Source organism: Marmota flaviventris, chromosome 2, assembly GCF_047511675.1.
Source record: "Marmota flaviventris isolate mMarFla1 chromosome 2, mMarFla1.hap1, whole genome shotgun sequence".
In the NCBI taxonomy this organism is placed as follows: Eukaryota; Metazoa; Chordata; class Mammalia; order Rodentia; family Sciuridae; genus Marmota; species Marmota flaviventris.
Window position 1 is genome coordinate 18,841,124 of NC_092499.1, and position 144,179 is coordinate 18,985,302.

At 38.4% G+C, this 144,179-nt stretch overlaps 1 protein-coding gene across 3 annotated transcripts; it reads right to left on the reverse strand.

Annotated features, from left to right (window-relative positions):
- Positions 1-22,303: 22,303 nt before the first annotated feature.
- Flrt2 (fibronectin leucine rich transmembrane protein 2) lies at positions 22,304-111,692 on the reverse strand. Of its 3 annotated transcripts, none has more exons than XM_027931687.2 (2): positions 111,504-111,692; positions 22,304-30,526 (listed from the first exon to the last, which is right to left on the reverse strand). In XM_027931687.2, the coding sequence occupies exon 2, from the start codon at positions 30,146-30,148 to the stop codon at positions 28,166-28,168; it is 1,983 nt and encodes a 660-aa protein (XP_027787488.1). In that variant the 5' UTR covers positions 30,149-30,526; positions 111,504-111,692; the 3' UTR covers positions 22,304-28,165. The 3 variants fall into 3 exon arrangements, with proteins under 3 accessions (XP_027787488.1, XP_027787489.1, XP_071463728.1); XM_027931688.2 differs by having other exon boundaries at positions 111,483-111,515; XM_071607627.1 differs by lacking the exon at positions 111,504-111,692 and adding an exon at positions 108,104-108,298.
- Between the last annotated feature and the right edge of the window lie 32,487 nt (positions 111,693-144,179).

The window sequence follows — 144,179 nt, forward strand, 5'->3', positions numbered from 1 at the left end:
TTTTGACTTTAAGACGCCACAAGGTGGGAGGCTTTACACTCATTTTCTGAGCTTGAGAACTTAAAATTCTTTCTCCATCAGAACTTCATCTAATAAAACTACAGCATCACACCCAAAGGAGTTCATTCCCTCTCCTTCTCTGACATGCCAGGAAGGAGATTGCCTCCCCAGTGCCAGCTGTTTCAGAGGCCTGGGGAACTGCTTCACCTCTGGGGACATTAGCTTTAACCTTTCAATCTCTTTGATTTAATCATATAACCATGTAATTAAAATCTAATAGTCAAGTTTCAGGGGCAGGGAAGAGGCAAGGGCTGGGCCAGTTCCAGTTAGCCCAAGCAGATGGCAGACACTGCTCCTGAAATAACATGCTCAGATTGCCTGTTGCTAACATTTGTGTAGAGTCCCTGTTAAACACACACAACAAAAAGTTACAGTCTGCATAAAGAAGGAGAGCTTCTTCACCTGCTTCCGTGAGATAAGGTGCAATGTATTTTTAATGCAGGCTTTTATCTCTCCTTGGCAGTCAAGATGGTTTCCACATGATAGCCAAACCATAAGGCAAGCAAAGTTAATGGGTTTGATTTGTAGACAGCAGATGGACCCCCAGGTTCAAATTAATGCATTCTTTCTCTTCTGTTTCCTAAAGCTTTTCAAATGTTGAGGAAGAGCTTTCAGGATTAAGTTTAAAGACACTTCTTCAATTTGTTTAGCTGTTGTTAATAGCCAGGTGTTCTTTCAACATCTGGTTGAAGTCTGTTTTATGATTGTGCCAGGAAGGCATCAGTACCATCTCCTACCTTGTTAAATTAACAATGTGTTTTCAAGGATATACTAACTTAGAAGCTTCCATGCACTCTAAAACAGTATAAATTTTGTTGACAGAATGTGATAATATGAACTAAAATCTTGAAAATACCCAATTGGCCAATTTTACCACTTATTTGAAATATATAATCCAAAATAGGTACATATTATCTCATATGCAATAATAAAAACAATCCTCTACATAATCTTACTTGACCCTGATTAAATACATGTTGGTAAATCCACAAGAGATTATCATATTTAAAAAGTATATTTCATAAAGAAAATGCTCAAGATTTAAGTGTATTATGTCAATTTTAATTTTTTTTAAAAAATATGCATATATATATATATATATATATATATATATATATATATATATATATATAAAACTGATATAATTACTTGGCTCTGGTTAGTGAGAATATGGCTAATTTTTTGTATCTATTTTTTGTGATTTTTTCAATAATAAGGATACATTAAAATTATCTATATAGAGAAACTTATTTACAAATCAACCCCATGGCATTTTCATAACTGTCATAAATCTGTTATTATTCATAAATCACAAACAAAAAAGCCAGTCTCTTCACTGCAGTCATTTTACCAGGAACTCAACAGGACACTTTTGACACAAATATAGATGGCAAGGAGTTATTTTTTGCCAGTTTTTATTTTAATGCCCCATATATTCATGAAACAATTCTGATTTTTATCAGATGACCTCAAATCACAAGACAACAGATATCACTAACTTAATTACTACCAAGTAACATTGACTTGAGATGACTTTTGAGATTGCATTTTTGAATCATATACTCTTAGCAACAAGAATGACAATGAAGATAGTCTCTTTTTAATTGAATTTGAAGGAAAACAGGCAGTTTTCTACATTTCCCTCATTTATTTTTTGGAAAGTTGGCTACTTACCTCGGTCTCCATGTCTCTAATAGCAACATACACAGAAGGATTCCTACACATAGATTTAGCCTCAAAAACATTCTGCAACACAGGCCAGGAACAGAGCTTCAGAGAGCACAAAGGTTAAATGACTCAATCAAAGCACTCTGTGGCTGAGCTCTTAATGAAGTCCATGTCTTTGCATCTCAGAGCAGGCTCTCTCCAAGGTGGCTTTGGTGAAGGGCACACAGTATCTGAATTTCTTTCAGGTTCTTCTAGGAAAATGAAGTCAGTTTGAGAAGCACTGTGCAGAAAGCTAATAGGTACTCTAGCAGAAGTATTTTTAGTTTTGCTAGAAGTTTTCATTAAACCAAAATTGGGATTCTAGAGATCACTTGCCAGAGTGATTGGTTTAAATACCTTTACAGAGCATCCTCAGTGACCTGCATAGAACCACTGGTATTCTTCACCCATGCATTACTAGCCAAATGACACTCTTTTGATGCTCCTGGAAGATTAGTCATCTAGGATGACCAAACTTTTGGTCATCTGATACTTTTTCAAGTCATGTTATTCTCTTTGTGTGTAGGGCTTGCAACTTTGCTCAAAACATTCCATTTGCATATGTGGAATTATCTTCAGCCACACTATCTAGGCCATACTCCCAAGCGGAAAAAACTTAGATTGTTTAAAAAAATGTATTCTGAGTTTAGATGCAAAACCATAAAATATCTGGAACCTATGTGATGCCTTGTAGGTAATGGCCACTACCCCAGCCATTGCATATCAGCTGACTTTGGTAACAAACCTGACTTTTCCTTAATTATTTTTCTGTGCTTAAAGGCAACTTATATTAAAAGCACAAATTATGATATTCCCAGCATAGAACAAATAAAAAGACTAGAAATTCCACAGCTTCACAGTTAAATGATTTTTCAGTATTATTACATTGAGAAATGGCCAAACATATAATTTTAACTTCTCTTTCTATTGTTAAAAAGGGATTTTCAAAGGAGAAATTTTTTAAAATAATAAAGGGAAGTCATTAGTTATTTTCCAGATTTTTATAAATCACTGAAAATATTCTTATGCTTTTTAACTATTATATAGTTATTCTGAACAGCTTAACTAATATAGCTAAATAAGAATAAATGCAATGTGTTTGAATACCCCAGTTGACCTTCTAATCAGGGAGATTATGTTTAAGCTGCAGAATAAAAACAGTCATAACTTCAATATTATAAAAGTTTTATAATATTTTGTTAGGTTTTATTTTTTTAAAAAAGATGGATTTTTTGTTTAATCATATTAAGAACATTATAAGAAAAATTTCAAGAAAAAAATCTGTATCTCCAAAATATGTAAATACCACTTCAAGATGAAAAAGGCAAATTGCTTCTCAAGAGAAACTCACCTTGGAAATTCCTTAATTTAAAGAATGCATGTCAGGAAGTAAAAGTCTTTCTTCAACTTATTCAAAAAATTGCTCTACCATGTTGATGTTCCTGAGCAGCAGTAACATATTGCAATATATCTAAAGCATCTCACAGTATTATTTAAAGAGTCTCCAAATAATTTATCAATTCAAATCATTAAAGCAGCCTCTGAGACGATAAGGTTATCAAAAGTAGAATTTTAATTGACTTTAAATAATATGCTTAGGAAAGAATCTTCAACAACATCAAATATACTTTTAAAAACACTTTGTTTTGCATGTCAAAGGAATATTTGTTGCTCTCTGATCATTAATTTCTTTTCAAGTTGACTTAATAAGAACTATCTGATCTATAGCATTCTCTTAGTGCTGTCTTGAATTCCATATTTAATACAGAAACTTTTGTAGATACGGTAGCTCCCAGAGCCAGTAGGAAAGCATATGTAAGGGGGCAGGTGATGATCATCAATAATGTGTTTGAAGTTCCTTTTATTGTTCAGGAAAATGAGAAAGTGTTGATTAATTTTAGACCTTAAGTCAAATATGCATGCTGAGATTTTCAGGTTTAGAAATATAACATATATCTTCCAAATCAGTTGAAGGAAGAAACAAAACCAATACATAAGAGACATAATTTTAGCATAGAGACATAGAATGGCTAAATAATAGCAGGAAGAGAATAATATGAAAATATTGACCAAAATTAAGTAAATCAATAACAATCAAAATAGTGTTTAGAATAACTTAACAAAATTCATCTTTCTGAAAAATGAAGCAAGTCACACTTAATTATAGAGGGGATATCTCACCAAAACATATGCTTATAATAAAAATCTACCCATTTTATAACATAGAGTCAAAATATAAGACACAAATGGCAGAAATATATATGTGTGTGTGTATATATATATATATATATATATATATATATATATATATATATATACACATACATACTCATAACACATCATACCAATAAGCAGGCCAAAAATTAAAAAATGTAAGAGATAAAGTCAGGTAATATTAACTTAATATAATGGAATTATATAGAATTCTGTAAACAACCACTTGTAAGAAGCACTAATTTCAAGCAAACGACCAATCAAATCAGAGCAATCAACAAGAACAAAAAATGTTATTTTCCACCAAAAAATAATGCTAATTAAGTCCTTTGACTTAAGTGAAAATAAATTGGAAATAATTAATAAAATATACCTATAATACAAAAAAAAGAAAAAAAGAGAGAGAAACTTGTAGACCTTCTCCTAAATAAGTCTTGACTAATTAATCACATATCATCAATTGAATTAGAAAGTTTTAAAGGTGAATGTTCATTTAAAGTTAGATAAATAGGGGCTGGGGATGTGTCTCAAGCTGTAATGCGCTTGCCTGGCATGCGCGGGGCGCTGGGTTCGATCTTCAGCACTACATAAAATAAAATAAAATAAAATAAAGATGTTGTGTCCACCAAAAACTAAAAAATAAATATTAAAAAATTCTCTCTCTCTTTAAAAAAAATAAAAAATAAATAAAATTAGATAAATATTTTGAGAGGCAGCTACATTAGTACACAAAGAGAAATTCATAGTTTTATATTAAAAAAACAAAATTAGTGCTTGGGTTTTGGCTCAGTGTTAGAGTGCTTGCTTCACATGCATGGAACACTGGGTTCGATCCTCATCACCACATAAATAAATAAAATAAAGGTATTGTGTTTATCTACAATTATAAAAAAAAGAAAAACAAAATTTTAAAAATTTACAGACTATAACAAGCTGAAATTTACTATTTAGTATATGCATAAAACCTGAGTGAATAGGTTAAGAATGAACAGATAATAAGTAAGTAAAAAGAAGCTTAAATACAACAGGTAAAAAGAAGCTAAAATGAACTCAAATCAAAATAAAATTAGATGCCATTTTCACCCCCAAAATAGATATACATTTAAATATTTACGATAGAAAACAGCAAGGATATGAACATGAGAATTTTCATATATTTCTGATAGCAAAGAAAATTGGTACATTCTGGAAAATTATTTGACAATATGTAGTTAAGCTAAAATGAAAAATTAATTTTGAATCTAGAAATCCAAATCCTAGATATATGGTAAGGGAATTTTCATATATAACATAAGCAAACACTGAAATATTGTTCATGCAAAGAGAGTTTAGAATCCTGAAAAAACTAAAACAGCTGAATGTTCATCCATATGATAAAGTAAAATTTAAAACCCTATTTATTTATACAATAAAATACCAAACTGTACTGAAAATGAATAAATTAAGGAAATGTGAGTACATTTAAAAAATTAAGCATACATAAAAGAGCAAAATAAAGATTTATAGATGTTTAAAACCATTTATGTATAAATTTAAATGATATAAAACAATGACATACTGAACATAATAAATACATAATAAGCGAAAGAGAATATTATGATGTAATTTTTGATATGAATAAAATTCTGAAACACATTGATAACAGCTGATTGATGGGTACATGAATATTTCTTTTATTACTGTTTTTAGTTTTTGGTGTGATTAAAATACTTCTTAATAAAAATGAAAATAAATACAACAGGAATTGGGTAAACTCAAATAAATAAATGATAAGGCAGTAAACTCTATAATCACCTAGGACAGAATTACTACTACTTATTCAGAATATAACAAAGAATTCTACACATGTGTGAGACATACAATAAGAAAATAACAGTGAAATTGTATTTGTTCAAACATTATCTTCTTTGAAGCTATTGACACAACTCAAGTAAAGATAAAATGAAAAAAGACCCAACATTAACACAAAAATATTAATGATATAAAGGTCATGAAATTTTGTAATGAGAAAAGTGATAAACAATGTAACAAATTTCAGTATAAAAGAATTTGCCTTAAAATCCTTTGCCTAAAATTAGTATGATAAAAACAGCATTCTGGTTTTGACTCTGAGCTTTTTGTTTGTTAGAATCAGTTTGTCATTATCCTTGAACATTATTCAAAATTTAATCCAATATATTCTGTGTCACTGGTAACAAATGTGGTTAAGGAGTTCATCTGACAAAACATTTTGTACAATTCTGAATTACGTTCTGCCTCAAGACACACATATCCATCTTGGATCCTGATTATCCTCTTGATTTTCAAATTATTAAGGCTCAAAAACCAAAAGACCAATGGCTTCAGGCAAGTTCTTCCAAAGTGCTATTAAATCATGAAAATTTGGGTCAAATGATTTCTATTCAAGTACATTATTATCTAGAATAAATATATTGGGGCTTTCTAGAGGAAACTGGAGAATAAAAATTTAGTATTTAGTCTATTCCCAGATTCTTAGATCATTTCTAAAAGTATACATGTGTATTTATGATTCTGCAGTCAGATTGTAGGGCATTATGTTGCATATGTAGGGTATTATGTTGCATTGAGGTAACAGACATGTTATCAGGAACAATATCAAAATTTTCCCAGAGCTTGGGAATTTTTATTGATATCTGTTATGGAGCATTTCCTGCAAAAGACAGTGGTATGAGTTCCAAGGAAGTGGTAAATTATGAAAAAGAAAGTCAAATTCTTTGCCTGCTTGCACATGGTTAGAATCCATTCATTCAAAAACATTTTACTTAGGTCGTCTTATATGTTGAACACTATGTCAGGGTCCAGTAAACAAACACTTACATTCATGGACCTGACAGGGAGATAGACATGGAACACACAGAGAAAAAATGACCACTTAGAGTTGGTATCCTTGGTGCTTTTGTACAGGTAGTTAAGGAGGCAGAACATCTTGTTGTATTTACTTCAGAAAATAAAATCTACCTTAGGCATTTAGGGAAATTATATACTTGGAAAATTAGAGGAAGAGTTAAAGGAGCAAAGAAAGGTGACTGCCAATGGAAGTTTTGGGTTCAAAAGCCTATTTCAAAGATTGCTGTCCTTACTGCTCAGCCAGGATACCCACATCAGCCACTCTTGATACTCATGTATCAGACAACCTACTAACTGAAGCAATGCTGGAAGGATGTATCTGTCCCTTTTTGTCTTCGAAAATATCTAAATGTATTTAAAGGTGACACCTCATTCCCACCCAGACCTTCAGCACCGAAGAAGAAGTCAAGGCGGTGTGGGAAATAATGTGGAGGCTCACAGCTTGATTAGTTTGGGATGGCATCCAGAAGAAAAGGGAGTGGGCGCAGGGTACCAAGTGACTATATCCAGGACAGCGCACTCTTAGACAACTCAAGACTTATAACCTCAACAAAAAACAAACACCACCCTAGTTGACTAATATATAACAACTCTCCCTTATGCAAAGAGATGTGTTGAGGACACTGTCATGGTTTCTATCTGGGATGTTCCTCAAAGTCCCAAGTGTTGAAGATTTGGTTCCCAATGCAGCAATGTTCAGAGGTGGGGCTTTGGGGACTTGATTGGATCATGACGGCTCTGACATCTTCAGTGCATTACTCTATTGATAGCTGAAGGAACTACTGGGAAGGGGTGAAAACTATAGATGACAGGGTATGGTTAGAAGAAGTAAGGCACTAGGAGTGTGCCCTAGAAGGTCACTTCTTGTCCCGCCCACTTCCTCTGTCCCTTTCTCTCTTTCTCTGCCCAGGTGCTATGAGCTGAGTAGCTTTCTGCCACCCCACCCTTCTACACAGCAAATGGATGCTGAACCTCGGGCAGAAAGCTCTAAAACCATGAGACAAAATAAATCTTTCTTCCTTTAAGTTGTTCTCATCAGGTAGTTAGATCACAGCAAGGAAAAGTCGATTAACATAGACTCCTTTTATCCTCTTTCCATTCCATTTGGCTTTTGACAGCAGCCTACACTGTGACTGGTTATGGGTTTTGTCCAGTAGAAGGACACAAATTTTCATACCAAGGAGACTTTACTGCTAATGATCCTGCCTCTGTTAGGTTATTACAGTCTTCTGTGTAACTGGACATTTCCAAAAAGTGGAAGAAATTAGAGGTGCTCCTGTAGAACCCCCTTTGTTCCACATATACAAATCCTCATCTGTGTAGAAATAACTCTATTCTCCTTAATAATAGGATGGATTCTGGCAGCTAATGTAGGTAACTTCTTTGTCTGTGGGTTCAGGGTCATGGAAAGACTAAATTATTCAGTGGTAATTTTAGTGTTCAAAGGAGGGCCATTGTTCCTTTGAGTACTAAGACTATCACTTCTCCAGTTCAGATTGATGGAGAACTAAATATTATAAGTGGTGCCCAGAAGAAATGAGTGTTGCCTCTTCCAGTCCCACATCTTGAATTTAAAAAGTATATAAATAGTCACATGTTATATTGTCTTATGTTACAACATTGAGTTCTGTAGCAGAGAACAAGAAAACAAAGTTTATAAGATGTGCTCAGTAAATTATATCTATGAAATACAGTAAGAATAGATAAACCTAGTATGTGCTTTGCATACTGAATATAGAAAAAAAGCCAAGAGATGCCTAACATTCATAATATACTAAATACACATGAGGTACCTGAGGCACCCAACATTCTTCATACATTAAATCCAAATGAACAATACGAGGTACTCAAAATATATGAAGGTATATAGCTCAACCACACATTAGTGAAACCCATCCCAAACACATATTCCCTCTGTAAAAAGCAGATGTCTGTAAAAAGCAAATAAATTCCATACTTGTTCGTCTAGTGATTAAAATGCTATATCTTGCCCAGGTGTGCATGTATGTCTCCCAGTGATCCCCAATCAAATGTATCAGTTCTAGGCCACTTTCATCTCTTAGGGCATGGTCTTAAACCTCATCTAATGTCCTCATAGCTGTGCTATCAGAAGGGAGGGCTGATACAGTTAAGAGTCGAAACCTATAAATAGTCTCAACTGAAGATTCAAGTACTATAGTCCATCCAGCCCACATTCATCCTTTTCTAAAAAGAGTGTAAACCTATCTCTTCTTTCCCTTAAGTCTCATGATTTGTTTTTTTTCTAAGAGAGAGAGAGAAGAAAGAGAGAGAGAGAGAATTTTTTTAATATTTATTTTTCAGTTTTCAGTGGACACAACATCTTTTTATGTGGTGCTGAGGATTGAACCCAGCACCCCGCGCATGCCAGGCGAGCGCGTTACTGCTTGAGCCACATCCCCAGCCCATCATGATTTGCTTTAAATTGATCCAATAAGTCACATGATTTGAACATCTTAATCTGGTCTACGAACATCTCTGTTCAATAGCTTCTGGAATTGATTAAGGTAATTTCCATATGCCATTTAATGATGGGGGGCAGATTACCATGTATTGGTCAATAATTGAGATCATTTTATTCTGAATAAGAGTCCACTTCAGTAATCCATTTTACTGTTTTAAAAGTCAAGTTGCTTCAGGCAGTTTGCTGCACATGATAAGACCAATAAATCCTACTGGCTGGAGTCCATCTTCTCAATAATTTTGATGCAAATAAATCCATGTTCTATATTGTAAAGCAATGTTGTATGGATCACTCTGTCAGCCAGTTTTCCATTACTGTAACAAAATATCTGAGACAATCAACTTTTAAAGAAAACAGGGTTATTTGGGAGTCATAGTTTTGGATATTCAATCCATTATACATTTGGCCTCATTGTTTTCAGACCTGAGGCAAGGAAGCACATCATGACTGTAAATACATGATTGAACAAAACCCTTCACTTCATGACCAGGAGGCCAAAGAAATAAAAAGGAAAATACTGGAGCCCTTGGAATCCCCTTCAAGATCCACCACCAAATCTTTCCACTAAGCCTCACTTAAAGTTTCTACCATCTTCCAATAGTGCCAAGTTAGGGACCAAGCCTTTAATACACAGACCTAACCCTAACCCTAACCCTAATTCGTATTTGATGAGGTCATGAGAATTGGGCCTCATGATAACATTATTGGCTTTATAAGAAGAGGAAGAGATACCTGAGCTAGCAAGCGTGCTCTGTATTACCATGTGATGCCCTTGCCATGTAATGATGCAGTAAAATGGTTCCTCACCAGATGCCAAACAGATGCCACCATGATGTTCTCTAGACTCCAGAATTGTGAAATAAACGTCTATTGTTTATAAATGACCTTATCTTAGGTATTTTGTTATAGCAAGAGAAAACAAACTAACCCCAAAATCTGTTGAAGGTGAAACCATTCTGTTAGTGTTCTTTGCTTATTGAGATTAAAATATTTTTCTAGATGGATTACTCCATATGAGATGTCACAATTCAGTTGATTTTGTTCCAGTAAAAATCATAACTTCAACAAAATAGCAACTGGATCAACACCTGAGCAGTCTTATGTTGATCGGCTATTCTCCAGAATAGCCAACTTCTTCATGAATCAAAGATGCAAGACAAATAGGGATATCATAGAAGCATCCCCTCCCAAACCTAAAGTCTTGAAATTTGGTGAGTGATGGGGATACTCTCTTATGATAACTAGTCACTCTTCAATGTGCCAAACCTGGGTCTTTTCTCAGTTATACATTTCAGGCACAATTTAAATGAACTGTACATCTACTTTATTCATACAGTTGTGATAAGCAATTATGCAGTCTTTGAAAATATGTTCAACTATTTTCCTATTACTGTACTCTTGCCACTTGTGATGAAAGCCATCTCCACCCTGTAAGTGGTGTTAGTATGGCCATTTGTCCTTTGTCACTCCAGAAGTCCATCACTTCCACTTAAATAGAACACCCATTTTGAGGGCCATAGCCATACCTTCATTTCTGTCAAAGAAAATAGGATCCTTATGAATTTATTGATGAACACATTGGTGAAAGAATTACCCTTCAGAATCTTTTAGGAACTTTATTAAATAATAAAATAAGTCACATGATAAGTTATTCCAATGTTCCTAGTGCACTATTATGGACTGCATATTTGTATCCCCTCAAAGTTCATACGTTGAAATTCTAACCTGTAATAGCATAGCATTTGGAGATGGGGCTTTTTGGAGGTAATTAGGCCACGAGGATTGATTTCTTATTATCACATTAGTGCCTTATAGGAAGGGACAAGAACAAGCTCCCTTTTATGACCTCTCTCTCTCTTCCCCTTTCTCCTCTGTCTCTGGGATATAGCATGAAGGCAGTTGTCTACAATCTAGGAAGTGGCCCTCATTAGACACCAAATCTCTGGGCACCTGATCTTCTTCTTCCCAACTTCCAGAATTGTGAGAAATAAATGTTTTTGTTTAAGCCACCCCGTACCCAGTGTATTGTATTATTGGTATAGTAATCTGAACTAATTTGTCCCATAAGTCTCAGATTCTATGATATGCCAAGAAATTTCTTGCATCTCAACTTCATTTAGTGTGGGCCGCCATTGAGTCCAGATTTCACTCACTCAATTTCCAAAGCAGAACAATGATAAACATTCTGAATTTGGGGGTGAGCACACTGACGGAAGAATATCATACACACAGATGAATTGGTTAACTTGGTACCATCTATGATTTTTTTCCTACATGGTGCAACTCCCTTCAAAGGCATTGCCATTGATATCTTCTGGGTTTCTATTAATAAAATAACAAACTTGCCATTTTCTGTTGTTTTAGCCTTTTCTTCCTGGTTTACACTCTGCATTGGATCCTCTACTAACACACAGAGAACCAATTCTAAACCTAGAGCTGGATGGGCGATGAGGAGAGCTGGTACTTCTCATCCACTTGCTACCTTAGGTGAATTAGTCTCTAAGAATGCAACCTACGCATCGAGGATGAAGGGCATCAGCTGGTGTAAAAGTTCAGTGAATTTGTCAGTTCAGTCTAAATCCATGTAGCATTCCTACTCTAATTTTCTGGACTTCTCTTCTTTGTTAATCGATACCCTAACTTTCACGGAGTCCTAGTAAGGCTCTGAATCAGCCACATTACAATTCAGCAACAAACAATATCAGACACTCTGTGCAAGTTTTTGTTTGTTAGTTCTTTTCTGACAGAAGCTCTGCCACTATAAGATAGAAAAGATTTTAAGAGTTAGTCATAGATGTTCCTTGGCTATCAAAATCTTGGCTTGAATATCTCATTCATTGCAGGTAACCTCAGATAATAATTTCAGCAATACTTTTTTGTTCACTGCAAGCCATAAATTACCAATGATCCATGATGCACTGGCAGAATTATTCAACCAGGTTAGACAACGAATACCAAATGTATATCCTTTAGTAAATAAACCTGCAACCAGTTTTAGTGCCAAATACTTCATACAATAAGATTTAAAAAAAGAAAGCAGAAATAATCTAATAATCTTGATTATTTCAAGCAAGAAAGGTTTTTAATACAAGTATTATGTGTGCATGTGACTGGTGAAAGGACTGGGGGAAGAAATATCAAGGGCTATTTCTTAAGCTGTCACACCCAAGGACATACTGCTATGGCCCTTGCCCGGAGATCATGTGTCTCCTGACCTCAGACCCTGAACACTGATCATTGCTAGGCCTGACTGCTTCTTGAGCCCAAGTCCAAATATTGACAGGAAGATAGTCCCAGTTCATCTCTGCCCTGAAAATTTGTACATGTGCATATAATTGGCAAAGCATAATTAATACGTAGAACACAAATGTAAAGCAGTCTGGAGAATGCAGTTCTTTCCAGAAAGGAAGGTATACAGAATTAATTAGAAATAATTCATACAAATAAGCTATATCTGGGGCTTTGCCTAAAATCTTGACTCTTGTAGCATGCCACCCCATCATTAAATAGCATGATTTCTCCTTAATCCCTGGAGGCTGTTATGTTTTTAAAAGCCCTTCTCTTTTGTTAGATTTCATCTTAGTGGGTTTTAGCAGAAATAAGTCACAAACTAAATACTTTGTGGGAGTTATTAGAACAATTGCCACCCACATTATGGAGAACTGCACTAGATACACACTTTATATGCATTTAAACTCATTTTGTACTTATACCAAATCTGCAAGGAAAAATGTGTGTCTACAGTTTCTGCAACTTGGCCAAGGTCGTCTAGCTAGTGGAAAGACAGGACAGGATTTCCATACAGACAACTCAGCCACACTGCAGAAAAGCCCATGGGAGGATCTGCAAGTTAGATATGTTTGTTTGCACTAAGCACTCCAGCTATTCAGGAGGGAGGAGAGGAAGTAGCTTCCAATAACATGTTTGCTAGAATGGTTTGAGCAGTTTCCTAAGATCTAGTCAAGGCACTTAAATCTCTTTGCAGCAATGCTAAATTCTAGTACAGAGCATAGAGCCTAACCAGTACAAATCTGGTACACATATACAAAGCCATGGTAATATCACATGGGGACATTTATTGTAGCTCAGTGGTTGAGCTGTTGCCTTGCATGAATGAGGCACTGGGTTCTATCCTCACCACCATGTAAAAATAAATAAATAAAATAAAGATATTGTGTTCATCCACATCTAAAAAAATATTTTTTAAAAAACAGGCAAGTTGTGGCAGCAAATAGGCTCTATAATGGCAGAGACTTTAGAGAACTTGGTCATTCTTGGTACTATTACTATTATCATTAAATTACTCTGTCCTGCCTTTTTTGTTTCTGAAGAATTTCAGACATTTTCCCAAGAATTAATCAATTAAAAAAACAAAGACCTTCAAGGATATCTAATACTATACAGATTTTGGTAACTAAATTTTACTTCACAAGGGAATCTTGGCCACAGTCACTAATAAAGTAGTAATTGCGTGATTTGAAATGTAGTGAGCAAGTTAGAAAGTTCATTACTCCATTGAAGGTCTTATTGTCCTGAACAAAGTGTTCAGGTTGTTCATTTCAAGACTTCCTTTGTTTTATCTGCAAGTTCATGGAAAAGTCCACATGAGTTAAGTCGTCGGGTAACTACAAGAAATCTAATAGTGAAGTAGTGTGGTACAGTTAGGGAAGCAAATGGATTTGAAATCCTCAGCCCTGTGCTTCAAATCTCACTCCATTTCTTACTGTAAGATCTTAGTGTTTCCAGGGGCTTCAAATTTCCTATCTTTAAAATGGGTGATGCTCTTGACAGCAGTTAAAGAGTCTATACATCAAAATTCTATTAACCCATACTCCAGTTTTGGCCCAAACCACATTCATGTGCATCATTTAAATTCATAGAACTAAAAGAACAATGAGGGATTATAACATGAAGTTATTTTTACTTAACTTGGCTCAGTATGTAAAGAAATCCTTTGGGCTCCATCTCACACTTTCACATAATTATTGTTCTATCTCTGGTGAAATTTAAGACAGCTTGAGCAGAAGTGTGAAGGAGGCTGTGGCAGGTTGGGTTCCAGGGAAGCAGACTCAGAAACAGAGATTAGCACCCAGGAGGGAAGGCTTGACAAACACCCCTGTGAAAGGCAGGGAAAGGAAGCAGGACCAGATGGAGGGAGAAGTCAGTCAAGATAAGATCTCAAGGAAGCCTCAACTGAGCCATCAGGAAGATGACATGGCCCCTTGGGGCTAATCTGAGCTGGAGTAAACTTCCCAGGCCTACCTATCCCCACATCCATCAGTCATCCAGAAAGGGTGTTCTGGGAAGAGTACAAAACCTGATGAAATGCTCTGTTCAGCCTGAGCAATGTCCAAGGGAGCAACAGAAGGAGGTTTTCGAGCAGTGGCACTTTAGCGTATCTGGGCAGGCCAAACATACAGGCGAAGTCTGCTGTGCTTGATGCTACCCTAAATTTGGGATTTCCCTTGGGATCTCTTCATCCAAATGTCTCATGCTCAAAATTCTTCCATTTCTCCTTTGTTCATATTTTGTTGTCTTTTGCCCTTTATTGGTGACTGTTGTAACTGAATAAACCACACAGTGCCAACTCCCATCACTCCCATCAAGAAGGGAAACTGTTCCCTTCTTGAAAATCTCGGTAACAAGTATGTATATTTTGGTGATGGCATCAAAGAAATATGGGTCAGAGTGGGCATTGTAAGCAGAAGGGAGGACAACAGAGCTAAGATTCAGAATGACAGAGAATTCATGGTCCCTTTAAATGATACTACTTTATGAGTACAGAGTTAACTATTGGGATCACTGGTCCTTTTTAGAGGTAGTGTAACTTTACAACATGAAAAATTTGAAGAAGCATGTGCCTTACCAGCTCTTGCAGACACATTCATAGACACTTCAAAGGAATCTATTATGTTTTAAATCTGACTTGAAGTCACATGATAGATGAGCATACAAGATATGTCAGTAATGTTCAAAGCCACATCACTCCTGGTCATGTGAGAAGATAACTCTCTCTTTGGAAGGTCTCGGGGAAGAGCAGACTTGAGATGCTTACTCTACAGAAGCACAGAAAAGAGCTTAGTTCTATCATAAGTGATGGCAGTGGAAAAGAAAGTTGCATGGAGTGAACTAAGGTGACGACTCTATATTACACACTGTGCTGGTAGCCAAAAATGAATGCTCACACCAACACTATAGGAGGTGTTTTTATTATATATTTTTAAAGATATAAAACCAAACACTAAAGAGGCAAAGTTATACATCTGGGTAACACAGTTGGTAAGTGAACAAGTAAGTTCACATGAGAACTCCAAGGCCATTGCTATTTCCACTATGTTGTATGCCATGGTGAATCTTGAATAACTTTTTCATGACAATGGTGAAAGTTTCTAGAACTTGGAGGGCTAATGTTATAAACTACTTGTTAATTCTCTTGATAATTCGTTGTTCTACAGATAATCTTTTCATAGCTTTTGCACTATACCTGATTATTTAAATTTGTGTTCATGCCACAAATAATTTTTATGTATAAAGTGTTTATTCATGCGTCCACAAAACATATTGTTTATTTTTGGTTAAAAAGTTATGTCATTTCACAATTTACTTGCCCACACTTCCGTCACCATCCTGTATAACATATTTGTGTGTTTTTGTTTTTTATTGTTTTTGTCTTACTTGTTAAAAGGTTAACATTTGTATAAACTTTTTATTTAGGTCTTTTTCTCTTCCTTGTGTGCTTGTTGCTTACATTTCAGGTTATATTGGCTTTTCAAAATACACTTGATTCATACTAATTCTTTCATTAGTGATAAGTTGTTTCAAAAACATGTCCTTTGAAATTTTGATTTTCTCACTCTATTAAAAAAATAGTTGAGATTAATAAATTTGTGTTTTTTCTCCCAGGTGACTTGATTTCCCTGAAGTTAAGCAGTACTGGTGATGTATTGAATTTCTTGGTAGAGCTTGATTGTTTGTTATGTAATAAAAATATAATTAAATACTTTTATCTGACTTATTTTGATAAACTCCTTTTAAAATACTATTTTGGTCCTTTTTTAGAGGTAGCATAATATTTATATAAATTTTTAAGAAAATAATCATTTTGCTAATTTTGTTATACTTTATTAAATTTCTTTTACCGAATTAATGAAATTTTTAAATTTTTATAACAAGGAGCTAATTAATAAGAAAAATAATAGCTTGTAAAAGAATAGATAACAATACTTCAATTTGAGTCCCAAGGATTACTTTCCAATTATATAATTAAAAGCCATCAGTTGAAAATATCAATAATTAGGCTATTATAAATTATTGGAAAGGCTTTATTATATAAACATCCTTAATAAAACAATGTTTCATTATTATATTCAGGTGTATGATATGATCAAAGAAAGTGTATATTGGAATCTATTCTTAGGCAACTATTTAAAAGTCTAAACATTTTGAAATTAACAACCCATTGTTATCTGTTAAGCAGTGTTTTATAAATGTATTAAAGATGTTGGAAATAAAAAAATTATCTAATTGTCCTAAAAACTCATTCTCTAATTTTTTAAGATCATATCTGTATATATATTTTTTAATTCAGAGAAAGAAGTGTCTGAGTCAGTGTGAAATTGTGTTCTACTTCATCCAAAATATACCACACTTAACACTTAATATTTTCCTGGGTGTTCTCATAATTCCTATGCTTTTGAATACTTAATGTTTAATAGCTAGTACATAAAAGGCTTGCAAAGGTTGAAGATATATTCAATATTCTAAGAAACAATTCTGCTTTATATAATTTTATTGTAAGGGATTCTGTGATCATTTTTATTGACATAAAGTATTTTATGAATATGCCTACTTGCTAATATAGTTTTCATTTCCCTGTTATGGGGAAAGGTATTTGAATTAAAAAGGAGTTTTGTTTCCACTTGCTACCAGTCCTGTTCATCTGTCATTTTTCAACCATAATGGGTTTCAATAAATGCATCATTGAAGACTTGACATAAATAACTTCACTAATCCTTAGATATATTAATATCTCATTTCACCTAGGAGAAAACTGAGGCTTAGCAACATAAAATAAGACCACATAGGTACAAAACCACAGTTCTTCTTGACTCTATAGCTCCTCCTTTCCATGATCATGCATGTGACTTCCCAAACATGTCTAGTTTCAGGTTGTAATAACTAGTGTGAAGCATTTTGACTTTATAATAAAGTCAATGAAGCTGAGTGCGTGAATATTCCTACTATCTATTCAATACAAATCTTCTTGAATTTTACAAGAAAACAGGACACAAATCAGCCCAATAAACAAAAACTCAACTTCCTAGAAAACTAAGAAGTATGAAACAGAATTTAAAGTCCCAACAGACTAATAAACTAACTAAACTTATAAACTTAGACTAATAAACTAACTCAACTAAACTCCCACATTTTTGACAAAAGGAACAAGTCAGAGAGCTAAATTATATTACCCAACATCAAAGGGAGAGCTGAGCTATGCAACCGAACTTTTTATACACCAATTCTGAATATTTTCACATAGTCGCTGACATGTATTGAACGCTTGGGGGTGTGCCAGGTATTGTGCTGTGCTGTTATTATGGAGGTATTATTGTTATTCCCTATTTAAAGACAAGAAAACTAAATCATAAACATTCTCAACACCCAAGGTTAGTGTGAGCTGGAGCAGTGATTTAAATCAAGTTCTAGGCATGTTTGATCCCAGAATTAAAGAGACCTGTCACGTTTGAATGATATACCTTCCCATCTAATAGGCAATGGTCCTATAGACATTGCCACCCTCTGTCCAATATGGTTGACTTCAATTGCAAAGCAATTCACTTCCTTGTTCCCCTTATCTCAGAAATAATAGTGAAGCATGCCATTTTCCAACTAATGAGGGCTGATATTGAAAATATTTTTCAATAGAAACAGCTGGGGGCCAACCAATCAAAACAGACACTCCTCTAAATAGAACAGAGATTGGCTATAGACCACAGAATGCTGCTCTCCATTTATACTTGACAAATAAATACTCTGAAACCAATTAAACTATGCAGTTAAGGACTAGAAGAGAAAATACTATTCCCCTCAGAATCCAGATATCTGAATTTCCACATTTATTGAGCAAGAGAAAGACAGAAAAATAAGGGGAATGGATGCTAATACAGACCACAATGACTGAGCTGCTTTGAGATTATTTTAACTCCCACAAACAGAAAGGGTGCAGCTAATAAAAAACAACATGATCTAGCTGAAGAGGATGTATGCTTCTTAATTATTACCAGATTACAAAATTAAGAATGGAACCTATTGAAAAAAGCTACTGCAAAACAGGTGGTAGACTATAACATCTGCTTTGCATAGCCACAAAAATATTCTTCCTTTTGGTTGCTACCATGCCCACTGTGCAAGGTGCACTTACATGCCATGGTTGGTGGTATCATAGAATGAACCAACATCTTGTCATTTAAAATTATAGATTTGGGGGGGGTGGAGGTCCTGAGTTTGATCACCAGCACTGAAAAAAAAAATAAGTGAATGAATAAGATAATAGATTTTTGGGGGGAGGAGGTAACTGGGAATTGAACTCGGGCACTCAACTACTAAGCCACATCCCCAGTCCTATTTTGGATTTTATTTAGAGACAGGCTCTCACTGAGTTGCTTAGCATCTCGCTGTTGTTAAGGCTGGCTTTGAACTCGTGATCATCTGCCTCAGCCTCCTGAGCCGCTGGGATTACAAGATTACAGATTTTTGGAACAGAAATTTATTTCCCTGATTTTAAAAAAATGTTTTGGTTTTCTACCCTCTGCTCAACAGTCATTCTCAGGGTCCTTTGGTACTCCCAATTCTTGAGCTGATTTTCCACAATAACCAAACCTATGTGTGCTCTGCAGATTAGAGAGGAATTATACTGTATTACAAAGGAGTTTGTTTTCTTTCTGTTCAACGAAGCTGTTCAATGGTCCCATTCATGAGACAAGAACGTGCTGCTGCTCTGTTATCATGTGGCACCTCACTTTCCTTAGCTCTTCCTTAGCAAAAATAAAAAAATAAAAATAATAGGGAAAATGAAACACTGTCAGACTTGTATTGGTAATTATTGTGCACAGTTATGTGGAGTTTTGGAAGCTAACTACCTTTAAATAAAAAACCCCTATACGTAACTCTGATCTTAATACTCAAGAAGTTGACTTCCATGTTAAAAAGGTGACACTTTGACACCCTGTGTTTCTGGATTCGTCCTGTATGGAAAATACATCATGTTCATGTTATTTATGTGATGCTTCTCAGCATCAGATACTATGCCAACCTCGCTCCATGCCTTTTATTATTCCAGTCACCGTGTGTTCAACATCATAGATCCCATTTATGGAAAAGGGAACTGATAATATTGAAGTGTAAGTCAATGCCAAAGTGAATTGTCTGGTCAGTTTTAGGGGCAAGTTTCCAAAGTAAATGTGCGTGAACTCAAGCGTGAGCTCTTCCTAACCACCCCTCTCCACTGCCTCTGGTAGGGGCTATTATTTCTAGGACATACTATTCATTCCCAAATAGGATTACACAATGGGGACCTCTAAATGACACATGCTGCATTTTTATGTAGGCTATGACAGTGAATAATAACTGTCTCTTTTGATTTTGCTGATGGAAACGAAAGAAACATCTCTCTCTGCTTTTTACATGTGAAGAATTCGTTTTGACTAACTGTCAACATTTCTGACTTTATGTCTACCCATGCTTTGTAGACTTTTCATGATGGTGACACTTTTTTTTTACAAGGTGAATTTGTAAAGACACCTCTTTACGTGCCTTTCTGCAAACTGGCTCAGAGTTTTCAGGTTGTTCGTAACACATAAAAAGTAAGTTCTTCGCATTACTTCAGTAGCTCACTCTGCTCATCTTGTAGGTGTAGACACATCCTGATTCCTTCTAAAGCTTTCAAATCACACAAATGTGTGACCATCACATAAGCACAAAACCAAAAATTCTTTAAGATACATAATATGCAAAACTTCTTTAAGATACATAATATGAGTCATTTTTATAAAATATGTTTTGTCCCTTCTTGTAAAGTACACATTGGGGTGTTTAAATGATTCCACATAATTCAGAATTTCACAGCTCTCAGAGGTTTTTTTAAAGTCACTTCACCCAAAGTGACTAGTGGAGGTGGCTGGTCTTCTAGAAGGGATTGGGCACTTTGCTCAGCATGGTATGAGGTGAAACAATTGATAGATACATTCCTCACCTCCAGGCCACCCAGAGTGTGGATATGAAATAAGCCCATAGAAAATTAGAATATGTAGGTGCTAAAAAAAATTCTGAAGTGATATTAACTGCATGGGGGGAGGGCTTGAGAAAATTGGCAGGTGAGGTTGAAATGATTTTTCAAGGGGTATGTTTGACCTATATCTAAAATGAGCATGTCCCCAGGCAAAGGAGAATTTCAGATGGTATTTCTTGAGTGAATGTACAGCACTCGAGATGGCTGCGAGACAAACTAAAAGCTTTCTGTGTATGTTCATTGTAAATATAAGTCTTGTCTAGAGAATGTGACGAAGGTAGAGGCAGGACAGATAAGGCATGCCAGGGAGTAGTTTGCATTCAGATGTGTCACACAAGGTGTTAAAATTCTATCTTGCAAGTGATGGTAATGGGATATTCTGAAAGCAAGACATCACAGGCATCCAGTTTTAATAGATTTTCCTCTGTCCCAGGATGCAGGAAGGGCTAAAGTGGGAAAAGACTAAGGTAAAGTCAGGAAACAGAGAAATCATACTTGAGAGGCCTAGGCAAGTGCTGAATCCTTGGTGGATTATTTAAACCGACGTGTGTTTGGTGGAAGCATAGCTCAGGGGCTGCCTGGGCCACATGTGGAATATGTGGCTTCTAGGATGGATTTTGTTGATGCAGTTTAACTCCACTGAAAAACTGTCTTATTCAGCCCCCAGACTTACCTAGACCCAGTAAATATTTGCTGAATGAAAATAATAGCAAACGAATAAAGGCCCATGTATTCAATGTAGGCATTTTAACCACCTCTGAGCCAGCAGTGTTATATTTGATTTGAAGAAGACGGATCCAATATGGAGGTTTTTCATATCCCTGAAATCATAAGAGTCCTCCAAAGATACACTGAAATTTTCACTTTGTTTAGACTTTGTACCAAAAGAGTAAACAAGTGGTATTATCATTGGGTGTGCATGTTAAAAAGACATCTGGTTTGAGATATATCATTAAAAATTCTGTGTCCTTAACTTTCAACACAACTCAAGAAAATAAAGCCCCAATAATATCTCCCAAAGCACTCATTCTTTATTTGTACCACAGTGAGTATAAATCCAGAAGCCAGGGTTCTACGGCTCTAATAGATTCTGACGTAAGTGCATCTTCTGCAGGATGTACAGTATACTTGGGGCAACCTCTCAAGTATGAAACAAATGATTACTAAAAATAGCCCAAGTCAAGTTGTCTCATAGTTTCATCTCTCTATGGGTGAAGACATATTTTGCTTCCACCTGAAACCTTCAAATCGAGCATGAGGGCATTAAACATTCAGAAAAAAAAAATGGAATTTCTATAAAAAACTAGAATGAATGAAAAAGGGCTTTAAAAGCCAAGTATTTTTTGAGGTTTTCCCAGTGTTTCCTTGACTAGTCATAAAGAATAACTAATATTGCACCCATGGAGAGAAATTATAGTTCCATCTTCATATATCTTTAAACACTGACTAAGAATTTGTCCCAAAGGCCAGTCTTAATCAATTTATTAAGAGGCAGGAAAACTGCTAAAAGTCCATGGAGACCTGCCTGGGGTTAGTTCCTGACTGTGCCATTTGCAGTATTTGTGGCTATGGACCAATCACTTAATGTCCCTGGGGCTGAGTTTTAAAATCTGAAAAATTAAGAGACCATACTTTACATGGTTATTTTAATGACTAAATGCAAATGTGTATCAAAGCATTTTGGATACATACTTTTGGATACATAGGTGCTTGATAATTGTCAGGTGCCATTATTATTCAAGATTAATTTTCCATTCTGGTGCATAATAGAGATCCAAGAGTTTGCATGTGAAATTACAAAATACAGTTCCTAATGTTTCAATTACTTTTACTTGGCATACATTTGAAAACTTTATTTGAAATTAGTTCTGATTTTGTCAATTTGATATCACTTTGCATCACATATTAAAAGCAAAGATCAACCTATAAGGTAGATGCATCATCCACCTTCCCAACAGGTAGGAATCTATCTCTCTCTCATTATCCTGGACATGCTGCTAGTTAAATAAAAAGAATGGCAGGTGATTGTATGTGTTCTGTGACATGAGGGCATCAGGCAAAAAATAAATTACAAAATCCATGTGTTCTTTACTTGGCAGAGTCTCATTTTTCTCTGAATTCTCAATAGAACCTAACAATACTATACACAGTAGATGAGGGGTAGGTAAATGCACTGGATGAACAGAAATATCTATGGACATGGTGGAGTAGAACTCGGGCTTGATTTGGCTAGCATTGCATTTGTTCTATGAAGCCTCTGGACTCAGCCTGGGGCCTGGAACAGAGGAGCAGGACCTTCATAAATTCTTTTAAATGAAAGGTACTCCTTGGCTAAGGGATCTAGTCTCCATACAGTAATGTCTTAACTCTTGGCAAAACCAACCAAGAATAAAAAGGACATTAATTTACATAAAATATTCCCAATGTAATAGGAGTCACCGATTACCATTCTCTTTCATAGTTCATTTTCCAGCAGAGGTTCTACAAATAAGTGATACTAGTTAACTGAAATGTCAAAATTTTATTTCCTGATTCAATCTCTGTCAAATACATCAGTGGTGAAAATGGCCAAGAAGGTTAGGGAAAGGGGTTCTGGAACATTCCATGAGACTAATCCAGAATATCCAGAATTGAACTTGAACAGACACATTTTCATGAGTGTCCCATAGAAAAGTATAGGTGATGAGCTCTGAGCAATTCTGAAGGAGAAAAGTACCATGAGGATTCTTAAAGAAAACTGACATTCAAACACAATAGTGCATGTTAAGAGCAGATTATGAGGGAGAAGACTATTCTGACTGGATAACTACATTGTCATTATCTACATCCTAAACAACATCATTTTCACAAACATAAAACAATACGCGCTCTGTATATGTGAGTATATGTTAAGGATACTTGTGAGAACACAAAATTTAGTTGGGAAATAGGAAAGAACATGAGGCTTTCACTAAACCCCTCACACAAAAAAAGAATCAAATGGCCCTTACACAACACAAGTTGTTTGCATGGTCGGTCGGAGACTATGAAAATCCTATTACCTCTTCCATTCCTCCTTCCTCTTTTACATTAACAATACAAGTACTGGCTGTATCCCAATGAACTGAGTAGATAAACACAATGTGGTTCTCTTTTAAAATAAGCCTTTACTGAACATATCAACAAGGTACTGTATAGCGTGGAGTGAAGTTTGTAGTTAACAGAGTGTGTGACACGGCAGGTCTCAAGAGGATGTGGGATGCAGAATCTTCCAGCTCCTTGAAGTCCCTGGTCAGAGAGAACACGCTTCACACAAACCAGAAGCAAATCGACAAATGATTCAAACAATAACAAGTCATCAGATTGATTTCAGTGGATAGATCAGTCCTATAGGGGACAAGCAGTGCTGGTGACTCACCGTACCTCAACTGATTACAAGTCTTACATCCTATGGACACCTTCACAAATGCCCTCAGGTCTATGTGTATGCACCCACATGCGTACTTCAAACTGATTAAAAAATGCCTGTCATAATGGCCTTGCTTTGTGCTCTTTGGGTGGGTATGCAGTGAGAAAAAAGAAATATAGCAAAAGATGTGTTATAACAGCATCATCATCTGTATAAAACACATTTTCCCCACAGCCAGTGAAAAGCATCCCCCATTGCCAGCAATTGTCTTTCAACCTTGCAGAAGGAACCAAAGAAGGATGTGAGCTACAGCTTCCTAACTTTAGTGTTTTGACATAAATAAAAGAGCATCAGGCAATATTTGACAAGATCAAGAACTGGAAGCTGTTTTGTGTATGTATCTTTCCCCTGTTGGGTACTCTTTTCTGCTTTGCTGTCCTGTGTATCTGAAAAGGTAAGTTATGAGCATGGGTACTATTGTCATGTTCTAAAGTAAAGTGTAGTCTCCTTATTAGAGTTAGAGAAAAGTGCCATAAACAAAGACACCGAGTGAAATGAGCCACTTCACAGTCAAATGTTGCAATGGACACTGCAGCTGGGTTTGCTGATCAAGTGAGGCTCCTGCTCCCTGTGGACCACAAAGCTGCCCTGTGTTCTAAGTGGGAGCCTTGCTCACAACATGAAGAGAAGGAACTTCTGACATGGTGAAATGACTAAGACCATTATGATCAGCACTAGTAGGAAATGGAGCTGTGCTATGAGCTACTTCAATAAGACTTTTTACCAGATTGGGTCACATCATAATTTTTGTTTGTAACTTTGGGGGAAAATATCTAATATAGTTTCAATGAACATCTGGATAATTAGAAATTGCGTCTTTTTTCCCTAGCACAAGAGATGGTTTTCCACCTTGTGCAAGGAAAATAGGGAACATCCTTGTGGTCTCTGCCTGTGAATGTCCCATGTGATGTGTGGGCAGTGCATCTGAGAGTGTTTGAGTGAAGCCCAAGGTCTCTCCATGATCAAAACATCTCCTCAAACAAGCAGGTATGAGCAACTACCCAGAGTATGAATACCTGTTGATAATATTGTGTGACCATGGCTATGCCTTCTCCTTCTGAAATGTCCTCTGTACTGTGACTTATTTCTGCACTCTGACAAGGCTGGATACTACCTGAGATCATCGCAGCTGGTCAGCATCAAGCTATAAGCCAGTGGACCTGGTCTTGGCCTGCACCCTTAACCTTGACTAATCACCTCAAAATACAAAATGATGAAACCAAAAGAGGAGAAAATACGGAGCAGATGTATCTACAGATCATACTCTGATGATGAAACATGCCAGTGAAAGCATAATCCATCAGTGACGGTCATTCAACAATTTTTGTAAGATGCCTGAGATTTTACAGATTTTATGATGTACTTTCCATCCTGGTATAGGTGAGAGCCCCAGGTACGTTATTATAAATGGCAGGCTGATTTCAGTCGTAGCACTCTTGGTCATGATGTGCACAAGATCAAAATAAATCCTGTAACTAGATTTTCTCTCTTCAGTAGAGAAATTCTGTCAGATCACCCTAACCATTTCAAATGACTAGATCTCCACTGTGCCACTTAAACCTGAAATAATTCTGTAAAATCCCCAAAGATATTACAAGAACCTCTCCATTCTTGTTCTTCCCGATCCAAAGCAAAGAGGTCTCAACAGCCAAAATTCCCACTGGGAGTTAAACATACAATACCAATAAATGAGAATGGTTTTGTGGATAACAGAAATAAAAGCCCTCAAAAGCCAGAGTACCATCATTTGAACAAACAGTTTTATCTACATAGCCAAGGGGAAGAGGCCAGTGGTAGGACATTATCCAGTTAAGTACAAAAAAAAACCACCCCACGACAACGTCCTGATTTTAGTTGGCTTACTATTACACTGGTCACCTTCGCAGGTTGTCTTATCCCTTCATGGTATGGACCTATCTTTAAAAACACAACAGCGAAGACCCTCTAGCTAACAGACTAAAATGGAAACCAGAGTCACTTCAGAATTAATTTAAATTAATTCATAGCTAAATTCAGCTCTATTGACTGCACAGTTTCAAGTCTTGTGTCTACAACATTCTAGCTTCAGTTATATGTTCTGCTTATTCTGAGGGATGAGGGAGATTAAAACATATAAGTCAGGGTATATCGTTAAGGAAAATAAAGCTCTTACTATAAAGAAAAACTTGCATAGCGTTTTATACCTAAACTTTTACAAAGACGCATCACAGTTTTATTTTGCTTAAAAAGACAGAGAAAGCAAGATGAGTGTGACATTTACTTCATGAGTCCCTAAAATAATGGCCAGTGGTAACAGAAATATACCACGCAGTGAAATGCCTAGACACGATCTTTCAAAATAATTTTCCAAGGATGCACTTTCTTTCAGATAATGCATGTGATCTATAGCCCTTCTACATCTAAGGAGTGGTGAAGATTAGAGTAAATGGTACGTGCTTGCTGAAGATGGACGTTGCTTCAAAAACATTTAGGATTAAGTGCAGATATCCCTCTCTATTCTATGCCCTCTGCTTGCTGCCCTGCTCTGCCAACATTCGGGGAAGCTCTTCTTCTCTGACTTGTTCATTTTTCATCCGTGGTCTTACAGAAGATTTACCATCCCTCCACAATTCCCAATTGGAGGAACTTCCACAATCGAAAAAGAACACATGAAATTTCAAGTGTTGAATGGGATCAAAGTCAGTCTGAGATGGAAACCTGGTATTGCTTTTAAAAATACGCATTCTTTTGGCCAGCTTTGATATGTCCTTATAGAATTATTAGCAGTGAGAATTAGTATGCATTTTAAAACATGTAAGTACATAAAGATATTTTGTGCAACCAGGACTGGCATTCATAATTCTCTTTGAAATACTGAGCAGAGGGGGACAAACAAAGGTGTCATAAACAACTTAATTACAAAAATAGATGCGAAATGATTGGAAGACAAGAATTTGAGAGGGGATAAAGGTATTAATTCAAGCTATTTCAACATGATATTAATAAAGTCAGTTGATAGAGTGTCATAGAACCACTGATCAGTTGCTTTTGTCTAAATAGTATCAGTAATTTTTAAATAAGAAGTTGTTTTAATATATTTTAAACACTGATTTCTCATTGGTCTAAATATCATGTTGATATAGCCTCAGTGAAACTACCCAAATAATTCTCATTATCAAAAATAATTCCATTCAATATAATTCTTCCCATTATTTTATTAGGCTCTTCTAAAAAAGTATTCTAGAATATATCTCTGTTGAATGTGATTCAACCTGACATATGATTTGAATAGTGACACTTTTTAAGGGATTTTTTTTTCTTGCTAGGACTGATCATACCGGTCCCTGAAGATGACTGAAATCATACTCAAGTCTCTAACTCTGTTATCACATAGGGCCAGGGAAGCATGAAGAGTGATTTTTAAGCTCCCACTCAGAAAGCCACCCCCGGGTTCTAAGGTCTTTTCAAATTGGCTCTTGATTTTCTAGATTGTGTCAGGCTGGGTTCACTTATCTCACAGGAACCGGCTTCCTTTTGATGCTTTCTAAATTTCCTGCACTGGGTCAACTCAGGGTAACTACCTCCTTTCTTATTTCATGGAATTTTTTTTCTTTTAACTTTTCTTCCAGACCAGGAGGCATAGAAATAGCATGAGAACATCTCAGCCATTTCTTGCTTTACCCATTATTCTTCTTACCCCGAGGAGTCCATATGAATATGCCCTTTCATCTGACCATCAGCTGTCGGAAAGGAATTTATCCTGACAGCTACCACAGCAAAGTGGTTAATGTGCATCATAAGGAAGAATCACTCTTTCTTCTGCCTCGGCGCTAGGTTCTCATTGTACAACCCCGTACAGTACTTCAGCAACTATTTTTTTTTTTTAAGATTTAAAAAGCAAAGAGTTACAAAACTGTTTGTAATTAACTTGAAATAGAAAAGATAGCACTTTTTTTTAAATCCCATTATATAGTACACCGTATAAATTACAGAGTATTCAAATGCACAAATGCATCTGTGTAACATTTATCAAATGTGATCTGCGTGTCTATGTGCACACACGTGTGTGTTCTCAAGAGTTCGGCTGTTCACCTTCCTAACAACGCTGTTCCTCTGGTTGTTACGTGTGGCAGTGCTCCAGGTCTGGTACGCTGCTGTTGCAGTATCTCATGTTATTGGGGATATGGCAGTCTGTGTAATTAATGCCCCCATTTGGGGTGTAAATGGGCTGCAGTCTGAAATCTCCTTTAAGGAGCTGATCGTTATTTAAGGAGACGATCTGAAAGCTGGTTTCCGTCATCTCCAGAATGGAGTTGTCCTTCTTGGTGCCTGCCTCACAATAGTCATCTTTCCGACGGCCCCGGTTGTATTTCCACTTCTGCGAGGTGTAGCGCCCCTTTTTGTGCATGTGCCAGCAGAAGACGCTGAGCAAGACCACGAGCACGAATATCACTGCACCCCCTATCAAACCCGCCAGCAGAAAAGGGGAGCCCATGCTGTGGGATGTCGTCTGCTCATGGCTCGAAGCGGTGTTGCTGCCATTGTTCAAATAGGAGGCAAGGGTGGTGGCCTCCGAGCAGACGGTGTCTTCTACAGCACGGTAGTTAAAAGCATCCAGTGGCACTAAGCAAATCCGATAGGTGGATCTGGGCTCCAAATTAACCAGGCTCAGGTGTTGCTTCTCCCCACTGACGATGCGCTCCTGAACGATGCCCCCCACCAGGCTGTGGCCCATCTTCACCCACGTGAGTTTGTATGCCATCACAGTAAAGAGAGACAGCCAGCTGACTTGGATGGAAGTATCATTCACAAAGTGGATGGACAGCTGGATCCGCTCAGATATAGGTGGAGTCGCTCTTTCTCTACCATCCCAGTCAGGAACGGTGGGAAGTTTCGATGTAGTAGGAGCTGGAGGTGTGTAGCTTCTGCTAGGGGTTGGAACAGAGACAGTGGGAGGCTGCGTCGTTGGAGAAATAGTACTTGGGGCTGGGGTAAAGAGAGGCTGGCCAGGGGTCATGGTGGGACACGACAGAAGATTCATATTCAGCTCCCTGACAGCCATCCCCCGGACTTGTTCAGGACCTTGGCACATGAAACCCCGCACGTTGAGAGATGAAGGGATATATTTGAGCCATTCTGTGACCCATTTAATACTGCAGTCACAAAACCAAGGGTTATTCCGAGCAGTGAGCTGCTTCAAGTTGGCGAGATTATCAAAGACCCCTTGAGTCAACTTCCTCAGTTGGTTGTTGGATATGTCCAGCCGTTCCAGCTTCCGGAGGTTGGAGAAGGCCGTCAGAGGGATGTGGTTAATCTGGTTGTCCTGCAGATACAGCCTGATGAGATGCGTACCTGGCAGATCAGGAGGGGGATAGGAGAGCGAATTACGGACTATGGAAAATTCCTTGAGCTTGGTGAGATGGCTGAAGGTGCCCTCGGCAATGCCCTTGTTCGTCAAGAGATTCCCATCCACGATCAGACGCTCCAAGCTTGTGAGGTTCTGAAAGGCCATGTCTGAGATCACGGCGATTCGGTTTTCATCTACTCTCAGCTCTTGCAGGTCCACAGGAAGCCCGACAGGCACGCTGCTCAGGTGGTTCTTGGACAGAAACAACAACTTGAGGCTAACAGCCTCCCGGAAGGCCCCATCCTCCACCCCCACCGTGGAGATAGAGTTGTCATCCAGGTGCAGCTCTTCAAGCTTCAGGAGCTGGGCAAGGGCAGCACGTGAAATGGTCTGAATGTTGTTTTCCTGCAAATGAAGAACTCGGACGTTCTTGGGAAGGTTCATGGGGAATTCATCCAGTTGGTTGCCATAAAGGTAGACCGTGTGCACTGACTGTACATTGTGCAGCTCTGCAGGAAATCCAGCATTATTAATTTGGTTGTTGTGGAGGTAGAGTACGGTTACGCCCTCCGGGATCCCAAGAGGCACTGAGGTCAAGCTTCGCTCGTTACAGTAGACAAAGTTCCTGTCGCAGCGGCACACGCTAGGGCAGGCCAGGAGTTTTGACACTTGTGAGTAGAGCCCTAGGGAAACGATAAGCCAAGATTTCAGGAAAAAAGCCCCATGGCTGGGCCACTTTGTGGTCTGCAGGCCCATTTCTGAAGAACAGAAAGAAAATACAATGTGGTGGGGAAAAGAAAAATTAAAAAAATATATATATATCAGCAAAATCAAAATGATGGGACAGGTTCTGTCAAAGTCCAGAATTCCAGCTACAAGAAATGTCCCGAGGGCATCGGTGAAAGAACCTTTCTGATGTCTCTGGTCTTATCAGCCTGTATGGCCCTCTTTGCTGTTGTCCTCCATGTGCAAAAGACTTCAATAGGGAGAATTTTCTACGCAGGCAGCAGGTGAGGCCACGTTATCTGCGGGGTCTACACAGCCAGAGTGGGTGGACAGAACTCCTGTCCTCTGGTGGAGGTCAGGCCAGGGCTGATGGACCTATGAACTTCTTGGTTAAGCACAATCTGTGATCTGTTGTAGGGAAGAAAAGAGAAGAGAGTCCAGTTAATGGTAGTTATATAAGAAGTACTGATATGCCCACAAACCTTTCAAAAATAGCAACTTTGGGACTAGCATATATTTTAGCTAACCAGTATTTAGTTGGAAAGATATTTAAGAAATCAATGAAATATCTTCAAAAGGAAACTCTTATTATCAATCATACTGTGAACTCTGCATCCCAATCAGTACCTTCTCTTAAATATCTATTTACATATATCAGCAAAATCAAAATCATGGGACAGGTTCTGTCAAAGTGCAACAGACACACAGTCAACACACAGGATTGGTGAATGATTATCATTTCCAAATCCTATTTATCAATCTTACTACAAGATGGAGTTGGGCACTAAGGGAAAAAATGTGAAGCCCTCTAGAGTTATAAATCTTCAAAATGCAAAATGGGGAGTAAGTCATTTTAAAAAAATGCACCCTTATTAAAAAATTCTTCCAAATGCACTGTGTTTCCAAATACATTTATCACATAATGATAACTCATAAATGATGTAGCTATAGCTTTGTATGTTTCCATCTCCTGTTAAAATGCATCTTGAAATTCTAATATGAAAGCTTACTTCTGCTTAGTGGAGAATTCTAGAGAATGCAATGAAAAGGTTAGAATAAAATGTTAATAGAGATTACTCATTATATTACCACTCAGAGATAACTGATAAGTTTATTTCTTTTGCCTAAGAATGCACATAACAACATTGGAATCATTATTTACCTTCCTGCTTCTTACCTAACAATTTGCCATGATCACATTCCATGTCGTTAAAAACCCATGCATCCTTTCTATCTGACACAGATGAACTAGTGCAGGGATAATGCACAGAAGCACACATGAAGGCAGAGAAAAGACTTCTCTTTTCTTCCCCGCTTCTTGCCTCTCTTCTTTTGTCTTCCTCCCAAATAGCTTCCACTTGAGTTACCAAGGAGACTGTCCAAACTCCAATCTGTGACACATTTCCACCACCACACTCCTTTGGGACCTCCAGGTATGCATGAGCTCTGCCACTGTGATTCCTTTAAGAGTTGCCAGGCTCATGATTGAGAATAAATGATTTTCCAATATCACCTCCCTCCTGCCTGTGAGTGCTTTCCTTTTTTTGAAGGACTTTCAGCAAATTATGAAATGAGAGAAGACATAGTGGAGGAAGGAAAGGCAATCCAGGGCTAGCAAGCATGCCTTCTTGCTCCAGAATGTGTTCCATTTGTTTTTAGATTACAGAGGTAAAGAAGTTAATTGAAAGGTGCCAGATTTGATTTCCCTACAAAATAAGCTAACATGACAGGACATGGGAACTGCAAGTCCTCTAATTTTCACCAAGATACAAAGATCGAAATAACTTATATCTAAAAGCACAGAGGGTCTATTTGTAACTGTTCCCTCAGCTATCTTTAGAAATATAATTAAAAAAGAAAAAAAAAGTATTGTTAATGTTATTTCAGAGTCAAGGATACTGTGAATTTGTTCTATCATTTAAAAGATTGTAAACCGTATAAAAACGCCTTTGATGATCAGAAATGATAAATTCATTTTTGATTGCTTATAAAAAAAAGGGAGAGGCTGTTTCTTTCTGGGCAAAAGCAGAAAGATATGATGCTTTATTTAAAATGAAGTGGTACTTAGAAATGTATTTTGCCACTGAAAGAGAGCCATTCTCTCCAGAAGAAATCTCTATATGCTTAAAGAATAGTTTATACAACAGAGTTTGACGCCATCACCTCTATGCCATCTCTATCTCAGGTGTCACAGTATCCCAATGATTCCTAATGTCTTGCTCCTCAAGTATGGTGTGTGGTCCAGCAGCAGGAATCTGACCTAGGAAGCTGGTAGGAATGCAGAACCTCAGGTCAGACTGCAGTTTAGCAAGAACAGTGGGTAGGCACGTTAATATTGGAGAAATACCGCCCTAAACACAGAGATGTCTTAATTATTCATGGTTTAATTTATTACATGTTAAATAAAATGCAGGAGTATATCACACGACTTCTGTGAGCCAAGTAGAGGTAGAAGAGACACCAATCAGTTCCATCTCAAGGAGACGGCCTCAGATTATATCTTATATATAAATTAGATCTTCTAGGTAGAGAATCACAATGACTAGCTATGCCATTTGACCTCAGTGGAAAATATTTATCTCAATGACAAGCTTGGCTGTCTGGTAGGACCTTAAACACTTATTTGTAATCAGAACAGCCTACCTTTATGAAGTAATTAGGTGAAAAGAAAGCCCAAAAACCAAGAATCTAATGTGTCTGAGTATTGTGTGTTCATCTGGAATCTTCAAAATGTGACAGGAGCACTCTGTTCTTACTTTCAGTTCAGAGGATGGCTACTGTTATATTCCCTAGGTAAGAAAAACAGCTGCAATGTTTAGAAGTTCCTAGGTAAAAAGAACAGACACTTTAAAATCATGGTCTCCCCATCTGAAAAATGAGAAAAATAGTTGCTAATTCATAGCACTGTTGAGAGAGTTAAGCAAGAGTTTTGAAAAGCTTGTCTAGTGCCTTCAGGTGGCAAAAATACAATAAATACAAACCAGTATTCCTATGCAATTGTCATTATTAATGATATCTAAAGAGGTGAACTCCAATACGTAGCACAAAATGATACCACTTTTGACCTGCCAAATTCTATGTACCTTCTCCTACTGCAGGGTTTCCCAGTCTTTACAAGGATGACATTTTGGAACACATAATTCTTTGTTGTGGGGCTGTGGTGTGCATCCAAAAATGTCTTCATCTTACCAGTGCCTCAGAAGGTTAGCATCATTATTGCTAATTTTCTAGAGGAAATTAAAGGTAAGTTTTTAATAAGCATAACCTAAAAATGTTCACTGTGGTGGATACTAATAAGGAATGATTTTCATTCATTTATTCAATACATATTTACTGGGCACTAGAAAGGGCAGCTGAATACAGGGCAGAGCCAATGTGATTTTAGGCCTCATGAGGGTTAAATTGTAGAGAAGGGAGAGACCTTGGGTATAAAGGGAATGAGAGCACTGTGGAAAGAGTTTTAATCCAGTTGATGGGGGACCAAGAAAAAACAAAATTAATTGTTCCTGGTGGACGACTGTCTCAGTGTAGCTGTGAAGGATAGAAGTCTCAAGCCAAGGAGCCATTCAAAGGGTTTTGCACACAGATCAAGCTGCTTGATATCTGAATCAAGAGTTGAAACTCAGCTCAGTCCAGAGAAGGAACAAAACTTGACCAACCAGAAAGCACTCTCCCCAGCTCTTGGTTAGCTTCTCCCAGAGTACTGCACTTCTAAAAGATAATAACAAACCCATACTTCAAAATCATTAGAAATGTCTAAGTCTTTAACTATTGGGATAAAAATGTCTTTGTAAGATGGATTTGAAATATTGAGACAGAATGATTTTATTTTCCCCTGTTTGTATGAATGTGTACTGAATATGTTCCCCCTACTAGAAACCAGAGATAATGAAGAATAGCGAAATGGAAGGTGTTAGATAAAAACAGAAATTTTCATTTAAAGTCCACAATACAGTTTCAAAAGCCTGCATATAAACCAACACATTACAAATGCTCTTTGGGGACAAAGAGAGCCTGGCCCTGCCAGTCTCTTAAAGATGACAGTAACAGCAGCAGCTTTTCCAAGCTATTTTACCTTAATTTAACTCTTTTCATAGGAACTGAGACTTAAGCACACAAATCATGTAAAAGCTTTGTGCAAAGTGTTTCTCTCCTGTGTTACCTAAGAAGTTCTTTCTTTCTTTTTTTCTTAATTAGTTCCAGAAGTCTGTATTCCAGGAGCGCTTAATAAATCCAGACTATAAAAATCACGGTACAGAAAATAAGAGTTGTCAATAAGCACTGCCAATCACATAACATAACCACACTAGGACAAACCTAATAAAATCTTAATGGGCTCAGCATTGGCGGGATGGTGACAAGATAGCACCGGGCACGAAGTGATAGGAATGAGAAAGCTCAGATGAAGAGGGTTTCTCCCAGAAAAGTGTCCTGGGGTCAGGTCCCACTTCTAGAGATTCTGGTGTTAAGCAATTTGTGTTTAAAATCGCACCCATTCAGCTACAGATTTCATAAGCCTAACTACACGACAAACGTCTCTGATAGGATCTGGAAACATGAAAGCAATTTATAGATCTCGTGCACATTTCCACATTCCTGAGGGTAGGTTATAAATACTGTTTGTACGACAATGGGAGAGCTCTATAGTCAGCTGGCCAAGATGTGGGGATTAGCAAAGGAATCTGGGGAGTATAACAATAGCCACCTCTGAATTGAAACCATTTTTTCCATCTCATTCACTGGACCAAGACCCCTGAAGTTTCTCATTAGACAAATATTTTTGTTTGCTGAGAAAAAGGAGGGAAGTGGGAAAGAAGGAGAGAAGGAGGAAAGAAAAGAAAGGAAATACTTTATATAGTTGACAATTACCTGGCTCCACTCAGTCTAGAATTAAAATCAAACCTCACCCCAGCCCTCCAAAAAAAAAGAGAAAAAAAAAATCTGTCTGACAACACATTTGAAGGATTATCCTCATGTGGTTTCCAATTGGCTCAAATAGTGGAGATACAATTAGAGCAAACAACCACTGTTATAAAACGTCAAATGCACACATTCGAGGGCACATTCACTACTGCCATGACATGCCTCAACCCAGGAGGGAGCTACCATGGACTAAAATCTGTAACTGCTAGACAATGGCCTCTTTCCTTATCAACTACCACCCACATGTAGGTTTGCTCCAGAAGGTAGAATGACCAGTTAACTTGATGCCAGACAGCAATTCCTGATAGTAATCCCTGGCTGGGTATCTGGTTCCCAAATATAGTTTTAAAGAGACAGAGAGAGAAGAATTGAAAGAATGTTAACAGAATACAAAAGGACATGCCCCATAAACGATGAACTTCCTATAGCTCCTATATACATACTTTTAATCCACTTCAAAGAGAGGCTGTTCAACTCATTTATAACATTAATTCATCTGCTTAAACAGTAACACCTCATGTTTCATAGAAAAGTTCTAATTTGTTAAGGTTCTCACCTTGATAAAAGATTTATTTCCCCATCATTTGGTACTGTGGCTACCCAACCCTGTGGGCCATCAAACTACAATGGGAAGGTGGGGCAAAATGGAGGCTTCTGGGAACCCCCTGCAGATCCTGGTTGAAGAGATCTGCTCAGGAGGCTGGGCAGGGGTGTCTCTGTCAATCTTCCCCAGGTAAGGCTGAAGATCAGCACTTGAAGCTTCATCCACCTGGGCCTCTCCCATTCAGAAGTGCTTTGTGGGGACCCAGACAACTGGTCCTTCTCCCTCGCCCATCACACAACCATGTGGGTGGTGGCTGGGGTCAAGGAAAGAGAAGAGGTTTGGAGTCCATGAGAATTTAGCAGCAATCTCAGCTCATCCACTAACAGGAGGATGATGACACCTGGTTTCACCTCTGGCACCTCACTTTCTTCATCTCAAGGAGGTAATAATCAGCTGAACTTACAGAACTGTTGGGAAGAGAAGATACCAAGTATGTACACTGATGAGGATTAAGTGCAAAACAAACTAACAAACTGGCTTAAGAGAGGCAGAGAGGAGCTGGACATGATGGTGCAGGACTTGTCATCTCCAAAACACAGGAGGCTGAGGCACAAGGATTCTAAGTTCAAGGACAGTCTGAGCATCCTGTCTCCTAAAAAAAATAAAATAAAATAAATTTAAAAAAAACAGAGGGGGCTGCTGGTTGCTGGTGACGTGGCTCAGTGACGAAGCACCTCCAGGTTCAAACTCCAGTAACAAGAAAGCAGGGGGTGTGTGTAGAGATGATTCGGTGAGTGACAGATGGGCTCTGGGGAAGATGAGGGACAGATAACCTGAGAGGCATTTCATTTACCAATCCTATTAACTTGGACACATGACTTCACCTCTCTGACAACCCATTTAAAATGGAGAAATTAATAGTATCAATCTGTTATGGTTGTTGTCAGGCTACAAATCACTCAGAATACTGCAGAACACAGTCAGTATGTTGGTCATTCCTACTACGTGTTTTAAACAATAACAGCAATACTTCCTGCACAAGTAGTATTTGTCCCTGGTTTGGTAGAGTTGCTTCTGCTGAATTCATCCCATTTTCCTTTCCCTTTCATCCGCTGAAAGCTCTTTCCTTGAGTGATACACACAACTCTTACCATCTGTCAATGCTGCAAATGTGTGGACACAATTCTCAGGTCAATCAGTGAAAAAGTGACAGGCTGGGACCAGAAGGTAGGCATGGGCTGCAGAGCCTGTCTCCATACTCTGACTGCCTCTCGTCATGCTCCATGCAGGCAGAGGCGGGTCAGCATTTGCTCTTGGTTATTTCCCCAGAGCCCACAGCAGCCCTCGGAAGGCATTTAAGAACTGTTTGTGGAATAAACGAACGAACCAAAGAATGCTCTTCAGATGATTACTCTGTTTGAAGAGGCACTCTGTAAAAACTCTTCAACATCTTCAATCCAAGGTCCCACAAGAAATCACTGAGATGATATTTCATAACAGCTTTCACAGGTGGTAAGCTATTCTAACCTATGTGGACAGATTGAAGGACAGAGAGGCAGATGGATGAAGGGTCCCTAAACATAAAGAAATTAATGATTTTGGTAAAAGGCACAGAATATGCTACTAGGAAATCACTGTAGTTACTACAGTAATAGATTTACTTTCAAAGTAATATCAGGTTCAATGCTCTCGTTAACCTACAGTATTGCTGAAGTGGGTCACTCTGAACCATGACTACAAACTAGGTTTGATGAGAGGCCGGTCGGTCAATAACTATCACTTCAGTTCTATGATGGCTGAGCTAAAATCAGAAAGTCTTTGTGGTCTACCACAAAATATATGTGTTTCTGCTCACATAATATCAATTGTTTTTAAATATTTACATAAATTCAGGGTAGCAGTTCAACTGAGCTTTAATTGCATAGCATTTTACCATTCCACATGGTTAGAATCAATATAAAATAGGGCAGTGTCTTTGAGAGCTATAAAAACACTTACCAAAAAAATAAATAAACGGAATCCAAAAATATAAACATGGCCTACTTCCCCCCACCAAAATATCACACCACATATGTATTGTACAAATGAAACAGAAAAGCTTTCATCTCCTTTCACAAGGAGAACGCAGATTCCAGTCGGTAATATTGATCAGGCACACGAAATGAAATTAAATAGTGTGTATTTCCAGGTGAGTTATCTGGTTTTGAGTCTGAAAAATGAAAAATTCATTGCTTAAGCCTATTTTGGTATCAGAGAGGTGGCTTGGAATGTAAATGGTATAAAATTTCCTCCCTGCATAAATAGACTTTTACAATGCACCTTCTCATCTTCAGGACACCTGTCATGCTGAGGTGTCAGGCTATGTTCAGGGGACTATTTCTGGATTTTGGAAATGAGAAGCGAAAGAAACAGAAGAGAGATTATTATTTCTTATCCTTGACCCTCTCATTGTCTCAAGGACACTTTCTTCCCCAGAATGTGACAAGACGTGGGTTAAGAGCAAATCATTTCTAAAGCTTAAAATAAAACCCCAGATGAGTTGCAACACTTTTATAACCAGGATAGCTACACAGCACACAGAAGAAATGATTCAACAGAAAATATAAAAAATACATGGCAGATTTTTAAAAGCCACTTTTTAAAAAACTATACTGGGTGGCTTTTCTCACGTGAATAAATTTTGAGGTATGTCTCCAAACACAGAAGAGTCTAAACATACGAGAAAATTCTTCTTTAGATTTATAGAGAGTCAAGAGTTCTGCTCTCATTTATGGACACTGCAGATTCCAAACCTTACTCCAACACCAAAAGCTTGTGTCCATACTGCCATTTTCAACAATTTAAATTTTTGTTTAAAAAAAAGATGGGGGGCGTAAAGGCATTTATTTATTTATTTGGTTATTTATTTATAAAAAGACAACCACAATGTGACTCAGTGCATGCCACCAGGGTCCATGTGCATATAACTGCCACCAGAGGGAGGCAACACTGTGGAAAGGTGACTATAATCTCTCTCTCTCTGTCTCTCTCTCTCAAACACACACACACACGAAATAGTTTTGATTCATTTTCCATATTTTTTAATGACTGAATGTTTGGGCTGCAATATTTATGGGTAAATAAAATAAAAACCCAAGTCTAAAAGAGCAAAGAAGAATGTGAATAACCTAGATCTAAACTCAAGACAGGGTGAGATTTTTACATGTGTGAAATGAGACTAGTGTATTCATCCTTCCTCAGCTATGCTCCTAAGCCTGGCTGAAAGGCAGGCCCTGGCCCTGGGAAGTAGGATAGGTGGTCTGTGAAGGTTTATCTCGTAAATCATGGCATCCATTGGCAGCCCTGTTCTCTGAGACAAAACCCAGGTGACGACAAAAGACAGGTCAAGAGCAAGACCTGTGAGTGGACAAGGGCTTCGTGTGCTGTCATTTCCCAATGGACCTCCACATCCTCAAACACCTTTCCTTGCCAGTTCTCGGATGCTTAAAATACTGTAATTATAAAACGAATAATTTAAATGAGTATGCTACCCTCCCCCCAGAGGACAAATGTTTCTGGCAGCCATTCCAAATCAAGTGAAGCACGTCAGACTTTTCCTTAAAGCGAGTGTTTCTCAATCATTCCTTAGTTGTGGAGTGGCCACTGTATGAGGAAAAGTTGAACGACAGATGAAATCGCTACAAATCAACAAGGAAGGGGATATGTCCAGAAAGCAAAAAAGTAAAATCAAATAAAAACTACAAACTAGTACCAGCATGGAGGAGACAAAGTGTGGTGAAGAATAGCTGGAGAGAGATGTGGGAGCACTCAGACATGGTGGTCATGGGTGGCAGCTTAGAGAATGGGATCCCAAATGTATGAGGAGTTGTTGAGAATGGGGATCCAGGGTTGGGTTAAGTATCTACTTTCTATCACAGTCAGGCCCAGGTAGGAGCAGGCAGGAAGAGCTTGGCTGCCTTCAGGCCTGAATGAAAAAGTAACTGGAAATGAGGAGAGGGCCCTCCCAGGCAGATGGAGGGCCGAGAGTTCTAAAAGGTCTGAACTTGCAAGGCCTCATGATATTGGGAGGCCAAGTGGACTTTATTCTCAGGGCAACGGGAAGCCTGCAGGGAAATACACTGGGGCAAGGAGAGGATGTAGAGAGAAAGTGCATTTCAAGAATCTGCCCGAAAGTGCGCAGGAGAGACCTAGAGACGCTCTCAAGGAAAGGAAGTAATGATGAGGCAGAAAGGGAAAGATTACTGAGAAGAGTCTGGAGAGGAAAAGCAGCTCCAAAAATCTGCCAGAATTCTCTCTTCAGTGTCCTGTTTCACCCCCACACATTTCTTTTTTCCAGCCTTCTCAAATTCTCTTTGGAAATAAGATGATGTATAAATAATAAATAATAAAAAAAGAAACACAGCTTTGAGTAATCAAGGACTTTGATGACAAAGTGAGGTGCCCATGCTGTGTAACGACAGCCATGTCATTAATTAGAAGGGTCTTCCCCTTTCTATGCTGAGCACTGAAGCCTGCCACCCTGCTTAGCCGGACGTACCTTCTGCTGGGGAACGCACGGGCCACCCTGCTGTTCCCTAGCAAGTAAATTGGTCCCTACTTATAAATTATTCTATGTGGTAAAGCTCTGGCCTCTTCTTCAGAAATTCTGTGCACAGCCTGGAAAACAACCATAATTCATTAATAACCCTCGGGACCCTAGTGATAAGGAAAGTCCTAGTGCAACCCAGGTTGGATGTGTTTCTTGATGACTGCCTGGGTTGTGCTATCTGACCTGAACAGGGGATACGAGCTGTTCCGGGTCTCTGCAGGTGAGGCTGAGCCCCTCTCAAGGTGCAGGGCCCCACTCATGCTCTGCTTCTACCCCTGACCTGCTTATGGGCTTCTGGAACCAAGTCCGTCCTCTTGAGTGCAGAAACAGTAAGTATTCAGGACCAGAACTTAATGAAGCAAATTCCCAGTGAAATGGCCCCTTCAATTAACTACCTTGTGAATCCCAGTGGGAAAGGAAGAGACTTGGAACCAGTTTCCCTGGCTCAGCAACTTTTTCATGCAGAACTTGCTGGAGTTAGGAATATTTATTTATTTATTTTGGTACCAGGGACTGAACCCAAGGGCGTTTAACCACTGAGCAACATCCCTAGCCCTTTTTTATGTTTTGAGACAAGGTCTCCATAAGTTCTTAAGGCCCTGCTAAATTGTTGAGGTTGGTTTCAATAGAAATCCCCCTGCCTCAGCCTCCTGAGTGGGTAGGATTACTGTGCTGGCAATATATACATTTGGAAATATTAAAGTCACACCTGTCTGACTTTCCAGGACTTCCTGAGAGGCAGATTAGTCACAGTATAAGAACTACACAGACTTTTAAAATAATTTTTAAGTAAGATTTATAGTTAATGAAGAATTAGATCTATAGTGGATCTTATCATATATTCTCATCATACATTCCTGCAAATGTTTGGGGCAGGTCTGCTGATGGTGGTAGCTCTTCGCATTATTATGAGACCTGCCTACATAGAGAAAATAATTAAATGTAGTTATTAAATAAATAGAAACATCATTGAGAAATGTTATCTCCTAAGCATATCTTTATGGTGAAAGAAATAGGAAAAAAACTTTAAGAAATATTATTTAACTCACATGTATTTCTAAAATTGCTAACTACACAGACTTAACCTGAATTAAATAAAAATCCATCCATCCAGCCAATAATCCTTTATTCAATAATCACTATATGACAAGTAGCGGCTTACTGTAGAATGTGTCCCTCATATGAAATGTGTCCCCCAAAATTGATTTGCTCAAATCCTAACCTCAAGTACTTCAGAATGGGAATTATATTTGGAGATAGAGTCTTTAAAGAGGCAATTAAGTTAAAAAGAGGTCCTCAAGGTAGGTCCTGATCCACTATGACCAGTGTCTTCTTAAGAAGAGATCAGGACACAGATGCCCATGGAAGAAAGAGGAGACAGCCTTGTTCAATCCAAGGCAAGAGGCCTCAGAAAAAATCAACCCTGTCGGCACCTTGATCCTGGACCTCCAGCCTCTAGCACTGCAGGGACTCCTTTTATCCAAATCGTCCAGGCTGTGGTCATTTGCTATGGCACTGTAAGCTAACAACCTGAGATACAGCTGCCTTCATACTACAGTAGGAAAAATGTAAAATATGGAATGCAAGAGCAAGGTGTGCCGCAACTAGTAACAGAAGCTGACTAAGAAAGAGTCCCCTGACATCCAAGTCTGATAGCAAGATTGCAGAACAAACTCACCTGTAAACGGAGGGACAGCATCCTTCTGGACGGAGGCCATCCATCTGGGGCCTAACTTCAGCTTCTAGGCTTCCCCAAAAGTCTCTTATTCTTGGACCTGAAAATTTTCTTTTCCAAAGTGCTGTGGTCCCACCCTAAACAGTTTTAAGAATCCACCCACCTCGTGTTTTTCAAGCCGATCAATAATGACTTCATACCTCCAAAGACAATCTGAGTTAGTCAGCTTTGTGTTGCTATGACCAAAATTACCCAATAATAATAATATTTATAGGGTTACCCAAAGAACTCAATGGGTTGGCCAATCCCAGACCCATGGTGTGGTACATTTCACAGTGTCCCATGACACTCAGCTATTATTATTCTTACTCCCATAGGGTAGTTCTATGGCATTGAGTTTCAGATATTTTCCATTTTTCCTCTCTAAGAATTGACTTATGTACATTTTTTTCTGGTTATGTTTATGTAGTAGGGAAGGACATGAACAACATCATAAGTCTAAGTGTTTTTTCTCCTTTCTCCAAGAATCAGTGGAAGGGTTCACCATGAGGTGAGCAGATCTTCCTTGGTGGCATCCTTTGGACATGATGTTCTGCCTCACCTTGGAACCAGAGTAATGAAGTCAAATGACCATGGACTGAGACTTCTGGATATTGCCATTTTAGTATGAGACTAAGGTATCACATGTTTAAGTAGCTTTCCCAAGATCAATGAGTTTAGAATTGGTAGCTGGGACGTAGGCAGCAGAAAGCTTCTTGCCATTCCACTTATTCAATACACCAGAAAGTATTATGCTGCCATCCCTTGGGTGAAACAAGCAAACTGTGACCTCATGGGCATCAGTGGCTGCCAAGGCATCTCAACATATTTCTTGACTATGCTTCCCCAGAGACCCAAACCTACAATGTCACTTGTGCTTTTCTACTGTAATCACAGAATCTGAACAAAAATTTTGTTAAGATCAAAAAATGAATAAAATAAAGGTGCAAAAAGGAAATGCAAACCCAGTTGCATGGTTTAGAAAAACACATTAATGTTAAGTCAAAGTCACTGGCAAATTGGGGGTTTGGAAGGAAAAGGACAGGGCTAAACCTTAAAAATCCTATATTTCAATATGAAAGAAAACTGGAAATCAGTTGACACATCTAAAGGGGAAAACAACGTTAATCCATTAGTGGCTCCATGTGCCGACCAAAATCTGAGTCCTACATCAAAAAACTGGCCATCCAGTGTTCAATTAGATGTGATTTTTGCGTTATTATTTGTTATTTTTATAATCTTTTAATTGAACTCGAGTAACTTCCAATTATGTCTGATGTCAGATAAGTAGTATATTACAGAAACTTTCAAACACAGTTGGTCATAATTCTATCAGACCTAAAACCTGGAAAATCTGTGACTTAACGGAAGCAAAAAGTAATGCCAAAGCGGTGTCTACCGTGCAATGGAGAGAGACACGGTGACAGATGGAAATCAGGTCTCAATCTTTAACTGTATTTCTGAGTTATCAAAAGTAAAATGCAGCGGAGAGTAAACAAAACTAGAGGCTCCCTGAGAGATCTTCAGAGAAAGTGTGTGGGGGCAGAGAGTGAGACAGAAAGGCCTGGAAGATTGAAAAGCTCACCTGAAGTCTTCCATATTCAGGCACCTCTGACTACTTGAATTATTTATCAGGTTCACTGAAGTTGAGCCACCAAGGGCAATGAATTCTTAGTGAATTCTCTGGGTCTTCTCATGTGACCTGTGGTGATTATGAACTCTCTGTGTGTCAAAGAGTCACCTCAGGGCTAAAGGCACTGATAGCCAGATTAGGCTAGGAGGACTCTATTGTCTTTCCAGTTTCCTCCCTAATCCCCCCATTCCAGGCCTCTGCACACACACACAGCAGGAAAGACTATTTCCCCCTCATTTTCTAAACTCTCTTTGAAGGTATTTCTTTGTGCCGCTTTGAACTGCAGCTATTTAGAGCAATTTAGTTTATCTGCATCATTTTATTGCCTCTACCATTAGTCCAATTTCAAAACCAATATGAACTACAAAAAAAAATTTTTTCCTCTGAGATTTAAAAATATTTATATGGCTCATTTTTTTTCCCTCTTTCTTGATAGAAGTTTCCACTATTTCACAATTTCTTTGCTCACATCAATTTGCGGAAACAAATGTGGCCCATGGCAATCATTTGTCTTTAAATTGTAATCCACCATGAATACTAATGTTGAAGACATGTGTAGGTGGTGAGAGATCAAGAGAAGTCAAAGTTATGCTTTTGAAAAATTCAAGAGCCTTTGAAAAATTTACTGTATTTTCGTAAATAAAATTCCCACATTGGAGAGCATTATCGGGCAACATAAAAACATGCAGAAAACACAAGAAATAAGATATAAGTAAAAGAAAATCTGAGTAGGCGTTAGGAAATCATGATTTTCATGGAACTCCTGAATGCTCCATGAATGCAGAGATGTCACTTAACTGTCCTGGGTACCATGTCACCAAGTCACCATATCTGAAAGGAGATGAATGGACACTACCTCAGCTCCTTTCCAATTTTAAAATTTGGCAACTGTCCAATCCATCCCATCCCCCACAACACCACAACACTCGACAGAAATTGGTTTTGAAACTTAATGAGACAGGGAGGACTAATTTATGTAGGATGAAATTTTTCATTTCATCAAAACAAAGAACAAAAGTGATAGACCTGGATTTCCAAGGAGCAGTACATTTAACACAGTCCAAATGGCCCTATCAAGACACAAGGAAAAGTTGCTCTGTGTTACTCAGAAATATATATAATTTTAATCTCTGGCCTTTTTTCCCTTCTTAAGTCAGGTCTTAATTACCTGCCAGGATAGGACAAAAGCAAAAGCACTGAAGAGGGAATCACATCACTCTCAGAAGCTGCTTAGTCTGTCCTTATCTTGTCCTCATGCAGAAAGCTTCACTCAGCCTTCAGTAATGAGACAGGGCCATTCTTTTTAGAATGGTTTTTGTGGGTATCAGTTGTTCAGTCAATCCCATTATTATAGAAAGTATTATGACCCAGAGTTTGTTTTTTTTTTTTCCCTTAATACTTGGTGCCTAGAACTTCAACGTTCTTCTTCCCTGCAGACATAAAGGGGCCTTTGTCTCCTGTTTCTGGCACTTGCATCAGTGCAATATGGACCTGTTTCCAAGTGAGGCTGTACAGAGCCTGTGCAGGTACAAAGCACCTCCAGGGAATTCAGAAATTAATCAATCCATGTCCTTGCCTGGCTATGATTCAGGAGAGAAGAAGACAAGGATGACAGGCAGAAGGTCATCAATGCCATAAAGATGCACTGACAAAATTCTACACAGGTACAAAACCCAGAGCAGCACTATTTAGGGATATCTCAAAGACCTGGAGAGACAGCTGCTTCTGAGATAAGCTTCATCCACAGTTTTCACACACCCCATAGAGTTGCAAAGAAGACAGCTATCTACAGAGAGACAGACAGACAGACAGGTGTGTGCGCGCACACACACACACACACACACACCACCAATAAACAACCCTAGAGAGAGATGGTCATTCACTCAGGGTTATGGCAGATTTCTCCATGATGTTATCTTCCAAACGGTGATTAGTTTCACTGGAAACAGAAACAAAAGGTCCCCACTCAGAATCCACATGCATGAAAGGACACACCATCCATCTGCAACATCTTAAGCAACTTGTTTCCTACTAAGTTGCCAGACCCATTCAGTTAACAGGGCAAAAGTCACTCATGTGGAGGTACAGATGCTAAAGCAAAATGACATCCTTTTCATTTCATTCTTCGTAATAATTGAAACTTTTGCCAAATCACAATTCTCTGTACTGAGTGCAGAGTTCCATTAAGCTCCTCTCTCTTTGAAAGCTGGAACTTGGCTTTGAACAAACCCGGACCAAGACAAAGAAAGCACAGAATGTAATCAATCCTGATTCTCTGATTTGTTCTCTAAGCTACAGGGTGCTTTAATGAAATCGGAAGTACCATCTCGCTTTCCAATCCAGAAGCTGGGCAGAGAGAAGAGCCAGTTACACACCAGGAACTCTCCTGCAAAGCTAACTCCACCTGCAATAAAAGGACTTTTGATCAAGATGCTCACTTTGAGAAACTAGAATAAATATATCATCCTTTGAAAAAGCAGTTTTGTCAGGAGAGAGCAAAGAAAATAATTATATATGTATTTTTATGTAAAATACATATATACTTATTGTGCATTTATAGGGTGTGTGTCTATAAATTTATATGCAAATGTGTTTACAGCCACAATACATCTGAACAGATTAGTATGAATACTAAGTGATACATTTTATCCATATGTTTAGATATGGTTGAAAATATTTATTATGAAAAAGACCTTTCCTCTATATACATTCAAAAGCATTATTTGTAGTAGACAATGAACTCTTCCTCCTGGCTTCCAGGGACAACCAGTGGTAGTACCTGGTATTCAAAACATTGTCCTAAAAAAAAAAAAAAAAACAACTCCCATTTCTGAATACTACATGGCAGCTACAGAGCAAATCTTCAGCCAGTACTCTTAGCCACCCACATTTCTGAGGCTTTACCAATGATAATGATAATCATAATCATTAAAGAACTAAATGTTTGCACAAAATTTAATATTCTTCAATGTATCTCATTTGATACCTCATAACAGCTCTCTGAGGCAAGTGTGGTCATTGGTTCCACTTTATAAATAACAAAACGGAGTCTAGGGAGTGCCTGGGATTGGCTCAAGCTTGTTTAGACAGCAGGCAGCAGAGCTGGGCTTTGGATCGAGAAGGTCCTTTAGACTTTTTCTCCCCAGGATCCTGCAGCCTGCCATTCACTAGCAGCTGGAGCAATCTGCTGTCTTCCATTATCCACCAGCCTGCAGTCCCCCAAAGGAATTGGTGGTGTTGGGCATGATTTTAGTCATGGAAGTCTGGCTTTGCCCCAGAACCTCTTTATTAAGATCATACTGTCATTGGAAGTTCAAAGGGTCTTGTAAGCAATGCTGATGAACAGGCTCAACAGTGGTCTGAGTCCATAGCCCTGATGGATGTGGACTCCTCGCCTACTGCCCACCCAGGGCCACATCCTGCCAGTGGGACTCTTCCACATGGAGCATTCCCTCCCTCAGTCCCATCCCATGCTTTAGTACTGCGGCTCCTGACCTGCATCACCACTGGCTTCCTGTACCTCAGTCCTTGCCTCTCATTAGCTGGAGCTTCCCTTTCTGAGGTTAACCCTATGCCCCTTGGTAAACACTTTCCCACCCAACTGCCTACTCTGGGACATGGATTTCATTTGGTTTTGGATTCCATGACTCAAGAGTATTTTTTAAATACAAAACAAGAGTAATATCTCTCTTTCTGACTGATAAAAGGTTAGTCATTCAATGAACATCCACTAAGCCCTTAAGAGTGGATAAGACCCATTGCATGATGCATAGTCACAGAGAACTGACCTCAGACCAGCTCTTCTCCTGACAAAGAGGGTCAGGTCTTGGCCATTCTAGAAACTCCTTCCCAGAACCAGCCCTTTACCAAGCTCACACTCCACCTTCCTCTTTGTTTTCATGTAAATTACAGTGTCTCTAGTTCTTATTCTCTGGCTCCATCTAATCCAGTTTACACCATCTTGACATACACATTGATTTCATAACACAAAATCTCATGTTCTCACTCAGCCTTGTCTTCCTCCTCTTTGGCTTCTCTGCAAGAACTGACACTCTTGACCACTTTTTTCTTTTCCCTAAACTCTCCCTAGTGTCAACATTCCTATTAACCTTCTGATCACATCTATGTGCTTCCCAACTCCTATGTGTACACAGTTTTATTCCTATGCACTTTTTCTTCAAGATATGATTAAATGCTACCACTTTAATCTTACAAAACTGAATCCAAAAATGTTAACCCAATTACAGTTTTTGATCAGAAATGCAGTCTTACATTTCCAAACCCATGGATTCTGACAGCTAGCCATCCATCTGGAACTTCAAACCAAATCTCTCAGGCTCTCCGGCTTCTGATTCTCACCAATGACACTGACATTCTCTCAGTTACTCATACTAAATTCTTCTTATCAGCCAAGTGAATCCTTCCTGAGGTCAGTTCTCCCTGTACAGCATCTCTCCTATGCCTCCCTCTTTTGACTTTTACTGCAAACCCATAAAGGAACTAACCTGCACCTACCCCATAACTCTTTGTCTCCACTCTCACCCAGCAACTATTGGCAACATCTACTGGCAGATTTGAAACTATTACTATGCCCATGATTGTACTGTCCTACTATAAACTGTTACGTCTGTTGCCTGTGATAATAATATGATTTCTACTTTTTTTTCCCCCTGCAGTCTATCTTTTCAACTGGATCTTGCATTTAAATTCCAGATGTAATACCGACTATCTGTGCGACTGACAGTAAATTACTTAATGTTCTCATGACCTGGCTACCTCATCTTAAAATACACATATGGATTTGTTAATCAGCAAAAGAGGAAGGAAGGAAGGAAGGAAGGAGGGAGGGAGGGAGGGAAGGAAGGAAGGAAGAAAAGAGAGTAGAAGAGAGAAGAAGAGATACAGACGGACACAGGGGCAGGCAAAGAAAGGAAGGAAGGGAGAAAGGAGGAGGAGAGAAGGAAGATGGAGGAAAGAAAGAGAGGGAAAGAGAAAAGGTGAAAAGGAAAAGGGAAGAGACAGGTAGAAGAAAGGATTAAGCTGAATGACTAAAGTGCAGCTTAACTTGTAGTATGTGTTACACAAAATTATTATTTATTTGGTCCAGTATAGTATGGAGGGAAATGAGCAAGCTTTATAGTTAGTAAAATCCATGATCAATTCCTGGATATTCTAATAAGCATCTGTGGTGACAAGCCATTTAACTTCACTGAGTCACTGTTTTCTCTAAGTGGGAAAGGCAATACCTGTCTTCCAAGGTTACCTTAACAATTAGGAACAGCAACATGTATCTCTGGGGGCCATGTACATCAGGGCCCTCCTTAAGACTGTTCTTGAGATTGGCATAGGGAGGTAGCAGCCAAAGCATGGCCATCTCTGACCCTGGAAAACACCTGTATCCTATTCAGTCAAGAGTGTTTGCACTTATTGCACTAATATTTAAAAAAAAAAAAGTCAGTAGAAAACAAAGCACCAAATTTCTCATTACAACTTAATGCAGAGCTATGCAGAATATGCTTTATAAACCTACATTTTGCATGAATACCAGGAAGAGGGAAACCTTGGATTCCAGAACCCTGGATCTCTGTCTGCATGCTCACTAACTAGATGTGTGGATACTTCATCTCTCTGGCTTGAGTATTAAAACGGTACCAGGAAGAAGAGAGCTGTTATGATGTTTAAAGTCTTCTTCAGCTTGAGAATGCCATAGTCCCAGGGACCATGCACTGTCAGGGCCAACAGAGAAGCAGTCCTAAGACATGGAGAAGCTATGAGGATTGGACATCATATAAAGTGTTCATGAAGATGTCAGAGAGGACCAAATTTCCCAAATCTCCTTCTAGTATCTGGTATCACTCATGCAACCAAAAATTACTTGAACATTTAACTTAGAATTCCTATATAATGCCTTAATCAGTGAAAGAACCTGTTAAATTCCAAGATGAACAAAATGCAGCCAAGACTCCTAGGTGCAAATACTCCTTCTGCCATTAATGAGCTGTGGGCGAACATTTAGCAAATCGTTTAACATCTCTAATGCAAAATTTCCTTACCACGTAGTTGTAAAGATTAAATGAGCCCACTTATGCACAGCTTTTCCTTAGTGAATGGCCTGAATGGAGTAAATGCTCAATAAAAGTTAATCATTATTTTTATTATTAGATTTGGACTGTGTCTAAATGCAGTGGCTTAATGGTTTTGAGTGGAACAACTGAAGTAAAATAGTGACAGGTGTAGACAAGGCATTAAAAGAAATTCTGAAACTGAGATGATCAATTCCATTGAGTTTCCAACTGCAGACAATTGTATTTATAACTATAAATAAATCAGTTTTGCTGGTGCAAAAAAAATGCCACTAGAATATATCATCTCTGAAGTTCCATTCAGTTGTAACATGTTTCTATATATAATTTCAAGCCACACGGCTGCACAATTCACCAATGTCTTCAGATTTCTGCAGAAATAGAAATGATTGAATGAAGAGAAGCATGATGATGTCTCTGCGAACAGACTGAATTTCTCCCAAGTTGTTTCAAATCCACTAAGTATCTTAAAATCATTGCATTTTGTTACTTCCAGTATCAAGCTCCTACCTAAGATAGTATGGATTTAAGAAAATAAGTTTGAAGACTGATTTTTGCTATTTAGGAAATGCAGCCAGCAAAATTTAGTAGAACAAATTAAACAAATGAATAATGGTACCTATTTGATTTCTTAAAATCAAATATCTCTAAATGGTTTTGTGAAAGAAAGAGAGAGAGAGAGAAAGGGAGAGAAGGGACCTACTCCCAGTGTGTGAGAACTGGCCACTAAATTTGGAAGGTGCTATAAGACAAAGAGATAAAGAGAGAGTCAATGCAACTTATAAGGGACTTATTGGGTAAGAGTGTGTCTTGAGTGACAGCGGGATAGTTGGACTCAGTACCCCAAGGCAGGACAAAGTGATTTATATGGCAAGCTACACCACAGTGGACTGTGGCCAACTGGATCATACCTTGCCTTTTCTGCAAACTATTGATATGTTCAAATGTCAGTTAGGAAACAGTTTGGCCATCAGTGGCTACTATGAAATGCTCAATTGGCTATCTTAATGACTTTGCTTGTCGTACAGGGTTAAGGGTATTATCAGAGTCATCTGCAAGGCAAAATGGCAACCAAAATGGTAGCTACAGCCAAGATGTCAAACTGGGTCCTTACATGCTCATTCATCTCACTTAGTTACATACTTCTCTAAATTCATAAGGGAATATGTACTGAGAAATATCTATGAGTGTGCACATGCACACATATATAAATGTACTTCTGCCTAGTTAATATTTCTCTTCATTTTTCTTTCATGCTCTGACACATTCTCTCTCATTTTCCAGCTCCTTGATCTGCATTTTTTCCTTATTATATTTTAATTGACTTTTTATATTAAATTTTGCTTATAAGAAGGATTTTTTGAGTTCTAAAGAACCGAAGTAGTCATAGCCTTGCTGCATGTTGTATTTAATTTGACCCTAATGTGGCTAACAAATTTTGGCCTTGCTTGTTATATTTTGTTTTCTAATCAAAACAACAAAATATAATAAGAGCACAGCTAAAAATAATAAAAAAGAAGAAATTGTTTCTGCCATTCAAGCATTCTGATTTCACCTTGACTTACTCTATCATGAAACTCCATCATTTTTCAATGTTTGCTTGCTTTCTGAGAATCAGATCTTTGAAGCCATATGCCATCTCCCAGCCTGGCATTCTCATTATCATTTAAAGTGCACTTAAAATCAATTGAAAGTCAACACACCACATAACAAGGCACAGTTAACCTGTCCTGATCTGTGCATGTGCAGAGGAACCGCTCACAGGGGGAACATCCCAATTTTCCCAAGCACCATGGTGGTAGACAGACAGATTTTAAATAGTGCAAATGATTTAAAAAAAAAAAAAACAACAACAACAAAAAAACCCTCTGGAAAAAAGATGAGTTTAATTACATTGGTGTATCCAAATCTGAAATTCTTTTACCTATGCACTGAACAAACCCAGAAAATAAATTCTCACATTAAAATCCTTTTTATACATTATAAAAGCAGAAACAGTCACTTCAAAACCAGCCCATCTTGTATTACTGCCCAACTTCTGTGTGGTCCAGGAGTCTGAAAGGCGTAACATGACAATTAGTGAACCAAGGCACTGCTGATTTTCAAAAAGAAAACAAGATGATGTGAAAAGCGTGTCCGACTGTGTTCATATGTACAAAGAAAGGCCTGATTCATCTGAAGCTTCTTGTGAAGATGAGGCCTGGTAGATATTTCATGGACCCCATCTAAATCCGTGAGGACAGTTTCTCTGTCCTCTCCAGATCTGGAAGAGATGACAAAGGTTTAGAGGAGCCTGCTTCCTAGCCACCCCCCTCCCCAGGGTGATGCAGCCTCCTTGCCTTGTATGTTTGTATTTTGGACACCAGTATTTTAAAAGGCTCTTCCTAGGCAGTCAAAAAATGAACTGTAATTTCCTGAGAGATGCAGCCACAAACCTGTCCAAATAGGAATGAAAATGAGCCCGATTCCAACTGCAAAAATTTAGGAAATACAGCCAGCAAAATCTAGTAGAACAAATTAAACAAATGTATAATGGTACCTATATGATATTTTTCTTCAAAAAGAAATCAAATATCTCTAAATGGCTTTGTGAAAAGACCTGCAAAACTACTCCACGGAACTTGCAGGGCTTGACTCCAAGGAACAGCCCAAAGAACAGGATCCCCTCTTGCCAGTCAACTGGGCCATCGCAATGGAACTCACGGAACCCAGAAAACATCCAAATGCATTGGTGAAGACAAGAAAGCACAGCAAACCTAAAATGGCCTCATTTTCCCACCAGGCCTGTTTCTTGTTACTAAGAGCTTATTCCCGTATAGAAAGAGCTATGGACTTTACTTCCAGGCCCTTCCGTATTAGGACTTCAAAGAAAATTTTTAATATTAATCCTATTGGTGCCCTTTGAACATGATAGGCACTTATACCTTGGATAAAAGCAGGACATTAATTCCTAAGCTCTTTTCATATAGACTTCAAAAGGTTCTTTCTTCCCTATCTATGAAAGGAATCCATGATTTCTTATGGCTACGTGTATATACACAAGCACAAATAAACAAGCAGACAGACATATATTTGAAAAATATTCATACCAACCACTGAGTACCTTCTCAATGCCAGGCAACCTTGTCAGGATTTTTTTATACCTTATTACTAATCCTTACAGAATTCATGTAGGCCATTGTTACTAATCTGTTTTTGAGATGTTTTTAATACTAAAATTGAGAAAAGTAAAATCATTTGCTTAACTTAAAACAAACTGTAAATATCATCACTCAATCCTAGGATTATGTGACTCCCCAAACCCAGGAACTTGGTAATCTGTAACATGCATCTCCAATTAGCTAATGACTATGGGTACATATGGAACTATTAAGAAAACTTTAGTTCTTATGAGGATTATAGGGGAAAAGTTCCCAAAAGTTTTCTAAGAACCTACTGATTTAGAAGGATTTAATGGGTGTAATGAAGGGCTGTGTGGGGACAGTTTTAAATAGCCATGGTCAAGCTAAGCCTTATTTGAGACATTTGAGCTGAGACTTGCAGAAGGAAGCAGAGCATACATATCTCAGAGGAGAGTTGTTAAATGAAGCTATGCTCACATGCATAAAACCACAGTCACACAACACACACCCCACAAATTACCAGACTTCCCAAACTTTAGGGATCAAGGTCTGTTTTTCTCCTCCTCTTCCTCTTCACTGAAGGCAAATCTGAAACATAAGTAGGACCTAGGCAAGACCCCTGCTCCCTGACAATCACTCCATCACCATCACAATCTGTGGTTCCAGTCACCTGCTCAAGGGCTGCTTCCTGTTACAGACCTAAAGCATTCCTTAAGTTCAAAGCCCTGCCTCTTGACAGGCCTAGGTATGTCTGTGGAGTCTCTTCTCCCATTATTCCTTCCTGCACTCCACCCTGAATCAGCTGGTTTGTACACTTCTACTCTCCACAGGCACCTTTCCTGGGCTTATTCTGGTTCCAAGTCAGTAGTCAACATAGCTTTTTTGAGGGCTCTTTAGTATTAGAAGACCTCCTCCAATCGACATAAGTTATTTTTCACATTTCTCTGCAGAGAAGCCCTTAGGAATCCAAAGGAAGGAAGCCATGTTGGTGGGAAGAGGCAGTGGAACTGGAGTTGGGGGCAGGACACCGAAACCCATGTGCTTCCAAGCACAGGATGGAGACCAAACTCTTCCCACCTGGCCTGCTGTCATGTTCTGAGCTGTTAGAACTGCATATCTTGGTCATGTCAAGACAGAGATTAGCTGTTTTATCACGTGACTGGTGAATGACCTGGGCTTACCAACTTCCATTTGAGTTTTCTGTAGAAACTGCATTAAAGAGCTTAAGGTAGAGTCAGCTCATAAAAATAAATGTCCAGAAGGCCACAATCTGATTGAACTTAAAAAACTCATTACTCTAGAAAATGCTCATTTTTCCCTTAGGCAAAAACTAATTATGCTCATTCATGTCAGGTACAATTCCATTACTTGATGTATTATTATTTAAGTAACAACATTTAAATATCAGGTACTTAGTGTATATTAAATATTATAAAGTAATATTGTTTTTAATAAATTTGTAAAAAAAAAAAAAAGTAACAAATACTTCAAACCAAATATTCTAAATAAGTTGACAAATGATGGGATCCTATCAGAAGTGACAAGGAATTATAAAAATATAATTTTAAAAATTAGATGTTAATTACTTAAGACCCAGTGCAAAGTTATTTTATGAAAAGCGGGTGGGGGAAGCTCAAATAACTAACAGCCATTCCAACAATGTTAAACAACCAAAACGAGTAGTTCAGAGTTGACAATGACATACAGTCCAGAAGCTATAAAATGTTATTTACTGTTGCCCAGGTATACTATAAATACCCACCAATTCCCCTTGGTTCCTGTCCTTAGAAACTACATGACACATTTAAAGTTCTACTGGCACTTACTGATTTTGGCTCAACACATTTTCAATCTTATCAAACCAACAGGGTTTCAATTATACTTAAAAGACACACTATAGGAAAAAAAGCCTTAAATCAACCCTCCAGATATGCAGCCGGGAGAGGAGGTACCAGAAAGAATTTACGCATCACGTGCAAGAGTTTAGCTTTGTGGAATTTCAGAAGCAATGTAGACCTGGGCACACAGGCAAAGGAGAAAAATATGAAAATATCAGGAAAGTCTAAAAACTCAAGTGATGTAATCTAGTGACAATTATTTAATCCAAGAAGAAAATGTTACCTGTATCCAGGTGTGAACTATGTTTCACCATCCAACCACCAATTTGAAAATATTACATAAAACATTTATGTGATTGGGAAATGACATGGAATGTGTACACAGATGGCCCTGTACTCATGGGACTGACCTCCTGGTACACTGTTCATCTCCAGAATGCTCCAGAATGCTCTGTATGACATTCTGCATGAACTGCTACAGAATTCACATGGTTCCAGGTTTCAACAGAGCAGGCAATACCAGTACCCCTTTGCAGGCACCATTTATTCTTACAGCTGATGTATTTCATCACTAAACAGAAGGTTCTATTACCTACCTGCCTGATGAGAAAGGAAGGGACAGTGGAGATCTCACTTATAGTGTGTTCCACAATTGGCAGCCCAACTGCCACCTGCTGGGAGATGCCATCAATGAAATGCAATGACCCAGAAGGAGGAGCTCTGTCCTTCCTTCTTTGGAGTTATTTTTTCTTTTCTATCATCACAAGATCTATATTGATAAAAATTTAAAAATAAGAAAAACAGTTTTATCTTGTTTCTTGAAACAGTTTTACAAAAATATTTTTTCATCATATCACATCTATTTTAAGACCCATTTCAGGCAGGGTGAAATCAACTAACACGTAAAGCAATTCCTAATTTGACACTTTTTAAATCAAGTGGTAATTTACTTTGCTGCCTTCAATCAATTTAGTGGAGTGAGTTATTCATTTTTCGACTGTTATGTGTGTTTAAAACAATAAGGTAAATCTATATTAAAGTTATATGGCAGTCTCTGTGATCATAATGTCCCTTTATTCCTCATATTCATAAGAGTAAGGGCTGAGCTCATGAAATATTTATTAAGCAATAAAAAATGCTATATATTTACCAGACAAAATTCCACATCACTTACAATTAGGTAGCCATATATGCCTGTCACTCAATAAACTAAGAGCAATTAAGAAGAAACATTTAGTTGCTATAATCCTAGATATATGAAGATTTGCTTTATTCTCCACTAATCCTATGTACTAATTGGCAAAAACAATTTAGTAGCTATTTTTCAGACTTAAGGTATTGGAATTCCTGGCATTTATTTACCTACTTCACATTTACAAGTGCACAGCATGAACCTGCTCTGGCACTCCTGGGGTAAGAAGCAGGGCTGTGGAATGTGTTCTTCTCTGCCATCTTCAAAAGCTGAACCTTTTCCTATTGTCGACTTTCTAATTTTCACAGAAGAATGCACCTCTAGAAAAGGGTAAGATGTGTCCTCGGTTTCTTAAATGAATGAATGTCACCAATATCAAGTCACCTCTGATGTATGCTTTCATTAAGTTTTGCTACAGTGATTTTTGTATTTACCTCCTCAGTGATTCTAAGGCCTAAGAAAGTGGCCACCATGGAGAAAACAGAAGCCACCCTCAGAAAGGTTGGCTCAGAACGACCTTCCATTGCTACCTTCTGGCTTCCTTCTTGCAATGTTTTAAGGCTAGATGGACTACTTCATTTCCAAATTAACTCCAATGAACAATGTTTTCTTTTTCAAAAACAGTATTTACACTTTGATGCAGTGGACACCTCAGAATTCCTTTCAAAGTATTTTTCAGTAAACATCATCATTACTCTCCAAAGTCAAGAATAGGGGGTGTTACAGTAGAAGGATGGTCCTCAATTACTCAAAATGGAAAAAAGCAGAAGTTTTACAAATGATTCATTGACTTGCTCAAGGCCACTCTGCACTTTGGAGGAAACAGTGATCAGAAGTCTGACTCAGAGCACTTGTGACTACTGCATACCCCAGGCATAAAAGCAGGGAGGGTACAGAAGTGAGTAATTCAAGAAGTGCTTACTACAGGATTGCATGTGACCCTGTGGAACGCTACTGCCTTAACTACACAGACCTCTACACACTCTTTCATTGAATACACCCACAAGAGGGAAAGGGAGATCTTTATCAATGCACTTATCATCAACATTAGTGATTGGCTTCTTAAGTGCTAAAACTCAGAAGAAAGACATAAAGGGACAAGAAATTACACACAGTTAACTACACACAGGTTAGACCTAAAGAGTTCAGTGAACGAAATTAGTCTAGAACATTCCCAAGTTCTGTCATCTAGTTTGTGCAGTGGTTTTCTGTGAGGGTAATTTTACCTCCCAATCCCCATCCCAAAGAATTGGATCCTGTAGACTGCTTTGGTAGCCATTACCTGTGCTGTGACTATCATTTAGCGGGCAAAGACATTGGAGGCTTCAAAATCTTCCATTCATAGCACAGAAGCCTACAAGGAAAACCAAAAGGTCTGCAGGGTTGCTATTAAAGAACCCTGAACTAGTGGTAGGATTTTGACAAGATAATGAATTTCTGGAAGACCAAGTCTCTTTTATCAGTATAATGCTACCAATAAAACAGTACCTACCTTAAAGGTAGGTGAGGATACTTTAAAAGATAAGTCAAAGCCAAGTACTTCATCCAGTTACTGGAAGGCTTCTTGGATTGAAGTATTTCTATTATTTTTAACAGTAATAATGGCATGTCTTACACTTAACGACCTATCTGGAGAGGCTACAAAAATAAGCACTCGTTTTAAGTTTATAACGTTAAGAAATATAAAATTCAGTGCTCAAGAATCATACTTGATTCATTTTAGAATATTTTATTTGAATCTCTTTACAACCAATTAGAAAGAAAGCACCAATAAAAGCAATCCCCCAGAAGAGTTCCTCATCATTTACCATGCAAGAGTTCCAGGTATCTTACTAAAGGGTGATTAAAACAATACAGCATTGCGGGTAATGCATAAACAGGAAAAAATTTATGTTGAAAAAGGATGTTAAGCTCATTATCATATTAATATCATCTTTAAAATATGAGCTCTTGGTCTAGGGCTGAGTTTTTATTTAGTCCTAAGGGTCTTGACTGGATTCATTTAAACTGTCGACTGTGACCACATCTAAAAAGGTTGTTTGCATTTCTCTGCTGAACTTGTGGTAGGGTTTGAGTAAGAGTAAAGTGTTCTCTTGGAAAAAAAAAAAAGTCATGGTCAAGTCCTTTAATTTGTTGAAATAGTTGGCTTGAGGAGCATCCTGTAAGAGCAACCTAGGGATCCAATGTGTTTTTCTGCCTTATGTGGTGAGGAGAGCCAGAAACCACAAGATTATACATTCAATGTGCAAACAAAACAAATTGGGAAGATATCGGACAGCTGGAGTAGCCTTCCACAGGAATTCTTTGGAAAGACTGGCACACTGGTATCTGCTGTCGGTGCCAATTAGAGTGGCCATGATGGGCTTGGCCTTTCTGTTGATATTACTTTACTGTATTTCATTCCTTAGCCAGCTACAAACTAGATGACAAAGCAGTTTTCAAGGCTAAAGTGTACTTGTGCCCACTTCCTGAAATGCTGAAAGAATGTGAGTGTGCGTATGTATGTCTAGCATTTTGAAACCAAAGTAAAAGTCAGCTTCCTCCTTTGATGGCAAAGAGTAAAAAGCAATCACAACACCCTCGTCTAATATACAGGTGAGGGACCAAATATCAAATTACATCCTGGTTCCATAAAATAGAGTAGACTTCCCTATAGCCAAGGTGGAGAATACTGGTCTATAAAGCCAACCAGAGAACATTAATATATGAACAAATCCATTATTTTTACACTGGCATGCTCCCTGCTCATTTTTTTTTCCCACAGAAGCCCCAGGACAACCAGATCACCTACTGTGTCAACCTTTTGGATGTGAACTTCCTCCCTGTTACTTTGAGAAACATTATAGCCACATGGTTCCAATAATGATTTCATATAGACCACACCATGACAATCTGACAGATGTTAAAGCTTCAACTGCTAAAATATCAGGTAAACCAAGACAGGCTTTTTATTTTTTCCTCCTCACAACTGTATATTTTTTATATAAAATTTTTCATATTTCTTTGTACATATCAAAATACCATATTTTCAACTTCTAAACTATGAAAAAAATGCATACATAAATTGCATAGATGAGTTTTATCAGGACTATGAAACATCAGTTTTGAATAGCATTTCTGTTTTTAGAAAATTTATTGTATTATAGTAAAAACACTTAACATGATACCTACAAGCAATAATTTTTTAAGTGTTCAATAAAGTATTTTAACTGTAGGCACAATATTGTCTAACAAATCTATAAGACCTGTTCATCTTTCATAAATGAAACTTTATTGTGCCTGATTGAGCATTATTTCTGACACCAACATTTTTAACACAGTAAGCAGAGAATATAAAACTTGGTCTCATTTTCTTCATCTGTAAATAGGGTAAACTGCATATCATAGAGTTTTTGTATTAATTAGTCATATATTTTTGTCAAATATATATTATACATATATGTGTGTGTGTGTGCGAATATATAATGCTACCGTTTGGATGTAAGATGTCCTCAAAAAGCTTATGTGTGAGATAATACAAGAATGTTCAGAGGAGAAATGATTGGGTTGTAAGGATCTTAACCCAATTAGTGATTTAATCCCCTGATAGGGATTAACTGAGTGGTAACTAGAGTGGTAGGGTGTGGTTGGAGGAAGTAGGATTGGGGCATGGCTTTGGGGTATATATTTGTATGTGGCAAGTGGAATCTCTCTGCTTCTGATCATCATATGTGAAAGAACGATCAAGGCTTGCCGTCGGAGAAAATGCCCGTTTATTGAGGAACAGCTCTGCATATTTATAGAGCCGAGGGTGGTTTGACAGTTATGACAGTTTAATGGTTGAAGGGTTTGACGGTTGGCATGGGGTGCTTTTTGATTGGTGGGTAAGGATCATGTGAGCCAGCAGGGCTAGTCTGATTGGTGGGTAAGGATCATGTGAGCCAGCAGGGCTTACCACTGGATGGCAGGATCATGTGAGCCAACAGGGCTCACCATTGGATGGCTCTTCTTGAGGGATGGGAAAGTTAGTGTTTGGAGCCGGGGCGACTCCCAACAATATGAGCCACTTCCTCCACTACTGTCTTCTGCCATGATGTTCTGCCTCCCATAGAGCCCGCCTTCTTTGGATGGAGGGAGACTTCTGAAACTATAAGCCAGGAAATAAACTTTTCTTCCTTAAAATTGTCTAGTCAGATCTTTTCGCCACAGCAGCAAAACATCTGACTAAAGCATATAACATGTGTATGTGCACATATGAGTTTATCTATTATATATACATTGATTATGTATACTTTTATTATGTATATATAATAGATATGCAGGTATATCAGTTACATACTTTAATTAAATATACTTATGCATTTTGATCATTAGAATCAATGCCATGGAGGTAAATTTAACAAGATATCTGCTATGATCATTACTGACAACAGCAGAGATGAAGCACAGCTACTCCTGCAGGGCATTTGGAAGGGGACAGCAAGCACTTATCTCTGCTTTCCTGGCCCTTCAGCTAGACCTTCCACATGTTTCAGGAAGAAATCCAAAGATGCATGCACAGCTTTCTCTCTTTTACCAAACCTCTTGCTAAATATTAAGTTAAAAAAAAAATCAACCATCTTCATTTTCTAAAAACTACACTGTAGCATCAAGAACCCTAACTAATACATTAAGAGAAATATACTACATAATGAAGTACACTTTTGTCCATATTACATGCCTGTGTAATAAACACTCAGTGACCTTCTGAGTGCTAAAGTCACAAAAGGTGGTTCTGTAACCCTTTCCCTTTGGATTTTCCAAATTATCCACAGTAAATCTGGCTTACAGATTTAGAAATAAAAAGGTTAATTAGAAACAAAAAGGTTCACATTCTTAAAATGGGGACAATTTTAGTATTCCATTTTAACTGAATGCTAGAGTCCCTTCTGAGTGGGGCAGTAAGCATAAGCACAGTATAATATAAATACTGCCCTGATAAATGAGAGTCTGGAATAAACCGAACCTGAAGGAGATTAGTAAGAGAAATAACACCTCTGAGCAAATAACTTTTCTCTTTCAGGCCAGAGGGCAGATATTCAACTCAGTTGGACCTGGGGAGAGAGGGCTGCCCAAGAGAGAGGCCCATGCAGTGTTGATGACAGAGGACTGAAAGGCAGCATCTCCCTTAATCTCACCTCATCTCCTTTGTAGCTACTGGGGCCACCCTTTCACTCAGTAGAAAACCAGGGCTCCAAGTCACACAGCCGGTCAGGAGCAGCCTTGGAATGCCAATCACATCGCTTGGCACTAAGCTAAATGTCTTTTCACCATGCCACGCAGTCCCTCCCTGCCTCTTGCCTTTGCTTAGCCTTCTTACATCTTTATTCATTGCCTGGATCGTGCCCCCCCCAGCCACCCCCACCCCAGGCCTTTTGGATGTTCAGTGAAAACTGAGCAGGAGGACAAAAGCCTCCTATGGCTCGCGCACAGAAGGCCTGACTAAGGTAGGGCCAAGGAGGCCTGATCCCACCAGCGCTCTGGCAGAAGCGCAGCTGCAGACGTGCACAGCAGTGCCGCAAGGCTCATAAAGCAGCTTTCAGCCCACTTAGAAGCCTGTGCGTGGGCATCTGCAGCAGCCACCAGCTCCTGCACAGTGAGGAATTCTCTGCTGACCCAGGCAGGGCCCTGGAGCCCAGAGAAGAATGCCTGTCCTCTGTGGCTCTGGAGGGCATATTGTCATGTCCTGAAAGACAGGAAGCAGAGAGAGAACTGCAGAACAGAATGTCAAAGGAAGAACTTGCCCCACTGTTTCGCATCACCCGATGCAGCTTTAGAGAAATACAAATATAAGGCCAGTAGAAGAAAGGCCTTTTACAGCTTTAATTGGTCCCTGCATTTTTCTCATTTTTATCTTTCGGCATTTTTTTTTTAGTGTAATTTCTTTTGCTAATTATTTAAACAAGGAAATAAGTACCGTGTCCTGAGTCAACATTATGCAGCCTGGTACGTGTACATTCCACTCGGAACAGGCATTTTCTAGTCCTGTGCAAACATTAATCAACTCACTCGTTCATGTTGGGAGACAAGTACTAAGGAGCCCTAGTTCACCAGTGCTTAGAGAGGTTAAGACAATAGAGAATTTAATTGCAGGGCCTCTCCATGCCTTGCAACTCACTGACAAGGGAGTATGGGAGTCCATATTCCCTAAAGGATAAACAAATAAATCCTATTGCAAGAATAAAGACAGTCCACTGCAACACAGGAGTCTATAGATAACAGAAACTGGTGCCAATCACCAGCTCTTCTTAAAATATCCACATAACCATTGTCAGATTGTGATTAGCCCGATTCTCAGGAGGTTCCTGCTTTCCTCTCCAGAGTAGGACAATCAACATGCAGCACTTGATGTTATATAGAGTGAGTTATAGTTCCTTCCTTAAACAATGTCTTGAAGGAGGCTAGAAGCTGTACTTCTGACTTCACCCCAGGGCTGTCCTGGGCTGTGTTCCGACTATCCATCTCTCCAAGGCATCTGTGGCCCAATTCTAGGAGCACATGAGACTTCAAGCAACTGTTGCCAAAGTAGGAGTGTTTGCTCCTAAACTTCACTGCGTTAAACCACATTTGAATTCCGTTCATGGGACACAGTGTCCATCCAATGCTCAATAGATTAACTCCTTGGTAGCTATGAGAAGGGGCACTCTGGCTGCTCTCTGCTCTCCTTTACCAGGAGCAAGGACTCTGGTGGGGTGAGGAAAGTTTCATTAATGTCTGATTCAACAAAAGGGATACGTTCTTGTGCCTTACCTGTGCTTTTGTAAGTATCTTGATATAGCATAAAAAATGAAGGTGGACACCACAGACTATGCATACCCCTTAAATATATACTTCTAGAAGTCCTGGGAGAGACCATCTAACCCACCAGAGTTGATCCTTGCCAGTCATTTTCAGGGTCCTATGGATGTTATCCTTCAGTGCTTTTCTGAAACAGTTCCTTCACAAGGACAATTTCATTCCTCACATGGTATTTTCCCTAGGTTGATTTTTTTTCTTTCCGTTTCAGATAAGGGCAGGAAGGAAGAGCAGACGGGTTGCTTAGCTTTAACCTCCAGACTCGCGAAATGAAAAGTCAAGGTAGAAAATCATACACATGAATGGCCAAAACCTTAAAATATATCTAACATGCACAAAATCCTATGAAACGATGTCTTTTTTTTTCAAGTCACTACTTAACAGCCCTTAAAATTAGGTGCTAACCTCCTGCATTAATAATAAAAAATAGCTAGAATTTATTGAGCATGTTCTCCGCAGAGTAAATCTACACATGAATATCTCACGGCACCCCTAGGAGGACCACTTAGGATGGGACTAATTATTATTCTCTTTATACATATCACAGTATGATTATAGCAGTGACAGTCTCAGTTCATGGAGCTCCAAGCTATGTGACAGGCATCTGGTTTAAAGTGTCTTCATTTAACCCAGGCAGCAGCAGTATGGAATTTGTTCTTCAGTTACTCCCGATATAACCTGTGCTTTTGTAAGTATCTTGATATAGCATAAAAAATGAAGGTGGACCCTGAGAGGATGAATGTCTTACTCAAACATCTATCCATATAAATGCCAGAATTTAAACTCAGACTGGCCTCATTCAAGACTACTTAACCACTCTGTTTTACTGCCTCAAACACACACAAATGAAAATCAGTGAGCGAGGTTGAAAAAGATCTCTAAGAGTTTTTGAGGAAATAACTTTGGCCTTTTCCTTAGGTCCCCACTTCAAGCTTTCTGCCCCTTCAATAGAGATTCCTAAATGAATCAAACCACAACTATGCCTTACAAGCTCATGCACGTCATCATATAATTCTAAGGTCAAATTTCATATCTATCAAAATAATGCTCATACAGCTATTTTTAAATTTTTATTTGTTCTTTTTCGTTATACATGACAGTAGATTGTATTTTGACATATCATACATACATAAAAGTATAACTTGCCATTTTTGTGGTTGTACTTGATGTGGACTCATATGGCTATTGAACAGAATTATGTCAAAAATCTGTTTCTTTTGCCTTACCTCCAACCTGCAGGATCTAAGAACTGGGCCTATATATACATTTAACCCATACATCATACAGACTGGAGAGTGGTAGCTGTTATTAGAGGAACCTGCTATCAGAGGTAATGTTTGTAAATTAAGACCAAACCATATCCATGTTTGCAGGTACAGCTGCCAGCCATAACCAACACTGCATCCTTCAAAAGCTGTGACCCAAACTGAAATGAAATGACACAGAATCACATGTGTCATGCGTCCTTCACTGTGGGCAGAATATATGAAGCAATAAGACTGAAAAGTGACCTCAGATATTAGACCATTTTTTACTCAAGTGAAATGTGGGAAAAGAACCTTGGAGCAACCAGTCTCTTAAGCCCCATAAATAAATACACTCTTTTCTTTACTCAAAGTAAAAAAATATTTCATTGTTTAATATCCATTTCTATAAATTTAAAAATTGTAAATATTATTTAAAAAAAAAAAGAACTTGGTAAGAATGTGTGTCATGTCACCATGTTGCAAGGAAAATTTAATTTTCCATTCCAAAAGGAAACAGAAGTCTGTATTGTGGAATCAATCTCCGTGGTAATCTCTTATGGTACCAGTGACTTAGGATGTCCATGAAGAAAGGCTGTGACCTGAGGGAAGGATCAACGTCAGAGTTACTCCAAGAAGTGGAGACGTGGTCGCGTTTCCTAAATTGACCTTGGACTCCGTGGTGCTGTCAAGCTATTACTTTCCTCTCTTTGACCACTAAATAAGAGGCCAGTCTTCTCCGGGGCTAAGTGGCATCCTGTAATGAGCCATGGGAAGCCACAGGCTTGTCATTCAGAGCACTGCTAGCTCTGTTCCAGAATCTGGAATACTGAGCAACTGCTGCTGCCTCCAGACCATCTCCAAATAAATGAGAGGTTGATTTGCATAGGACACATTTCCATTTTATTCATCTTCTGCCCAAATCTAGATCAGGATGTTTTAATACCATCCCACGGTGGGAGGTCGCACAAATTTAAAGGGCATTCCTGGTCAACAGTGGGTTTCAGAATTGAGTTTATACTTGAAATTAAAAGCTGAAACTAGAGAAGCACAGAGACAGATAATCAGACAGACAAAAAGGCCAGCAATGGGATAAACACGGAAGCCACAGAATCATCACCATGCCTTCTGTCTCTGAGGATTAGCTAGAAAGCCTCTGTATTTAGGGAGTGTCTGTGATGTACACCAAGCACTTCATTTGCATTTCCCCATTTAATCTTCAAAAGGACCTAGAAGTGAGGGTTTTCAAGATACTCTAAAACGTATACACAGGATTCAAACGAAGTAGTTGCCTGACTCTGAACCCATTTCCTCTACTCCCAGGAGACCTGCATCGGCCATTCTCTGACATTAGCCCTTCACATAACAAGAATGTGTCCTGATACTTGTAAACAAAAACTTCAGCAACTCATCAGCCTTTGAGCGTTTTCCTCTCTGGACATTAAAAAGACTGAGACAAATCATTACCTTAAACTACAGTGAGAAGTTCATGGAAGTATGACTATCTCTTTCTACTAATAAACTGGCTCAATGCCGTGATAACGGTATCATTTAAAAATGCACACGTATGAACACACATACACAACCATATATTTCTTGTGCAAACATAATCCCATTAGAAGGAAAAAATAAAATTACTTCTGAAAATGCTGCAAGAATCTTGCAACACCAACAGCACCTTCCCTGGCTCATTAATTCTGGCCTCAATTTGTTGCTGTCAGGCAGATGGGGCATACCGTCCAGCAGACACCCACCTGCTATTAGGCCCAGTGTGCCTGGCATCTTGACATTCTATTGATTCCTGTCCAAAGCTTATGTAAAAAAGACAGTTCTGAGTCCAAAAGAAATTTCAGCCACAAATACTCTGGGAGAAATCCAAACAAGTAAAAACAGAAAGATAGACAAGATGCAAATTTCAGTGTCAAAATTGAGACAACCCAAACCAGACGGGTGCATGTTCAAGGACAAATCTACAAATGACGCAGGCATCCTCTTTTGACACCCACTTATTTCAGGAAATCCCAATGTCCTTCATATGGGATGCCCACCCCCTCCCAATCTGGAGTAGCATTTACATATTCACAGAGAAGTACTCGAAGTTATTCCAGTGGTGCTGTTTTTAAAGCCTATAAATTTCTGCCCTTTAAACACTGATACCTTTTTAGTAGAAATCTGCCTTGCCATAAAAACAGCAATGATAATGACAAAGGCTTTAAGTTATGGTGCACTTGGGATGAACCAGAAATGGGGTAAAGTCCTTCAGAATACCATATCCTTTAATCTTCAAAACAACCCTATGAGATAAAAGAGTTTTATTTCCATTTTACAGATAAGAAAAATTGGGGCTCCAAGAGGCAAAGTAATTTAAGTAGCTAGAAAATGAGATCCTAGGAAAGAGCGTATCAGAATTCATTTGTACGTTTTGTAACACTTCTGAGTCCTTCCTTCCCCCAAACAACCTCAGCCTAAATGAAACAGTATCTGTCCAACTTCTAAATCAAGGCACCCATACCTCTGGTGGTTGCTGCTCCTCACAGTCAACTCTGTATGAATAAGCTGGCTCTGGAGGGTTCTTAAAAGCCAGACCTATTCTTTTCTTTATTTGAGGCAAGAGAAGACATTCATTTAAAAATAAAAAATAAATATATATATAAAAAGGAGAAGAAACCTGCAATCCCATGGAGTCCACAAGTCTATTTAACCCTGACTCCTCCCCTCCATCATTCCACTCCCACCAGCCCACTGCACAGCTCCCACCGAATTCAAAGATAGCTTCTGGGGGTAGAAAGAGCAATAAAGTTAAGTCAAGTCAGCTGGAAGGAGGACTTATCTACAGGGGAGGGTGGAAGAAGAGCAGAGGTTCCTTGCAGTTATCTCAAAACAGGAGTTCAAAGTATCTTCCCAAAGCTGATTTCTATCAGGGCTGCTGGAGCAGATCAGAAGATATGAGGTTCCAAGTGGGAGGAATGCATGATCTTCTACTGCTCAGATGCTTCTCCGGCTTATGAGGCGACTGCAGGTTTTGAAGAGCTAGTTTGAGTTTGATGCACATGGAAACCCATCCATGAGTCCATTAGATTCAATTTACCCATACCATGGCAGGGCATCAGTACTGGACCCTCCCACGAAGCTCTTTGACCCTGTGCATTTCTATAATTTCAAGCAATACTCTATTTGTTCAAGAATGCCCCTAGATGAGCTACGTAAAGTAAACATGAAATAATCAGAAAGTTCCTTTCTGTAGGTTTGCTATACTCCCGATGCCCATTCTCTCCACATTGCCAGTGTGTCTATTTTCTTTGTCCGTATCAAGGGTTGGAGGTTTCTGCCTGGGAGTCAGATCAATGCCTCCTTGCCTCCGCTCTGCAGCTGATTTACAAGCTGACTTTTTCGAGACAGCCACTTAGGCATCCATTCTCGGTTTATCATCCATAGGTTATCATTGTTACTGCTGCCATTATTATTCCAATGATTATAGACTTATAAAGATGTTCTCCTCTGATAATAATGTTTGCAATATGCTTTTACACTGCCTAGTTAATATAGCTAGTGTGCCTGTGATTTGGGTCCTGGCACAAGTCACGAGAGCTGCTGCAGTAGAATGTTTAGTAGCATTAGGAATGGCTATGTGTAGAACTGGGGACGGGGAACCAAAACAGGTGTCAATGTACTTTTTGAAACAACAGATTGGGTAACCTTTTGTGCACAGATGACAACAAAAAGGGAGTACAGAATACAACATTAAAAACCTCTGGCCCTCTCCCCACTTGACTCATTTTAACAAACTCTCCAAGGATAGCCACAGCCATTTGCTGCATGAAGGTCAAAGTCTGCCCTTGACCTTCTCATGTAACCCAACTGCCAGTACAGGAAGTAACATACTATCTGAAGGTCAGGAATGATCCTTAGAAGCTAATGAACAGCCTAAAAGAGAATACACATCTAGAAAGGAGAACACGAAAGGGGAGCCTGGTTTCAGGGAATTAATTCATGCATCTCCTCTTTAACAACAGCAGCAAAGAGCTTGTGACTGGATTCTTCCTCTTCACAAACACACTCAAATTCAGTGCCAACAGGAGTTTTGTAACAGCACTGCAGGGGGATATGGATTCATACGTCACTTAAAATGAATCATTTCACTTCCTCTCCTCCATTTTTGTACATATTGACAAAATATAAAAATATATTCTCAAAAAAAAAAATCAATTTGGTTTTGTAGTGTTTTCCTGAAGCAGCAAAAGTAGCCATCAGAATTATAAGAAGTGATAGCCTTCGAATAATTATTTAAATAGGGTCATCCACAATGGAATTCCACAGACCCCATTTTCTCCAACCCAAGAGGAAAAAATGTAAGTGGTAACACATTCTGGCTATCTCTTCATTTATTTTAAGATTTGAATTTCCATTTTATTTTTAACAAGAGCTTCACAGTTCACTGACAAATGTCCTGAACTATATTTAGAGGAATAATCATACTTAAGATCAGCGGCACACATGAGTAGAGCTGGCTTTCCACTTTTTCCAAACAGAAACACAAAACATGTGGGGGTTGTCTGAATTTCATGTAAAAGATCTGTGTTTTTCAGCAGAATTACTGTTTCCCCCCACAGTGCTCTTGCAGGTACGATGGAATACTTTCAAAGTATATATCTACAAAGTCTTTTCTCCAATGCAATAAAGAATTTCCACAATCAAGCCAAGCAATTAGTTTCGCTATGGAGAGCTGTGAACGTGAAATGAGTCTGAAAACAAAAAAAAAAAATACAAAGGACAAATATCTTGTTAAACTACCCCAAAAGGTACAGCCTGCTTGTCCTACCATTGAATTGGGAATTAAAAATTTTTTCAAAACTGAAAACCACTGTCTCTGGCTTTCCTTAAAGGGATGCTAGAGGCAAGCAATCTGCTGATTATTTTTCAAAGAGAAGGTTTTGGAAGCTCTTAATAATATGCAAAGTTTCAAGTTTGCAAGCACCAAACACAAAACAATGGAAATATTTTAGTACTTTATCAATGTAAGCCACTCTGTCTACTGTTGGGAGACAGCAAATACTGTGGGGCAAATTAGAATGTTTCTGCTTCAATGACCAAATTGAGGGAAATAGGCAAATACTTGGAGGCACCGGAAGATAACTATAGAAAAAAAAAACAAAAACAAAAACACATAGCTCTTGAAAGGAAAGTAAGAAAACACACATTAATTAAAGTAGCATCAAATCAAAAAGAAAAAAAACAAATAACTGAGGGTTTGATCAAGAATCTCATGTTCTTAGGCTGCATCTGTCAGTCATATTTTCAACTATAGCAGGTTATGAATAAAGGAAGATTGTTTTACCTAGTGGTTGGTCCTGGTGAGTTCGATGGTAGATCATTAATCAGAGGAAACATGACATATAAACAAACAGGTCTGTGAATTATGTCTTAACAAGTCAGTGCAATAAGCATCCTTATTGGTTCTGGAATATGCCTCACAAACAGTTGTAAAGACAAGGAGGAATTAAAGTTTTACTGAGGTCCTGAAAGGTCATGGCCCTCCCAGATCCTGCTGGTCACTAAACATGCATTACTTGCTTTAACTTTCCATGTGATGGGGCCTAGGCCAAGTGCCATGTCTTTAGAGGGGAACATGTGACACTGAGAAGGGAAGGCCTGTAGCTGCGTATACTGGCTAGAAGGTGGCCACAATGCTAGGCCCTTTCTGTTCTCCTTCCTGAACACTCACTCTGCAGCTCCTATGCAGGGATGGAAAACATTACCTTACCGTCCAAGGCAGGATCTTCAATGCTCACTGTAAAAACTGTTAGTTTGGGGTCTCTAGGATCCAAATTGTTCATCTCCCATTACTCCACTTAGCTTCCTTTGCATGGGATTACCCAGGCAAGTTATAAAGCACTGGATGATTTTATTTCCCCAGTTCCAGACCAACTTGTACCTACTAAAAAGGGAAAGTAAATTTGGGGACATTCTTTTTGAGAAACAGGACCCATTACTGTGCTCTAAAACAATACCTTAAGGGGGGAGACGAAAAAGGTAGATAATAACTATTGAGTTTGAAGAAATCTTTAAATAAGAGAGAATGAAATTGTCATCGGCCCCAGAAAGTGAGGCATGGGGTTCTAAGTCACAGAGTCCCCTATTCCATGTATTCATATTCCCCGGCAAAGAACCCAGTGGTAGCAGATATAAGCATTCAGCATTTCATGCAAAATAACCTAGGTCCTGCTTTAGACATTAAGATTGTGTGTGGGATGATCTGGATCCAAGTTTCTTAACTGCAGTGAAACTGTAAAAAATGGGGGGGATAGGAGTTGAGTGACAATAACCTCAGACTAAGGTGAAGTTGGGTAAGGACAGATGGACTATCTCCTTGCCTATCACACCCACTTATTTCAGGCTGCATCCCAGAATCTACCATTTTCACAAGATAATTATGCCTATTAAGTGCACATAAAATCATAGCTGATAACTTATTAACTAAAAGCCAAAGAGAAACTATTGGCTTATCTAATGGCCACAGGCTTTTTCTGCAGGGTGAGTTCATAATAAGTGTGCGTGGTACCCAGAGATCAATTTAAGTAGAAATGAATCCCAGTGTTGTTGGTGCTGACCTGGTTTGCTCTTGAACAATGGCCAATGTCTTTGTTTTCTACATTGCCCAGTATTGTTCTGGGTGTTTTTTTTTTTTTCCTTCAAAGGAGACTGAGGAGGTACAATTCAACAACCATGGAAAATATGCCATTTAGAATAATAACTATGTAAGAAGACAAAAAATTGGCCAATAGGGAGATCTTAGATTCCTTATAAACTTCACATGAAACTAAAGTTTTTCAATTTAGGAGAAGGTGATTGTAGCCACATGAGAAAAGTTGGAACAGATTTCCATATGAAGGGATAGCTTAATAAGTCAAGTGGTCCTTTGCATTCTTAAAAAAAATTAAAAAAAACCCTTCTATTTATTTAAGGAATAAAAGTGAATGCTTCCTTGGCACCATGCAGCAGAAAGGGACAAAAAAGAATGAAAGATAAAAAAAGAACCTCCAAATTTCTTATATAATCGTTCTCAAAAGGACTCAGGATACATGCTCACAGGCAGGTCTTCAAACCTCTTTGTCTCAGGATCCTTGCTGACCTCTTGGCATTACCACTAGTAAAAGAACCAAGATTTTCCTGACTCTGTAGTATAAAGGTTGCAGATAAAATGAGATATAATTATTGCATGGGACATATGTACGCAAAAAATAACTCATTATCAAAAATTCAATTGTAATTGGGCATGCTTTATTTTATTTATTAAATCTACTCACCCTCATAACAGAACAATCAAACTGTCGTGAACAAATATTGGATGAACTATTTTTGAGCTGACTAGTGGTGCAACCCAGAGGTCCTCATCTACTTGGAGCACTTTGAAAATGCAAATTAGCAGACCCTCCCCCTAGAGATCAGGTCTCCGATGGGCCAAACATCACTATGTTTATAGTCTTGAGAACAACTGTTGTAACCCAGAATAATTTTTTTTAAAAAATGAGGAAGACACAGTAAGCCAGATTTCTCTGATGAGTCAAATCATTCCATTAGGGCTTTAGAAGACTTAAATCTAAAGACAGTATAACTTGGGAACGTCAAAACGAGATAATATGAACCCAAATACTGGGTGAGAAAATACCATGGTGTTCTTTACCATCTAGATGAGAACATTGGTAGAGGTGGTGGTGGTGGTGGTGGTGGTGTTGGGTGGGTGGGTGGGGGTCATTCTATCTAAACCAGCAATCCAGAAGAGTAAGAATAGAACCTCCCTCGGACACCTGGTGCCAGAAATCTCCCTGTGCTATCACTGTTAAAAAATCCCCCTGACATCCTGCTTCTGGAACAGCTGAAAGAGTTGGCACACCCAGCAGAAGGAGCAAGGCATTCTTCTGTGCTGAGCTAAAGTGCTAACTCCTTGAGGACAAAGGGACTGTCCAATCAGCCTGGCATAAAGAAATCCATTTCTGAGTCAAGAATTACCTCCACAGATGTAAGTGGCTTCTTTATTTTATCAGCAAATGCTAAGACAACATTAAAAGCCAATCCAGAAAAATATAACTGTGCCCTAATGAAAATAAAACTCCATTGCTTCTTGATCTCAAGGGTGTGTGGTTGTGTATTTGAACATGCAACATGGAGAGTGGGGGAGGGCATGCCTCCTTTTCTTTCCATCAGCAGAGTATCTTCTCTGTGACTGGCCATTTAAAATAACTCACCACCTACATCTCCATTAAAAATGGATAAAAATGACCCTCCTAGAGGTTATGGTTGACAATTCTGGGTTGCCACCTATTAGTTTCAAAGAGCCATATGATAGCTAGCCAAATAGAGGTGTATATACACACACACACACTCAGACACACAAACACACACAAAGATTATCCGTGACAAGGCTGGCCGAGGACTGGACAGCTGAAACAGCAGCAACGGCAAGTATTCTGGAGGAATTCAGCACAGGCAAAAGAAAGAGTGATAAAAACTCTCGAGAGCTGCTCACACCTGTGTTCAAATTGAAGCTCTACCTTGAGTGGCCATAAGATCCTAGGCAGGCTGCTAAAACCCCCTGAGCACCTTAGTTATCTGTGAGAGTAAATAAACAAATATGCACGAAGCTCCTACTACCTGGCATGGCATGTAGCTCACTAAATGGGAAGGAAGACAAGCAAGAGGGTGCATTTCTGTGACCCCAAAGGGTTATTAGTTGGTAGCTCTACATTTACCAGTCCTTACGAATAAATTGACTCCATGAGTAGCTGTGTGGAGGACGAAAGAACAGCAAGACCTACTGTCTGTACATACTTGTCCTACAATCAATTAATCAGTGCATACTTATGAACAACCCCTGCCGTGAACATGGGCTGATTATGTAGATGATGCCCCCAAATTCTAACGCATCCTGCCCTGCTCTCCATATCTTGGTTGAAGAGATAAAGCATGCCCATTTGAGAAGTCAACGAAAACGATAGTTCAGTATCAACTATGAAAAGACAGCATAACGAACAAATGGCAGTTCCTGAGAAGTAGCCAGAAGAGGTAGAGCTGATAAAGACTAGGGTAAGGGCCCTTCCATCAGTTATGGCAGTTGGAGAATTCTTCATGGAAGATAAGCCACTTGAGACTGGCCCTGAAAGAGAAGGATTTAGATAAACAGAGAAGAGGAAATCATGGGCTTAGGGCACAAGTAAAGCTACCAAAATGAGGACACAAAGGACTGAGTGATGACACAGGGATATACAGTACATTATCCATGGTTTTTCCCAGCCTTGAATGCCAGGCACAGGAGTCGGATCACTGCTGTCTGCTGTCTGACCATTAAACAATAACAGTGACTATTCTTAAGGCTCTACCCCCAAAATATTTGGGGTTGCATAGATATATGAGAACTAAGACTATGGGAGAAAGTCGATAAACTGAAAATCATTCCCGCCCCCAAACAACATAAACACTCTCACACTTCTAGTTCACTGAACCACAAAAAATAAAAGGTTTCTTGACACATGGTACCACTAAGAGTTTTGGCAAGCTGAATCATGACACCCGTGATAAGGAAGGAAGGTGCTAACTGTGTTTTCAGATATCAAAAGCACTTCTTTCTCATGCCCCCAACCAGCCCTTATCGTCCGTTATGTACAGAGAAGTGAAATGTCATAATAGATATTATTTAGCCACCTAATTCCTCCCACTCCACAGCCCTCTCATGGTGAAGTATGCTGGTTTCTGAAATTAATATGTAGAAGGCAATACTTTCTAGAATATAAGATGGCAGACCCTAGGTTAAGATCATGGGGCCCTTAATGAAAACTTCTCTTCTACAGAAACACAGTAGCAGATGGCCTTCTGTGCTGAAGTAAAGAATATCCATTTTAAACCACTGAGGAAAAGAGATGAAGAAAAAAGCCCAGGTTCAAACCCTTTGATGTCACCACAGCCCAAGATCTCCTGCTGTCACTTGACATCACCCAAGCACTAGACACCAAAAAAATAAAAAAAAAAAGAAAAAGAAAAGTTTAGTGGAGTGTTATATTACGCTACTAGAGATGTTTTCAAAGAAGTAATGAGAATTTAAGGGAAAACACAAAGAACTCATTAAATAACCATGGACTTCACTTTGCTCCTTCAGTATCTGTACAAATTGCAGCACACCAATGCCATGTTTTAAATAATTGATCTCTAAATGTGAAATAGTTTGCTTACTTGCAATAATACTGTGTTCGGATTGAGGTAAGAAAGCACAACTAGGAATTCTAATGCCTAAACTGAAAAAGAAGTTGAATTATTACATGTTCAATTTTCACATGTATTTCCTGAATTATTTACAGTACCCTCACACAGATTCCAACCTGGAGTAGGAATCTGAAATTTATACAAACCAAGTTCTTCCACGTTTATACTTAATGCAAACTTGGAGAAAGAACAAGAGAACATCTTTGAAGGAGCCAGGATATAATTTATGCGTCAAAATGACAACTCTACCCTCCTGGGTGATAGCTGTCAATACCGGAAGCTGGAGAGGGAGGATGGCAGAAATACATAGTCTCATCTGGCATGAAAGCTTGTCACTTTCCGTTCTTGATTTTCTCTAAGGTTGAAAGATGATATGCCCATTTGGAGAACTACTGTTTAAAAAAGTCCTGGAGTAGACGAAGTGGGCATAGTAATTTCTTATAAATACCACTAAGACTGTCACTTTTAGTTAACACAATCCTAAAATTTGATCCGGCCAAAACGTTTAAAAGAAAACAGCTTGGTCATGACAACTCTAGTGATCCTATTGATTGCTAATGCAAAATCCCTCCAAAAGCACAGGAAAAAAAAAAAATGCTTTAATAACATTATTTCAAGATTGGTATCCTGCCATTGTCTCATCATGGGTTAGGAAGATACATATATTTTTTTAGTAGCTCTGATAAAACCAAAACAAACTGTGGTTACCAAAGGGGCTGAAGATAAAATAAACCTCATCTGAAAATCTCAAAATGCACTCCTCACTGTGACCAGCTGCAGACGTTTTTCCTAGAACTCGTGAAGCACTAAAGGCTACTTGTCACTAACTTTTATCTCTGAGGACCTGGGTGAAGCTACAGTGTGGCGGTGACTGCTGCACAAAATCACCTCTCATCCTTGTTCTTCTCATCCTGCCCTGGTTCTACAGCCCCAGGACAGAGGACATCACTCCAACTGTGCCCTCCATGCTACTCTCAGTGCCACGTCCTGGTCAGCCAAAGGAACCAATGGAGCTGAAATTTCCCCTTCATTCCAGGTCAGGCTGGAAAAAGAAAGCCGGCATTGACTGCGGTAGCCTTGACAATGGCTGTTCAGTTGCCAAGGATGTGGGGGTAGTGACAGAGCTGCTTTGGGAAGACATGCTCCCTCCTTTCTAGGAGAAATCCAAGAATAGTGGTCAAAGACAAAACAGTAATCACCTGCAGCAGGTGCAGAGCCCTGCTTCTCCGCCACTGAGCCCTCACTGGTTTGTCACAATGCCTAATAAGTCCACCACTACATTGCCCTGTGTTTCAGTGAAGGGTTGCAACTGCTGGGAAATTGCTGTTAAATGTTACTATCTATTATAAAAGGATTTAAAAATCAATTAGTATAATAGCTAGGATTTCTAGAATAAATAGATTGAACTACAAATCTATAGTGTCAATAGGACACTAGGGCAAACAGGAGATGGAACAAATGAGATGTAGGGAGGGGTAACTAATACATGCTGGTCACTGTTGTAGACACTTTACAATTGTCCCTTATTATCTGTGGGGAATTGGTTCCAGGAAAATCCAACACCCAAACCGAAGGATGCTCAGCCTTTTATATAAAGTGGTGTTGTATTTGCATATAATTCCTGTACATCCTCTTCAGATCATCATGAGATGACTTATAATACTAAATATAATGCAAATGCTATGTAAATAGTTGCTACACAATATTCATTAAGGGATAATGACAAGAAAAAAATCTATATATGTTCAATAGAGACATAATTTTTCCATTATTTTTGATTCACACAGAAGCCATGGATGTGGAGGACAGACCACATCCAGTTCATTAACCTCTGAAGTTGGTAATGACTTCTCCACTTTACAAACTGTGAAACTGGGTTCCAAAAAGATAAGCAACTGAGAGGGAAAAGCTCAGATCCCAAGGATAGGAGGAGAGAAAAAGTAAGTGGGCTCCACACTGAGTGTCCTCATTAACTAGGGTGAGGAGAGTATAGTATGGGAACACTGGTCTCTGAGAAATTCCATGGAAACACAAGGTGATAAGGTGATAGAAGGGCAGGGGAAGGAGGTAAAGCGGATGTAAAATTCAACACCATCTCTTGTGCCACTTGGTCCAGAGCTGCTCTGGACTTCTGAAAAGAGAGCATATCTGTAATTATAATCCCCATCTACCTTATGTAACAGAATGAAAATTAAATTCACTCAGAATCAATGAAAAGATTGTCTAGCTCTGACTGTTCTCTTGGTATTATGCCTCACACAAGGTCTTATGATTTCAGTGTTCTTCTCTTAACAATAAGCCCTTTAGCTGAGCAAGCAGGGAAGAGCACTCTGCCCATTCAGTGAGCACTGTGATGTACCTACAGCAGGATTTCCTCAAAGCTACTGTGCCTCAGAGGTCCCTGCTGGGCACGGCAGCCTCCCTCCTACACCCAGTAAGGTGCTGTAAATAGAAGGCAGCACCTCCCATTCCTTCACTACCTCATTTTTCTTTGTCCCCTCCTGAAACAGGGGAAGGGGCATATACTTAAGGAGTTTACTGCAAGAGAACAGAAGGGCTAATTTCCAAACCAGGAGTCAGGCTGCTTGCTAGTGTTACCATCATATGCCTTGTAAGAGGAGGGTGGGTCACATGGTATATAGGAAGAGTAGATCACGCCATATATCCCTCTGTTCTCTGTGGGGTACAAATCCCTTTAAAGGCCATGTGCTAGAACCTGTTCTAAGCCATTTACAGAGGCAGAAAACCAAAGAAACTTGGCCAAACTCTTAAATAGTTAAGTAGCACAGCCCAGACATGACTCCATATTCCATGCTCTTAACTGACATAATATGGCAATAGGGCAAGCACACGTGTGTGCACACATACAAACACGTGAGGTGTATGTTTTCCTAGAAATCTACATCTTGGTCCAGCAATGAAATACAAAGGGAATAAAATAAGCCTAGAAGTTCCAAATACTCTTGGAGCTTCTGTTTTGTGCAGGTACCACACAACAGCTAGGGTACCACTGTTTCAAATCCTGCACAGGTGTCCACAGAATTCTGAGGACATGTCAAGTGTGACAGCTAAACCGGGATGGTTTCAACCATCTCTGTAAAGTCAAATCTACCATACTGCTTCTGATTTTTGCATGTGTTTATATGTACCTGTTCCAACTCCAGTCCCTTTGAAAACATTACCACTGAGTATAAGCATTAACACATTCATCATTTAAACAGGTGCTAACAGACACATCCTTCCTCAGCTTTCAGTGACACTGCGTGAATCATAATAAATATTGTACAACCTGTGGAAACTATTTTCATTACCTTTAGTCATTATCCAAATATCTATTACTGTTTGAGAGCTCTGCTCTGTATTCCCTTCCTCTGGCAAAATTAAGCTGCTTTCTCATCATGACTAATACACAAATGACCAAACAGAAAAACATCTATGCTTGTTCCACTCCTAGGGAGCTGACCCATAAAAGGGACATGTTCCCTTTTTTCATGCCAAAGATTTGATAGTATCCAACAATGAGACTCCTTTTCAATCCCTGGGTGACATTTTATTACTTTGCAAATAGGCCGGGAATATAGACTTTGTATATCCCCCCACCCTACCTACCTCCCCCCTCCATGTGTCTCTGTCTCTCTCTCTCTCTCTCTCTCTCTCTCTCTCTCTCGATAAAGACTGCTCCTTTAGGGCAAGACTTGAGAATTTTTCCAGAGTTATCTTATGGGCTGAAAAACCAGAATGATTTTCTCTATGCCATTCATACCTTTTTATTCCTGGAGAACAGCCCTGATTTGTCTTAGATGAAATAATAATCTGTCCCGTTTCCATTTTTCCCAATGAAACCTTCCCCTGTACATCTCTACAGACTAAAGAGCCATCCATGATATCTGTCTTCCGGGGTACTTCAGGCCACAACACTTAGGCTTTTCCCTCCTAACCCATGAAGACACTACAGTTAGTTGGCTCATGTGCCTTCTTGAGGCCCTCAATTGAAGTGAACTGGACCAAATACAATTAATGAAGATTACTCTCTAACCAGGCATAAGCTACTTTGTCATCCAATCTCTGATACATAATACCTGGCACAGTAGTATTCCACATTTCCCTATATCTGTCCCTTTCCTGTACCAATCTACCTGTTTGCATGTTATAGAACTGGCAGAGGACAAAGACCTATATCTTTCTTATTTCATTGATTGACAGGGGATCTTTCAAAACTAGATGCATTGTGCATATTCATCTCTACTCAAATCATTACTTGAGCAGTTGAATTTTTTTGTCTAGCACACTAACAAAGTAATGCCTTTTCCCCCTCAAGATAAGGCCTGATAGTACGTATTTTGTAATGAATTTCATTCCAGGTTCCAAGGTCCTGTGGATTCAATCAGTGTGAACACATCAGTATCACTTCAAGCATGTTTTCCCTCATGGCTTGCAACCACTCTTTCAATGTAAAAGGCTTTTTGTGCTATTTCTAAGGATCTTTCAAGCACAACAACCTGAAACAGCAACTTTTATTTTAAAAGTTAACCACCTTTATTTTAAAACTAATAACCACATTGTCAAGCTTATATATCTTAATATGTTGCCTTGCTATTTGGTTCCTGAAATCATTGGAAAATTTGATAATTAAAGAAATTAATTACTGACCTTGCATGTAATAGAGCCATAGTACTACTATTCTGAACTAAGGAAGTACCAGGATTCCAGAGAGGATAGAATGACTCTGAATAGCTACATCAAGGTCATTATTTCTACACCCAGCCTATTAAAACAACTGCGGGATTCACCAGCCTCATATCTACATTTTAACTTAAAACAAGCCTGACAGATTTCTTATGAGAAAAGTAATAGCACATCAGCGATGCTATGACAAAAGCTATTTTTGTACGACTCCGTGCATACTGAGATTTTTAACATCAGTCTATGTAAAACCAACATATGACACTCCAGGCTGCATGTCATTTGAGTCCGGAAGACTTTCATTACCCTCATTCAGAAGAACAAAAACAAAACCATAACGAATTTTTTAAAATTCTCTTTCTTAAGATCCCGAAAAAAATTGGTCATGACACAAATGGAAATGTAAGTTAAAATAAGAATTTAGGATTCCTGTGGCTTTGTATTTCAGTTATTCTATGTGCCATCTTACAAGACTGGTATAGTTCATAACTCCACTACTTACTCACTGTCACAGAAATGGTAACAAGCTCTAGAATAAAAACAGTGGTCACATGATAAATACATATCCCTCCTCTTATTACAAAATTAATATCATGCATTCAAAAGTTTCCCTTTGAATATTACAAAGATTAGATGCAACCTATCAATTCATGAATTGGGATCCTCTTTAACGTTGAAGAAGCAATATTTTTTTAAAAATCCCAAAGACTGATTGAATCATAAAATTAAATTATTTGCTTTTTTGGTAAGGTCAGGATTGCACTTGAGAACTAATCTATGACTATCCTGGAAATATTAGAAAATAGTTTAGTGAAATAAAAATAAATAAACAAATTGCATAATACTATATAAATATAAGACAAGAAACCACATGAAACATGGCTTAATACATGAACCACCCCCCAAAGAATCAGAGTAATTATCACTACCAGGATTCACATGTGAATAGGGCTCTTCAACTTGCAAATCTCTTTTAGATATAGTCCCACATCACGACAAAAAGCCTTTGAGATCAGTGCCATTAGAATCCTCACAGATGAAACAGCTGATCTGAGAGGATGCATAGCTACATCGCTTAAGAACTACTGCATTAAATTATACAGCATTTGTTTTAATCATAATAGGTATAGTAGCATTTTTCTATGTTAACAAGATATAGAAATGACACAGAAAATGGTTTTTAAGACAGAATCTTACTTTCAAATTCTATTAATGTTATTTGCGAGGCTGATACACACCAGAAAAAGCCCTTTTTTGCTAACATCAGAATGTTTTTCAGAGATCCTCCAAATATATTTGGACTGGTTTTGATTGGTACAGTGGAGATGTCATTACTTAAGTTTTTAATTACCTAAATAATTCTATAACTAGTGATTTTTTTTCCTTCTGTTTGTACTCATTTGTACCAAAATAAGGGAAACCGGTCTGGTCGTTCTTTTAACAATCTCAAATTGCTACTTGACATATGGGTTAAAGATTGCTAAAGCTTCTAAACTGATAGCCAATTTAAGGCATTCCATGCAGTAGTCATGCAAGTTACACATAGTCACTTACTAAATCAGTTAACGAGGTATGAGAAAAATGCCATTTGGCTGTAATACTCGCCATGTTAAGACTGAGAAGAGTAGGTAGCCAAGTTCCACTTTGGTTCCTGCCTTATAAACACTGCAAGTAGAGTCACTAAAGGAGGAAACTACATGTCTATCCTATATTTCCCTTACTGAAGTCTCCTCATGTACAAACAGCGCCAATGCCCTGATTGTCCATTCAAGAGCCAAATGTAGGACTTACTTTTAGTTTTTTGGTATGGGGGCATTGAACTCAGGGGTGCTTAACCACTGAGCCATAACTCCAGCCCTTTTATATATTTTATTTAGAGATAGCGTTTTCTGAGGCTGGCTTTGAACTCATAATCCTCCTGCCTCAGCTTCCCAAGCCTCTGGGTTTACAGGGGTGTGCCACCATGCAAGGCAGGATTTGCTTCTCTAAGGGTCTTTTCATGCTAGGGCTTTTCCATGTGTCAATGTCACCTCTCTTTTCACTCCAGTATCTTCACCAGGAATAGAGACCACCATCATCCACTGAGGTAAGCAAGGACAACAGACCTTCCCATCATCTCTGGCCAGGAGGCGATGGATGTAACATCTGAGAGAAGTCTGTCCTGCCATTTTTTGTTTTGTTTCTCAAGATCACTTAAAGTGCTAGTGTTCAGGGACAATAAAAGATCTGAACCATGTCAGTCACAAAAAGAAGAGCAAGGATTCGATGCAATTGGTGTTACTCAGCAGAGACCATGCAGACAGGTGCATCTTGTTTCTTGATTGTGTGGCCTTGCTGACCATGTAACTTCTGTAACCTGGGAACTACTGTAGTAATTCATTAGGCTTCTGTAATAATTAAATTGAGTAAGATAACAGTATTAAGGAAAAACTCTAATTCTCAAAAATAAGGTGTTCCTTTTAAGGGATAGATGTCCCACAGAACCTTCTAATGCCTATGACTATGTAAGAATGAAAATATTTTAAAACGTATTTGTTTATTATGTATTTTCACATTTAACACTGTGAAAACAGCCTTGGAAGAGCAGAACAAGAAACCCAATACCTGGTCTACAGTGCTTCACAATCACCTCTGGTTCTCTGGGACTCAAGAGGCTTGTCTCTTGCTGTAGGTATCTGTTACAGTCCATTGATTTCTTACACAAAGGATAGAATTTCCTTTGCTTAATTTCATTGGGTATTTCCCCTGGGTCACTGTGACCAATTATGTTCTTTGTTGTTTATGCTGTTGAGCCATCAATATATTTTATTTTGAAGAACATGATGCAATCACGTGATGGTATTCTTTCCTGTTATTGAACCGTTGTGGCCTGAATAATGTTCCAAAGTACAGGAAAATAATTGATGCTCATGAGCATCATGGACTTTAAGGCAATTACCAAATAAATAACATAACTCAAGTCTGGATTCCAAAAGAAAATTCAGGTGGGATATAACTCAAGTCTGGATTCCAAAAGAAAATTCAGGTGGGATATAACTCAAGTCTGGATTCCAAAAGAAAATTCAGGTGGGAGAAGAGGAGATTTGGGACTAGCTCAAGTGGCTGCTATTATCTACCCCTCCACTCCCTCTGATATTGACAGCATCTCACTGGTCCTTGGAGTAAGTCCCTGAGTTGGTATGATTAACTTCAATGTACAGTGAAGGAGACTGCAGCTTTTTTTTTTTTTTGGAAAGCCAAAAAATTGAATTAGGGTCTTCACAGTCCATAAGTGGTAGACACTTAACTCCAACTTGAGTCAATGTCAATGGCCATATATTGAAAACCAAAGAAATTCAAATATTTTACAGCACATTTCAGTTACTTTTGATTTACATTGCAACAATATCTATGTCTATGAAAATGAAATGTCCTTTTGGAGTTGCATGAACTCAAGAAGCTGATCAGGTGTGTGATGAGCAACTTCCAGAGGCAAGTGACGCCTTTCCTCCCATAAACATTCCTACTCTTCCTGGTATGTACAAGGTCCTGGGTTTGATCCTTGGCACCACAGATAAGTAAGCAAACAAATTTGTTTTTTCAATAGCTGTTATCTGCTCTTATTCTGAGTTATTCAACATTCTATTTCAGTAGATACCTGTATTTACTCCATTTTTAAAGTACAAATATGTTCAGAACACTAACATTTGGCATTGGTGATAGTCATATTCACAGTAGTGAGAATGAGCCTCCAACTTATCTTGAAACCAGCTTCTTCATTAAGAATGCTTAAAGATAGAAAAGTACTATGTAACCAAAGTGGCCCACAGGTGAAGATGGGGAGCTCTGAAATTTTAGGGACACTGAAGCCAAACACTGACAATAACAAAATACAAAGATAATTACTACAACAGAAAAAAAGTGCAACTTTACCAAAGGCTGGGGCTGTCAGAAGAATGGATCACTTTCAAACACCATTACTATACACTTTAAAATAAGGGCAATTTGATATTGTATTTGGAGAAGTTTCTGGTATGATTCTATTTTACTTCATTCCTACTTTGACACTGAACTGTGATTCAGTGTGATGGCAATAGCCATTCTGCAACTCTTCTGATTCTCGACATCATCATCTGCTGTGATATTGGAGGGAGAACACCCAGGCAGGCAGGAGTCACGCATCAAGGCTGTCTAACACCTACCTTCTAGAGCTCTGAGAGTGCTCTAGGGTGTTCCTCCACTTGTTCTGGAAGTGCATTTCATACCCTAACAGATGACACCATTAAACAAGTGTCCCTGATAGTTTCTTTGAAAATGAAGACAAAGAAATGCAGAATAAAATTAAGTTGACTAGAATAAGACACATCCTTATTCCTTACAGTATGTTGACAATGGCTGACAAATTCCTAGTGGATATAATCTCCCAGAATATGCACAGTAACGTTTTACAGCAACATAAACCGAGATTGTAAGATACCTTGATAAATGGCACCTTTCCCACCCCAGGCTGTGCTCTCCTCCCTCGAGTTATATGTACAACTCCCATTACCATCAAACAGCTGAGAATTACACCCTGCTCAGGAGACAGCTTCTGAAGCTGGGAAGATGTTATAAAGCAGTATTCAAATCATGGGGTGGTAGAACACAAACAGGCTATACAGAATGGATTATCATTTGGAGGCAAAGAAATATATATAGTGCAACCGAAAGGTAATGGGGAAAAAAGACCTAGTGTCCTGCATACTGACAGTGAGCTGTTAACAAGGTGAAATTACCAAATATTGGTGCAACTTGGGGCTTGCCTTTTCTGTTTGGGGAATTATGATAATATGACAAGGTTATAGTTATAATTAGGAGAGTAATTAAAGTAACGGCATAATTGCTCTTCTGCATCTTTTTCTTAGTCAAGAAGATCTAATTGTAGGAAAAAAGGAGAGAAAGGAACATTCTTCATATATAAATTTAAAATTTCTCCCAAGTATCACAGAACCCCAAAGCAGGAAGACCAGCTACATTGGCACATAGCTCCTGCCTTTTTTTTTTTTTTTTTAAGCAGCTACCAGTCCCTGCATCTATAGGTTCTACATGTGACAGTCCCTGCATCTATAGGTTCTTCATGTGACTGTGTGAGGACTCTTGTCCTTGGTGGCATGGTATCATTTCTAATCCTGGTACCTTCAGATGTGTTTCTTCTTCCTGTTCTGGGCTTAGTTTCAGTTAATTGTGTGCTCACCCCTTCTCACCTACAGAAATGAGGACAAAACACCTGGTTTGTAGGAGCAAACAAGCAAGAATTTTAAAATAAAAAAAATATATATATTTTTTTTTTCAGAGGCAGACAGACAAGTTACATCCAGCATTCAGCAGAAATACTTTGAAGAATGGAAATGAGGAAGCAGCATTAAGAGATTTGTTGAAATTCTTAGGTGGGGGAAATTCCTAGGAGGCCTTGCAGAGATGAGAGGAAGTCAACATTTTGCTTCAAGTCTATGAGCTTCCTGAGACAGATCATCAGAAGTGAAAGTGATCCAGGCAGGATCAGGAGAACCACTGACCAGATGCTGCTACTGCCACCAGGGTCCTGGAGTCTGAGATCTCACGTGCAACCCAAGTCTCACCTCAGGCAGTCAGGGAAAATGAGTCACATGGTCCTGTGAAAGTGACACTATCTCCATGAGACTCCCTGTCTTTCCTGAAAAATGATGATAACAATGATTGCTGAACTGATGTTAAATAGGGAAAGGAGATGAATGGACTTTATAAACAGCAACACACACAAAGCTATGTGAATGTGTGTGTGTGTGTATGTGTATATATATATATATATATATATATATATATATATATATATATATGCAGTATTATATACATTCATATGGGCATATATACATATGCAAATGTACCACATAAAACATACTAAATGTAATCTTGACTACAAACCACTACAGTTAAAGTCCCTGACTCCATTGACTCTGGGCATGAGAACAGTTCATTTTAACAACAGCTGAACTCCTTGGAAACAAGAATTATTATTATTCATTTTAGTGTAAATTGAACTCCAAAATGATTACTTAGCTCACCTGATGTACTTTTCTACTGCTTATCTGCTTTGCTCATCCGTGTTCCTGTAACAAGGAAGGATCAACTCAAAGGTTGCCACCTCCTGAAGTCTGTCCATAGTTCCCGAGAAAAAAAAGCCTCACTTCTGCTCTGCTACTAGGTGGCTATGAGCACATCTCCACCATCACAACTTATGATCTCTACTCCCATCTCGATCCACCACAAAGACCAACCTAAGAACAGGAGGCTAATTCTCCTGCACCACTGCATCCCTACAAAGAGCACCTATGTGTATTCAGTGAACATGTGTGAATAGGGCCAAGTAATGAATTATTCTGCATGAATAACTGCAACAGTCATGTAAGTGTGTGCATCTGTTTTTATATGCATGTGCACACATTCATGTGTACACCTGTGCCTCTATGTGTTTTTGCCCATGTAAATTTATTTTAAATACCTGTTTTTTTATGATTAGGATGCTAAATTCCTAGCAAGCCACTAGACACCTTGGAGTTATCCGATTCAGGGAAAGCTATGCAAATAACCAGTTCCTTTATTTTAGAATATATTATTTCCCAAAGGTTATTATCTGCTCCAGCAATAGCAGTATCGCAACAATCACTCTAAAGCAACACTGTGTCAGATATGCACAATACAAAAGCATTCTAAAAACAAAATGTTGATCTAGAAAGGAATCATGTAGCAGGAACTCCCAGGTGAATAAACACCTCCAGCCCCAGGAATGGCTGTTCTTCATCCCAGCAATTGCACCTTCCCTTCTCTTTTGTGATGTGATTTTAAACTGAAAGCATTAGGTAGCACGGAGCACTGTAATTAAAGCTTCAAACAGAAAATGATTGAAGAAACCCTGAAAGAGGCTTCTTCTTTGAAACTGCATTTCAATTCTCCCCGTGTCTCTAGAAGAAAAATGCTTCTGACAGTCTATATTTTACTGCTGTTTCATTTAATAATGCATATTGACATTTATCCAGGAACATCAGCCCTTGCTTTTACTTCTCATTCTAAATCAGCTAAGCACCTGCTCATTCCCATGATTGAGTCTTCCCTCCCCCCACCTACCCAATTTGTTTTCTCTATGTATTTTTATTTATGTAGTTTAAAATTTACTTTTGAAGAAAAGATAAAGCTTGCAGGGTGAAAACACAAATTCCCCTAAAATACTGAAATATAACTCTGGGGTCAAAAAGAGAGCCCTCTTTGCCTCTTGTTCTGATTACAAAATAAAAAATGTCCACAGAACTCAATGGAAAGTACACACAACACACATATGTGTAGACACACACGCAGAGGCACATATATTCCAAGGGCAACCCAGAACATATTAAGGCTTCATGAACCTACAATCTGTTCCTAAGGCAAGCTCAGAGATGCTTTCTATGGAAGTCCCATTACATGCTTTATTTCCTAGAAAGGATCCAAGCTATCTCTACAATGGGTTTTCATTGTAATATGAACAAGTGGTATAAACAAAGTGTGCTTCTTTTGTTTTTGTTTTTATACTTTATACTAGTCCATGTAGGAATATCACCCAGTCAGTCTATCTTTCTACTTCTGGAAATCTAGGTGCCCAGCATGAAATATCTCACATTCATAATGTACACTTAGGGAAGGAATAATTCAAGAAGATTTATTCATCACTTCAATACTCAGTTAGGTGCTACAGAGGTACTACAAGATGAATATGATATGAACCTTGCTCTCAAGGCATTTGCAAACTAGTAACACAGCTACCTCATTAAAAAATGCTTTAAAGAAAGAACACTGAAAATTAGTCACAGTATTAAGCTTCCACTCCAGTAAGAGAATCTGTGTTTTTTTGTTTGTTTGTTTTATTCATAACTTTATTTACCAGATCAATCACAAACAGCACAGAAATTTTGCTAGGAAAACAGTATTTTTAACTAATTATAATGGCTATTACTAATTGTGCATGTACCATGTTCCAGGCACATTCTATGTGCTAACTCAATTTCATACCATCGACAGCTCTATGACGTAGGCATCATTCCCATCTCCATGCTCTAACTGAGAAAGCGTGTCTAATGTAATCCAGTGTGTGGAAGAGATGAGATTTGAACCCAGGGAGTCTGGCTCCTGGAACACTGTAGTCATATTCTACAACTGCCATTAGGCAGGGGCGCATCCAGGCACAGCACAGCACACACACAGTAGTCTGGGTTGGAAGTGACTTCGCCTGCAGGGACACACATCATCTCCAGGATATGATTCTATTTTTAAAGCTGAAACATTTTTAGCAAAAGAACTTTACACTAACTTTTTTTGAAATTAACAGAGCACTGCTTGTATATGAAGTTCAGGAAAAGAAAAGAGGGCATTCAGGATGTAGGCTAGAGCCTCTCAAAAGGGAAGCCAACAATATAAGGGAAAGCTCCTTTCAGGAAAATCGCTGTGGTATAGGCACACACTCTGCTAAGCTCATTTCCCAACCACCCAGTGGGTGAATACTGCACATGAAATCCATACAGCTGTCTCCAGGACGTGAAACATGGAAAACATTTTAAATGTCTAGACAGCATGGCTTATTATCATGGCTTTGATATTATTTTAATAGAATCATCTGTATATTCTACAGTTTTATGTAAGTATAAAAATCTATATTCACAAGATAGGATTTACTAAATAAATAGCAAATTTCTTATTTCTACTTATATTGTACTGACATCTCATCGCTAGAAAATATAAACATGTATGCCTCTTAATGTTTATTTCTTCCTCTTATTCTTGCAAGTATTTTCTAGTTGGCTTTCTTTCAGTTTTATTCTCTCCTTAATTATATTCATTTTAAGATTTCAGATGGGGGGAACAGTTTTATTGCAGATTTGTCACATCATCTAAGAATCCAGGTATATTCTGACACACGGACTAGTTTATTTCTGAATGCCCAGCAAGATTATCAGGCTTGATAACTTCTGGTGGCCCCTTCACTCAAATTCTAGATCTCTAGTAAAATTTGAGGTGGAAAACTAACTTTCACTAAGTTATCACCTTAAATATTCCCTTTTTGCCTTCCAATAAATACTCTTTTCCACCAAGAGTAAAATCAAATTTCTAACCTGCATACCAAGTCCTTAAAGACCAAAATAATACTATCAGAATGGTAACTATTTTCCATCAGACAAGCATTACTAGATGATGTTAAAGGTCTTTAATTCATAAGTTTATTCTGGGGGTGTGACACATACTCAAGGGGTGAGAGTATGTGACTCTGGCATGTAAAAAATGCCTCCCGTGGCCCTGCAGGACAGCAAACCAACACCTTAGCCACAGGAAAAGAGGACCTTAGAGTCAGACTGTAATTGGGCATCTGGTAGAGATATGGAACTGCTCTCTTAACAAGGTCAAGTATATTGAAATTCAAAGTAGCAATTCTCTATTTTCATATTCAGAAAGGAATAACCAAAGACAGGTAGCCACTGCTTTGATTAGATTAAAAATCATATCTCAAATTCGCAGCATTAGGACAGGCATTGTGGCTCAGGGATAGAGCACTTGCCTAGTACATGTAAGGCACTGGTTTCAATCCTCAGCAGCACATAAAAATTAATTAATTAATTAATTAATTAATTAATTATTTGTGTCCATCTACAACTAAAAAAATATTAAAATAAAAATCAACAACATTAATCATTTTGGTCAATGAATTAAATTTATAGATAATGGATCAAGTAGACATAACACAACTAAAGAGGAGCCAGCCACAACCCCTGCTAGTGAATTGAATTAGCAGTCAGATGGAACAACAGAGTTTGCTTTAGGAAAGGAACAGAGGATTCAAAACAGGTATAAAAACCACACAGAAAAGATCTGGTAGGACCCAGAGTCATCTACAGGCCACTGGCACACTTAAAAAAAAAAGAAAGAAAGAAAATGTTGAACATTCTAGATCAAAATGTCTTAGGTGTATCGAAATGTTAGAAAATGAAATATACTTCCAATCTGGATTAAGGTATCTTCAGCCTACAACAATTCGCTGTTAAAAATTTGTCTTCTACAATATATTTTGCAAGATGACAGTTTTCTAGATCCATCAGGAGTACCACTAAACTAACACTAAAACTTTCTGATATTTGGAACATCAATAAATATTTGATGATGACTGTCTCCATCACGAATCTATTTTACTTAAATATATATGGTGTCCTACAGAGTATCAAAAGCTCTATTCTCTCCTGTGTTAAGCTCTTTAAAATAAAGAACAAAATAAGATTCTTCTCCTTTCTTTTCCCTGAAGATAAAAAAGGGAGGCTTTGCTTTATATATCTAATGAGATTGTATTTCCAATTCAAACCCTCAAAATCATATTTGACAATATCTACACTACCCTGTAGGCTAAAGAACACAGAATCTCTTCCATTGCTATGGAATGTAGTTTGAATAACTGTGCTGAGGACATAGTCTGAGTTGAGTTTTAATGCACCGTGAAACCCAACTGTAACATGATTCGTTTCAATAGCACACAGACTATCCTTCTCCAAAATCACAATGACAATGAACACCAAACACAATAACATACTACTTATAATCACCTACTAGATGTAAGCTGAAATATTTTTCCCCTTTTTTCATTCCCCAATCCTTCATTTCATAAATATTTGTTGAATCCTGACTATAGTCCCCATTGTTGATAGGATCTGCAAATAAAAGTCAGAATGTGACATCCATCATCCTCAAGGGTTTCAACGAGAGTAAATGACCTTATATAATATTCGTGGTATCGTCCTCCTGAAAAAGGGAGGGTATGTGAATAATCAGGGAAGGGGGGCCAGGAATTTAAAAGTTGTCCACTATTATTCCCTGCCTTATTCACTGTATCTGTTTTGCCTGAACATCTTTAATTCACATAATTCCTATTGTTAAAATTCAATGCAGGAGCCCTATGTTGGACACTGCATTGAACAATACCATTCTTCCTGCAGTCTTCTAAAACTAGACCCTGGATGTCAGGCTGGTAAATTTTTCAGAGCCTTAATACAGTGGCAGACGCTTCAGATAGATGAGGAACAAGACTCATTAGTTACAGCAGCTTAGGTGTCTCAGGAGGATTTCAGGAATATCTCCCTCACATAAAAGGTGCCATAATCAGCCTTTCAAATCCTGCCATAAACCCAAAGGCCTCTTGTGTCTTACCTGAATGCACCTGAAAACCCCATGCTACACAGAATCATCAATGTTATCATCCTCAAACTGCTGAGTTCCTAAAGGGACTATTTTTGTCTTTGAGAAGGCCTTTGGGACATTCCAAGATCAGCCATGACGGCCTGTACTTTGGGGAGCCTTGATGAGTATGATTTAGGCTCTTGGATAATAATATAGGACCATGTCAATGTCAATAGCTTTCTGAGAAAATCAGTGATACTCTCACTTTTTTCTGAACAAGCCATGTTGGAGAAACTGTCACTGTCTGTCAAGCAGTGAACAGTACCCCGCACTCCGTTAAGGCTTCTTGTGGTGTACATCATTTAATCCTCAGGGCAAGTCTTTAAAGTGGTTTATCATGGCTATTCTCACTGTACAGATGAGAAAATTGAGGCTTATGTCAATTATTTGTCAAAGCCACACAGCCCTGAATCAGTAAAATCAGCTACAGACCTGAGCAGACCAAATCCAGGGTCAAGCCCCTCAACAGTAATTTCAGCTCCCTAGATTCTGAGACTCAGGGAGGTACTGGAACTGCTTGCCTTGAAGAAACTGAGATCCACAGTTAAATAATTTAACAGTGTCAAAGATTTCTTAGAGGCAGCACAAAAAAAAAAAAAAAACATAATTCAGCACTCCTGCCCACCATACTGTTGACTTTCTCAGAATCACATTGTTTGAGCAATTCAATTCCTGGCCACAAGGCTGATACAATGCCTATTTGGTACACAGCTAAAAAACACAGGAAGGAAATAGGTTACCTTCAGCAAATAGGTTAATGACATACGCCCTACCTACTGCAGTAGACAAGAAAGTAAAATGAGATAAGCAAAATGAAATTTAAGAAATAAAAGAAATATGAGTTATGAAAACAAAGAGTTATGAAAACCAGTTTCTACCTCTAAGTTTCTCACTGTGTGGCTAGGTTTTCTCATTGGTAATGGTTGAATTAAGTCTTTAGTTATCTCACCGGGGTCCATTACAACCTTAAATAAAATGTATCTTCACAGTATTTCAGAGCAGAATCCCCATGCATATTGATTAAATCCATGCATCCATCCATACATGTGTTCATTATCCATTCACTTATTAAAGAACTTAGGATACAGTGTTAATTAGCCAAATAATATATTGTTGTTGGTACTATATATAAGATCCTACTGTTCAGAAAACTTGGCAGATCTTATTTCATCTAACCTTTATGGGGTCTCTATAATGTATAAATATCTTCATTTTACAGGAGAGTACATAAAACACATAATTTTCTCAAGTTTTCAGAGTCAGATAGGAGTAGAGCTGGAATTCACATCTGGCCCACTAAATTCTAACATGGGTGTGTGCTAGAAAGTCCATCTACCAAGAGTTGTGTTTAGATTTGCCAAGGGCCATGGCCACAGGTCTTACTCCTCCTGGCCCCTCCTATTATACAGGAGAAATGAAGGTGACACTGGAGCAGCTGTTGTTATCACTTGGGCTTTCAAGAGTTAAATGATAGAGTAATGTGAAAAAAAAATGTTCATTTTTTTAAAAAATGAATTATCAATAAATACCCTTTATTGAGAAATACAAGCTTATGTATACAGAAAGAAAATGCTAACAGATTTTTTTCTTTCTTTTTTTTTTTTTTTTGGTACTGCAGAATGAACCCAGGAATGCTTAGCCACTGAGCCCCTTCCCCAGCCCTGTTTATTTTTTTTATTTTGAGTTTTGAGACAGGGTTTTGCTAAATTGCTTAGGGCCTCACTACATTTCTGAGGTTGGCTTTGAACTTTCGGTTCTCCTGACTCAACCTCCCAAGCCACTGGGATTACAGATGTATGCCACCATGCCCAGCTAAAAGGTTATTTCTAACATTACCATGGCTGGGTTTTTCCAAGTTCCCCCCTCCAGGCCCCCAGCTAGTTTCCTAATCTTTCCAGACAATCTTTTTTCTTTTATTACTTCAATAACGGCAAAGCAGCCTCGTTTACCACCTTTCACCAATACCAACTGCCACTCCACCACCAGCGAGGTTCTCCTAATTTCAAAGAGAGAAGTAAACAGGATATGAAGATTGGATATGAAGATTAGATCCCATCATATTTGTATTAGAAGTTCTGATAAAAAGGTGAATCAGAATCCAATCCAAACTGCTAGTTAAACAAAACTGGAAATTCATCACTAGATTTCATTATCTGCAATTATCTTAAGAATTATCTTAAGGAGAAGAATTACTTTAGGGAGAATTATCTGAATACTGATTGTTTCAGAAATCTATTGGCTATATATTTTCATAGAAATCCCATTAATGATTTAGCAGTATTGAATCAAGGAACAAGATGGGCAGAGGCAGCCAGCCTGTTTTGAATACTTGTCATGAGAAGGCCAAATTACAACTAAACCATCAGATAATCATTCTTGTTATTTTAAAGATTGGTGATGTAAGAAATGCTGAAATGTTTCGTGGAAACCCCTTCCAGATTTCGAAAGTACATCAAACTAGATCAATCCTTCCAAGAAAAAAATTAATATATACACATATATATGCACACATATATATGCACAATCAAGTATTAGCTCTAATACCTTTTTTGATTTTTTTTGTTTGGTTTTTAAAAAGTATGTTCTACAGATCCTTCTTTATCTTCTAACATTTAACTTCCAGATTGAGGATAAACCTTTAAACTGAAATCTAGGTAAAGTCTAAAAACACCAAGCAACAGAAAAGAAGTCTAAAAATATAGAATTCTGAATGACTACAGAGCTTGAACATGGAAAAATAGAACTTTAAGTGATATTAATATTATGCAGAAAAGGAAAACATATTCATTGGCTGATTATAATTACATTGATCCTTCATGCTAAATGAGGAGAAATGTGCCCCACATCACATCACATTTCCCCACTGGGAGCTGGAGGGAAGGAGTTACTCATCTTGCCTTCTTGGCTTCCCTTTTTGCACTGGTTCCCGTGCTGTCATCTACCTGTTTCCTAATAGACGTTCCCTAGAGTTCTCTACGAGTAAATGTTCATTCTTAGAAGCTCCTACTTGAGAATTCCACCCAGTGGAAAAACACTCACAGCATTGTCCCTGCAGAATGTATCATGAATGTTGCTATTTTCTCACTTAGAGTGACAACCTGAAACCTAGTAGAAAAAAACACTCTTTTCTTCTGCTGAGAAACCAGCTTCCTGTACAGGTGGTTGTTCTGAAGAGCACTTTGTTTGGGTAATTCCTTCCCAATAATCCCTGATCTCCACAGTATTTGAGGTGAAGAGACTCATGACAAGATTCCTCTTTCCCAGAAAGAGAAGTGATATTAAGAGTCCTTCAACAGTGAGTGTCTTCAGTGAGACAGAGTGGTGACTCTTTCCAAGGTGACTGCTTCCTCTGAGACCCAGAAATTAGTATTGTTATGGATTAATTAGGCAGGATATACTGTGGCCCTGGAGACACATCCTTTGGGGAAAATGTTAACAATCTTACAAAACCACCTTATCAAGAGCTGTTCACAAGGCCCAGCCCTCATGTTGTTTCAAGTTGAATGGCGAAGGCTATGGTACACAGGTATGCATACCAGTACTCTAGATGTGTGCCAGATGTCACATATCCTACATGTCATAATCATCGTGTATTTTTTTCTCTCCACAAAAATGGAAGAAGTAGACCCCTAAAATGAAGCAACATGCTAAAGTCATGCTAAGCTCTTGAGGCAGAACCAGGATTCAAATCCAGTCTAAATCCAAACTCCCTGTCCTACACCCCAGCCCCATGTCTTCATACTGAGCTCCCTTTTTATTATGGAGATAATTAAAAGCATGTGATTATTGCATTTGTCCAAACATCCAGATGTCTTCAAAGATTCCAGCAAGCTGCAGTCTATGGTTTTGCAATATCACAAGCATCTCTTTCAGAATAAACTACCACACCACTAATTTTGGCTATCAAGGCTTGGTTATAAGAATCCAATTCAACATAATCAAGTTCTAATGCCTCTGATTATTTCTATTTGCTTTTGCCTAGAGGCCTGGAAAGAGTACAGGTCTTACAAATATAAACAGAGGGCTCATGATGCTGTTGGAATGTTCTACCTTCCTGTTTTCAAAGCAAGAGACCGCGCTGCTTTCAGAGAGTATTCCATGGAGAGAACAAAGGAAACTTCTTCTATTAGATCATCTGGAAAATCATATACATGGGGGTTACTTGTGCAAACTTTGTGAATATTAATTTGTTCAACATTTAAAGCTTGAGAGGAACAAGTCTACACAAGGAGGGACATGCCTTGTACTGTATTGGAGGTTTCACTGAGGCAGGTTAGGTTCAGTCATGTGAGTTCATTTCAGCAAGGCCTTTGCTCTAAATGAGCTCAGCCACCTAGCAAAAGCAAAGCATTCGGGGGGAAATGTGGACCCACACTGAGCCTACTATAAACATAAAGGTAAGCACACACCCTAAATCTAGTTCAGAAGAGAAAAGAGTAGGTAAAGCTTTCTTTGGAAAGAGTAGAGAAAGCTTCAGAAAGAACTTGCGTGTCAGGCTTAGACGTTTAGACTTGACCACATGAGGAATGGAGAGTGATGCTAACACAGGAAAAGGAAAGACTCAGGTAACCAGTGTACAGGTCAGAGGTGGAGAGACGAAAGGGATCGACTAGGTTTCAATACAATTGCCACAGTGGGACAAATGTGAAAAGGCAAGAAAGACAGAAATTCTTCAAAATGCATGAATGGGACAAATGAAGAAGAATGAGAGGGAGTGAGAAAGACAACTTGAAGCGGTGGTTGGAGCAGCCTGTCTTGTTCTGTAAGAAATGTGAGTTGAGCTTGAGGGCAACTTCATCGAGAATGAATAGTTCAATCTAAAACACTCTGACACTGAGGTCCAGAAAATCCAAGTGAGTTCAGCACTAGAAATTGGGGAGAGAAGAGAGACACCACAGCCCAGACTTACCTTTTGCAGATGCATGTGGTCGAGACAAACCTAGCCGTTAGTTCAAGCAGGAGCAACACTGGCATGTCAGGTTTCTCTCATATTGTCTGATCATTTTCCAGCTACAAAGTCTAGCAAATGTTTTGATTCTATGCAGTACATGCCAGTAGACAGAAACATCACAGAATTTCCCATCAATCCCAACAGAGCTGGTGTTTCCATGGGGTGGTAGAGCTGGATATGGACCCCCTCTCTAAACTGCTCCTGCACCTGGGAACTCACTGCCATCACAAACAACCCTACACTAAACCCATGGACTCCTTAAATGAATCCAGACTGAACCAGGTCAGAAATGGACCACAATCACCTCATGACAGATAATGGGGATGTGGTAACAAAGGAACCTAGAAGTGACAGAAACTACATGCCACCTCGGGAAATGAAGAAGTTAAGGAATGGATCATTTAATTTTGGCAGTATTATTAATTTTTATACATAAATACCATGGGCAAATAAGTGGAGGGTTTTAACTGCAATACTGAAGTTAAAAAGAAAAACAACTTTTGTAGGTGCAAAGATGAGTTTGTTGGTAGAAAGTCAAAAACCAAGGGATGGTCAAAAACCCACTTCAAGTAGTCTGAGGCTGGAGGATCACAAGTTCAAAGCAACTTAGGGAGACCCTGTCTCACAATGAAAAATAAAAAGTGCTGGATGTGGTGGAATGTCCCTGGGTTCAATCTCTAGTACTCCCCCAACCAAAAACAAAAAATCTACTTCAATAAGGCAAAAAGGTTCATGCCATGCTTATTTTCAAACCATCAATGTGGAACAAGCCTTTCCCAGTCCATGCCTGGGTCATTTTTTCACCCAATAGAAGTCTACCGCCTAAGCAATTACATAGATATTGAAGCAGTGAATCAGGCTATTTATAACACTGCCAATTCTCCATTATTCCCAGACTCCCTCAGAGGCTACATGCTTTCTGCTATTATCTGCCCTCTGGTCATTTCGCTGTCCATTATCACCTCCACAGGGAAAAAGGGGCGAATCTCAAATCAATCCATTTAACTATGTATTAGTGTTGCTGGGAAAAGGGTGAAGAAAAATAATGGTGAACTGCCTCTATTATAAATGTAGTCCTTGATCACTACGCTTTACCCACAGACTCTCATTTCTGTTGAAAATGTGCTTTATTTTCAATTTAGGGGTTCTTTTCACTATTTCCACTTTACAGAAAGACATTAAAGAGACTCGAGAATATTCGTTCACTCCAAAATGGCAAAGGCTTCATGATGGTACCTTAGATAGTTATCTACTAGAAAAGTCAAATACGGAAGATGGATACCATTGAGTAGCTTTCCACTCATAATAACTGAACAGTGAGCCATCCCTTCTGGATTCCATTTTTAACTCAAAGACAAATGACAGTTGATGTTACAAACTATGTGGGGCTCATTCATCAAGTAAAAATAATTAATAAGAACTACAAAATAAAATAAGCAACCCCAGGCAATCTAGTTCAGCTTCCCTGTGTGTAGAATGGGACTATTCCGGGTATTTAACAACAGAACCCACCTCACAGGGGTTTTATGAAGATTTAAATGTGATAATGTAAATGAACTGCATAAGCAGCACTCTAAAAAAACACCTGTATACACTCAATACCATTATTGTTAACCATTATCTTTGTTATTATCCTTATTGATTCTCTGGATGAGAATGTAGCTTTGCTAATACTTGGTGTCATTCAAGACAGAAGAGCACATTGTTTCTAAACAGTGTCACACATCAGCATTAAAAATCTGGGGTGGTGTGAGCCCCAGTGTTGAAAGATAAGTGGTTTCTTAAACACCATCTCAGGTGTTAGTCCCTGTCTTTCCTGCTATAGTAGAGAGTGATGACAACGTATGGATAGCCAAGGAAAGGCATATCAAAATACACTCTACCTTCTTCTATACATTTACACACTGAAATTTTTGCTGAAAAAAAAAAAGAGGGGGACTGAGATGTGTTTAAGTGGTGCTCACCACCTACGTATCACCTACACAGGAGCCATCTCTGGCCAATAATTGATAATTCACCATGAGAGTAGCCAAGTTGTTAGAATTGACTTTTGGTCCTCATGAAGGACCTAAAGCCCAACTTCTGTAACCATCATGATTAATGGTTAAATCATATTAAACTACATAAATTTAGAATGTACCATAACCTTCTTATGCCCTTCAATTTGCCCTCATGAAGACTAATGCATCCTTCCCTGTGGAGACAGAGCGATTAAGGAGTTGGGATTTCTAGTCTTCTTTTCTCTTCCTTGGAGGATCCTGGCTCCTCAGAGATCTCCATCAGGAAAAGAATATGCCTAAGTAAAATAAATGAGATAAAAACAAAGAGCACAACAGAAAAAGCAAATGCACCAATTTTCACAAGTTTTTGCTTTGCTTTCTTCAATTTTGCCACGGCAGATTCATAAAATTAAAGCTATGATTAAATATTTAAAATTTAAATTTTAAAGTCTGCAGAAGGGGGAAAAATACATCTGTGTGACCATCTACTTAACTGACAGTTTTACTTGGTGCCAAGAAAGAGAGAACATGAAGCAAAATTATCTCTTCTTTACACAAATCTATCCAGTGTGGCATGTGAATTATCTCATGCATGGTTTGGATTGGGTTAACCAGCAGCATTTCTGAACTAAAATATATAGAGTAAAGGAGAAAGGTAGTAACTACATTTCTTCCTCTTGGGCAACCCATCTGTATTGATGCAAAAGCACTTCTGAGGAAGCATTCCCTCTCCCTAGACTACGAACATCTTGTCTTCATAGCTGGGCTGGTGCGATTACACATTTATTCATTCAATTACATTTATGCAAACCGTGGTGCAATGGGCACATCTGTTAGCACCAGAGAGACAGAATGAATAAGTCAAAGTTCATGGAGTCTAGTGGGAGAAACAGACATGTAAACAGATACATTAGAGGACAACATGAACAGGAAACCAACCAAGGTTTACAGAGAATGCTGTAGAAGCCCAGAAGAGGAGTGGTTCCTTCTGACTGGGAAGGAAGGTGGTGGTATCCATGTGGGACTTAAAAGAAAAAGATTTTGCCAAAAGGAGTTTATGTTCTATGGAAAGAATAAAAGGCATGGGAAAGGCTAAGAATTAAGAGAGTCATGCCTTACCATCTTTGGGATGTGGGTGCACTATAGGGAACAGGAGTTTGAAAACAATGTCTGAGTGCTAGTTTGAGATGGAGACAGTCAAAGATCTCGCATGACAGGATACACATCTGGATAACTTTATCCATAAGGACAGGGCATCCAAGATGCAGGTGACTGAAGAACATTATGTAATTTGCATTTTTTTTGTTCTTTTAAGGAAATTGGGAATGCAAGAACATTATGATAGTTAAGGGGGTTCCCAATAGTGGGGAGACCAAACTGGAGACTGTGGTTGCCAAGAGTGAAGCAGCCCTGAGAGCTGGCTCCTTTGTAGGTTCTTTTCTAGAAGAGTAGAGTTAAATTGAGCAATATTTCCTAAGTGGCAAAATATACCCACAATTTACTCTGAGAAATTCATAAGTGACTTTCAACTAGAAGATTATAAAATCACTGAATCTCTAGTTCAGAGAAATATTCTAAAAATTATACAGGTCAGTGATTCCCGATCTCAGAACTTTCAAGAATCCACATTCCTGGGCTCCACTAAAGCCTTAGTAAGTCAATATCTCCAGTTAGGGACCTGGAACCTGTATTTTTAACCATCTCTTCCTGTTAATTCACATAAATGAATGAACTCTGTAGAAGGGGGATTGCAGTCTGACCCATCAGAATTCTTGATAAGCAGGGATAACGGTTTTTACAAGAGTATCCCAAATACCTAGCACAAGGCTTAGCTTGGTAAGGACTCAACCTTTGTCAAATCCTCAGCTACAACTCAAGACTTGAACGGATATCTGCCTGGCATTCCTTGGAGACTGAGGTTATTAGAATGGAGTTTTAAATTCCATTGCTGTCAGCACTACTGGACTTGTTCCTTACCTATTTGGGTAAAAGAAATGTTTTATTTAAAAAAAAAACATTTCCCAAGGAATTTTAATCTCTCTTACATTTTCTAAAGTAGCAAAACAAGGTCTTATTGTTTTATGTTGAGTTGAATGTTGGTTCAGAAGCTACTTACTAAGATGTTAACAGCTTATAAAGTATACTCAAGTGCCTGCTTCTTGCTGTTCCAATTTGATTAATTATATGTATTTATATTACATTATATATTATGTGATCTTAACAGGAAAAGCTACTGTATTTGCCAACTTGGAGGTCTGGGGCATGCCTAACCTCGTAATAAATAACATTTCTAAATCAAAAAATTTACAGATTCACAATGTAAAAAAATAAAAAAATAATTAATTTCAATTATTGATTAGAGTGCAGAAATTAAACTAATGCATACATGAAATTATAAGGATAAATTAAAATTGTGCATTTGACCAGTGAATCTAGTACTGTACTTGTTCAGAAGTGTTTGCTGCAGACATAGTAAGAAGCTCCTTTACTGAAATTAATTGAAAATTACCTTCTGCAAGAAAATACTTCCACACTGGGCTGATGGAATACCCAATCGCATCATTCCAACTCTATCGTCTATCATTACCCAAGCAAGGTACAATCATTCTGTAAGGACAGAATAAGTGTTAAGTAAGTGTAACAATAATTTATGCATTAATCTACAATAAAATATCCTCATGACTCTGCCAAGTGAATTGTGTGAGGCAAGGTGTTTAAAATTCACTTTGATAAACATCTCTGTACTTTGGCAGAGACGTCATAACCACAGCTCACTATGCTCTGAGTCCCAGTCTAGACGCAGGACTCCTTGCAGGCTGCAGGCACTGGTCATCAGCATTAGGTACATTTCTTCGAGTTATAGTGCATGGGGACAAACCTCTTAATTAACAACAATTGTGCTTTTAGGGAACAAAAAAGTCCAAGTTAGGCAGAACCTTGCTGATCCCCCTTTCCGAATCCCCTCCTGAGAGGAGCCTTGTTTCCATCCTCCCCTACCTCATGCATGCCAAGCCTGCGCTCTACTGCTGAGCTACAGCCCCAGCCCTGCCCACTTTCTATTTGAAATGGCAAAGACTAAGAGACATTTAAATTGGGGGTCCTGTTTATAAAATGAACTAGACTTCCAGCTAGCACTGGAACCTGGAGGATCCCTCTTCAAAGGCAGAGTTCTTTGCACTAATCCTATGAAATCCTGGCACACTATCAGGGTTGACTTCACTGTCTTCAATCATGTATGAAACTGCCACGGAATTAGGTTTTGTGTCTCCTCACTGCTCAGCAGCCTCCTGCTGACTATGTGCAGACTCTCCTGTCTAGTCCAGGTCATCCATGACTGGAGTCCCTGCCTGGTGCATGCTAAGTGCCACACATGGTCTCTTGAATGAAAGCCGAAGCTCTCTTCACCATGTGGTATATGGCTCCTGATTCTACAAGGAGGACATCTCTGACACGAGGACCAGGCTCCTCACACAAAAGTATCATTTCTGATATAACTTCATGTTTTTCTCCATTTACATTGCCTACAGCCTATTTGGAGGAAAAATCTTCAATTAAAATTTGGATTATTTCATTATTTTATGACAAGCAAGGAGATATGGGCTAAATTAGCAGCACCTAGGTTTGGGGTAAAACAGCAGTCCTTCCTCATAGTACTAAATTCTTGGATTTGTGCATTTCAAAGATACACATACTAATTCCCCAAACAGTTGCCTACAGATTCTTCTCATTTCATTGGGTAGAACTCTTCAAAGTAATAGAAAACACTGTCTTTTAAAAAATATTATCATAGCATTACACACTGCTGGAACAAAAGGAACTTAGATTAATTTGACCAAACTCTGTAATTTTTCATGTTAAAATGTATTTCTATGGCCATGTACTTTACAACGTATTACAAAAAAATTAGTTAACTTGAAAAAGAAAAGCAAGCTTCAGAACTTTGGCAAATAGCAAATCAGAAATGGTAACGAACACTGTTAATTACAGATTTATATTTCAAATCACTGAGTAAACATGCATTCTGACCAAGAATCATGATCTAATCATGAACATATATTTTATAAATTCACATTTTATAAGTGCATGTGTTTCTGAAGCCTTCAACAAAACAACAATAAAATAATTAAAAACTAACATTTAGAAACACTTCAATATAAGCAAATTAACAACATTAAGCAAGACTACATTTGGAACACTCAAAATTAAAAATGTCTCAGATCTGACAATTGTAAAAATACAAGTGAACAAAATACACCGAAATAAATTGTAAAGAATTGGCCTACCAGGATTTAGTGACAGTAACAACATCAAAATAAGGCCTAGCTTTGGCATGTATGTTGGAATTATAATAAATCTTATCTTTCCATTTACTGCTAAATGAAATGAAAGAAATTGCCAAAGTGGTGGTCTTTTGGTACTAGTCTGGTTTATTTTGCAAGATAATTTTTTTTTTTAATCATCATAGTTTCTACTAATGACATTGCTTTTACAAAAGGTAACTTGAATGGCTAAGGTTCAAACTTGGTCAAAAAGAAAAATAAGCTTCAGTCAGGGAATGTTAATGGTTTGATCCAAAATAAGATCCTCCATGAAATCCATGCTTGAGGAATTTGGTTTCCATCAACAAGCCAAAGCTTCAAGAAGGAAAGTTTGGCCCTTGAACTCAACTCACCCTAATTACCCTTTATCCTTGGAAAGGATGCCTGCTACAAAATAGAGCAAACTCACAGAAGGAGAGTACCCAGCATTAAATCAATAGGGGGAAAAAAATGATGCCAAGGGCCACCAGACAAGTTACAAATTGAGGGAAACCCCACCCACAAGAACAAAAGCTCCTGAAGGGCAAGTACTGGGTCAAGGTTATAATCCTAATTAGATAAAGCTGAGCCTGTTTCAGCACAAGACAATCACGCAATGATAAACACCATCAACCTGAATGAGGCCTGCTTTTGAGAATAAGAGTTTGCATTGTTACTGAGGCATTTTCACACACATTAATCTTATTTGACCCTCAACAACTCTGTTGAACTCTGCAAAGGGGAAATTAAGTCTCCTGGAGATTAAGCAATTCATACAAGGTCAAATAAAGGAAGGCAAATAAAGGAAGGCTGTGCTGACATGAAAATGCAGATTTTCTTTTCTTTCCTCTAAAACAATTTCCTGTTTTTCCCTTCTCACCAATGTGAATCTGCAATCTGTATACGTGGTAAAAATGGTAGTTCATAACCCACTTGAATCAAATGTAAGAAATATGATATGTCAAGAGCATTGTAATGTTTCGAACAACCAATTAAAAAAAAGGTCAAATACCTGCATTATAAAATTATTCAGAAGAGGCAAACCAGTATTCTAATATAAAATATAATGTTTGAGAAAGAGTTAAATGCTACTATTTTTAAATCTAAACATTTCTATGATTGCAATATTTTCTACTATTTTAATAAAAGTACCCAACTCTGATTCTTTGGGGTAAGTATATAAAGAATGAAGCTTCTTTCCAGAGGCTTGGAAGGCTGAGGCAGGAGGATCGCAAATTCAAAGTCAGGCTCAGCAATTTATGAGGCCCTAAGCAATTGCGCAAGACCTTGTCTCAAAAAAAAAAATAATAATAATAAAATAAAATAAAAAGGGCTGGGGATGTGGCTCAGTGAGTGGTTAATCACTCCTGGGTTCAATCTTCCGTACCAAAAAAAAAAAAAAAAAGAATGAAACTTCTAAACTGTAAAACTGTATCTTGAGAACTCTATATCTTTGTAATAAAAAAGTAAAATAAGTGTTAGTCATCAAAGTCTGTGCAGTCATTTAGCCCTTAGCTTCTTTGTGGCTCTAGCAACCCAGTTGGAAGTCAGGCAGTTAGGGCTTTCTTGTACCAACTCACAGAGTCAGATGGAAGATATGAGTGAAATTGCTTGTGTGAGAAGTGGAAAACATAAGCACTGGGTTATAAAGAGTATATGAAAGCATTTTTAAATTTGTCTTAAAAAGAGTTCCCTGGAACCTCTGTGGCCCATACTTATCCAAACTATTTGCCTTCATCTCTCACCTCCCCTTTATCTAATATATATGATAGGACTCACAACTCATCTTCTCTTTATCCCATATTGTGGTTAAGAATCACAATTCCCTGCATTATTTCTGTCTAATTATTTGAGTCCAACTGTGGGAGCAAAGTAAGAGAGAAAACTAGTACAGACACTGTTTTGACACTGGAGTCTCATGAAAGTGACACTCCTAGGCAGCTGGGGCTGAGAGTGACACCAACATGTGAACCTATTTCAGGACTGATATGTGTTCAGTGTTTTCCATCCAGCCACATGACCTCTGGTGACTTCAATGGACAGTCTATTCGTGAACTGATTTTAGGAACTGCTGCTCTTGTACTCCCCATTAAAGGTAGTTTCAATGTTCTGAGGCCTAATAGCATCTATGAACTTTGGGACCTGATATTTTTCAGTGGGTTTAAATCCCAAAGCCCTCAGGTTCTTAAAAAGTTCATATGGAAGATTCTTTTATCTGTATCTTGAAAGCTCTAATAAAGGGAACCGAAATACAACAATATGAGCTGTGGACTGAGGAGAACAGAAGACCTTTTTCCAAGTTTCTTGCCTATTCCCTTAAAAGCAACCTGAGAAGAAAGTAAGGGAAAAAATAAAAAATGTTAAAAAAAAAATTCAGTTCTAATGAACACCTAATGGTTAGCAGCTCCACGGATTTATTTTGTGAATGCCTCAAAAGAGGGCTGAGATCTTTAACCATTAAGCTGCCAGAAAAAGTATGGCCTTCCTAGGCATTAGCAGAATAAGTGAGCAGTGTTTGAGAATCATGAATGTGGCCTTTTGACTTCCCAAATTATATCAGGATTTTTTCTTTGACCTTCCCTTACTGCAGATCGGTAACAATGACACTGCTTTGTTCAGGTGAATCGGGACACATGGCACTATACACTTTTGCAAAAACACATCCCACATTAAATTAAGTTAGAGGCGGTATTTGAAAAATAAATAAATAATGAAGTTCCAATTCACTGCAAATGGTACAGGAGGCCAGTAAGTGGGAAGCCTGCAAGAGAAGGACTTCTTTTAGAAAGATGTTTTACAGGACTTTTTCTGCATCATTAACTCCTCTGGAATCCTGAACATAGCATGATGAATTTCCCTAAAAAGTAGCTACTGTTTAATTTTCAATCACTTCAAAGAGCCACAGTAGAAGGAATCAAAGAAAACCAAAAAGACCAGTGGATGAGAAATTCACCAAGGGAGGAGGGGGGAAATAAAGTTTCTAACAGATTTTGACCATGTACTCAAAATACCAGTGATTATTTTGCTAATACAGTGTTTTACTGTTTCACCCGACTGAAATAAGTCTCTGTATTCATCAGAACACAGGATATTTTTATTACAATATTTGTGTCATAGCCCTTAAAAAAGGAACATACTTAAAAATTTGAAGAGAATTTTTGTCTGATAATGGCTTTTGGTGTGTGTGTGTGTGTGTGCGCGCGCGCGCGCACATGCATATGTGTGTGAGTGCATGCATGTGTGTGAGTGTGCGATGTGCGCGTGAGTGTGCAATGTGCGTGCGCACGTTACTATAAACAGATACTTAATTAGAGGTAGCTTATTACTGAAAGGAGTGACAACACACTGACACTCCTACTCCTCTCTCCAACAATATAGTCTTGGAAGAAAAATATAATTTCACAAAAGCAAAGAACTGTGGCAGGCAGGAAAGGCAAGAAAGTTGGCGGAGGTACTAGAAGGGTTGCTTAACTTCAATAATAACAATAATTGGTCTTTAAAAATGTCTTTTGCGTAAAAACCTGCCCAAGGGAAAAGAAAGAAAACCTCCTAAAAATTCCATATCCCCAAATACCACTACATCAAAAACCATCTGGAAAATGTCAGATAATGGTATCCGCCCACCCTAGAAATTCAGTAAACTTTGTCTTCAGTTAGCATTTAGAATAATCAACTAGAATTGAAAATTCGATCAGAAAACCCTCCAAAGACAAAGCAGGATTTGGAATCCGATTTTTAAAAGTCTCCTTAAAAGGACCATCTGTTTATAAATACTCTTCTCACACTCTACTTTGTCCTTGATCTGTACCACAAGTTCACAGCAGAAGCAGACTGAATTTAAAGACATACATACGGCTACTATGAAATCTAGTTACCACATATATGTTCTGGGCTGGTCTCAAGTTTCCCTTGTTATGTAAGCACTTAGGGACAATAAAATTTCACTTATATGCAGCAGCACTGTGAGTCCCAAAACAACAGTCTACCCGGCCGTGCAATCCTCTTACTGGCAATGGACAGCACTGGGGTTTTATTTATGTTGATCATATTGTCAGTGCTCTATGGAATAACCATTTAGTGGACTCCGTATTAGTCCATCATATTTGTATTGCTGCTACTCAATATCATTAGCCATACTGAACTCCGTATTAGAAAAATCACATTAGAAAAACTGAAACATTCAGAAAGAACTAGGAAACGGGTGGGTTTCCCCCCACATCTGCAGACTGATGAGAAGAAAAACAATGAGTATTCACTTCTCACAGATAGAGGTCACTAATGGACTGGATTTGAATCACTGTGGCAGAAACCACATAGTTATTAAAGCAATCTAGTGAAAAATGAACTTGAATTAAAAATAAAGAAAAGATACCAAAAGACGATTATCCAGAAAGGTGTGACCTGAATTCAAATAATATTTCATCACCTTGACCTTTCTTGAATCTTCTAAACAGAGAGCAAAACCTAAAGCCGCTTGGCACCCTGGCAGTTTTTTAACTTCAGAAGCTGCTGATCGCAGAAGCAGCAATTCTTCCTGATAAAGTAAGGAGCTGAAAAGTCAAACTAGATTAGATGCTCACACTGAGTCTCTACAGAATAAGGCTTCAAGAATCAGACATACTTGAGCCTTTCCTGAAACCCCAGGTTCAAACTGGGAAAATATAAAGTTGATTTAGGGAGACACGTATAAATCCTAAATCAAACTCTCCAGCAAGCCAGAATATAAATGTAATAGGGCATCAGAGAGGGTTCAAATTAGATCCAGCCGGTTAAAGTCTCACTAGGATAAGAACACATCAAGAAGCCTGGGGACCCCAGAGTATCTATCCCAGCATGTTGTAATTTGGGAATCTACTTTCTTTTGTTAAAAGCATCACCTGGAATTTCTAAAAATGCAATGAAACTATCAAAGTGTTAGGACACAGCAATTTTTTTTTAAACTAGCATTCTTTCCATGCTAGGTTTGTAATGGGTTCTGTTACAGTATACCTACCTAGTCCAATTCTTTTTACAATTTCATATACCTACTGGCAGAGACATGGAATCATGTTTAAAATCCCATCTCCCAACCTCCTCCAGTCACAGATATTTGCAACTCAATGAGATAGTATGGTACTGCACTGTCATCTGTGATTATTAAAAAATTAGATAGTTTAACCCTATCTTGTTACAGATTTTCCAGGAGAGCTGGAAGAGAGATTCTGTTTTTTGGAGTAATAACATTTTGTGGGAAAAAGCAACTTTTCTTGGCATGTATATTTATCATCCAAACATTGATTCTCTTGCAATATGGTAACCTGCCGATTATCCCTATCTGGCACATGTTGCTTAGAGATTGAAATAATAATAATAATCCAGTTCTAACATTTCAGACACTGACCTAAATTTTTACATCCATACAACAACTAAATATATCCCTGGACAGATGCCAACCTGCATTCTATTTACCTCAAATGTTTGGGGGATCCTTTCACTAGAGATTTAATAAGGTCATACCAGTTAAGTCTATAGACAATCTAAGTCATTATATGGGAGCTAGCCTTCATATTAGCTTTTGGCTCGGGGAAGTTAGACATAATAAATTTAGCAATAAGCCTGTAAGCAGTGGACATGCTCCAAAGCTCCCTGAAACCCTGTGTGATTAAAGAGCCTCCCAGCTGAATGGGGAGCAATAGCTCCCATTTAGAAGAGGCTTTGCATAGCAAATGCAGCAAGTAAAGAAATCTAATCAGCACCTTGCACTCCTGCATTTACACGGATTTGTGCCTTGCACTTACTTGATTAGCTTACAGTAAGCTTTACATGAGATTCCCTCCATTAAAATTAATCAAAAGCCCTTAGAGACTGTTTTCCATTCAAAGGAGAAAGCATGATGAGTTTCCAGGTGAATTAATAATGATCATAATAATAAAGAGGATAGCAGCAGCAAACGTTGAGGTGCTTTCCAACTCAAAACTCTATGGGGGGTTTGAAGTAGGCATTGAGAAGTTGGAGCTGGAATCTTTTGGCTCTGAGAATGAATGGCAGCTATTTTCTCAGCTTAAGTAAGGCCAGCCACTGTTCCAGAGACATGACTACCTTCTCTTGGGCCCACAGCCTCAGTGCACCCACGCGGCCACTCAATTCCCTGGCACCATCGTGCATCAGGCCATTAAGAGGGGAGGGGGGGAAACTGGCCCCTCTGCAACCAGGAACCCTCTCCCTCTAAGACAGACAGAGAGACAGACAGACAGACAGACACACACACACACACACACACTTACTGAAAATTCACATTTCCAAAAGCTAACCCGTTTCATCTTAGCCCCCTCAATGAAAATGTGAGTTCTAAAGTTCCTATTATATGAAGCCAGAAGGTGAATGGAAGAGGGGAGGACTCCAGGGATGTCAAAAGGGAAAGAATTTTGCCTCTTTGCAGTCAATTTGCACACACCTCCCCATATTTGTTGTTCTGAGCAAGCAAAACCAAGCAGGCAAATTTGAGTGGGCTTGAATTTCTTTCTTTCTTTCTTTTTTTTAAAGATGCTAAATAGGGGTAAGAGGTTTGAGCGGGCGAGGGTAAGTGAAATCCATCAATCATTTCCCTGGATTGAGGAATACTAAAAGCCCCTGGATTCACTTTCCAGATTTCCAAAGAGCCATACAAGATGAGGCACCACCTGGGGCTGAGGGTTATCATTCACTCCCAGGGGCATTTGCGCCGGGCACAGCTGCCCATCGGGCACATATAAGATCCTAGCGCTAGGTACCCATCCCCGGAATCTTGAACTTCATCTCCCTCTCACTTTGACCCAAACCTGGCGAGCGCTAGGAAAGGGTCTGAGAGAAAGCAGAGGGGAACAGAAAGAGAAGGCTGGGGAAGTGCTTTACCTGCGAAGGTTCTCGAGGTCTCCTTCCAACCCTGGTGGTAATCCCGCTCAGCGCTGCGCCCTCCCCAAGATCCAAACTTTTGCTTAGTCCTCCGGGTGGCGGCGGCGGCGACGGCGGAGGCTGCTGGAGCCGAGCCCGGTCGCCTGCAGCGTCGGGGCACGGGGGAGCGGAGGCCGGAGCCTCAGAGCGATGCGCGCCTCCCCGCAGCCTGTAGGCGCCCGGGCGCCCCACTCGCCTCGCTCGCTCTCGCCTACTTCCCCTACGGATGCGCGGCATCGTCTTCCCCCGTCCTCCGCCACCTCCGCCTCCAGGGCTCGGGCATGCCACTTTCTCTCGGCTCGGCCGCCCTGGCTCCCGCCTCCTCTCCTCCTCTGCCTTCCTTCTCACTGCCTCGGCTAAGCCAAGGAACCCCGAAAAAAGTAGGGCGGGCGGTGAAAGAGGTGGAAAACGGCCAGGAGGCACCCGGACTCCTGGGAGACCAAGAACCCCGGGGGTCGGCAAGAGCCAGGCGGGCGCTCCTCCGACGCGTGTGTGCGGACCCCGCCGAACTGCGTGCGGATCTGCGCGGGGGCGGGCGCGGGGCTCGCTCCAAGTGCTGCGCCCGCCCAGCGCGGATGTGGAGGCTGCTCTGACCAAACTGCTGCCTCAATCTGAGGCGGTCTGGCTAATGTAGGCGCTGAGGCCTCCACCCCCACCCCTGCTGACACCCCCGGGAGATGTTTACAGTAATGAATTCGCGGGATCGCCTCCGCGGCTCCCGCGCTCCTCCTCTCCTTGGGTCCCTCGCGCTCTGGCGCGCTCTCCCCTCCTAGAGCCCTCTTTCTCTCCCTCCCTTTCTCTTCCTCCCTCGCGGAGTCCCTCCCACTTTTCTGGTTTAAAGAATGCTGGGGAGGAGCGGCTGCTACCCAAAGCTTTCCAAGAGGCAAAGTCTGACTCGAATTTTAACCCTCTCCTTCCTGGAGAGAGTTCCAGAGCATTGGGGCTAACCCCGCGGATACCACCTTGACCCTGCACGCTGCCTCTGGATTTTCTACGATGCACATGCCCTCCCTACCCACAGTTTTTAGAAATACTTCCAACGTCCGAACCCTGAAAAGCGATTTCCCCCAAGTCGCCTAATGCTGTACTTCCAGGAGAGAGGATCTATTACTTTGATTCCGAGAAAGGATCGAAACCTGAGATTTGAGGGTAAAAATATAGCAAGCCTCTGAACCAAAATGGCGTTATTTCAAATGCAGGCAACCTTGATGATTTGCCCCACCCCCATCTCCACCCCATTACAGGTTCCTTCATTCCGGACCTTTTTAAACTTTAATTGGGGAATAAACTAGAGTTTGATATGACCATTTTAAACACCTCTACTTTCTCGTATTACCCTGGCTGCAGCTGGTGGGGTGGGGGTGGGTCAATTCCCCCACAGATTTCAGTGGACAGCTAAAATTCAGCCTTGAAGACTGTGGAGACAGACTGGACAGCAAAAGAAACCTAATTTGTATATAAACAGCATTTCCAATTCTCAATCTCTTTGCAAAGAGTAAGTAAAGAATAATCTGAGAAAACCGAGGGGTATGTCTTTTTCTTTGCGAGGTGCGGAACGGGGGACAGGATCTGGTTTGCTCTTCGTCTGATTGCTGCTCTTCCTGCCTCCAGTAAGTTGCTGTCATGTTTTAACAAGTCCGGAGAGAGGCTGAATCTGAACAGAAGAGGGAGAACGAGCCCGCGCCAAGCGCTGGGCTGCGCCTAGACGCGCTGTCAGTGAGGCCAAGGGAGATGCAATCCGCAAGTTTAACCCCGGACCAACACTCTAGGGATCCTCTTAGTTCCGTGGGCTATGGAGTAAGACGGGGGCGGTGCCTGTAACCGGCTGGAGATGATTTCCGGACGCGCCCAGGCGAGACCGCACTCCCTGTCTTCAGTTCAAAGCCTGAGTCACTTGGCACCCCTTCTCCGATTGTTTTTATTTCCTTCGCATCCCTGTTGTGTCTACTGCCTTTATGTGTTTGAAAGCCTAAGTAAGGTTAAGACGACTTGGAGAAACGCCAGATTTGTCTCCTAAGCCACGCATGGACCCACCCAGGCACACGTTGACACACGCGCTCACACGTGCACACACACTCATACACACTACTCGAATGCTTGAGCGCCTGTCGCTGTTCTGTTGTATCATGCAAAGGTGACTAGTAAACGCTTGAACTTAGATATGCATAGCTCGTCCTCTACCCAAACTCCCAGAGTGTAACTAATAATTATCCAGGGAAGGAAGGGGGAGAGGATGGTGGAGCTAATCACAGAGAAACAGTAAGTGCCATCTTGCTGGGAGGTTCCTGGAGCAAAGCGCCAGAGACCACAGCAGCGGTGGCTTCAGTCTCCACCGGCAACTGTTTCACATGCTCCAGGAGTTTTCCAGGAGTCAAGTGTGGATTCAACCCCCTCCAGTCACCCTGTTCCCCAGAGGGCTCCCTTATCCTCTTTAGTGCCTGGGTCTCAACTCGGCACCTTGATCTTGGGCCTAATTATCAAAGAAAGAGAAGTGACCATGCCGACTCTGAAAGAGCTGGGGAGAGCACTGGACTGGTCAGCGCGGCGGAAGGATCTTTCCAGGAGGTTGGGGCTCTAGCAGCGACCCGGTGGCAGCTTGCTAGGCCTTGCTTCAGCCACTCTATCGGTCTTCTTGTCCCTGCATTCAGCGCCTGGGGGCGTTACCCGCCCCATCTCTGCGTCCAACGCCAGCGGCGCCAGAACGCGATCACAGTTCAGCTATTCTTGTGCCTCGCGTCTTCGCCACCCTTTCCTTCGCTTCAGGAAGGCGCAGTGGCCCCAGCTGAGTGACCGCCAGCCCCAGAGAACCAAAAGGGCTCGGGATAGACTCGGTTTGGGGAAAAGCATCCCCTCTCCCCAAATGAAAAGAAAACCAATTAGTACCCGCTGCGTCTTAGCGGCTAAACGATCTTGGATTGAGGGAATGGAGCGGGCTGGTGGCTTTAGATATAACCACTTGATAATAACGCTGGTAGCATTAAAAGTAGATGGAAAAGGAGGTTGTTAATCGTGGAAGTTAAGAGATTCTTTCTGACGAAATGGGAGGCTGTACTCCAGCAGGCTTAAGGGTCTGGAAATCCTCATTTAAGACCTATACATCCAGCAGGCAATCATTTTTGCTTTTTGACCCTGAGCCATTACAAAACTCCTTAAAGAAGGTGGATTGGACCTGCAGATAGACGTCCCTAAAGTCGGGAGCCTAATTTCTCTCCTGGTAAAGAAAAAAGTCTAGAATATCCCATCAGGGTGACTCCCTCCCCAGTTAAAAAATAAATATATCTTCCCCCAAAGAGCGTGATGCCCGCTTCGCGGCTGCTAGGGCGGCTATTAGAAACTTCACCTGGCACCGCAGTCTCTTTACCTGGCGGCCGAGTCTCCTCCCAGTGGGCTCATCCGAATCCGACAGGGTCGGGGAGGTGGAAAGGGAAGAAGCTGGCGCGGCAGCAGCGGGGCTCCCGGGGCATGGTATTGTTTTAGGGGTCGCCGCCGAGGTCCCTTCTGCCCATTGTTGAGAACTGCCACCCTGGTCCTGGGGCTCGGTGGACACTGTCGCGGGCGAGGAGGTGCCACCTCCCCGCCGCTAAACTCCCGGGTGGAAGGACCAGAAGCGCACCCCCAGCGGGGGAAGCTCAGCGCCTCGGCGCGAAGGTTGCGAGCACGGTTGTTATCTCCGAGCGCTAGTTCCTCCGCGATGACAATGGATGATGCCAAACTCACAAGTGAAGGCGACAGGTTTTGAACGTACAACTAACTACAAGATACCCAGCCTGAGACTGTATGCTTCTTTTCCCCTCCCCCAGCTCTGCCTCCTACCAGGGAGGGGACTAACTTAACCCTGTGTGCGCCCTGCACTCCCGGGAGAAGCTGGAATGGACTAGGAAACCGCAGGCGGCGGCTCCCAGGGCGAGAGCTTTGTTCACGTGCGTTTCCAGTGGGTGTGTTGCTGTCTAGGGGCACTCGAGTGGCAAGACGCCAGTGACGGGCTTCCAGCGCCAGACTCAGGGATGGGAAGGAGCCCTAGCATTTCATCCGGACCAGACCCAGCCCTCGGAATCTATTTTTTGCCTCCAGTTACCGGATTTATGGAAGTTGCCAGCAAAGTTGGGTTTTATTCCTCTACTTCTGTTCCCCGCCCCTCGTATTATTTCTTTCACTAGCTGAGCTTTGAAGATTTGGAACTCGTCGCTGATTCTAACTCTAGCTCCTAACTGTATTGCGTGTGCGAGACACTCAGACCAAATTTAAATGAACCCTCAAGGAATGCTGCCTCCCACCCATCTAGAGCCGGAGTAAGACAAATACAAATACTCAATAATGAAGACATACTCAAATAACGAGGATTAAGACACCAGAAGATTGTGAGGACGCGATGAAGGAGTTTGATTTGTTAATGGGGATATGAGAATGAAGGGAGGAAGGAGATTAGAGAGAAAGAGAAAGGGGGAGAAGGGAAGAAATAGACAGAGACAGAAGTTAGCCTTAGAAAGAAACAAATAGGGGAAATAAAAACAAGAATGACGATGCAAAAAAAAAAAAAAATTATCAAGGTCCCAGCACTGAAAGAGCAGGTCAGTGTTAAGCGCCAAGATTTTGAGCGCAATATTTTCCCAGCTGCTTTGGAAGAGGTGAAACAGAGAATATACCTCTGCCTTGCATTCAATAAACAGCTTTGACTAAGTGTTCTCAGCTCAAGAAATTCAGCGGAGTTGGAGGCCAGTCTTCTCTTGAAGACAGAATGCGAACAGACAAGAAAAAAATGTTGGGCACAGCGCTGCTCCGGTCACCGTCACACCCAAATGAGCCAGGACCTCAGGGAGCGCAACCTCAGATCCGCATTTGGACATCACCTCCTTTTGAGTTTCCGTTCTGGACTAAGGAAGATGCCTTTTAAAAAGTCTTCAGAGAGTAATCGTGGATCGTGCTGAAACTGAGTTATTTCAAAAGTGAAAGAGTGCTTTTCCACTGGATAGATGTTCCAATTTCTCTCTGCAACATACCCAAGCCAGGGGAAATAGTAATAACCACTTCAAATGCCTCTCTGAGCTCTGCCAGCCCGGTGAGGCAGTGCGAGCCGCTTCCAGCCCTTACAGTGGAGAATTCCGTTGTAAATCCTTCCAGTTAGCCAAGGTGGCAGCAAAGCATAGGGATAGCTCCTTGGGCTCCAGAATCAACTAGAAAGTCCGCGTTTTAGGACATACACACATCTGCCTGCTTTTAAACATCCATTTTCCTATGTAAGTGTATATAAGAGCCTGCATGATGTCCTTCTTTGAAATGTTGATCTGTGAGGGCCGTATAATGATTTCCCCTTTAAAAACACATTTTTGTTTGAAAGCAAGATGGAACTCTTTACAGCTTTTACTTTCTCACTTTTGCTGCTGAAAAATGAATGAACCGGAGAAGGGGGGGAGGGGATGGTTGTAGAAGTACAGATATTGTATTTGCAATTACTGCTGTTTCTAAATCATAAGCAAACAATGTTATGACTGTGTTCTCCCTACAAGAGGCTATTGGTGCAGACATGATAATCAGGACAAAGAAAAATAAGTAGTGAAAAAGATCACATCAAATTTCTGAAGAGAACCATTGGAAAAATTTTTATTCATCTGACCTGAGTCAGTTTTAACAATACATGGCAATGTGACCAGAAGAAGCAAAATAATAGGGAATGTGATTCAGGGGATCCAAAGTGTAATAATTTTGCCAACTCAAAAACTGTGATAATTATGTTATTTTATTGATAAAATATCACTGATACATAAAGATAGGGAGACAGAAGAGAAACAAATGACAATCTGGGAGATTAAAAAAGAAAACAAAAACAGAAGGATATCTCATTACTTATCCTGAAGAATTCAGTCCTTAATAGAGATTTCGTTTCAGTAGAAATCTTATTGCCATCTCAAAGTCTTTACCTTCCCCCAAGTGTTTCTTGTGTGATTCCCTATATATACACACACATCTTCAATGACCTGTCTTCTTAATACTTGACAAAAGTAAAAATAACACAGTATCTGTCTCCTAAAACCTTGGTTGAAACTCCAGGCAGTGACAGTTTTGATCTTGGGTGTGTCCAGTTCTGAGCCTCTGCTTCTTCATTTACAAAATGAACATTGACTATCCCTGTCCTATCAACCTCATAACATTGTCTCAGAGTGAGCCAGCACAGGTGAAAATGCTTTAGAAATGTCATGTGCTGCAGGGCATAATGGCACATGCCTGTAGTCCCAAGTGGCTCTGAAGGCTGAGGCAGGAGGATCCCGAGTTCAAGGCCAGGCTCAGCAATTTGGCAAGATCCTAAGCAATTCAGCAAGACCCTGTCTCTAAATAAAATATAAAAAGGGCTGAGGATATGGCTCCATGGTTGAATTCCCTCAGGTTCAATCCCTGGTACCAAAAAAGAAAAAAAAAATGTCATGAGCTATTGTTAACATTATTATTGTATCACTTATTCCCTCTCTTCAAAACATAGGAAAATTACATCAATCTAAGAAACCAACATTAGTGCATTGCTACTAAGCTCTATTTTTCACCATTTTTCCTTTGATATCCTTTTCCTGTTCAGAATCCCATTAAGGACTCCATATTCCCTTTAGTCATCACATCTCCTGTGCTCTGAGATAGTTCCTACATCTTCACATGTCTTTTATGACCCCGAGAATTTTGAGAAGTTATGCTCAGGTACTTTCACAGAACATCTCTCAGCTTGGGTTTGTCGTTCTCTCATGAATAGTGTCTAGTCATGGGCCTTGGTGGGAGAACAGTAGGGGCAGGGTCCTACTCATCACACGCAGTCTTGTGTCACAGGTGATATCAACACTCTTGAAGGCATTCTGCACCAGGTTTTTATGCTGTGAGACCATCTACCCTGGCCACACAATTCTTCAGATTCTCTGGAAATGAATCACTAAATTCAGTCCACTCTCATGAATTTAGGATTTCTAACTAGCAAAATCAGCACCTACATGACTTGTAAACATTCCAGATATGAAATTCTCTGCAAAAATCTCTCAGAAAAAAAAATTCCTATGTAGAATTTAGTAAATTCTAAGGAAATCACTGAACTGTCTCCTCTGGTTACTTATGTTGAAACCATTTTCAACTGATCTGTTTTACAATTTTCAAACCCAGTCATTGTCCAAATCCTGTTGATGCTTTTAGAAACAGCTGCTTTTTCCCCTAACCCATTGCCATAGCTTTGGTTGGTTCAAAATTTCAACTTTCATGTGCACAAGCGACATCCATCCCCTCCCATCCCTCTCTACCTTTCACATTTTCCACCAATATACTGCTGATTCTGTTTTCTCTTAAAGTGGTATTTGCTCTCCACATGTTCCTCTCTTAGCTAGATCTTAGTGTCTTCTTAAATAATTGAGTTTATTTCACTTTCGTATTTTTCTAGTGTCCAGTACAACACTTTTCATCTGGTAGAAGCTTAAAGTATGATCATTGATTTCACAAACAAGCTTCTCTGGCAGGTAGAGAGGAATGTATTCTTTCTTCTAAGATGAAGACCATTGAAAGGAAATCCTTGGCTAATATAGTTTAGAGAATTAGCTTTTCTTCTCTTTTTTATGTGGTACTGAGGATCAAACCCAATACCTCACACATGCTAGGCAAGTGCTCTATCACTGAGCTACTGCCCTAGCCCAACTTTTCCTCTCTTTAAAGAGTAGAAAGTACTCCTAATCTATGCCATCCTTTTGTGAGCTTGACCTGAATCATCTGAATCCGGGACTTTGGAATTCATACCATTCTGATTTGGAAATGCCAGGCTAGAGTTTATGGTTCATCCGTTCACCCAACCACATTTGCAGAAAATCCAAAACATGTAGCAGAAATTTGATGAATGGATTCAGTCGCTACCCTGTCAAAACTCTCAGTTTAATGAAGACACAAATAATTGTGTGCTCGCTATGGAAATACAATAATTTTGTTATGTTCAAAAGGACTATAGTGACATGAAACAGGTTCTCTCTAGAGAGAAGGCCTCATTCAAGTGATGATGAGGTTCTTTTGACAATGTACTGATTTTACAGGGGACTGGGAGGTATTATTTTTATATCTGGTCTTCTGCATACGCAGCCCCAGCTACTGGGGTCTCCTGTCTCACGAAAAATTCTTTAGGCCAAGAATTGGAAAATCAATATGTAAGCAATTGCTTCATTTCCCCAAGCCTCAGTTTCTTTCCCTTTCTGTGCAGGTTACAAGATGATTATGCATGAACAAAAACAGAAGGTACATACTGACAGGAAACAAAAGCACGTTAAACCATGGAGATTTCCTCTTACATAAACCTGCCATTTGTTAAGCAGTTGCTCTCTGTTCAGAAGGGAAGCTTGGAAAAAAAAAAAAAAGAAAACTTGATGCAAACATTCTCCAAGTGTAGTGGGTGGGAAAACTGAGGAAACTCCTTAAAAAAAAAAGTATTAAAAAAGATGAACGATCTATCCAGGGACTTGTTCAATGCTCTGTGCTGCTCTTGTAGAAAATGTTACTGAATTTTCTGTATTAAACTATAATTCTGATGAGGATATTTTAATCTGAAAAAAACATTTAATTGAATGTATATATAAGATTCTGCATTAAAATTGATAAATATTTTTCTCCCCTGTATATCGATATGCTTCAGAAATAAATTGCATGCCCTGGAAGAAAAGACTGCCTTATTTGGAGAACAACTACCTTCCCTTGAGATTTGTGCATTACAAAGAACTCTGAACTTGCACTTGGAAGATCTTACTTCAAGTCTCCATCACTTTGTTAGGAAATCACTTAATGCCCCTGAACCTCAGTATCCCTAAAAAATGAGAAAAGTAAAACCAAGACCCTTGTTCAGGGTAGATATGTAGATATTAAGGAAAGTAAAGTATTTCAAATCACAAAACAAGAAAACACTGTCATTATACAACTATTGTGTTTTGCAGAACATAATTTAATATGAGATATATTTTACTCTGTGTGACCTTAAGTCACTCAATGAGTTTTACTTGTGTTGCTGTATCTTGACCTTCTCCCACATAATCTCTCCAGACTTCAAAGGTAGAGAACTGCTTAGTTCCCGTAAAGTCACTCTGCACAATAGCTTCGGGTATCATCTTTGCTACCAAGTTTGGACCTGGCCTGAGAAATAAACTTCCTCAACCCAGGAAACTATCAGCTTATCTTTCCCTATATCATTAAAAAGTCATTAAGAAATTGCTTGGCCAATTTTCTTTCATGCTTCCTCTTCTTAGCTAGTGGAAGTCACTGAAGTTTTTCAAGTGGTTCTTTTATTTTGCTTCTTGATTTTATTCTTCAATTATCATAGTGTCTGAATTTTCAGGATTTAGTCATTCTTATTTACTTACTCAGTTGAAACAACTTGGCTTTCATGTTTTCCTTTCTTCACCTAAAACATCTTTGAAAAATAAAATTAACACAAAAACTTAATATTAAAAAAAGGTTTATCAAAGATAATGTCTCATGGTGGCACACACCTGTAATCTCAGCAGCTCTGGAGGCAGAGTCAGGAAGATCGTGAGTTCAAAGCCAGACTCAGCAATTTGGTAAGGCCCTAAGAAACTCAATGAGACCTTGTCTCTAAATAAAATACAAAATAGGGCTGGGGATGTGGCTCAATGGTAGAGTGCCTCTAAGTTCAATCCTCACTATCCCCAGATAGATAGATAGATAGTCTCTTCTGTCTCTGTTTATTAACTTTAAAAATTTCCATGAATAAAACATTTTGTAAACAGAACAGGAAATAATTTAGTATGAGTATATGTGAGTTTAATAGTATTTGAGGTTTGTTCTTTATCCGTGGTACAGGGGAAGGAATCAAATTCTCCTTCCTGGGCACTGAAGAGAAAATGTGGATCTCTAGGCTATTTTGTAGGTTAGCTAAGCCCTGGGGGCTCTCCTTATTGAAGAAATCTTTGTGAGCTTGATTTCGGAAAATCCTTCTCACTTCTGGTGGGTTTCAGAGATGTCTAGTTGATCCCAAACCCAACATCAAACTATAAAAATGGACAGGATTGTTCTGTTTTTAAATTATTTATTTATTTTTCCTTCTAAGGATCCATTTTCATTTTATACAGTGGGATACATCTTTCCTTATCCTTCAGTGCTTTTTATAAATGGTATAGTGTTAAGATTAGTTTTTTATAAGATGTAAGAGACACAAAAATAAGGAGTATAGGTCAGATTTGGTAGAAAATCAAGCAGTGGACAGTAAAACAATTTCATTTGCAGAGTCTGAGTCCCTTAGAGCATCCCTACATGAATTATAGTATCTAAGAGCTTCCCACCACCATTCACCATGACAAGGTAACAAGCTGCATAATCACAGAGACAGTGAGGCAGCAAGTAAAGGTGATAGATCTTGAGAAGACTGTAGAGTTTGGTCCATTCTCTTGATATAAATGTTATTATCCCATGGAAAGGAATAGTTGTTGTTTTTATTATTGATAAAACCAAAGATACTCTAATTTTTTTTCTAATTATCTATGAAATAAAAGTCAGATTTCCCTAAAATACCACATCTTCCTAATATGTCCATCTTATACAGATTGCTTTCAAAATTATGGAACTGAGCCCTCTAAGACTGAAGGAGTTCTCAGTATCATCAGGGAAATACAAACCAAGACCACAATGAGATGCCACATCATACCCACTAGAGTGACTGTAATCAAAAAGACAGAGAGTACTACTTCTGTGTACAACCAGCGATATGAAAAATTGGGTTCTTATGTGAAATATGAATTGTAATGCATCCTGTTGTCATACATAACAAATTAAAATTAAAATTAAAAAAAGGAGAGTAACAAGTGTTGTCAAAAAGTAGAGAAATTGGAAGCTTGTACATTATGGATGAAAATGTACAATAGCAAAGCCACTTTGGAGAACAGTTTGAACAATAGTGTCTTCAAAATTTGAACATAAACTTACTATTTGGTTGAGCAGTTCCACTCTGAAAGATCAAACTAAGAGAAATGAAAACCTGTCCATGCAAACACTTTCACACAGGTGTTCTTAGTGGCATCATTTGTGATACTCAAAAACTGGCAACAACTTAAATGTCTATCAACTGGTGAATATTAGGCAAAATATCCACATAATAAAAAAAACATTTGGCAATAAAAAGGAACAAATTATAGACACATGTAACAACATTCATGAAGCTGTACACAAGAGACCAAATTAAATTATGTGATTCAATTTGCATAAATATGCAGAAAAGATAAAACTCTGATGGCAGAGAGCATATTACTAGTTGCTAGGTGAGAGGAAATGGAGGGAAAGAGGGATGTGAATTACCAGAAAATGTGTATGAAGGATCATAATGCCAGGATAAAAATATTCCAAAAGTGATTCACAGTGATGGACGCATAATTTAGTAAAACCAAGCAAAAAAAAAAAAAAACCCATTAAACCAAACACTCTAAAAGAGTAAATTATATGACACACAAAATATGTCTAAATAGAATTATTTTTCAAAAAGTGAAGAAGGAAGATACATGTATCAATGAATACCTACTCTTTCTAAAATCCTTAGTAGTTCCCGTCTATCACAATAAATAATATTTGAATTATCTTAGGAGGAGTAAATAAGGGATATGGAGTTTATTATTAGGAAAAGCAAACTAATATGAAACTCTAAACAATTCCTCCTGTGTTTTTCTGGTTCTTCTAAACAGCAGGTAAAGTTTAATTTGATTAAATGCAGTTATTTGATCTGTAAAATTTAGAGGTAAAATAAGTAAAAAGTCACTTTCTTTTTTTTTAAGCAACATTTTAAAAAGGTTTTGAATCCACAAGAGAAAACAAATCTTTTGGTTTTGCATTACATTCTCTACTCACCAGACAACTGAGCCAAAAATGTCTCCTATTTTTACAACCCATCGAATAATCATATACTATGGCTCAAAGTCAGATTGTTTGAGTTGTTTGGTTGTTTATTAATAAAAATATATTGTTGATAATAGAATTGTGAATATTTTACATATCAAGAGAACCGTGTATTTGCTTCAGATGTTCAATAACCAGGTATCTTCTTTTTTACTTTCCAGTTAGAACAATATACATATCAATTTGTGAGAATGTCAAATTTTTCTTTTTTTTCTGGCAAAAGGGGAAAAATAAGATGGGTTAAGAAGTATTTCAAATGTAGTATCAATTGACAAAGGAGGCAAAAATAAAGACAACATCTCATCCATCAAGGAGCTCAGATCAAGGGTTTTTCTTTAACTCAAATGACGACAGCTCCAGAGCTATAAGCAACTAGAAAATAAATAAGCAAAAACACCATTGGTGTTTCTCTGGGTTTCCATTGCAAGGCCTGGAGCAGGTAAACATGTCATTTTACCAGGAGGATGACCTGAAATTTTTTACCACAACAGAAAAAGAAAAAAGGAAGAAAATTGAATTGGGGCATGTCATCACTCTTACATTTGGATAACTGTCATTGTCATGCTTTGTTCAGTGATGCTGATGAAAATATCCAGGAAGAATAATTTACATCTACCTTCAATAATATAAAACGATCCAAGGCACAGATTTATAGTCCTCATAAGAAGAGGCTCAGGACAAATGATGTAGTTGCTCTTAGCTAAAAGCAGGCCCTGGTTGGTATCCTGTGTTCATATTTCTCAAACGGAAGTTGCCCACAAGATGCAGTAAAATCGAGTTTGTAGGCTTTTTAATGGTCCTTTTACAGCCAAGACTGTTTTTCAGGTTTCAGAAAACTGTGGATAGAATAAAGGAGTTAGACCTGTGACTGTCCGATGGATCTATCACCCATTCACAGTATCCTGGATAGAAGAGAGATGAGGGTGAACACATTTAACAAGGCCTGAGTTTGGAATGGGCAGAAAAGCACAATTCTGAAGTTTTTGAGATCTACTTCTTAGATTGAAACAAGGAAAAGTATTTTACTATGAGTACAATTCACCTTTTAATTTCACTTTTCACATTATTCCCAGACTTCAGAGAAAGAGTAGAAACTAGAGTTGACGATTTTGAGAAAATCTGCTAATTGGCTGGATTCTTTCACTAATGCCTTATAGGATGTGTTCAGGTACAAGAGGGTGTCACCATCTATTTCAATTAGAATTAGATGGGGTTTCAGTATGGAATATGTTCCCAACCAGGTAGGTATTTAGGAAACTTACTTAATGACCTTATGGCCCAGATGTCTCATCTATCACAAGGTGACAATAATTTCTCGCAAACTTGCTTTATATCACTTTGTAACTACAGGATAAAATGGTAAATGTAAAAGTGTTTAAGGGAAAAGCATTTCATGAAGCAAAGGTTTCACTGTCATTTAAAAATGAGAACATGTCCTCTTTGACCCCTTAGTTTACTTGAGGATGAAGGCTAGGGCAACCCCTCTAGGAAACACTAGGTTCTGGTTTACATTTATGCTGACATGGGGGTGATAAAGGCTGATCTGTAGACATGACAAGGACGAAGACCTAGCCTAAGTCAGAGTTTGAAGAGCCTCATTAATCACGCTCCATTGTGCTATAGGTTCCATAAACACCGCAAAGGCATCAAGTGCAGGCCTTCTCCTAGTGACATCTTTCCAGCCTAACCCCAGGAAGCCTTTGAGATTTCCTTAAATGACTGGATTTCATTTCAGTCATTAGCTAACCCTGCCTAGTGGGTGACTGTGGATCCCACCAGGCAGAAGTAAGGGGATATGCATTCAAACAGTTCAGACACGGTTTGTCCCCTCACATAACCATTAAGAACAGTAGGGGGCCTTTCCTTTCTCAGGGTAAGGCAAGTTGTTCATGTGAATCACACAATATTCCACATTTATTTGCCTTCGGAAACAAATGCTGTAAGGTTATAACTAGGAAGAGAATGCTGGCAAACCTTCCTGTGGATATGCTGGGTAAGACTAAAAGGAAAGTGGTTTTTCTAACTGATTCAAACATTCTTTGGCTAAGCCTTCTTTATAGGAATGGGCAACTTTGACAGAATTAAGAGAACAAGTCAACTTTGGCATTTGACACTATGGATCAGAATACATCTGACTTCACTAGTATTCATCTGAACATGGTTGATCCTTCTATTTTGCTTGCACTCACCTTTGAAAGCCTCAAAGATTCTCTCATTTGTAAATGTTTTATGTTTTTTAGTAATACTTGACTAACATTTTCCTTCCTGGTAATGGTGAAAGAAATATGTATCTATCAGTTGGAATATAGCTTTGTTTTGTTTTGCTTTGCTTTTTAAGCTATAATAGCAATGATCCCCACAGAATTAATACTAACAAAACCACTTAAGTAATTGTGTGGATGAAATTTGTACAGAACATACAAATACAATTTTTGGCACTATTAATTTATGATTTTCTTGAAGAATAAAGTAAGCCTGAATTTCCATGTTATTTTGGGAAGTCCAGATATTGAATAATAATAAATGAAAACATTAATTTCCTGTCTGCATTTCTTGTCTTTGACCCCTTCCATTCACTTATACTCCAGGTAAACTCAAGATTCTGGTGGTAGAGATTGGTCTAATAAAACAAGTTCAGTAGTTAATACAATGTTGACCATTTTTATAATAATTGATATTTTCACATTTTCCAAATAGTAAGACTCAATGTAAGTAATTATTAAAAACACAAAAAATTAATCAAAATGCATATCTAAATAATAGCAGTAAGTACATGAGAATCATTAACAAGATAACACAAAAGTGAAAGTGTCAACATGCTTATGACAATGGACTAAATAGTGTCAAATGCATCTATGCAATTGTTTCTTGGTTCTTGCATATCATATGTCTAGTTATTACATCATTATTTCCAATAGCTGTATTTTTTACTCAAATTTAGCTAATGTACCAATAAAAATGTATATTCCTTTCACCATCGTTGGGTCTTATCTGCTTCTAATTTTGTTGTTCTCTTTGTACTTTTCCATATTAAACTTCATATCTTGATATGACAGATTTTTTTCCTCTTCTTCCTTAGCATGTGAACAGTTTCTACATTTTTTTACCCACATCATTAAATATTTCTGAAGCCCTACTACATGCCAAGTGCTGAATTTGGTGCTGATAAATGTGGTAGCAGTTAAAACTAGCTCTAGAGTACATTATTGATTGCAGAGGATTCAGGCAAGTAGATGACACTGCAGAGCAATCCCAGCAGGTGCTTAGGTTAAGGGAAACATAAGTTTCCATGGAAGAACACAGAATATACATCTAATACAGGTTTTTTGGGGCTCAGAAGATTTTTCTGGTGTGGCATTAAATATTAAGATACTTGATGCTTTTCATACTGCCTAAAATATTGATTGTATAGGAAGGGCAAAAGAGAAGAGGTAGAGGTAGCAATAGGATCTGCATTTTGACTTTAAAAATGGGAGCACTGTGCTGACAGAAAAGGAGAGTCCCTTTCTGAAGCAGGATTTTAATAAGATCTAATTTGTGCATTTGGTACACAACTCTGCCACAGACGATATGATAACAAATGAGCATGGGTGTGTTTTAGTCTGTTTTTGTGTCATCGTGACCAAAAGACCTGGCAAAGACAACTCAGAGGAAGAAAAGTTCACTTTGGCTCATGGTATCAGAGATTCTGATTGATCTACTCCATAGCTCTGGGCCTGAGTTGCCAAAGGCACTACAATATGGCACAAGGGTGTGGCAGAAGAAAGCAGCTCAGGACACAGCAGAAAACACACTCCCAGTGACCTACTTCCTCCAGCCACATGCTACCTGCCTATAGTTACCAGAGTTGATTTACATCAGTGGATTAATCCACCAATTAGGTTACACCTCTCATAATTTGATCATTTCATCTCTGAAAGTTCTTGCATTGTCTCACACAGGAGCTCTTAGGGAAACCTCATAGACAAACCATAACCCTATGTTCAACATAACTTCATTTGCAAAACATTTGCTATACAAAACAGCTGAATGGAATTAACCCAGCGGGCATAGTTAGTAAAATTTAAGAAAGGTGCTGAGGAGGTAAAAGTGCAAGTATTTGTTCACTGGCTAGAAGTAAGACAGAGAGAGATGTCAGTTTCCTGGCTTAACCAATATGTGGCAGATAATCACTAAGGAGAACTCTAAGGCACATGTGTCAATATACCATGAAAAATGTTATAGAAAAAGACAATTACACAGTACTAGAGCAACTAGAACTCACAGGATGTCTTGAAGTGGCCCTACAGAGACACTCAGGTAGATTACATATTATAGAATCAAAGTGTGAGCTAGCCAATTTACCATTTTAAAAATTATCATTTGCACCTGTAAAAAGAATAATCATTTTTTAAAATATCATGGTTGAAAAGACAGTGTCTGAACAACATTACATTCTAAAAATAAAAGATGTAAGATACAGGCAAAATATCAAAACGTAGTGACATGTGATATTTTGAAATGCTTAACAAAGAGTCATACACAAGTTTCAGAGAGATGAGGGAAATATGGAAACATTTAAAGAAAGGATGTGACTCACAGGAAAAGAGCCAATCTGAAAACTCAGAGAAACACAGGGAGGAGACTGAGGAGAAATGCAGAGTGAAAGGAAATAACGGTTTGGAGAGCAGATGGTGCAGTATCTCATTCTTAAGAGATAAGATGAGTGGAGAATCTGTCTTTTCTCTTTAAGTCACATATTTCTATTCCATTTATTTCCTTTTAGGAGTACCTTCAGCTATAATTTATCTGTGTTTAAAATTGGAATTTTACCAATCTCCAAGATAATATCACTGCTATCACCTGAATTCCTAGTACCCTCACAATATTTTTCTCATCTTCTCCATATCCATTTTTGCTTCTATCCTTCATGTTCTGTAGATGAACATGGAATGAGTGAAATTGTGCCATACTGTGGTAAAACATTTGGCAACTCCTAACAATTGGATTCTACAAGACATTTGGGAGATATTAAATACTATGAGTAAAGGAAACCCCTTGCACACACACCCCCACCCCACTTTTTGGCCTGCTTCCCTCTTGAACCATCACAGTTGTCCCATCAGTAGGCGAAGATGTAGCTTTTACATTTTTGGCAAAAAAAAAAAAAAGTTCAAGCTATCATTTTTTAGCAACCCAAATCCAAAGATCCTACAATCCCCCACCACCTGCAACTCTACCAATCCTTATGCTCTGGAAACTTGGTTTCATTGTCTTTGATGTCCAGAAACTGTGGCCTTGGAAACCACCACTAATGCAATATTCCCTTTTCATGTATGTTGAGCCTCCTCAGTGTGTTTTAGATCTTAAGTACCCCTCCAGGAACTGTCTGAATGCCCTCAAATTAAAGGGAGGACACTGATACAAATGGTGAAAACCAATGGCTGCATGGTTGAAGCCCTCCCCAGTTCTTAGCTTCAACATGACAAGCCCTGAGTATTTCCAGATGTATGTGGATAAGATTTCATGTAGCTTTCCTGGGAAAGAAGGTGCAGGTGTACCACGGATAGTAGTTTCTTTAGAGCCTGTTTGCCTGTCCATATTTATTTATGGTGGTTTACACTATATACATGTGTGTGGGTAATTTTTTACATATATAAACTTATTTTTACATCTATGCATGGTTTACATTTTCAAAGGGAAAAAAAGCCAGTGTTCAGAATGTCAAATTCACAGCTTTTCTCTTCCAAAATGCAGATTGTAGACATTATGATGATGATGATGATGATGACGATTTTCATCAACTTCAAAAGAAAGATCTTCCTAATTATAATGCCTGTAATGTAGAAATAAGAGCACATGTCTAAGATCATATCCTTGAGTTTTTTCTTTAATGACATGGTTCAGAGATGGGGTTTTGCTCAGCTTTTTGGGGCCTTACAAAATGCTGAGGCTGGCTTTGAACTTGCAATCCTCTTGCCTTAGCCTCCCAAGCTATTGGAATTTCAGGTGTGTACCGCCATGCCCAGCTGACATGGTTTATTTTAATGAAATTGGGCACAAGTTTTTTCTTTTATTAGAGCATCATAATTATTTGGGTTCATTTTGACAAAATTATATATAGCAGGAATTTCATCTCAATCCCCATTCCTACCTCCTTTTGCTCCCCTCTTTTTTTCTCACCTCCATTGGTCTTTATTTTGCTCTTTTGTTTATCTATCCTATTATACATAAAGGTGAAATTATCTTCAGTACATTTATATAGATAACATGATTTTATTAAATTCACTCCATATTTCTTCCCCTTTCCCTTCTTTCCTCTCTTTCTCCTTCTTCTACTCCTCTGATTGTCCCTGTTTATATATGATATCCAACCCCCTGCCACAGCTTTCTTTCCCTTACTTTGCTCTCACTTCTCCATATGAGAGAGAACATTAGACTCTTTGATTTTTTGGGTCTGGCTTATTTCACTTAGCATGATTTTCTTCATCTCCATCCATTTATTAGCAAATGCCATTATTTCATTTTTCTTTTTGGCTGAGTAAAATTCTATTGTGTATATAGACCACATGTTGATGGGCATATGGTTTGATTCCATAATTTGGCTGTTGTGAATTTTACTAACATAAATATTGTAGTAGCTATATTGCTATACTATGCTGATTTTAGTTCTTTTGGATAAATACTGAGGAGTGGGATAGATGGGTCATGTGGTGGTTCCATTTCTAGTTCTTTCAGAAATCTCCACACTGCTTTCCAGATTGGTTGTACTGATTAACAATCTCACCACAAATGTGTGATTGTACCTTTTTACAGGGCACAGTTTTAAGGAAAAAAATAAAGGAAGGAAATGCTAGATTCCTATTGGGTGTAGAAGGAGATTGTGTCTACCTATGCTAAACCTATGTGCTCCTGTGGCTGGTTCACCATATTCAAAATTCATTCCATCACATCTCAAATCTAACTGTAAAGAACATCAGATGTTCATTTTTAAATTCCCAAAGACCCACATATATGATTATTTTACTGTCTTAAGTTATACAAACTATGCATACTCTTACTAATTAATGAAGGTTAATATGCCTTGATCTTAATTTAATTTTCTCCTAGTTAAATGTCTGCATACAGCAGGCAAATCTCCATATTTCTTTATTAGGTTCATTAAAACCACTGAAAGGTGATATTTACAATTAGTTGTAAAAGCTAATGGCTTTGGCTGAAACAATTTCAGAGTAGATGATCAAGATTGTAACTCTTCAAAATTTCATAGCCACAGTGTGTAGAATGCATTTTAGGTAATTCAAAACACAAAATCAATGCTTTCAAAAAACATTTTTAAAAAATCATACCTCAGGAAGTAACTACCCATGTCATGTGGAGAATATGCAGAGATTGATTACTTAGCATATGCTTAGTAATCTATATTATAGTAGGCCAGGATGTTTTCATGCAGCAAAAATTAACCCATCCCTGTCAAGTCTGCTAATTTTACCAATCTATAAACAGGAATTAATTCCTAGTAACCTCTGACCCCATTGCTCAAAAACAGAAAGTACATTCTGCATGTGTCCAGATATTGTAGCTTGCTGAGCTTAGATGTTAGGTCCTCAGTGATATCTCCAAGACCTCCTAACAGAAGACTAGAGTTTTTCACTGTCCTATTTTTTTCATGTCTCTTGGAAGCAAAATACCTGTTGCTATTGTACATGGTTTAGATACTCAGAAACAATAAATTTGGCAAACATTAACTGAGAGCCTTTTACATATGCATTGGACATTTATACCAGGTGCTGGGGATAAAAAGTTGAATAGGAAGTTCTCTTAACTGTGATCCCTCTGAATTTGGTTGAAACCAGAGAAGAGAATATTAAGTTGCCTTCATTGACAATAATGGCATGTGGGTATCAGATAAACCCATCAATTAATATCCAACTGCAAATTACAGGTTTTCTTTTGTTCCAGAGGGAATCTTTTTTAAAGAAAGTGCCTGCCAATTTCATTAGCAATCTGAAGCCTGTCAAAGCAACAGGTTATTCTTGTAATACTTCTTTGTTGATTTCAAGACAAAACATGATTATCAAGTATGTTTTTGCTATACTTTGTGTTTCACTATGAGTTTACAGAACAAACCATTAAGTTAAAAACCGAAGATGAAAAGTAATGAGTAATCAAATAAATTGCGAAACTTCTTTAGTTCAGCAAGGATAATTGCCCAGGAGAGAAGACCTCTGATTCTGCTCACCAAAGTTACTTACTTCTTATAGGAATTATTCTGCTTTCATTTATTCCTGCCAATCTACCCTCAACATCTGTTGAGTCCCCTAACTGTAAACTCTGGTCTTTTACATTAACATCTACTTGTGAGCCAGAAATCCCTCCTCTTGATCTTTAGTTGATAAAGTTGATAAATCTTAATTCCTCAGGGAGCTCCACAAATCTTTACTGAATATTAATAAAGAACAAATGGAAACTAAATGTAGAAAAATAGAAGAGAGAAGTTTTCCCCCTGACAAGGTAGAAGTGCTTGTGTTCATCATATCTAGCTTTCCTGAGTGTCTGTGAGCCTTGTCTTTTTCACTTTGTTAATGAATTCCAGCAGTGATAGTGAGTAGTGACCTAAGCAGGGAAAGTCAGGGAGGAAGAAGAGAATGGGTGGGGCTTATAGGTTAGACATTATTTAGATGGGTTTTGCTTTTATCATTGCTTTTTATCATTGTGTCTTTTTACATTTCTCAGTGAGGTTTCTTTGGGAAAAAAAGTGGTGAGATAAGAATTTTTAAAACCATTATACAGACTATCTTTGATCCAGCTTCTTGTCTATATGGGACAATGTGTGGCACGAATGGTGATTGTTATTTTTCTTCCTTCCATGGAAGATGTTGCTGGGCTCATGTCATCCCTCACTGATTCCTGACAGAGCTTCGGAATCCTTCTCAACTCAGAATATCAGACAACTACAATAATTGGTCAAGGGCTGGGGCATCTGTTTTAACCAATGAATAGCATCCTAATGGTCTCTTAGAGTTTCTCCCTTCCTACCTTCAGGCTTATATTTTGAGGTTCACAAGAACACCTTGATCCCTGTTTGTTTTCTATAGGTTATGATTCTCTGCTCAGTAATCCAGCAGGAAGTGTAGTTAATTTAGTTATCTCAATAGCTCTTAAATTAATCCACTGTCATCGTCTTCTCCTAAATATTACTTTACATTTCTTCTTAGTGTTTTCTTGGAACAACATTTCTATTGAATAATCTGTAGCAAATTTGCTTGAGTTAAAATACTTGGAAAATGCTACATACTACAGCTCAAATAAAGAATCACAAGGTGTAATAGCTATGAAAGATTCTGAAGGGTGCTGTAGTAGAGAACCACGTTCATTAGTTTCTAAGCATTTCCCAAACTTACTTGGCCATTAACAAGCTTTCACAAAGACATTCTATTTTGGGAAATACCCAAATAACTTTGCTCAAACTTCTTTTCCCTTCAATCCATTTATTCTCTGTCACTAGAGTCATCTTTTTAAAATTTTATGATTCACCATATCATCCCTGGGTTTAAAACTTCTGTGTGGCTTCACATTGGCAATAGAATAAGTCACAGGTCTTGACCACAGTATCAGACTATTGAGATTTCCTCTTTAATTGATCTTTATCAGTTGTACAAAGATCAAGGGTGGAGACCAAACTCTTGTACTTTATAAGTGGGTCTGTAGCATAGGTCTCATCTCCTCAGTCCCATGTCTTCCTGAATGTCATTCACCAAGTATTGATATTATAACTCACTTTTACATCTTACTACTTTGAATATTTGTCCTGATTTACTTCTATCAACCAAAATTCTTTTTCACTTAGGGTGAGCTGAAAGATTATGACAGTTGTAAAATGTCTTACTTTATCCGCATTCCCCAAGAAGCTAATCACTCCTTCTGATAGTTCCCATTTAACTCTGAATATCTTTTTCTACCTACTTTGTTGCATGCACATGGTCTCATAACTTCTTTAAAGCTGTAGTCTGTGGTTTCTCAACCTCAACACTATTGATACTTGAGGTGGGATGACTCTTGGGTCTGGGGAACTTTGCCCAAGATGTTGTAGAATCTTCAGCATCATTGCTGGCTTCTGCTCACAGATGCCAGCAAAACCCTAAGCCAGGGATGATAATCAACAAAGTCTTTAGATATCTCCAAAGGTTTACTGGGTGGGTGCAGGGGCTAAAGGTCAAGAACCATTGTTCTAGTATAATCCTTGACATCTTCCTGGTTTGGATCCTATGCCTGTCGAGTATTCACTGAATTCAACATGAATTAATCATTCTTATTTGCCATCTTGTTGTGGTTGACAAGGTCAGGGGGAAAAAAAGTAAAAAAGTAAATCACGCATTTCTAAATGCTGTCATTTGGGAAATCTGGTGAGCATCATTATTTTCTAATATTAGATTTATCAGAGCCAAACCTGAGATTATTCAGGATGCATCCTTCCCATTCAAACATTATCTAGTCCTCGGAAGTCTGTTACTCATTTCTAGGATTTTGCAATTCAAAAGTCATCTTTTGTTTTGTGCTCTCTCAAATGTTCAGAATTGGTGAAGTGAATATACAATTGAGCCATTAAGAATTGTTAAATGCATTAATTTGTCTTTTTCTTCGTGTTTCTCTTTCATTAATGATACATAGCGATTTGTCTCCACAGATTTTTTTCTCATCTTTTCAGTAAAAGGGAAAAAAAGCCTCATGTTTTATTTCTTACAAAGTGTTGTCTTGTGGTATGAAGACTCATCAAAGTCATAATTACATTTCATTTGTCTACACTGAACTGTCTGTCATCTGCAAGCATCTGAGCCGGGTCCTTTTGCATTTGTACAACTTTTGCTGGTTACTTACCCATCTGTGATGATTCTTAAGTGAGTATAAGCTACATTTGACATTGTCTGCCTTTAATTTTCCTAGCTGAACAATGAGGTTGGTTATAATCCTCTAGCTCTTCCAAGACAAAATAATGATGGTCATTTTGCATTATTGTTTATATGATTTACAGAAATGTATCCCTGGCCATTAACCTGGATGTTTATCTATGTGTACCATCAGCAGAAACAATCTTTATGCTTTATCCACAAATGCTCCACTCCCACTTACAGAAAGGAGATGAATTTAAGAAGTTCAAAAACATCCAAATATGAGAGTCTAAACCTGAACCTTATCTAAATGAACTCACTTCCTGAACCTCACACAACAAATATTGTATTTAAAATTAACGAGCACCCTGCCTTGCTAGACTTCTTGCTTTTAAGAAAACTGCTCAATTTGGGGAAATTTGTGAATACAGAGAACATGAACCTCCGATATTTAATTAAAACTACAACAGACACTTTGTCACATGGCATTGTTTAGCGTGACATATTATTTTGTACTAGAAATATTCTTAATCTTGGATCTCTTTGAGAGCCTTCAATCAACAACTTCAGAAGCTCAGGTTAAGTGGCATCAGTAATTTGCATTTTTAAAAGAAAGACAATAATCAAGTTTCAAATAAAAAAGGCTTAAAGATGTTTGCTGCTCCTCCAATTTGATTTTCAAATTCAGGTTGAGATTCGATAATTAGTGGTGGGTACTTTTCATTTCATTTGTTTTGCTCTGGCAGTTGGACAGATGTAACTTTAACTAAACACAAAACAATGGTAAAAGAACTGGGAGAGAGTCAGTGCCTTCTCCTTAGTTTTGCTTCTGCCATAATTTTTATATTGCCCACTCTACCCTCATATAAAGACCATTGAACGTATATTCACAGGTGTGCTCAGTCATAGTGGGTCTTATGTACATTAGAAGAAAAAGTTAAATGTAAACATTCCCCATTTACCTCAATACTTGTCTCATTTAAACTCAGCTCAGCTTCAAAGAAGAATAAAATTTTGGCATTTACCAATAAATAGATAGAGTGGGAGAATATTATTCTAAGTGAAATAAGCCAATCCCAAAAAACCAAAGGCCAAATGTTTTCTCTAATATGAAGATGCTAACTCACAATAAGGCACTGGTGAAGAATAGCATTACCTTAGATTAGGTAGAAGGTAGTGAAGGGAATGGAGGTTAGGGAATGTGGAGATAGGGAAGAGTAGAACAAAACAGACATTATTACTTTATGTATATACGTGACTACCTGGCCAATATGATTCTAAGATATGTATATTCAGAAAAATGAGAAATTATATCACATGTATGTATGATATATCAAAGTGCATAGATGCATTCTACTGTCATGTATAACTAATTAAAACAAATAAAAAAACTAAAAAGAAAAAAATAATAAGTTGGATCTGCTGTCCATTTCCCCTGCCTTAGAAATAAATTGCAATACTTGCCTCAGGAATTTCATTGACTTTTTCTTGGCCATTTGTATTGTTTCTAAGATTGCCTACAATTGTGAAAATGTCAACAAATCTCTAGGTGGGTGTTTTTTGAAGGATGGATGTGCAAACCTGCCAGAATCAAATAGTATGCTTGTCGTAAATGCACATTCCCGAAAGAGCTCATCCCAGATATGCTGGATGAACATCTCTGAGCATAGGTGCCAGCCCTCTGAATTTTAACAAGCTCTCTCCACCGTTTTGTTCTGAAAATAGGGTTTGAGGTGCCTGCCTTAGAAAGCAACTCTTAAATTCTTTGGTTATGTCCATTAATCTAGATACCTCCCTTGCACACACTCTGTCTCCAAACCTGTTTGCATATTCACAGCAGACTCAGAGTGGAACTCTGTCACTATCTCTGCTCTACAAGTATGGTCAAGCCACCCTCATCTCTTGCCAAGGTTACTGCTCATACTTCCTGGCTAATTTCTTACTTCTATCCTTATACTACTTCAATCCATCCCCACACAGCTGCCAGAAAGCTCTCTTTCAACGTGAGTCCAGTCAAGTGTTTCCTATGCTCAGATCCTTTCAAGGGCTTCCTGCCTCTGAACAGAGGTCAAAGTCATTACAAGGGCACGAACTCCTTGGAATGTGGATGTTGAACTCTTACCCTGGGCACCTGATGCTTTCCCCTTCCTCACCTCTCTTCAGTCAGAGCGAGCCCTGGCCCTTCCTTAACACCACAGACTAGCTCCCACCTCTGGTCACCAAGATTGATTGCCCTTCTCTCAGTTATCTGCCCAACTGGCTCCATTATTTTCCCCAGATCTTTTGTTTAAAACTGTCAACAAGGATCTTTTGTATTTAAAGTGGAATTACTCCACTTTAGGTACTTCCCATACCTCTTCCCTGATTTTTTTTTTTCTGTCTCTCAAATTTATCATTATCACTATCTACTCAGGACATTTTCTTTATTTTATTTATTACAGTGTTTTCATACAATTATAATCCATCAGGGACATATCCTAGCCCCCCCAACCCCCGCCCTAGAGTGGAATATAATAGACACTCAATAAATATTTGTTGAATTAAATAAATAAATTATATCATTGTAAAGGACCAAGGCTTTTATAGAAATAATTAACTTGTTCAAGGTCCTGTGATCTGTAAAAAGTTGGGCAGAGTTCTCCTCTGTTGCCAAAGTAGGTATTATATATATATATGAATATGACAGCAGAATGCATTTGATCCATTGTACACAATTGCAGCACAACTTTACATTTCTATGTTTGTACACAATGTAGCATCACACCATATGTGCAGTCATACATATACCTAGGGTAATGATGTCCAGCTCATTCCACCATCTTTCCTACCTCCTGCCCCCTCCCTCCCCTTTGCCCCATCAAAGTTCCTCCATTTTTTCTATGTCACCCCCCAATTACGGATCAGCATCTACTTATCAGAGAGAACATTCGGCTTTTGGTTTTTGGGGATTGGCTTACTTCACTTAGCATGATATTCTCCAACTCCATCCATTTACCTGTAAATGCCATAATTTTATTCTCTTTTAATGCTGAGTAATATTCCATTGTGCATATATACATTGAATCAACAAATATATTAAACAAATATATGAAAAAAATGTTCAACATCTCTAGTAATTAGAGAAATGTAAATCAAAACTACTCTAAGATTTCATCTCATGTCGGTCAGAATGGCAGTTATCAAGAATACAGACAGCAATAAATGTTGGTGAGGATGTGGGGGAAAAGGCACACTCATACATTGCTGGTGGGACTGCAAATTGGTGCAACCAATATGGAAAGCAGTATGGCAATTCCTTGGAAAACTGGGAATGGAATCACCATTTGAGCCAGTATTCCCACTCCTCAGTCTATACCCAAAGGACTTAAAATCAGCTTATTATAGTGGCACAACCACATCAATGTTTATAGCAGCTCAATTTACAATAGCTAAACTGTGGAAGCAACCTAGATGCCCATCAATAGATGAATGGACAAAGCAGGTATTCTTTCCATGACTCTGCAGTGTTCCTTAAGAATTTGTTCAGTTCAAGTTCTTCATGGTCTAAATAAGAAAGTGCTTGCAGCCCAAATCACCATGACAAGAGAATGTAAGCAAGGATCTGGGACAGCATATGGCTGTAGTGCATGGATAGGCAAAGTTCTCCTCCCTTTACCGGTCCCCTCTCAGATCCTTGAGACCATGGCCTCATCTTGGGAGATGTTGATGTATCAGTCCAGGCATATCCACTTAAATCTAAAGCACACATTTTTCTTTCCTCTTAATCTGCAGATGTAGAGTTTCAGATAATCTTTCTCCATTTGTACCAAATTATTATTGAAGATCCAAGCAAATTTTCTCTTACTTGACTTACCTTTTCCATTTTCTCTTAATCTTTGTCACTTCATTCTTATTTTTTGCAACCTGTATACATTTTCTTTTTCTTTTTTAGTTTTTTTTTTTAGCACTGTCATGGTTTTACTCAAAAACATTGTTGTGCAAAAGTATTAACCTCCAAGTTTTAAAGGAGACATCCTTAAAGAACTTAACACTCTGTAGAAAGAGCATTAAAATAAGACCCAAAATGTCTACAAAATATAAAACCCCCTTTCTTATTTGCATGAAAATACCACCCACAAAGCTAAATAAGTTCTTAAAAGTTATCTGGAGGTTTACCAAGTGTTGTTTTCAAACCAAAGAACTCTGATTTTGATTGCACAATAAGATGATAGATTAAAAAAAGTCAATATATAGACTTCATTTTAAAAATAGGTGTTTAATAATCTGGGATAGTATGTAATGAGAATTCATAGAGACTAAAGCTGGGCGTATCAATTGTTAAAATTAGGAGAAAAATGTCAATATTTTGTACTTTCTGATCCCCTTACTAAATTTATTCCAAGTGTTTTATTTCAGTCAGTTGTGCAAATATTTTAGTTTCTGCACAAGTAACCTTTAAAACACCAAGTCATACATTTTAAACTAAAAGAAACAAGCAGCAGCAGTACTATACTCATTAATTTAAATCTCTCTGTAGAGAAGCATAACTTCAATTAGTTTACTGACACAAACTTTTTTAAACCATACGGATATTCAAAACAAAGAAAAAAATTTAGATAGCCAAGATCCACAAAGCAATTACCCTGAACGTGGAGCCTCCATGAAAAAAAAAAAGGGAGATGTACTTGTTTCTTCATTATATTTTACTTAGTAGCAGTCTATGTAAGCACATACTCACACTTATCCTAGATATCCTTCTATTTTAATGAACATTCACTTAGAAATAAATTTTAATTTTAATATTTAGTCCCAAATATTTTTCCAACTGCCTAATATATATTCCAATTAAATGCTATATCTGGTAGTGCTTTAAAATCGTAGGAACAACTAAAGATTCTACTCAGAAAAAATTGTAAATACTCCACAGGGTTGGTATCCAAATCATTTGGGATGTACATCAACTTAAAATTTTGGCTTGAACATATCATTAATTATCACCAGGCAATTGTCCTGATTTTTGAGGAACATTGAAAAGCCTCCCCTGCTTCTTTTCTCTCTTCATCCTTACATATATGGTCTTACATGTTACCATCAAGAAAGATTTACAATAGCAGAGCTTGCTGCTTAAAACCGTATCAATAACAATACTCACATGGCAGAAAATTCTCAGTCTCTTCCACTTTGTTTAGAACCCAGACAGATCTGAACAGGTGACTGAGATAGAAGATTTTCTGGGTATCCAGAAGTTCCCAACTTTCTTTTGAAATAGAGAGAGGGGAGAGAAAGAAGAAGAGAAGGTGATCATAAGGAAATATTGATATATATGCACACCTAAATCAAAACAAAGTGAACAACTTCTGGCATGTCATGATCTGCAGCCTGCAGAGTGGGCTCACCTGCATCTCTCTCACTTAATATAGAAAACTTTTTTTAAAAAAACAAAATTTTATCACCACAAAATCCATGAACTGTATTACTGATTAGAACCTCCCCCAAATCCAAAAATTATATTGCTGACTAGAACCTTTATTATTCTGCTTCTACTTTCTAACTTAATTCATGTGACCAAAAAAAAAAAAAAAATCCAAATACCCTTAAGTATTAAAAAAAAAAATAAGAAGAAAAAGAAAAAAGTCAATGCCTTCAAACTAAATATTCTTGGATCATCTCTAACCAAAAACAGAAACAAAGAAAAAAAATCAACTTATTCAAGAGAATACTGTCAATTCATATTACAGAGAACTGTAATTCAGTTAATTTACAAATAACTTTAAAATCTTATGAAACTTCACCTGTGTAAAAGCAATCATGTTTTAATTATGGATTAAAAATTACTAATACAGTGAACTTGAACTTGAATTAGAAAAATTAAGATTGATACATATTCATCATGGAATTTTACTCAGCCTTAAAGTAGAACTAAATTATGGCATTTGCAGGTATATGGATGTAGCTGGAGAATATCATGCTAAGTGAAATCAACCAAATCCCCCCCCCCCCCCCCCCCCCCGCCCAAAAAAAGGTGAATGTTTTCTCTGATAAGTGGATGTTAATTTAGACTGTGGGTGGGGGTAGGGGAGGAAGAATGAAGGAACTTTGTAGTGTGCAGAGGGGAGTGAGTATGGAGATGGGAAGGACGGTGGAATGAGATGGACATTATTATCCTATATACATGTATGATTACACTATTGGTGTAACTCTGCACCATATTCAGCCAGAGGAAAGAGAAATTGTGCTTTATTTGTGTACAATGTGTCAAAGTACATTCTACTATCATGTATAATGAATTAGAGCAAATTTTAAAATAGATTCTAAATATAATTGCTAGAGAATGTCTTAATGGGGGGAGTGTCAATGAAATTTTTTCTCTACATGCAATATGATCATTAACAGACTAGTAAATATTAGAATGTTAAGGAAAAAATAGTCAATCCACACTTTTCCTATAAAAAGTTACACATTATCTTCTGTATGGATAGCTATCATACATGGAAAAACAAAAATGTAATCACTCTAATGCACACCCAGGAATATTAGGGAACTAGTTTTAGAATAATATAGTCATCTTCTTCTTCTCCATCATCTTCAGCATCTCGTTTCCTCTTCTCCCTCCCAGACACCTGTGTGAATTTTCTATAATGCACATGGTGTGTCTGCAGATACATATGTATGTTCATAAAAAAGAATACGGTATAGTCATTAGTGTGCATAAATGCGTATGTGTGTAAAGTTTGTAGAACTGGGATTATGCTGTAAATATTTTTCTGTTTCCCAATGTTTACCAAAGCATTACGTTTTTGAGATATGTGCATCTATAGCTGCCAACATATAGTGTCCTATAGAATGCCTTCTTCATATGTAGTTATCCATCTCCCTAGTTACCCATCCCCACTTATATTATTGCTGCTATTATTATCAGGAAAAAGGAAATTATTAAAGATTTCATGTGATTTGCCAGAGATCAGAAAGCAGCATAGCAATACAGCAGAGATTGTGATTTAGATCTCCTGATTTTTATCACAGAATTCTGCTTTTAGTGTTTTGTGGAAATAAATGTATTTTTAAAAATCTTTGAAAATGTGGCTATTTTGTATAATATTTTAAAGGGCCCACTAATATAAATGCTGTAGTATTCTCAATAAATGAACTAGCATAATATACCCAAATGCCATCTCCATACATTTTAAAACAAAAATGCTATTTATGTACCCAAGTGCAAAATTTACATAAAGAACCATGAAAATAATTTGAAATTGCCCTTTTATAACAAGAAAATATGATCCAGGCATACTATTAAAAAAGTCCCATTCAAATGTACCACTGTGTATTATACTGTGAAAAATTCTTAACCAATATTTACTTTAAATAATTGAAAAGTTTCTTTGGCACCTTGAGGGGTGGATGGCCTCTCAGAACCAAAGAATTGAGCAAGAAAGGATTCAAGGGTGGAGCTTATGCTTCCTCTACAACAGGACCAAGAAAACCTTGTTAGCACCAACTGGTTATGGAACAAGTTTTTCTTTCATTTTCAGATTTAAAGAATGCAAATTTCCAATCACAGATATGGAGAATTAGCTTACAGGTTTCTACCACCACACCCTACATTCACTTGTAAATGAATAATTTTAGAACTGAGGGGTTGCTAAGGGAATTTCTTTTGCTTTTAAAGGAGCAGCTCAGTGTGCCCATTCCCACCTTCCTCTCCCCAGCTTGTTATTTATTGTGGGTTAGCTCACCTCCACTGAAGACCTGTACACTACAGACCTCTTGAGGGCAGGAAAGATGTCTTTTAGGATCAGGTAACTCACAGGATGAGCATTTGTGAAAAACGGAATGACTGACCCCAAAGAAAAGGGAAATCTTTTGGGTTTAGTCAGAAATGACTAATATACTGGTTGAAGAGGTTTTAATGTAGCTGAGATTCAGAGAGCATCCGATCTGTCTTACTTCTCGTTGGGAATCAGAAAATGAGGAAATTCAGGGGCAGTTAGCGGCAATGACTCTCAGATCCACCGGGTTTTGAGTTGTAGCAACCAAATGGGAAATATCCATGAGGTCTTATACTTCCCAAGAAAACAATGAATATAAAGTCTCTCAATTCTTCTTTTGATTTTGCTTTTGGACCTCTCAAATTCCATATTCAAGTACCTTCACGCCTCCACCATATTAATTTCTTTCTCTTTCTTTTTTTTTGGTTCCTCTTAAAACACCGATTAAAACAAAGTTGCTAAGAGCTTGAATTACTTTCTTTGAACAAAACAGTACAAATTCATACACAAAAGCTGCTGCCCTTGAATTCCCTCTGGGCCTGATTCTAGGACCTCTATTCATTGGGTAATAACTCTAATTTGGTTAATAACTAGGATAGGAATAAAAGAAAAGAAAAATAATTCAGATAAAAACAGCCACCTCCCTAAAACCTATCTTTTAATGGATTTGAAATCTGAAGGCCAAGGGCTTTTTATTCCATTCCTTTCCATATTTTATCTCCTTTTAAAACTCTCAAAGGGAAATGTAAACCATGTGTACACAAAAATATATGCTGTTCAGCCTTTACATAGAGCCTGTACCATGGTTTAATATTTATTTAAACTTTAACTCAGGGTAACAACAAATGTTTAGGGTTTTGCAAGCAGAACACCATAGCGTCTTAAAGATAAGTGAAATAAATACTACTGATCCATTTTTAAAAGATTTCACCTTGCAAATTTATACTCAAGGTTTTAGGGACTTTAATTATCAGAGCTTTGAAAATGATTCATTTTAAGTCTCTGACAAAATGAAATTTTGAAGAAATGAATATAGTCCATTGATAATTGCTATTGTTGCAAAGGAAGAAAATAGACCTTTTGTCTGTATTGGCTCCAGTAGTTAGCAGTTGGCATCTAATTAATTAGTTATTAGGGGTGGAATCACACAGTGAAACAATTCCCTTTTCTCCTGATTATGGATTGCATTTTGATGGTAAAATTGTTGGTTGTGTCCCCCCTTAGTGACAGATTTTGTGTGATTAATGTTTCGGTGTCTATTTTTCTCTGTCACCTTTACACAATAGATGCCACAAAATCAGCATTACCCATTAAAATGTAGCTGCCTTCCTCTTAGCAAAGATCACCTTTCATCTTCTCTTGGTGTGGTTGATCTTTACCATACTATGTTTAAAACTTGAGAACAAAATGAAAGACCCCAAAGTTGCCACACCTGCTGTAGGAAGTTTAATTTAAGATGCAACTGCATAGTTCTGAGTTTCCATGGCTTTTCACAGATACGATCATTTGCAAGATGTAACCATTTGCAAGTTCATTAGATGTGCTTGTTTTAACAAAACACCCCTTAATAAAACATTGTTTTCTGCCCTTGACCTAAGCATTTAGTTACTTAACCATGATTCTGTACATTTTTGTTTGTTGACACCCTCGGGCACACCTAACATCACAAACATTAGCTCAAATGCAGGATAAAAATACATTTCTTATATAGTTAATCCAAATATAACCTCATAGTGCACTTAGTAATGACTTTGTTAGACTGGCTATCTGTAAGGAAAAGTGATCTATTCAAATCCCTTTAAAAGGCATGATTTATGGACATATTGGTATGTTTAGGAGGCGAGGCTTCTCAGGAGACCTCATTTTATCCTAGGTCCTATGCTCTTCTCTTGCTCCAGTTCCGTTTCCTTATAAACTCTGCCTTCACGTTAGTCTCTTTTGCTCCCTCTTATCCACATAGACCTACATTGTCATCCCTGGATTATCCTCTGCTCTAACTCTAGCAAGTAGCTCAGTTGTTCAGGTTTCCAAAGCTGCCTAGCTTCTTTGAAAGAGACTACAGTGAGGGCGGGTTAATTTACATGACTGTGATTTCACCGCTTTTGAGTTGTGGCTTGTTTCTTGTCTAACCAGTTCTATTCAGGAGGAATATCATTATATGTAACAAAATATGACTTCCTAAGAAAATCTTTGTGGGTCATACAGGTGGGAGTGTTCCCTGGAAAAAGGAGACTTCCTTGGACAGTGTCTTAGTCCATGTTGCACTGTTATGACTGAATTCCTGAGACTGGGTAATGTATAAGGAACAGTAACTTAATTCCTCACAGTTCTGGACAGAAGTTGGGAAGTACAATATCAAGGAGGCAGGCATCTGATGAGGACTTTCTTGGTGCCTCATTCCATGAAAAAGGTACAAAGAGAAGGAGAGAGAGGGAAAGTAATTAAACTTGCAACCTCAAACTCTTATACAACTAACCAGAATTAATCCAACTATGATGATGAAATGACCCAAATACCTTCTCTTAGGCTCCATCTTCCAATTCTGCTGCATGGCAAGGTTGCTAAGAAAGGTCCTGATTTTGGAGTCAGCCAACCTACACCTACATTTTATCGTCTTGTAACCCTGAGCAATTTACTACATCTTTAGTCTTCAGGTTTTGTACCTGTGTAATAGATTATGTTATTTATTATAAATATTTGAAACTACACTTGTCTGGTCCTACACTTGGGCCAACTTTCCCTATGGTGAAACCAACCTTCACTTAAATTGGTCTTAGTATGTTGGATCCATTTGTCAATAGTATAGTCTGGGATTTCCTGTGGAACACTGGCTATCTCAGGAATATAAGCTAGGGTCCTTAAGGCAGAAGTTGCCATTGGAAAAAAAAAAAAGGAAAAGTAGAGAGCTCCATTCTAACTTTAGAAATAGAGATCTAATGGGGTCACCAATTTTAGCGGTAGAGTGCCAATAAAGAAATATAGACATAGAAAGGCAAGTCCTGAAATTTATAGTTTAACTATAAAAACAAAGTGAACCGGAGACTTCAGCTAATTTTGCCTCTATAGGTGGAAAGTCTAGATGGTTGTGCCCTTGGTTTTCTTGTCTTATAAAAATACAGCAGTGAGTTTAGAAGAAATTGAGTGGAATCAATTTTATTCTTTGCCTTTATAGACAAAGGGGTATTGGTGGGGTGGGATTCTGGGAAAATGCTCTATAACAAAGAAAACTGTAGTACTGTGATTTATTTCTCCTTTAGTTTTTGGCTATAGAAAAATATAACTACAGAAAAAGAGTAGAACATAAATGAAAGTTTTCTTTTAGAAAGTGAAAGTATTCAGGTTCTTCATTTATTCCACACTGATTTTTAGTTAGTTGTAATGTATCAGGTTTCTTAATAATTTACATAGCTCAAATATATACTTTATTCTGGTGTACAGAATGAACGCCTTCAGACAAATAATAGGCAAAGCTAATTAGCAACTGATCATTGTTATTTTGGCCAGAAGCCACCTCTACTGAGTTCTCTACCCTGTGAATATAGCCTAACTCTAGGAGTGCTAATTAATCTGGTTTTTCAATAGCCATACATTTTTAAAAAGTGAGGTTATCATGTTGTCACAGCCCAAAGCTGCTTGTTTCTCTTTTCTCAAAAGGGTGGGGAGTGGGGGGCTTTGTATTTCTTCATAGGGTTTGTTGGAAAAAAAAAACTGTTTAAGAAATCTGAGAAATCTGGAATGTTTTCATGAACTGTGAGAAAACTACAAGTCTTTAGCTTATATGGGAATAATGAGGAAGGAAAATACCATACTTCAATGAACATTAGAATCTCAGGATGTAACTCGATTAGTCATTCATGTAAGTTCAATTCATTTGTACTCTGTGCTGACTGCTGGGGAGTACAGGGGTGCATATAGTCAATACATGAATATAGTGGTGTCTATTGGAGCATGCACCTCTTAGGCTTCAGAGATTTGCAGGGCAGGTAGGATAGGCCAATGTATTCTGTAGACATCAGTGTCTAAAGAGTTGACTTTATTCTTACATGTTCCTAAAATTAATCTACTCAACAGGGATCTTTCCCACCTCACTTTCTCAGTAGGTGCCTCTTCTTCCATTTACCAAGGAAAGGTATGCATCTGGGGTTCTGCTCAAAAGTGTAAGAACCTTGCAGTTACAAAGATCAATGATGGTAGGGGAATGAATCACTGCAGACTCTTTAACAAATTCCTTTGTGAGCCTGGTGGTTTCCAATTACTTGCTTAAATATAAAAAATAATGAGAATCAAATTAAATGGAAGGCTGATAGATCGTTAAAAAATAGATTATAAATTGTTATGCAGTTTTTTGTGTGAAACTCTTAAGGTAGGTCTGTGAAATGATTCTCCCTAAACTCTCCCATTCCAAAATGCTTATTTATGCCAATAGATTTTATTACTACCACACCAAAAAATAGAGACAATAATGAAAAATAAGGGAAGGAAATTTGATGCTGAGTTCTGTGTTATTCTATCAATAATTTGAGATTCATTCAAAACACATGGACCTCAGGAAATATAAATGGAAAAAGTCCAGTCCATCTTAGTAAGGATGCTTGCACATTAAAATTTTCTTTTCTAGGTTTAACAAAGTTAATGAATATTTGTAAAATAATTACATCATTTGGTTAGCTGAACATGATTAATCATTGTAATGATACCTCAATCTGGAAGAAAAAAAATGATGTCATATTTACAGATTTACAGTTACAGTGAATTTTAAAATAAATTTCATTGTATCTGCCTATTTTCCTTGTAGGCTAGTGGGCTTGAACAATGAATAATAATACATGCTGAGGAGGATGGCGAAAGAATTCAGGCAGGCAAGAGCACGAACAGAAACTCAAAGCAGAAGGACATCATGTTCTAGATTCTAAAAATGATCATATAGAGAATGAGAGTTGCCAAAGAAAAAACAGATATACAAGAGTAGAGTTGAGAGGGATTTCCCCCATCAGTTTGAAAGCTGGAATTTATACATTTGCTACTAAGTTCTACTTTCTCAGAAATGATGAATGATTGTCTGAAAAGAGATTATTTTCCATTTTTATTTAGAACAGGTATCAGCCAACATTTTTCCACAAAGCAGGATAAAGTAAGGCTTTGTGGTTTCTGACACCACCACTTCACTTTGCTGGTACCATAGCCATGGGCAATATATAAACGAATGAGTGGGCAAGCATTTCAATAAATGTGAGTGATGGACATTGAATTTTCAATTTCATACCATTTTGACAAAAAATATTATATTTTGACTGTGTTTGTATTTTTTCCAGTCATTTAAAAATTTTAAAAAAAATGTGAGTTCACATGCTGTCTAGATAAGAGAGTTGCAGGATTTCTTCATAGTCAGTCTGCTCACCCCTTGTTTAGAGTATTTGTAGGGATTTTGTCAATTCTAACTTACTTCCTGACCTCAGATCACCATGAAGACTCATGAAATCTATCTTTTTTCTGCTTAACACAAAAATTACATAAAAACCAGGATTCCTTGGC

Coding starts and splice junctions, on each gene's coding strand:
- Flrt2 (XM_027931687.2), bottom strand. CDS start 30,148: ATGGGCCTGCAGACCACAAAGTGGCCCAGCCATGGGGCTTTTTTCCTG.